Source organism: Notamacropus eugenii, chromosome 1 (genome assembly GCF_028372415.1).
Source record: "Notamacropus eugenii isolate mMacEug1 chromosome 1, mMacEug1.pri_v2, whole genome shotgun sequence".
Classification (NCBI taxonomy): domain Eukaryota; kingdom Metazoa; phylum Chordata; class Mammalia; order Diprotodontia; family Macropodidae; genus Notamacropus; species Notamacropus eugenii.
The window spans coordinates 606,762,106-606,906,284 of record NC_092872.1 but is presented as its reverse complement, the minus strand read 5'-3'; the positions used below and the strand labels follow the sequence as shown (position 1 = coordinate 606,906,284).

The 144,179-nt window shown below is 41.9% G+C and overlaps 4 protein-coding genes and 1 pseudogene across 4 annotated transcripts; 4 read left to right on the top strand and 1 right to left on the bottom strand.

The window, feature by feature from the left end:
• Positions 1-9,998: 9,998 nt before the first annotated feature.
• On the top strand, positions 9,999-31,877 carry STARD7 (StAR related lipid transfer domain containing 7). The gene is made up of 8 exons (XM_072634777.1): positions 9,999-11,435; positions 19,582-19,790; positions 20,044-20,093; positions 21,472-21,582; positions 21,665-21,747; positions 22,449-22,548; positions 28,268-28,352; positions 29,467-31,877. The coding sequence occupies exons 1-8, from the start codon at positions 11,008-11,010 to the stop codon at positions 29,649-29,651; spliced, it is 1,251 nt and encodes a 416-aa protein (XP_072490878.1). The 5' UTR covers positions 9,999-11,007; the 3' UTR covers positions 29,652-31,877.
• On the bottom strand, positions 24,257-27,049 carry LOC140520666 (6-phosphogluconate dehydrogenase, decarboxylating pseudogene; annotated as a pseudogene).
• A 53,007-nt stretch (positions 31,878-84,884) lies between the features above and the next one.
• Positions 84,885-88,931, top strand: DUSP2 (dual specificity phosphatase 2). The gene is made up of 4 exons (XM_072634775.1): positions 84,885-85,547; positions 85,951-86,078; positions 87,116-87,335; positions 87,710-88,931. Exons 1-4 carry the CDS (start codon positions 85,160-85,162, stop codon positions 87,922-87,924), a joined length of 951 nt encoding a protein of 316 aa, XP_072490876.1. The 5' UTR covers positions 84,885-85,159; the 3' UTR covers positions 87,925-88,931.
• A 12,144-nt stretch (positions 88,932-101,075) lies between these two features.
• On the top strand, positions 101,076-136,032 carry ASTL (astacin like metalloendopeptidase). The gene is made up of 12 exons (XM_072634771.1): positions 101,076-101,201; positions 103,426-103,536; positions 108,122-108,183; positions 117,117-117,207; positions 119,189-119,306; positions 122,153-122,334; positions 124,716-124,797; positions 125,009-125,154; positions 128,643-133,031; positions 134,041-134,166; positions 135,281-135,408; positions 135,883-136,032. The coding sequence occupies exons 1-12, from the start codon at positions 101,144-101,146 to the stop codon at positions 136,021-136,023; spliced, it is 5,634 nt and encodes a 1,877-aa protein (XP_072490872.1). The 5' UTR covers positions 101,076-101,143; the 3' UTR covers positions 136,024-136,032.
• Positions 136,033-140,409: 4,377 nt separating this feature from the next.
• On the top strand, positions 140,410-143,978 carry ADRA2B (adrenoceptor alpha 2B). The gene has a single exon (XM_072634774.1). The coding sequence runs from the start codon at positions 140,554-140,556 to the stop codon at positions 141,856-141,858; it is 1,305 nt and encodes a 434-aa protein (XP_072490875.1). The 5' UTR covers positions 140,410-140,553; the 3' UTR covers positions 141,859-143,978.
• Positions 143,979-144,179: the final 201 nt, after the last annotated feature.

Sequence of the window (144,179 nt, the reverse complement as noted above, 5' to 3'; positions counted from 1 at the left end):
AACAGTGACACTTCTCCATGAATTGAGGAAGGTGAGTAATCCTAGTAATATCTTCCCTCCTAAGCACTATATTAGAAAGATTCTGACCACACTCTCTTTGATGAAGCAAAAAAGGATGGAAATAAAAGAAAGAATTGTCCATGAAACATTTATTTAAAAAACACAGAACAAAGTGGGAAGAAATTCAGAAGGGTACATAAATTGAGCAGTTTTGTTACTATCATGTTAAATTTAAAATATGTTTTTAAATATATAATTAATAGAGATTCACAATTTCATTTGCCATCTTTTTTGTTCTTTGTAAGTTGAAACGTTCATGTTCATTAATGTTTATCAATAGAGTCCTTAGGACTACAAGCTATATGACCCAAAGAAGTTTAAAAAAACAATAAAAACAATGTGAAAGTTCCAATATATGAGAAAAAATATTTGTAGTACTTACCTTGTGGTAGCAAAGAACTGGACACAAAGTAGGTGACCATAGTTAGCGAATAGCAGAACAAATTGTAGCATATGAATGTGATGGAATAGGATTAATCCAAGGAATTCAGAGAAACAGAAGATTTATAGCCAATGAAACCAGGTAAAGTAAAATAGGCTGAACCAGAGCAACACACATAATGACTATGGCAATATTAATGAAAAAAATCACTAAAATAAAGCCAATTCTGAGGCATAAATAGAAGCCCTGATGAATGAAGGATGACATATTTCCCTCCTCAAAACTGAGAGGCAGGAGATTAAGAGGCAGAATATTGAATACTTAGTTTAATCCTTAATCCTTGATTGTTTTTCTTTGCTTCAAAGTAGGGACTAGGGAGGAAAGGCATGATATATCTTAAAGTGGCTATATTGTAAAAACCAAAAGATGTCAGAAAAATTCACTTTAAAAGACAATGATGAAAGCCTTTGGGATCCAAAAGCCAAGGTTTAGATTAGATGCCCTCCAAAGTCCCTTGCGGTTTGTAGATTCATCCTAAATCACTAGAGTAACTGATTCTCCATTCCATTCAGCTGATTTTGCCTTAATTGTATTATTTTCATAAAATAAATAACAAAGTTGATTTGAGAGTTCCCTTAATTCCACTTCTTCTAGTTTATGCTGTTGACCCTGTGTGCTGAAAATGTTAGTTATGGCTCTGCTGTTCAGGAATCTTTTGTGGCCCCTGTTACCTCATATTAAAAGCCCCTTCTTGATCTGGCTCTAGCTTACTTTTGCAGATTTATCTTACATTGTCACCATTTACATACTCAACATTCCAGGCAAATTGACTAATTTAAAAATCTCTGAATTTGGTATTATATCTCCTGCTGCCACGTCTTGTATAAGCTGTCTGCCTCCCCTGCCCAAGAATGCACCCCTTCCTCATCTCTACATATTAATGCACTTAGCTTCCTTTAAGATTTAACTCAGGAGCAACTCAGAGCAAGCCTGCCTTGATTCTCCCTAATGGTAAGTGTCCTCTTCTTCTTCAAATTATCTTGTATTTGCTTATGTTTACATTTGTATTCTCTACTAGAGTATAAGCTCCTTCAGCATATATAGTATTTGCCATTATTGTCTTTGTGTCTCTAGCACCAAGCAGAGTACCTTACAAATAGTAGGCACTTAATAAATGCTTATTGGATCACAGGTTCCAAAGTGGGTGATATCACCCCCAGGGGATGATGGGGGGGCAGTAGTAGCCTTGGGGACATTGAATAAACATAAGGGGGTGGTGGAAGCATAAGGAAAGAAGAGAAGAAAATTTTGAAAAAACTGTTCGTACATGTTTCATTTGTTGCGTAAACAGAGTTAAAATTGTAGTGATTACATTATTTTCCAAATAAACACACAAAATGTGAGTTAAAACAGATCAGTAGTCAGGTCCACCAACAGGTGTTAACAAGCAAGTGTTGGCAGGTGAGCATGTCAAATGTTGTTGGGAAGTCCAGCATGTATCAATGGGAATATGTGCATGTGATGACTGTTTACAATATGATACAATATGGTTATATGATGAAATATTGTGTCATCAGAATTTCAATGCAGGAAAAAAATACAAATTTTCAATAAATTATTAAATTTAAGATGCATCATTTCAAAAATATATATGCAAATTTCAAAAAAAATTAAAGGTTTAAAGAAAGTGGACTTCAAGGGGGACACTGAGTAATTTTTTAAAGGGGGTCATAGGCCAAATAAGTTTGGGAACCTCTGAATTATATTAAAATGGATTAGAGGAGGTGTGACCAGCATTACACCATACCTGGAGCGACCTTACACTTCATCTAAAGTAAATTCCTCAATGGTAAGATGGAGAACCAGAGCCTCAGAGAGGTGAGGTGATCTATCCAAGGTTGCAAAGATAGAAAGTGACAGAGGCAGAATTTGAACCCAGTTCCTCCACTTCCAAATCCAATATTCTTTTCTCTCTCTTGGAATGGCAGCTAGGTGGTAAAATGGATCAAGTACTTGGCCTGGAGCCAGGAATACTGGAGTTCAATTCCTCAGACACTTGTTAGCTATAAGCTCCTTCTATTCTGCTGGAGGAGTGTGTAATCCTGGGCAAATCACTTAACCTCACTCCACCTGAGTTTCTTCATCTGTGAAATGGGGTATAGCACCTATCTCACAAGGTTGTTATGAGGGATAAATGAAATCATGTTTGTAAAGCACTTAGCATAGTGTTTGGCACATAGTAGGTACTTTGTAAATGCTTATTTCATTCCCTTCCCCTTCGTAGGTGATCTCTGAGCTCTAAATCTATAAAAGTATGAAGTTATAGCCCTTGTCTTTAAGAGCTTATAATATAGTTGGGATAAGGAAGAAAGGCCAATATACCAATGGAAAACAAAGATAACTTTATAAAAACAGTAAGTTGTGATGTATATTATAAATACTATAGGTATTCACAGGTGAGGGTGCTTAATGAAATCAGGCTTCATGTAGAAGGTGACTTGAACTGGGTCTTGAAACATGGCTATATGACTTTAAATAGAATCTTATCTCTTGGGACCATCAGTTAAACATATGGAGTGACTTGAGCATTGGGGTAGATGTCAGGGATTCTGAATTGTTACTATGTTTTAGTCTTATGACTGAACAAATCCTTCAATGGGCTATCCTTTCTCAGTCAGGAACAGGGCTAACAATATTTACTTTCTCCCTTGTCTCATATTCAGTTCACAAAGATTTATTAAAATTGTAAGCCCCTTGAGGTCAGGGACTCTCTTTTGCCTCTTTTTGTATCCTCAGCACTTAGCACCTCACCTGGCACATGGTAGGTGCTTAATAAATGTTTATTTAATTGAATTGAACTTGCTATGTGCTAGGCACTCCACTAAGTGGTGAAAATACAAAGAGAAGCAAAAACATGGTCAATACCTTGAAGGAGCTCACATTGTAATGAGAGAGACAATATGTAGACAACTAAGTAAGTCCAAGACATATGTGTGGTAAATGGTAGTTTATACTCAAAGAGAAACACTCAGGGGATAAACCCTGAGGAAGAGAACAACCTCACAAGCCCAATTAAAACTTCAAAGAAAAAAAATGTCCTGGCTACAAAGATTACAAGACTATGTGGAAGAAGAGATCCAAAATGGAATAGAGCTAGGGAGGAAACAAATGACAAGGAAAACTGATACCCTAGAAAAGATGGTGGAAAACCTCACCCAAGAATTGAATACCCTGAAAATTAGAACTAGCCAACAGAAAATAAAGATTCAGTAACATAGCAAGAAATGTTTTTAAAAGCTAAAAATTTTTAATAAGCAGACAAAAATGTTAAAAAATATTTTTATAAAAGACCAGCCAACCTTGAAAACAGGTCAATGAGACAGAATCTTAAGAATTATCAGACTATATGAAATCAGAACCAAAAAAAGCCTAGATATTTTATTTCAAGAAATTATAAATGAAAACTTCTCAGAACTCTTAGAAAAAGAGAGCACAGTGAAAATAGAAATAATTCACTGTTCACCTCTTAAAAGAAACTCACAGATGAAAATCCCAGGAGCAGCGTGGCAAAAATCTAGAACTTCTAGGTCAAAGGAAAAAAATTATAAGCAACCAAAATGAAAAAAATCAAATACCAAAGATCTACACAGTAAAAGAAGATAGTGGCACAGTGGATAAAGTGCTGGGTCTGGAATCAGGAAGACCTGAGTTCAAATCCAGCCTCAGACTCTTAACCTCTGCTTGCCTCAGTTTCCTCAATTATAAAATGGGGATAATAACAGCACCTATCTCATAGGGTTGTTGTGAGGATCAAATGAGATAATATTTGTAAAGTCATTGGCACAGTATCTGGAGCACAGTAGGTGCTATATAAATACTTATTCTCTTCTGAGAGAAATGATTATTAATAACCAATATATGATTTAGGGAGATCCAGAATTTTCCCTTTTTCTATAGTCTTTATTTCAAAATTGTGCTTCTTAAAAGACATTACCGATGAGATTGAATTAACTTTCTTCAATTTTGGTCAGATCCCCACCCAACCTTACAACAGTATCCCATCACAATTATAAACCATTAACTTGTTCAGCCATTCCCCAGTGAAAGGGCACCACCTCATTCCCAAGTTTTTTGTTGTTCTTGTTGGGTAGCAAGGTGGTACCCTGGATAGAGTGCTAGATTTAAAGTCAGGGAGACCTGATTTTAAATCTAGCCTTAGACATTCACTAGCTGTGTGACTCTGGGCAATTGACTTAACCCTCTCTCTCAGTAAAATGAACTACAGAAGGAAATGGCAAACTACTCCAGTATCTTTGCCAAGAAAACCTCAAATACATTCATGAAGAATTGGACATGAGTGAAATGACCAAACAACAACATTCTTAATTGGAGTTTGTTTTGCTTAAACTATTTTCTTTCTTAATCTGCCTTCCATGCAAATCCCTTCTTCTTTCTATACTTTCCCTCTTATTTCCCTGTTTGTAAGATATTTATCTGTACTCAATTCACTGTATGTGTCTTCTTCCCTCAGTTCAGATGAGAGGGAGGTCTAAGTGTCTCTTGCTTTCCAATCTCTTCCTTCTTGTTTTATAGACTTTTGCATTTTGATTCTGAGATAATTTTCCCCAATCTTCCTTTCCTTTCCTCTTCCTCATGTATTCCTCTTCTGTTTTTCCATTCTTCTTTTAAGATAATCAAGATATAACAGAACCATTCCCAAGTGTTCTGTCTAATTAGATTCCCTCCATGGCCCCTGATGATAGCAGGATTCAGAGGGGATACATGTCATCTCCCCATATTAGAATTTAAGCAGTTTTTCCTTGTTTATTCCTTTATGATTATTCACTCATGTTTACTTTTTTATTTCTCTTGACTCCAATGTTAACATTTCAAAATTTCTATATAATTCTGGCCTTTTTACCAGGAAACCCTGAAACACTATTTCATGAAGGATCTATTTTTTTCCCTGTAGGATTATACTTAGCTTTGTTGGATAAGTTTTTCTTAGTTATAAGACTATATTCTTTGCCTTCTGGAATACTATATCTGGGCTTTGTGTTTCTTCTAAGTGGTTCCTGACTGTGGTTCCTCTGTACTTGAATTCTTTCTTTCTGGCTTCTTGCCTTGTTTTTTTCTTCAACTTGTAAGCTCTAGATTTTGAATGTAATTTTTCTGGGAGTTTTCATTTTGAGAAAGTTTCTATTCCCACTTCTATTTCCACTTTGTCTTTTGGCTGTAAGAAGTTGGGATGGTCTTCTTTTAAGATTTCTTGAAATATCATATGATTGTAGCAGAGGAAAAAAAGCAAAAGAAGATTTTGACAAAATTCAACACCCATTCCTGTTAAATACACTAGAAAGCAAAGGAATAAATAGCACTTTTCTTAAAATAAGTAGCATTTATCTAAAACCAAGGGCAAATATTATCTGTAATGGAGATAAACTAGATGCCTGCTCAGTAAGATCAGGGATGAAACAAGAATGTCCATTATCACCACTGTTATTCAGTATTGTACTAGAAATGTCAGTTTTAGCAATAAGACAAGAAAAAGCAATTGAGGAATAAGAGTAATAAGAAAACAAAATTATCATTCTTTGCAGAGGATATGATGGAATACATAGAGAACCTCAGAAAATCAAGTAAAAAATTAGTTGAAACAATTAACAACTTTCACAAAGTAGCAGGATATAAAATAAAGCCATATAAATCACCAGCAAAACATTAGCAAAACAACCCAGCAGAAAGAGATAGAAAGGGAAATTCCATTTAAGATAACTACAGAAATTCCATTTAAGATGGCGGAGTAGAAAGATGGACCTGTAAAAGTTCTCCCCTATACCCCATAAAATACCTGTAAAAAATTACTCTAAACAAATTCTAGAGCAGCAGAACCATAAAACAAAAGAGTGAAAGAAATTTCCAGTCCAAGACAACCTGGAAGGCGGACAGGAAAGGTTTATTACATGGGGCGTGGAGCGGAGTGCAGCCCTGTGTGGGTCACACTGCGGAACAGGCTTCAGGTTGCCACCAGCAGCAGCAGTTCCCAGACTGCTCAAATGACAAATGCCAAAGACAGCTTCAAAGGACAGTGAGAAAGCTCTTTCACCCAGGAGGAAGGAACATGGTCTAGAAGGTGGGCAGCAGCCACTGTAGCAGCAGTGTCCATTTTTGGAGCCCTATGCTGAAAGCCCCTGGGGGAATTGGGTGACTGATCTAAATTTCAGCCCTGAGTGGCAGCCCTGGGGTAAGGAGGAGCACTGGTCTGGTGGAGTTGGTGGAGGCTTTAGAGAGGATCCTGGACAGAAAAGCTTGCGGTAGCTCCCAAACCAGAGTGCAGGCCAGGAAAGGAGAGGAGTAAACTCCTCTCCCTTGATTGTGCCACCTTGGAGGAACTGAGAACTTACAGGTCCCCAGAGTATACTCTTCTCTTGACACAGGACTCAGAAGTTAAGTAACTGCCTGGAAAAAGGTCCAAAAAAGGGGAAAAAAATAAGATTATAGAAGGCTACTTTCTTGGTGAACAGGTATTTTCTTCTATCCTTTCAGATAAGGAAGAACAATGCATACCATCAGAGGAAGACCTAAAAGTCAAGGCTTCTGCATCCAAAACCTCCAAAATAAATATGCAATGGTCTCAGGCAATGGAAGAGCTCAAAAAGGAATTTGAAAATCAAGTAAGAGAGGTGGAGGAAAAATTGGGAAGAGAAATGAGAGCAATGCAAGAAAATCATGAAAAGCAAGTCAACAGCTTGCTAAAGGAGACCCAAAAAAAATGCTGAAAAAAATAACACCTTTAAAAATAGGCCAACTCAATTGGCAAAAGAGGTCCAAAAAGCCAATGAGGAGAAGAATGCTCTAAAAAGCAGAATTAGCCAAATGGAAAAGGAGGTTCAAAAGCTCACTGAAGAAAACAATTCTTTAAAAATTAGAATGGAGCAGATGGATGCTAAAGACTTTATGAGAAACCAAGAAATGACAAAACTGAACCAAAAGAATTAAAAAATAGAAGATAATATGAAATATCTTATTGGAAAAACAACTGACCTAGAAAACAGATCTAGGAGAGATAATTCAAAAATTATGGGACTACCTAAGATAACTACAGACAATATAAAATACTTGAGAGGCTGCCTGTCAAGACAAACTCAGGAACTATGTTATTACAAAACACTTTTCAGACAAAAATAGGTCTAAACAATTGAAGAAGTATTCATTGCTCATGAGTAGGCATATATAGGTGTGTATATATATATATATATATATAAAACCTATATAATAAAAATGATAATTCTACTTAAATTAACTTACTTAATTCAGTGTCATACCAATCAAACTTGCAAAGAATTATTTTATAGAGCAAAAAAAAAAAAAAAATAACAAAATTGGTGTCCAAGCTGTGAGGCTTTGCTTGTAAAGTTTTTGCTATCATTCTCTTCTTCTGGGTTTGTGCTTTGAGCATTTTAGCAAACTTAACAGCTTATTTTTTTTAATGTTGCTCATCCTTCCAGCCTACTTCCTGATTTTGGACCTTTTGATAAAGACAGGCTCTGTGTACTTCTGGAATGAATTTCTAGTCTGGTTTTGCTGTTGCTTTTTCTGTTGTACTGAATGCTTTGTTTTTGCAGGACTGCAGGGACAGCTGAGGCTGGGTCCCTGCCAACTTTCAGTGCTCCCAAAGTGGTCTGATCCAGGGCAAAATTTGAGCACTGTTGTGCACTGCCTTTCACCCCACTCCCAGCTCTGCCTGTTCCTGATATGAGTCTGAGCCACAAGCCTGTGGACTTATCTCCTTTGGAGTTTTAGTAGACTGCTGTTGGGCTCAGCCCCTATCAACAGACTGAAAAGCTGTACTAGTTCAGAGTAACACAACTGCAGGCTCCCCATTGGTCTGAGATTCCTGCCCTGGTTATTCCTCTGAAGGCTTCAGACTAGGCTGGAGCTGAGCCCCCACTCTGTAGTGAGGACAGCTGCTACTTGCTGCTGAACTTGCTCTTAGCTACGTCCACAGTCTATAGCCAGCAAATGCTCCTGACCCTGCAATGCCACTCTTCGGTAGTTTCCATCTTTAGTCCACCCTGGATCTGTGACCTGGGACTGGGTAGTGATTCACAAAGCTGCCTGTTAGCACTTGTTCCTGAGCCCTATAAGTTTAGGCTTCTCCGTGCTGGACTTTAGACCTCACATTTTCCTACTACACAGCCTTCCTTTGTGCAGGAATGTTCCACATAGAGCACCCCATCCCCACTTGTCCACAGAGCTTTCTCTCTTTATGCTCACCTGGGCCAGAAAAATGGGACCCCCATTTTGGGGTTTTCTTGGCAAAGATACTGGAATGCTTTGTCATTTCCTTCTCCAGCTCATCTGAGGGATGAAGAAGCTGAGGAAAGCAGGGGTAAGTGTCTTGCCCAGGATCACACAGCTAGTAAATATCTGAGGCCAGATCTGAACTCCATTAGTCTTCCTGAGTCCAGGCCCTGTACTCTACTGCACCACCTAGCGGCCGATCTGGCATATAGTAGGCACTTATATTGTTTGCTTTTCCTTCTTGGAAGAGCACCAGGACATCAGGGAGGTGATACCATGACATGCAAATGGACTGGATTTAAGTGAGGAGGGCTGTGCAAGTCACCAGCCTCGCTTTCTCCTCCTGTGGCCAGATATGGATCAGGACTCCTGGAGATGACCCTGGATGCAGTGGGAGACCTTGCATGGCCTTTTTAAACTAAGGTCTTTAACTGGTCTCTCTGGGACTGAGGCAGCACCTATTCAGGGAGCCCTTCGGGGCTAGGTAAGAAATGAGGCCGAGAATGACTTCTCTTACCTAGTTAAAAAAAAGATCTGGGAGGGAAGACCCCCAGGGTTTCCGGCCAGTGAATGTAGAACTTAATAAATGCTTGTTAAATGAATGGAGGAGGAATGAGTTCGGGTAAAGATAATGAGTTCACATTTTTGCACATTAAGAGACGTCTATGGGATATCTAGCTGGAGGTTGGCAGCCGCGCTCAGCAGTGAGGTGTGGCTGAATAGGTGAGTTTGGGAATCATCTGCATACAGGATCCAAAAGGTTCATGAGATCATCCGCAGTCACGACTGGCACCCAGCGACGGGGTCTTGGGATCCTTCTGGTGTTCCTGCGGCCCTTGAGTCTTCAAGTGATGATGTCACCCAGTTCTGGAGTAGTCGCACCAGTGCCGTTGTAGAAAACAGGTGGAACGGGGATTTGTCTAGAGGTTGCGATCTCTTTCCTAACTTGCCAGGGCTCGGGAATAGCCTTCCCTTCCACGAACACGTGAACACAAAACAGTCACTCACGCAGGCACCTCCATGGACAGCTGCGTGAGGAGGGCGGGGCGGGAAGGGTCCTTGGTGGTCTCTAAGACGCCCTTGACTGGTTCGGGCAGCACGCGGGCTCCACCTATCCTGCTAGCGGATGCGGAGGCTAGGCGAATTGGCGTCGGACTGCGTGACGAGCACTCCTCGGCGCCAGTGAGTGGCGGGAGGGCAAAGGTTACGGCCAATCAGAAGAGAGTTAGCCGCAGTCGGGGGGAGGGGGGGTGGGGTGGTAGGTTGCAGGGAGAGGAGCGTGTGGTGGCTGCTGAAGAGCGGTCGGGAATCTCCGCAGCGGCCTGGCCAGACTACCCCGAGGAGAACCTGCCAGCGCCCGACCTCCATTTAGGCCCCTTCTGGCCCGCTGCGCACGGCGGCCCGCAGCTGTTGGTCCTGGATCCTGCGGCTGCTGCGGAGGAGGCCGGAGGCCTGTGCGCGCGGGGGCGGGGCCCAGTCGGGCCTGTGGCGCCGGGGACGAGACACCGAGGCCGCGGGGGCCCAGCGAGGGGAGCCCAGGCCTACAAGCCTTAACGGACTGGTTACTCAGGGCCCAGTCTAACCCGCCCCGTAGGTCCAGCCTCCACCCGAGCAGCCCTCTCCCACCTGCCCGACCAGTGCAGGTCTCCAGTCCGAGGTCGCCCTGCCCCTCGGCTGGGGCGGCCAGTCTCGCTTGTCCCACGGGCCTGGGCCGCATGAAGCTTCCCAGTCACCCACCTGTGCACGCTCGCCTGCTCACTGCCTCCCTCAGGCTCCGCCTTCCTCCTCTCTTTCTTCCATCTCTTCCCGCCCCGCATCCTCACGGGGTTTCCCAGTAGCGACCCCAGAATCGTCTCGGCTGCCATCAGATTGACTCCCTTGTTTCCCAGGACGCTGAGAAGTCCAGCCTCAGTTCTAACGTAGCAGGAATCGGGCCAAGCACTTTGCCACCCTAACCCCAGAAACATCTGGCACGTTACCTGTTTGCTCCTGGGGTCTTTGTGTTCCTCTCCGTTAGGGATTTGGGTGGGTTGTTTGGGGCCCAGTTGCGTAGAGAAAGAATAGGTTTTTCTCCCCCAGAAGCTAAGATTCCAATCACTCTATTTGTGAATCAAATGCTGAAACTGAGGGTCCCCCCTGGACTTGATGGTTTGAGAAAGAGGCTCCTGGTGAGTCCCAGTTTTGTAAGCGACTCGCTTTGACTAATCCTTTCCGTGGGAGGGTGTCGAGGGGGACCGACCGGTCGGACCGACTTAGCAGGAATGTTCCACTCGCTGCAGAGGAGGTCGCCCTCCAGTGTCTATTCCTACTGTGTGAGCTCAGCCCGGTTTGCCAGTCTTGCGGATGGGAGTCTGGGCTGGGGGCACCAGGGGAGCTCCCTGAAGGGCAGGGTGCAGCAGGTCCTGAGCTGGTTCCACAAGGAGATTGGAAGAGGCCCTCGGCAGAGCAAGAGCCTGCTCTCGCTGCTGGCCAACCAGTGCAGCTATGTCACCAGCCTGAGGGTCCGCCGTGCCCAGCAGATCGGCCAGCTCTACAGCAACATCTACTCGGAGAGGACGCGCTGGAGCCTCTGGAGCCGCCTCTGGCGCAAGTTGCACAGCCGCCACGGGAATGCCTGCAAGCTGATGGCTGCTCTGAGCGGCATCTTCGTGTGGGAAGAGGAGAGGATCAAGGAAGAGGAGTTACAGAGGTGAGGGCCTGCTTTCCGAGGGAGCTTGGAGGGTTCGGTGCCTGGGGAAGGCCCTCACCGGGGTGCTGAGCTGCGGCAGTGACTGCGCTGGGCACAGGGAATAGGAGGTGTAGTGATCCGTCTTGTGGGGAACTGGGATGCGCAGACTGGTGAAGTAAGGTTTCTTTTTTGTGCTGGAAATATTCTTGCTATTGTTAAGTCTCCCATCTAAACTTCAAAGCCGGTTTAGTGAACGCCTCCAGTCTGAGGGCAGGTCTGCCATGAGAAAAACAACAAAACACAACTTGAGACCAAAAAGCTGGAGTTTGTCAGAAAGCAGTACCGAAGCTTTCTAGTGCCACGGAAGACATTGAAGAGTCAGAATAGAAACTTCCTTCCAGTATGAGTTAGCAGAAAAGGTGACGAGATTTCAGGCCCTGAAAATCAGGTCACACCTAGTTTATTTAATAGGGCTTGGTCACTGCTGGACATCATCAGTGCTAGCTCCAGGATTATTGCATCTCCCTTATGGTTAGTTTGCCTAGGAGTTCTGCAGGAACCTCTGTGCCTCACTGCTCCAAGATTGGTTTATGATTCTAGGGATACAGAAAAGTGCACCAGCCTCCCCGTGGTTGCCTTCATTTGTTTGATAATTCTTGAAATTTCTGTGATAGGGATAAATTTTTATTTCTAAGTTAAGGATAAGGCTTAAAATGCAAATCCTTCTTCCAGAAGTAACTGGGTATATGCCTGTGAAGTGGCAACCATAGCGTCTTGGCAGAGATCTGGCAATTTGGTGACCAGGATAAATATTTTATCAGCCCCTCCCTTTTGGACTGAGTGAAATCCATGTTTTGGATACACTCTGGGCCCTAATCCATTTTTACTGGCTTTGGGGTTTGTTTCTCATAACAAAGGCTACGACTTTTTTAAAATGCCTAAACTAAAATCTGGAAGAATTGCTTTATTGAGTTTTTTATGAATACTGTTCTTATAAAATCATGTTAAATTTCACGCCCATAATTTGGTCTTCGTGCTACAGCCCTCTAGATTTAAAAACAATAAGACAAGAAAAATTATTGTCAGCTTGATAAGATAATAAATGTGAGTGAAATTTTTTTCATGGAGAATTTGGTTGTATAGTGGTATTTTAGGTCTCTGTAATTGTTAACTTATGATTTTGATGTTTTGTAAAACACTCTCGAGACAGATTGACTTTCTTTGCTTGGTGTTGAATATTATTCATATTTAATAAATACATGTTGATTGATTCCATCTGCTTTGAAATATGCACTTTGAAAGATTATCATAACCAGCTTACTCGGGATTGTTATTTCCCAGAGTTTTTGGGTTAGCTTTAATATTGAAGTGTTGATTTTTTTTTTTAAGTAATGAAGCACTGCATGTACAACTGTATATGTTTCCTACAGAATTTTTATTCTTAGAGGGCAGTATACTTGCTGCTAATGTAATAAAACCATTATTTTTACATGGTTACTAAATCCCAGTGATTACACAGCAGGCATTTTAAATTGAATATACATGTTAAACTGTCTTGTGTTACATCACTGTTCTTTGTTTTCTATTCAGAGTGAAGGCCCCTTATCCCTGTAATAGAAGAACATTGACACTTTCTATTCTAAGTACTTACCTCCAGAGAGCTTAAAGGACTTTACTAACATTCGTTAATTTTAGCAGCGTCAAGAGAACCTGAGAGAGAAAGGAACTTGTACAAGGTCACTTTCTGAGTCATTGTTGGGGCCAAAAGTTTATAACTCATATCTCTTTAATTCTTAGCCTGGAACTAAGCCCCTTTGTATTTTTTTAAATAAATCTTGATTATTTTTGTTGTTGTCTAGACTTTCAAAATAGTGACCTGTGAGTCTAGTACCCTTTGTTAAGGAAAAATAAAACATTTTTACTTATTTCCTTGTAACTTTTCAAAAATAAAAAACAAAAACCCAACAGTAGGAGAGGAAGGAAATTAAGAAATAAACAGTGTGCTGAACAGACATGGGAAGAAACTATGAATGCTTCCTTAGACTCTTGCTCTAATTCATACCAGAAACATGTGTTTACAGATTGGCAGTAAAGTAGAGAATATTGTCTTTCTTACCCATTTCTAAACTCAACCTGGGAAATTGCATACTTGAATATTTCAGTATGATATTTATTAGAGTGCATTTAATGAAATCCTTTTGGCTTACTGGTGAGGAAGATGACTTTCTTCTGTCATTGAGATTAAAGCTTCTTTTGTTTAAGAGCTCCTGCATTAAGGCCACCAGGTCAGGTTATATTTCTGGTGTCTTTGTTCCATATTATCAAAACTAGGTAAAAGTTGACCTGAGATTTTTGAGTTTCTCCATTCTTCTGTAGAGCAGCTAAGTGAAGTGGCCCATAAATAATAGTGTAAATCTTTAGGGTTTCAGGTTACTAACTGAAAATTACCAACTGTGATGTTAGTTTGGAAACTGAGGTGGAAATTATGTGAAACCAAGTTTTGTTAAGACAAAGTCACAGTCTCTGAGTTGAAAGGGATCTTAAAAGACCATTTGGTGCAAACTGTACTTGAAAAAGGACCTCTAACAAAATCCTTCAGAAATAGACCTCCAGTCTTCAGCTGAAGGCTTTGATGAAGAGGATTCCACTATCAAAGAATGAAAAATATTTAGTGTTTTCTACAGACAAAATACTGGGAATACAATTAGAAAATGCTGTTTTCTGCTCTCAAGGAGCTCACATTCCATTCTTGGGTAGTTCTAATTGTTGGGAAGTTTTTAATTACGTCAGCTTAAATTTGTCTCTGTAACCTCTGTCTGTCTCTCATAGTAGTACTATGGCACTCTGAGGCCAAGCTGAACAAATTTCACATATTCCTGTGCTCTTCAGATATTTAAAACAGTCATCATACCTCTTGCCTGGTCACTGTCCCCTGGCTACAATACAGTGATTCTCAAACGTTTTGGCCTTAGGACCCTTTTGCACTCTTGAAAATTATTGAGGCCCCCCCCAAAGAGCATTTGTTTATATTATGGGTTATATTAATATTTACTGTCTAGAAATTAAAACCAGCTGTTTATTAATTAAAAATAACAAAAACCATTTCATGATGATATAAATAACATGTTTTTATGAACAGCAACTTGCAGAAACAAATTTTACAAAATTTTAATTGTTTTACATCTTTTCGCAAATCTCTTTAATGTCTGGCTTAACGGAATAATAATAATATAGCAGTTATGTTCATCTCATTTGATCCTCACAGCAGTACTGAAAAGTAGGTCTGTTATTGTCACCATTTGACAGGTGAGGAAATTGAGACAAATTTAAATGACTTGCCCAGAATCGCACAATTCACTAGGTGTCTGAAGCAGAGTTTGACCTCAGGGCTTCCTCGATCCGTCTCTAGCACTCTGCACTGTGCTACGGAGCTTACTCAGAGAAGACTTTCGGATTCTCCTATCTTTTGCATTTAATCTGTTGTGTTATGTTGTTTTGTTGTAAATATGAGAAGAAAATCCAGTTTCAGATGTGTTATTCAAAAAAAGGAGGGACATTTTAATAGGTAAATAATGTCTTAGTATTGTTATGAACATAGTTTTGATCCCACAGATCCTCTGAAAAGGTTTTAGGGATCCTGTACTTTGAGAACCAGATTATACTTGGAGAACTGCTGTCCTACATTACATCTTATCAGTGTGTTTGTTTTTAATATGGTGCCCAAAATTAAACACAGTACTTAAGATTGTGGTCTGCTCAGTGCAAAATACATCAACGTTGTCATCTCCCTGGATGCTCTGACATTTGATTGAAGCCCAAAATCAGATTAGTTTTCTTAGCAATTCAATCTATGAAAAACCCTAGATTATTAAAAAAAATTATTGATATCTTTTGTTTCCATATCGCTTTCATTTTCAAATATATCCTTTATCTCCTACTTAGTGAACCATCCTTTGAAATAAAAAAGGGAAAAAAACATATTTAAGTAAAACTAATAAACATATCAACTGACTATAGCAGTATTCTGCATTTTAGTTTTCTACTCCAATGAAGGCAAGGAGATGCAACCCAGATGATTTTCAAAAAGCATTGTTGTCCACTTGTGTTTCCCAAGCTGATGTTATGCTTATAAAATTACTGTTTTGAATCCAAGTGATAATTGTACCATCTGCGTCACTAATAAAAAATGTCAACTCAGCATAAATATAAGGCCAAGCACAGATTTCTGGAGCACTATATTACAGACCTTTCTTTCAAGCTGACTTTGAAACATTACTGCTACTCTTAGAGATTTGCCAAGCAATCAGTTTCTGTTCCACTGAGCGGTATTATTGTCTTAACTGTATATCCATCTTTTCCATAAGAGGAGCATGAAAATTTGGTCAGATGCTTAACTAGCATCTAGGTGAACTATTTTCATAATATTCCCCTGATTTACTAGTCCAGTAAACCCAGTCTGGGGTCAGCCCCAGATGTTAAGGCTCAGTATTGAGATGAAATGAAACAATTGGTAGACCCATCTGGTACTTTAAAAAGACATTTACTTAACAGTAGCATGGAAACTATACTCAGTAAGGGTATAGCACTACTTCAACCAAATGCAGCTTTCTCTTCACTACAGAGAAACACACCTGATCAGAGGGTCCGGTTTTAACTTGCTTGGCAGTGGGATATCTGTCAAATCTGAGGGACCACAGAGCCTTGTAGGCTGACTTTTTAATGTTCACTGTAAGAGGGGCTGACCAGCTGGCACAAGCAACCTGGCAAAACTCTTAGAGTATAGTCCATGTTAAGATATAATCAGGAAATGTTTAACAAAATAAAATATAAAAAAATAAAAATACAGTGCAAATAGTGTTAAATTTGTGGCTTTCTAAGTCACTGTGAGGCCCATAGGGATACACAGATTCCTTCTTTTGACTTCAATGCCTTAGGTAACTAGAAAGTCTCCTTAATGCCTATGTATTGTTCCCTGGACCAATTAAGTCCTAGGGACAGCTTTCCTGCCATTTGGGGAAAACAGCCCATCCTGCATGGCAAAGACCCTAGTAGATGTTTCTTGTCTCACACTGTTGTCTCTCTCATCATATTGTGAGCTCCTCCATGGTCTGGGTTATCTTGTCTCATTTTGGGTCTAACTCCAGGCTTAGCACAGTGTCTGGCTTTTAGTAGGAACTTAATATGTGCTTATTAACTGACTGATTGGCACTGTCAACAAAGGAAATGAAGTTAATCTGGTAGTATCTGTTCTTCATGACGCCATCCTGGCTCTTTATAGTGTTTAGCATTTTAAAGTTTTCAGATTGTATGTAACAACCTCATTTGAATCTTAAAAGCAACCTTGTGAGTTAGGGACAATATAGATATTATCCCTATTTTCCAAATAAGGAAACTGAGATCCAAAGATGCTAAATGAGTTGTCCATGGTCTTATAGCTAGTAAACCCAAGAGGTAGGATGCATCCCCAGGTCTTTCTCCACTCTAAGTCTAGCACTTTTCCCCTTACACCACCTTGTGTTTCTTTGTTCATGTTCTTTTTAAAGATGTTTATTAACCACCTTTAACAATCTGCTTTGGAATTTTGAAAGGAATTAAAGTCAAGCTCACTTGTCACAGTTGTTACTGGTACCTTATATCAATCTCAGAATGACCCAGAGATTAGTGTACAAGATTGGAAGCACGGTAGATAGGTAGGCAGGCAATCTGTACTACTCTTTATTTTGTTTTGATAGGATTTTTTAAATTTTCCAGCACTTTTAGGTCTTCCCTTTCAGATTTTAAAATTCCTTGTTACAAATTGGCCTTATGCTGAGATTTTTATGATTACTTTATTTAACCTTTAGCACTGCAGGTTATACAGAGTTTACTGAATTTGCTGAAGGTCACATGGGTAGTGGAATATCTGCCCCTGTTGTGAAATAGGTATCATAACTTAACAATTCTTTGTTCTTAAAATAACTCGTGCTGTTTTCCTATTAGAAAAGTTTTGTGAGTGGTGTCTGGCTTCTTGTGACTGACCTTCAGCACTTGTCAATATTTGGTGCTACTCTTTAATACACATTATTAGATAAAATATTCCTAACTAGTGATTTAAATGGGATTTTTCTAATGGTTGCTTTGAATCAAATGTAGAAATATTTTAAACATATGCTGTGAAAGGGCACTCTTAAGCCTTTTAAACTTTTCCCAGAAAATGTTTTCAGTTGAATTGAATTTTGTATCATGGTTGAAACCACAGGCCAGAGAGAATACTTTTGCTTTAAAAGTTAATTTCAAAAGATGAGCTATCTGATTATATCTGTTAGCAAGTTTCTGAGGAGGGGGAAGTATCTCCAGTATCCTGGTTTCAAACTACATTTAACTATTACCATCCTCTCCACTTGAAGGATAGAACGTGATGGATATGAATCATAATTCTTTGTTCTGATATAGATATTCAGATTCAGTGCCACTATTGTAATTCTCAAGCTGTGCTTGATTCCATCTTGGACTAGGCAAGGAGAAGCTTTGAATTGTGTAAATAAACTAAATTGCTCTTTATCACTGGCTTGGAAACCTGTTGTATTAGAATTGGCTAACCTGAAGCCCTGGCCAGGAATTGAATGGGCATAATAGAGTAAAAGAAAAGTGTCTCTTGCTTTTTATTTTTTGGAGGAGACAGTAGCACTGAATCTTTGATAGATCAAGTTGGATGGCTTCAAGTTCAATTAAATAACTTGTACCGTGGTCACATAGGCCACTTTGTAGAGCACTGGCTGCTTTACTGTAGAAGAGGGAAGACTGATTCAAAAGCTTTTAATCAAAATTCTTTTGTAGAAGTTGAAGGAAAAGATTTACTTATAACATTTGGAGGTTTTGGTAGGCAAGGAAGGATGCTATTCATTACCACTCCATCCAGCCAAATTGGAAGTGTCTATATCCTTATGTCAGCAGCCTACTTAAGAATACTTGGCATCACAAATGAGGCTTTGTCATGTCCAAGAATAAGAATTTGATGCTTATGATCTGAAATCTTATTGTTTCTAGCTCTAGAAATAATCATTTGTGTGAAATTAGCTTTGGAGTTAATACTGTGTTTCTGAGTTTTATGTTATAGATAACTTCTAGAATTTCCAGTTTCTTCTATCTTAGTAATGTGTTAACCTTTATTGAGCACCAGTGTGAACTGAACACTGGATTGGCTAATACAGAGAGTTAAATGGCAGATGTATAGTGGATAGAGTGCTGGGACTTGGAGTCACGAAGACCTGAGTTCAAATGCTGCCTCAGATGCTTAATAGATGTGTGACCCTGGCCAAATCACTTCACTTCTTTTAACTTTAGTTTTCTCATCTGTAAGATGAGGATAATAATAGTTGGTATCTCAAAGGGTTGATGAGAGGATCTAATGAGATAATATGTGTAAAGTGCTTTGCAAATCTTAAAGCACTATAAATGTTAGCTATTATTATTGCTGTTATTAAATAAATAGATGCTGTAGTCCTTGGTGTTTACAAACACATTTTTGGTAATTACATGATTTTTCAGAATGAGTATTTTAAAATGCTTTAGTTTCCTTCAATTTTTAAGATACTAAATATATGCTTTGGCTTTTCATTTAGTGCAAGGATTCAAATTCCAACTAATTGCATTTCAAAGAGCATTTTGATATTTTGATTTTATTTCATTTCAGTGGCTCTAAAAACACAGTTTTCGTTTCTTGAGTCGTATTTGCTAGGTTTTTTGGTGGCTTTTTGTTCGTTTGTTTTAAATTTTTGGTTTTATTTGTTTGCCAGAAAAAAGGAGGAAAAAATAGATTGAGCTTGGGTTTTAGTAACTTATCTGTTTTGATTCATAGTTTGATTAAATTATTTGCTTCATTTAGCATCTTTTTTTTTTGTCTTACTGCCTGCTTTGTTGGTTTCTTTCTAGTTATTCAGTTCTTAATGACAACTCATTGAAAATATCATTGAAAGTGCTATTTCTCTTCTTCACAGGTCTAAAAAGCTATCAAGCCCAGTTTAAGCTCTAACCCCTTTTGGGATTGAAATTATGTTTCTCAGAATGAAGAGAATCTTTTCTCCCATTACTGTCCTGATGGTTTTTGTTGTTGTTTTTACTGAAATTTCTTTTGAATAGTGACAATGATCATAAGGTTCTACAGTCTCTCACCTTTCCTTTTTATCAGATCTATTGATGAGATGAAAAGAATGGAGGAAATGTCCAGTGTGTTCCGAAGCAGTGGAGTAGAGTGCCACCTCCCTGAACCGAAACCCCAAACAGAAGAAGCAAGTGATAAAGCCACCAAAGAGCAGCCCTGGGAAATGGTCATGGACAAGAAACACTTCAAACTCTGGAGGCGCCTGATCAGTGGGACTCATCTCTACCAATACAGAGGTGAGTCCCAAGTTTCCTTTTTGGCTGGTTGGCTAGGAGTACAGAACGCTAGCAGTGTTGTTGGCTTCTCTTTCTCATACTATCTTATTCTTATTGACTTCCATGTAGATCTGCTTGTCCCTTTTTCTTCCACTGTGATTACTAGTTTCTGCATCTCTCTTTAAATAAATGCTCAGTGATACATTTGTACCCTAATCCCAATTCAAATACAAGTTAAGTAACGCTTGTGACATGCCTTCTTTTTTCCTTTTAGTTTTTGGGACATACACTGATGTGACACCTAGACAATTCTTCAATGTTCAGGTGGGTCAACTTTTTTTCCTCAAAGCTTAAAGTTTATTAGTACTGCTTAGAGGGGGAAAAATTGTTCGGAAAAATCTTCCTTTCTGAAGAAACTATACTAGTATCAGGATGTTGAGTTTTTTGCTACATTTGCTACAACAAAGTAACTGTGAATTTAGGCCATTCATAACATAGTGTTTATTTTCTCATTTATCACATGGGTATAATATGATTTCCTCTGTCTGTCTCAGATCACATGGCTCTTGGAAATATTAAGGGAGAGAATGTAATGAGGTTTATTTTTTAAAGTATGAAGTATTATAGATGTGCTACATTGTGATAATTATTATTACAATATAATATTGTTGAGCTCTAGCTTATGGTCTTCTAAATAGATAAAATACAACATATGTTCATTATAGCCAAAGAATTTAGCTAGTTCTTTGGCATTCATTTTTATTTGGATCTGAACTATGGCAAGATTTTTGTTTTTATTTTTTTTTGCTGCGTGGGAAGTTGGATGGACCGAGATGCTTGACTTTTCCTTGTAGGTAGGGCAAGTCATCAGCTTAAGTCATTCTCTAACCTTTGTTTTCTTCCTAATTGGCTTTATTCCCTTGTTATTAGTTTAGTTTCATAACTTATTTTCACAAGATATTGATAGATGATCTAGGAGCCATGTGAAATATCAGAATTTACATGCTGTTTATAAGTTCCTGCTTAATGTACTATGCTATTCAGAGCTTGTGATGATGGTGGTCTCCCTTTTCCCCTCTATGTCCCACTTTACCTACTCTAGCTATGAGAGGCAGTATGATGTAGTGGAGAACCTGTCTGGTGTTAAGATTGGCCTCTAACATTGGGCTGTATGATCTGACCAGTCACTTGATCTTTCAGTGCTCCCTAGGCAGCTGGAGAAGTTGTATTCCAGTTGCCAGTATGCATCAGCAGAGGAAATTTCTAAATGGGGAGTTCCCATACTAACGGAACTCACAGATATGGACCAGAAAAATGACATATGAAGACAACTTTAAACTTTAAGCAGCAGTTTGTAGGGTAGTATTCTCTGAAAGTTTTAAGTCCTAGCATTTGGATTAAATGGTTGAACAGATGTGACAATTAAATATTTCATACATATGACAAAAATGAGTTATTCTATGCTCCCCATTTTTCTCCCTTTTTTATTAATGTATGCTTTTTGTTGTGGAGTACATTGTCACTTCCCCTTTGTAACATTCTCTTAATTTTTTTTTAACTTACCACTCTTTTAGGTAATAAAAACAGAAGCAATACTTAATGTCCCACTTTCTAGTGGCTAAGGTTTGGGAAATTTTTTAATAGAGCTTTCCAAAACTTTGTTTGACATTTCTTAGCCCCTATGTGTTCTTTCTCTTCACAGCTGGATACAGAATATAGGAAGAAGTGGGATGCTCTGGTCATCAAGCTGGAAGTGATTGAAAGGGATGTGATAAGTGGTTCTGAAGTTCTTCACTGGGTAACTCATTTTCCTGTGAGTACTTTTCTTTCCTTGATGTTTTTACTTTAATCATATGTGTCTGATGCAGACACTAATTTTTTCTATATTTCTTTAGTATCCAATGTACTCACGGGATTATGTGTACGTACGGAGGTACAGTGTGGATCAGGAAAACAATGTGATGGTGTTGGTGTCTCGGTACGTATAGTTGACTGTGGGGCAAATAATGATTTTGAGCAAAACCTTCACTTTTGTTGATAGATGCATTTAAATATCTTTGGAGTGTTTAACACTCTCCTCAGTGGATTCTGTGTAGCAAATGTTCTGTCTTTGTCAGGGATGATTTAAAGGGAAGGAATATTCCTAGTGATAATTATTCCAGAAAAACAAGTAAATTTCTTTAGAATGACAACTTTTAATTGACTGCCAAAAGAGAAGTGGCACAGCACATTTTGGTGTCATTAATTAGCTTATGTTTTACAAAGAGGCAGCATGGTATATTGTACAGAAGGCTAATTTTGGAGTTGGGAAGATTTCCTCCTCTCACTTGTCAACTTGGTGACCCTGGGCAGGTCACTTAATCTCACAATGCTTCAGGAAACTCATTGAAGACTAAATCTGTGGAGTAGATCTTCATGTGAAGATCTTCATTGGTAAGGGGATTTTCTTTCTGGGAGCTCCCTAGACCAATGAAATCACAGGACCATTAAAAAATTTGTCTTTTAATTTTTTTCTTTAATATGGTCTTTGTTTTTAACTAAAAAAAGCTTTTCTTCCACTGAATTATTAGCCTCATGACACTTAATATTGTTTTAATGTAAATGTTGCCAAGACAAGTGATATTTAGCCGGATCTTTTCATCCTCAGAGATATCATTCACCTTATCTTCTTTGTCATAGTGCGGTGGAACATCCTAATGTACCAGAATCTCCTGAATTTGTTCGTGTCCGATCTTATGAGTCCCAGATGGTTATCCGCCCCCACAAATCATTCGATGAGGTGAGCCTTCTTTCAGCCAAAAATGTCTGGATGGTTTTGACCTCAGGGTAGAGATGAGGTACTGTTGCACAGCAGGATGGCATTGATGGAAGAGGCCCCAGAATAAGGTAGTGTTTAGCAGCTGCATTTTTCTGGAGCCAGCTCATGGTGAGGCATTGTCATATTAATGTTCAAGTAGATAGTTCATTGACTAGGTAGCATCCTTTCCCTAGTCACACCCTAGACAAGTGTAATATAATCATTTCTACTTGCTTTTGGACATATTTATATACTTAGCTGAGTATCTTAAATTTTATTTCTCCTTTCTGTGATTCTAATTATTCCTAATTACTAGTTGGTTTTAAAGGTGTATGAATAACTTGAGATTATTATTTCAGCGTATTGTGTTTATCTTCAAGGGGAACCTGTTTGGGTAGTTGAAAGTTCATGTTAAGATGTCATCATTCTACAGCTTGAATGGAAACTATTAAAATGAACATTCAGTTCTCTATTTGAAATATGCTTCTTAACAGTTCTTACCTTGGAATAAAGTTTTCAATTTCTTGGGAAGTTTAAAATTCATTTTAAGAATCTAAGACTCAACTCTTTCCTGCAGAGTATAGGAAATGGGGATGTTGTAATATGTGACTTGCAGTATTGGTGAGTTACATATTTTGTGTTAAACCCAGTATTGAGTATCTATTATGTATATAAATACTGTTTGGATATAAAAGAGATATAAATCATAGTCCTTGCTTACAAAGATTTTAAATTCTCCTTGGGGAGATAAGACCAGTACATGTAAAAAAATTAAGGTCCTTGGACACTGTAGACTCAAGGATATTTTTTATTTGAGGGGCAAATATACTTATGTGTGCTCTGTTGAAGCAGGGAAAAGCTTCCTGGAGGAAATAGAAGCTAGGTCTGAAAGAATGGGTAGTGTTTTGGGTAAACAGAAAAAAAGAGTATTCCAGGTAGAGGGAACCATGTGCGCAAAGGCGGAAGTGAGAATGATTTCATGGAAGGGGAGTTTGAGAAAGATGACCTGTTTGGAGCAGAGAGTAGTAATGGGAAATAAAGTTGAATAAGTGGAGTGAACCCAAATTATGATTGCTTGAAAACCAAGAAGAGAAATTTGGATTTGATACAGTAGGAAGCCACTGTAAGCTCTTCATCAAGGGACTGACATAGTAAGAATGGCCTAAACTTGTAACAGGATGAATTAGTGGGGAAGAGAGACAAAGTAGGTAACTGTTGTAGCAGTACTGTGATCAGGGCTTGAACTGTGGTGGTAGGAACTAGGTACTAGAAACATTTCATAGGAATAAATGGTAAGCTGTAGTGATGGGTTGCATATCAGAGATGAAAGAAAGATACAGAGATGACTAAGGTTTTTAGTCTGCAGAATTAGAATAGTGGTGTAATTGACTCCTTACATATTTTTTTTTTTTTTATAAATATAATGGAGTTTTTATTAAAAGGTAAAATATGGGCTGTTCCCCTGCGTAAGACAAACAAGGATTCTACTTTGGTCAAATTCCACTGGAGCCTTTCCCAACCATGACATGTGCGCTGCTGCCCTCCAGGAGCCTGTTCCCTGCCTTGATGGATCCTGCTCCCAGGGCAGGGCTGCTGGTTGGAGCCTCTGTGTCCATGACTGGTTTCTAGGCAGTTCTAAGAAGCAAGGGCAGAGGGCAAGAGAGGGTCTCCACAGAGTCGCTGTACAGACTCTATTGTCCTCCCCAGAGGGGAAGGCTCTTAGAACAATTTATTTTCAGAGCCCTGGGCAGAAACAAATGCAGTGCAAGCTGAGGGTGGCAGGAATGTCCCAGGTCTATGGAATTCCGACAGCAGACAGACAAAGTCCGCTTAGGCATTGTAGGAGGAGGAGGACACGTTGCCACCATGGCCCGTCCAGTTGGTGTGGATGAAGTGTCCTGGTTTGGTTAAGAGTTCATAGGTGTGAGCACCGAAGTAATCCCTCTGAGCCTGGATCAGGTTGGCAGGCAGCATCTCGTGTCTGTACCCATCATAGAAGGAAAGCGCGGTGGTGAAGCAGGGCATGGGGATGCCAGCCTGCACGCCGCTGCTGATCACCTGTCGCCATGAGTCCTGGCAGTTCTGCATGGCAGTCTTAAAGAAATCGTCCAGGAGAAGGTTCTGGAGTTGGTTGTTCCGGTCAAAGGCATCTTTTATCTTCCCCAGGAAGACGCTGCGGATGATGCAGCCTCCCCTCCACATGAGGGCAATCCCACCATAATTGAGTGTCCAGCCGAACTCTTTGGCTGCCTGACGCAAGAGCATAAATCCTTGGGCGTAAGAGATAATCTTGGAGGCATAGAGGGCCTTTCGAATGTCCTCCAGGAATGACTTCTTGTCACCCCCAAACTTAGTCTCTGGGGGGCCTACCAACTTCTTGCTGGCTTGGATCCGCTCGTCCTTCAGAGATGACAGACATCGTGCAAAGACAGCCTCTCCGATGAGGGTCACAGGGACCCCGTACTCCAGGGCGGAGATGGCCGTCCACTTCCCAGTGCCTTTCTGGCCGGCACTGTCCCTGATCTTTGGCAGGAGGTGTTGGCCATCACTATCTTGAAACTTAAGGATATTGGCTGTGATTTCAATCAGGAAGGAGTCCAGCTCTGTCTTATTCCATTCTTCAAATACCTTGGCCATCTCATTGTGTTCCATGCTCAGGATGTCTTTCATCAGGTGATAGGCTTCACAAATCAGCTGCATGTCTCCATATTCTATCCCATTGTGCACCATCTTGACAAAGTGACCAGCACCTTCATCTCCCACCCAATCACAGCAGGGTTCCCCAGTGCCCACTTTGGCAGCGATGCTTTGGAAGATTGTCTTGATGTGAGGCCAGGCTTCTTTGTTGCCTCCAGGCATGAGAGATGGCCCATAGCGGGCCCCTTCCTCTCCACCACTCACACCACTTCCCACAAACAAGATGCCTTTGGCTTTGAGGTCTTGGCATCGCCTTGTGGTATCTCTGTATTCTGAATTCCCCCCGTCGATGATAATGTCGCCAGCTTCCAACAAGGGCACCAGCTTCACAATGAAATCATCGACAGCCTGGCCAGCCTTGACAAGCAGGATGATCCGACGGGGCTTCTTCAGCTTGGAAACCATTTCCTCCAGGGAGTGAGCTCCAATCACCTTAGTCCCCTTCGCCTCATTGGCCAAGAAGTCATCAACTTTGGAGACCGTTCTATTAAAAGCACACACCACAAAGCCATGGTCATTCATGTTTAAAATTAGGTTCTGGCCCATGACAGCCAGTCCAATCAGGGCAATATCAGCTTGGGGCATGGCGGCGGACAGCGCGGGCCGGAGAGGGCAGGTCCGGAGCGGCGAATGGACAAAGGCTCCCGCTCGAGGTTCGGCTTCGGAATCCGACTCCTTACATATTAAAGGAGGGTCACTAATTTTGGGAGAAAGACTTAGAAGTTTGGTTGTGGACATACTGAACTTGAGGTAATGGGACATTTCAAGTAGACTTAACCTTGTAGAGCATGGATGGTGTAACCCTATATTACAGGGTAGGCATTCAGAAATCCAGTGTTATTTGGGAGTGAACTATATAAAAAGAATATTTGAAATCTTGAGAGTAGATGACTTAAGTGAGTTAATAGGTATTGAGAATAAGCAGATGGCCAAGACATGAGCTTAGAGACTATCCACAGATGATTGTGGAAAGAAGGAAGAGGGCCAGCAAAATATACAAAAAGAGAACCTGGAAGCATAATTATACAGAAACTAGTGGAAGGAGAGAGATCCAAGAATGAATAGATAGTCATTAGTTAAGTGACCTAAAAGTTGAGGTGAAAGAGAATTCAGAAACCCATTGCATTTGGTGAAAAGGAAGTCACTGGTAACCGTCTTAGAGTTTTTTCAGTAGAATGGTGGGTACAGAGGCAAGATTGCAGGGAATTAAGATGCTAATGCTTGGTAAAGCCTTCATGAATTTCAACTGGGAAAGGAAGTGAGAATGAATGGTTATTAGTAATAGGGGCAGAATTTCTTGCATTTTTATTTTAAGAAGCCTGAGCATGTGTGGAAACATCTCTGGAAGGGGAGGGAATAAATGCTAGAAATGGGAGATGATTTAAACAGTCATTAATATATTTTGTTTTTACATCTCCTTAACTTCCAAATAGTGAGGAAATTTCCCCCTACTAGTGCATGCTGGTACCTCCTCTGCGAGCAGTGAGAGATTAAGTGTCTTGCTCAGAGGCACACTTGTATCAGAAGAAACACTTGAACTCTTCCTCCTCTTCATGACTTTGAAGCCAGATCTCTACCCTGTCACAAAAATAGTAACAAAGATTTTAATTTATTTCATTAAACATGGGACCATAATTTTCCCTTTTAAAAAATAATTTTTATTCATGTTTCCTATTTTTACATCACTTATATTTCTCACTGTATTTCCTTCCCCACCCCCTCTAAAAGAGCTATTCCTTGTAATAAAAGTATGAAGAAAGAAAGAAAGGAAAAAAAAAGAAAGAAAGAAAAATTCTGCAAGACTAAACAATATATCAAAAAAATCTGAAGTGTTCTTCAGGGTCCCGCTCTCATGATCCCTCACTTCAAAGCATCATCACTTGAATAATTATCCTGCTCTAAAACTTTTTCTAAAACAATTAAACATTGTTTTCTTGGTTCTGTTTACTTCATATTGCAGGTAATAAAAGCTTCCCCATTTTTCTCTGAGTTCTTCATATTGTTTCTTACAGTAATAATCTGTTACATTCCAGTACCACTGTTATTTTAGCCATTCCCTAATTGAGGGGGACGTACTTTGTTTCTAGTTCTTTGCACCATAAAAAAAAAGTGCTTGTAATTCATATTTTACTTTACATATGACCTTTCTTTGCCTTTGACTTCCTTGAGATATATGCCTAGCAGTGTATCAAGCTGTTTTTTTTATTTTATTTGTTTTCAGTGTTCTACAATCACTTCCATATAACTTAGATTTTCTCCCCTTCTTCCCTCCTTGAGATGGCATACAATTTTATATAGGTTCTACACGTACATTCCTATTGAATACATTTTCACCTTAGTCATGTTGCATAGAAGAATTAAAATGAATGGGAGAAACCATAAAACAAAATATAACACAGGAGAAAATGATCTGCTTCATTCTGCAATCCACTTCCATAGTTCTTTCTCTGGATGTGGAAGGTGTTTTGCCTTGAGTCCATTGGAAATTTTTTAGGTCCTTGCATTGCTGGGAAGGGCTAAGTCTACCAGAAAAATTCCTCACACACTGTGGTTGCTGTTATGTACAAAGTTCTCCTGGTTCTGCTCCTTTCACTCAGCATTAGTTCATATAAGTCCTTCCAGGCCTCTCTGAAGTCTTCCTGTTCATCATTTCTTATAGTACAATAATATTCCATTACATTCATATACCACAACTTGTTCAGCCATTCCCCAGTTGATGAAAGAAGCTTTTTCTTAAAGCACAGGATGCCTGGGTACTCTGGGAATCACTATTCTAAATGATAAGCCTTCATTTTTTTCCCTTTATGCATTGGTGCCACTTAAAATTACCCACTGCATATTCACATATTGGTTATCATCACAAGACCATTGACCACTGGAGATAAGTTATATCTATGGCTGATGTGCTCTCCAGAAATAGAACCTAGTTACTTTTTGGAGTTGATTGGGGAAGTTATGATGAGTGACACAAAGTCCCTTATCCTACCCTATTGTTCTTTTCCAGAATGGCTTTGACTATTTGCTAACATATAGTGACAACCCCCAAACTGTGTTTCCTCGTTACTGCGTCAGCTGGATGGTCTCCAGTGGTGAGTATTTATCGCTTGTATGTCTGGGAATGTAACCTGGGTTGGGCATATTGTAGGTTCTGTACCTGAACATTAGGGATATTCTCATTGTATTTCTTACTACATCAAGGGCAGTGTGGTGAGGTTTAAATCTTTATTGACTTAGAAATGAACTTGAATACTATAATAATGTGGAGAATCTTGAAAGACCAGTGATGTTTCCATCAAATAATGAAGAAATTATGATATTTAAAAAAAAACCCTGAAGTCTTAGCTTGTTGTTCAGAGGGAAGTATTTAAGGAGAATCATTGCCATTTACTTGAGAATCCTTGCACATGGACCCTGTAATACTCATAGATGGATGGATGGATGGATGGATGGATGGATGGATGGATGGATGGATGGATGGATGGATGGAGGCAGGGGAGGGCAATCAGGGTTAAGGTACAGAGCTAGCGAGTGTTCAAGGCCAGATTTGAGCTCTGATCCTCTTGACTCTAGGGCTTGTGCTCTATCCATTGTGCCACCTAGCTGCCCCCATTTGTATTTCTTAGACAGTATTAAAAGAAGTGAGATATGGTGAGGATGATGAGCTTGTCAGGGAGACAAAGTTGCCCTGGAAAGGTGCTACCAAAGCTTTGTGTCATAGCATTTATCTTGTTTCTCCTTCTTTGTAATTTCTTCTATTTAGGAGTGTTCTCATGTCACTTTCTTCTTTTCTACTATCAATAAGTAGATTTTCTAACCTCTTTTGGATGAGGGAGATAAGTGGAAAGGAATATAGGCAGAGATGAAACTTCACCAATTGGTGCATTTCCAAATACAGACACGTGACCTGGGCTGAACATCCCTACCTTGAAAAGGGTTTTCAAGACCAGAAGAACTTGCTTTGAGTCTGCTCAGGGAAGATAGTTATTGATGTATGCAGGAATCTTATCCCCTTTTCATCTTCCTTGCCCACCAACTTGCCCCCTCCTCTGGGCAAAATCATAAGATACTTTGATCCCTACAGTATTCCATAAGTTAATTGTCACAGTTGTGATCTCAGAGAGGACTGAATTCTTGCTGTTAATGATATAAGTGCCCCCTAACTTTTGTATGTCACTAATATATACATCTTCCCTTCTCCAATAGGCATGCCAGATTTCCTGGAGAAGCTGCATATGGCCACCCTGAAAGCCAAGAACATGGAAATCAAAGTGAAGGACTACATCTCAGCCAAACCCTTAGATGTTGGCAGTGAGGCCAAGGCAGCCACTCAGACCCCAGATCGAAAGAGTGAGGGCAGCTGTGGCCCTCCTCGCATTGAATATGCTTAAAGGGAATTAGAGTGGGGGGGAGAAGTTGTTTCATACCTGCCTTGGACCTTTAGCCCCCTGCTGCAGAACAGGGAAAAGCCAGGTATATTGGAGGAGGTCTGATTTACTCACAAAGAGAAGATAGTTTGATAACTGGAGTCTAATTCACCTGGCCCTGACTTCTTTCAGTGTGTTTGCCATTCTTTTATCAAAGTATTTGAGAAGCTGGCATCTCTTCTGGGAAGCTGTTGTGTTCCTGGCTCAAGAATTTTAAATTCATTGTTTCACTGAGGTTATCTGGGACACAGTTCTTATACCTTTGTAAGGATGAGAACATTTCCATTTGTCCCATTGGAACATTTTCCTCAAGCCTGGATTTTACTTTGTGCCATCAATTCTACAGTGACTTGGCTTTCATTCACTTCCTGAAGACTCCACCTAACAAGACTGTTTGGGATTTTTCATCAGTTTATGGGGGGAAAAGGGGTGTTGAGAAATCTGGCAGTGGGTCTTTGTACATGCCAACTATAAATGAAACAGTCCTACGTGGCCCAAGTGCCTTCTCTTGATCTTTGTCTGTTTAGGAACAACATGAAAGCTGTGTCAAGAAATGCCCTTCCCATACCCAGAAAGTGTCATTCTTCCCTGTGAAATTCCATTTTAAATCTACTTAATACCTTTGTTGCCCTTTCTGTTTTGTACTGTCTTCTTATCCATCATCTCCTTCCTATCCTTTCCTACATAGGCCCATCAGTAAAGGAAGCCCTTTTAAACAATAATACATTAATAGTATTTAGCTACGATCAGGCAAGATGATAGTAAGGCAACTTACTAAAAATATTGAATTAAACTTTAATTTTTATTTTGTGTTAATTTTTGATCAAGGAAGTGGAATAGGCAATCACACGGTTGTTACTAGCTTTGAGGATTCCTCCTTAGCTTAGCTACAAAAGATTCCTCCTTAACCTCACTGCAAAGAAAATGCCAAACTTGTCAGCCCTTTTTGTTTGATTTAAGTCAGTCTTATTTCTGGATGTTCATAAAGTTTATATAGACCTTTTTCCTGTGATGAAGCTTAGGCATGAAATCACTATGGAGATATTCTCCAGGGACTTATCCTCAGTTTCTAGTTGGGAAGAGAACACAGAGGGAAGGGAAAATAATTTTCTTCCCATAGGGGTTTCAGAATCATAAACTAAGGTAAGATATTTAGAATGAAAAATCTAGCCGTAACCATAATTGCCATCATTAAGAAATGCTGGCTGAGCTACTTATATACCTGTTCATCTGAACATTTTGCCTAGCCTTGAAGCCAGGGGAGAAGTAAAACTAAAGAGAAGCCTCATTCCTTTACTGTTCCTCAGTCACTGCAGTTTGACAAAACCTCTCCCATTACCTCTCTTTCTACTTGTTGCATTGAAATGCTATTAGCTCTTAATTGTATGATTGACTTGAATTTTTTTGGAATATCTTAGCTCTGGCCAGGTATATTAACCAGAATGGCCAGAGAAAGATCCAGCTTGAAGACTGACAGTATCTGCAGAGTGGGATGAATGATCTTAACCGAGTTTATTAGGTTTTGATTGTGACTAGAGTGCCTTGCTCTGGATGGGTACCATTGGCTATGATGACTGTGCAAGGATCCTGCCTGAAGGTAAGTGCAGTCTCCAGATTTAGATAGGTTTTGAATTATAGGGTATAAAGTAGTAAGAGTGGTCTCATCTGGGCTCAATTACTGTGACAAAACTGCAGTCTGTAAAGTGGTAGGTGATTTTGAAGTCTCCCTTGTCATCAGAACTTTGGTGAGAAACTTTGATTTGCCATCACCCATGCCTTGTTTCTATCATGGGAGAAGGGATCTAGCCCTAAAAATAACTTCACCTTATCCTACCCTTGCTGTCTATTCGGTTTTGTGCCAAGGTAGTGATTCTCCCAGTACCTTTCTTGGCATCTGTTCAGATGATGTGACACAGAAGTACACTGAAGAGCCTAACCTTTTCATTGATTTTCATTCATTTTCCTCATTTCAGGATGTGTTAGTATTCATTACCTACAGGAGTTACCATATGTATAAAGAGAGCAATTATAAAGGTGCTTAGGGTACTTGTGATGCTTTGTGTGATTCCATGTTCTGATTTGTGGCACTGGGTTATGTCAGTGTAGTAGTTACTTTTGGGATTGTAATAATTTCACTAATAAGTGGTATTTTTATCAAAAGTGTGAATAAATACACCGATTGGTATGAAAGTGTTTGTCTTTGGAAGAGTGGTGGTGGGGAAACTGTCTTCAGTGTTGGAACTATCTTTTCCTTCCTGGTTATAATTGAAAAGAGGAGTGTTTCTATTTGATGCAGGGACGTAGCCCCTTTATTTTTAAGTTTGGGTGCAGGAACAAAGTGGCTTGTTCTTTTTCAGTATTTATTGGCTTGTACTCATAGCTGAGCTTTTCATGCCTGAATTCTAATCCCTCCCCTTTGGTCACTCAGCATGGCAACCAAAACTAAATCACCCATTTCTACTTCCTTGTCTTGATAATTGACATGAACCTTTTTCACTAAAGATGTCATTTTGGAAGAAATGATGCTGGATTTATGCAAATGACAAAGGTACTGTTTTCAGAGTAAAAGTAGTGGGAGGTTTAAGGTTGTTGAGAAATAGATTCCTAAGAAATTCTATAAGTAGGTTGGGGCAAGCTTTTCTGGAAAATGTTTTCCCGTGGTGGAGGGAAATGTGAATAGATTTTGCCATAGAATACAAGAATTGAAAGAATGTACCAAATTATTTTGCAGATATTTCACCTTTTTAAGAAAAAAAGACATTGTAGGTTGGGGAAGTTATAACAGGAATTGATAAAATTTAGAACTGCTGTTTCAGTTGGGATTCTGGATCTTTTCTTCATCCCATTAATCTTGATGCTTATTTTTAAAAAAAATCAACCACCTTTAAGCACCTACTGTATGTCTCTATGCTTTTGTTACAATGAATTTAGCATTAAGAGAATTATATCTTTGATTTTCAATAAATTGGGTATGCTTCATATATGTGAGGCCCTCTGTCAGTCTCCACAATGCCTTTGAAGATCAGAGATGTGAGGAGCTAAGGGAAGAACTGAAGCAGGCACAGGATTGATGCTTGTGTTCATAGATTATCGTATAGTCTAGTCTCTTTTTTCCCAGTGAGGGAACTAGAGGCTTAAGTGACAAGCCTGAGGTCAGAGGTAATAAATAGCAGAACTAGTCTTTGAACCTAGGTCTGACTTGGAAGTCAGGGGTCCTCTCTGGCTCTTCAGTCCTTTTCTTCTACTCCTGTGCCCTTCAGTTCTTTACTTGCAACCCTTATTACAATCTGGTCCTCTTAAGACCTTGAGAAGAACTGGTTGTAATTAGATAAAAATATGTCTTCGATTTCATTTGGTTGTTTTTAATAGCCTACCATGCTTCACTTAGATCTATTAGGTCAGCTAAAACCTTCAGGTTTTCTTCACATGAATTTAAGAGAATTGTTCGGTATCCTATATTTCATATAATTTGTTGGTTTTTTGTTTGTTTTTCTTAACTCTGAATTCAGCACCTTATATTTACATCAAATTGAATTTTTAAAATCTGATTACATTTTTAGGGTCAGAGGATCATAGAGCTTCAAAGGGACCTCAGAGGCCATCTTGTCTAACCTCCTTGTTTAATAATATCCTTTGGATAAAGATTCCTACAGCCCTTGGGATTAGATCATTTGTAGATGATCACAAAAATAGTAATCATCAGTGGTGGATTTGAATCCAGGTTCTCTGAATGTTAAAGCCTTTGCTTTTTCTACTGTACCACACTACTTCATTCTAGCCTGTCAGGATTTTTAAAAATACAGTTGGCATCTACCATTATTCACTTTGTGTCATCAATATAGTTGATTGAGCAGGACTTCATCTTTCAAATCATTGATTAAACATGTCAAACAGAACAAGGCCAAATTCTGGGGCATTTGGCTTGTAGCCTCCCATGAAGTTACTGTTAATCCATCAACCAACACTTTTTGAATGCTAAATTGTTCAGTCTCATGAAAGATGAAAGCAATGCCTATTCTGCCTTCTTACTTGTTCTTAATGTGAACATAACTTTAAAAACTATTTTTATTGATGTCTTTTGTTTTTATATTACATCACATTTACTAATTCACCTAATTACTACCATACTGTTGTCTAGATCACATTTTTCTGTTTTCCTTGCTGAAATCAAAATACGCTTTCTACACTGGTTTAATAATTTTATTTTTTAAAATGAAGTTTGACATAACTTTTTAGTGAATCCATGCTGGGGTCTTGATATCACTTTTTCTTATGCTTATAAATATGCTGTTGAATAATCTTTTCAACGATTTTTGCCACAGATTGGCATCATTCACCAAACTGTATAGTTCCTGGAATGCATAATTTTCTTTCATTTTAAAATTAGGATGTTTCTCTCTCTCTAGTTTTCTGACATATCACATGTTTACCATGATTTCTCAAAGACTGTTTGAAAAACTTGCAGATGATTTTGAAATATTTTTAGTTCCCTGAGATGTAATTTTTCTAGTCCTGGGGACTTGAAATAACTTTAAATTTTAGGTGCTCTTCATTTCTTGGGCTTCAGTACTTTTTTGTATATTACGTTTTTATTGATTTACTTTACATTTTAATATCACCTTTATTTCCCAATTTATCTTGCCAGAGAGCAATTTCTTATAACAGAATTTTTAAAAAGGAAAAACAGTTCAGCAGACCAAAATATTGAAAAAGTGACATCGTATGCAGCGTTCCATCCCTGTGGTTCCTTACCTCAGAGCAAAGAATGGGGGAAGGGAGTGGTACCTTTTCATCTCTGCTACCAAGATTGGTCATTGTTATATTTTGGCCCCATTTTTAAGTTCTGCTTACTTTACTTTGCATCAGTTCTTGCATATGTCTTCCCACATTTCTCTTCATGAATTTTTAGCATTTGTGACAGCACAATAATACTCTGTTAACATTCTTGTATCACAAACTTGTAGAGCCATTCCCCACTGGTCATCTGCTTTGTTTCCAGTTCTTTGTTGCTACAAAAAGTACTGCTAACAATGTTTTTATTTATACAGAATCTTCTTTTTGTCATTGACCTTCCTTGGGGTTTATGCCTAACGGTGCATTCTCTGGGTCAAAGGGAATAGTTACTTAATTTGCATAATTCTAAATTGCTTTCCAGAATGATCATATCAATTCACAGTTCTACCAACAGTATGTTTGTTAATGTCAGTGATTCCATAACCCCTTCTAACATCTTCTATTATCAATTTTTGTTGCGTTTGCCAATTTGCTACGCAGAAAGCGGAACCCCAGGATTGTTCGATTTGTAACATTCATCTGGTGTATTCCTAGGACGCAGTCCTTTTAAAGAACTATTTGTTCATCATATCCTAATCAATCGGAGAATGATTTTTGGTCTCATGTGTACAGTTCCCTCTTCACAGTGTTTGATCTTTTTAAAATCTGCTTTTTACAGTTCTGAGTGTTTTCTTTGATAAAGATGAAAGCAGTGGTTGTTCTGCTTTTTTGCTTGTTCTTATTGTGAACATAACTTTAAAAACTATTTTTATTGATGCCTTTTGTTTTTACATTACATCACATTTACTTATATCCCTTCTTCTATCCCACCTAGGAGACAAATGATAATAAGTAGGAGAAGGACCTGGAGAAGAAAGTTTAAAATAGCCATGTTGGGTTTGCCTAAGAGAAGAAAAAGAAACTAGTTCAGCAAAACCAACTAAAACAATCCAAAAGCTTCAGCCATGTCTGGCAGTATTTCACACCCATAAACTATCACCTTTGCAAAGAAAAGAGAGAGGTGCATTTGCTCCACTCTGCTTGGGGCTAAGTATAGTTACTATAGTTGCACAGCTTTTTTCAGAAATTCTTTTAGTTGTCTTGAGTATATGTGGATTTTTTGCAAACCTCAGCTCACTTTGGGCTTTTTGGAGCTTCTTGAAACAACTCTTACAAGTTCCTTCCATTCTTTAAGATTTGTTGTTTTATATCCATCAGTCTTTTGTATGCGTTGTTCTGAGCCTTTATTTCCATCATAGACCTTTTTTCTCACATAAAAGTATATTGAATTTCCTTGAATCTTACTGATTTCATTTGTAATAAAACCACTTATAATTATGGACGCAATGACACAGAACCTTCCCATCCTGAGCTAACTCCTAACATGGAACACTGACATTTTAACAATGTCCTCTTCTAGGAAATATACTAATTTTCCATACATTCTCTGTTAGAAGAAGGTATCTTCCGATCTGACTAAAAGTGGATGCTGCTTTCAAAATTCCCTACTTGTACCTCTTAGACATTTTATTTTTTCTTGTCAATAATTTATTTATTTTTCCCCATCCCACCTCTTCCTTCCCCACTGGAAAAGAAAAGAAAAACTCAGATAAATTCCTTGTATTGGCCAAAACTGTGTGACTCATTCTTTTCTGCTTTAGATTATCACCTGTCTCCCAGGAGATGAGTATTGTTCACATTCCTCTGGAATCATGGTTGATCGTTGAATTGATCGGAATTCTTAAAGTTTTTCAAAATTGTTTGTGTTTGTTCGTTCTTTTAAACTCTAAGCTCAGAGAACTTTCTGTATAGCCCAACTCTCTTGTACCCTCATGGTATTTGTGATTTTAGAGATAGTACTGTAATGAATTAGCAGAGGATTTAACTTGAGTAGTTTAGAAGCTGCTAAGAGTTTACGCTGAGCTTGTCTTCTAAGGGCTACAGGGTTGGTGGTGTGTGTATGTGCTCTGGGCTTTGGTTTTCTCCTCTGTAAAATAAGGGTTGCAGTTTAGACCAGGTGACCTCTTCTTGTTCAGTTCTAAATCTATCCATTAGGCCACCAAGACTCCACCCTAAATTTGTCATGTAATTGCAGCTTGGGTACGGCAGGTGGCAGAGTTGTATCACCCATCTAATAGCCCTATGTTTCTCTACCTTCCTCAATACTTCCCCTTTGGAGGAAGAATTTCGCACAAAACAAATTATCCTGACTTTTATGTAACTTGGAGTAGATTTGAGCCCTATCGCCTCTCAAAAAGTCAAACTTGCCAAATGCGTAAGGTGACAAGCAAAGGAAGTAGGTTAGCTGACCACGTGAGTGGATGCTAGATTAGGAGGCTTTGGTGGGGAAAAGCAGTACTTGTTGATTAGTGAGGCTAGGAGAATATCAAAAAGTGTACGTCAAGGCTTATTTTCAGGTATTTAGAGCCAAAGGGAAAGAATTTTTTTGAAGGAAAAGGAAAAAGTATCAAGTAAAGATTCACATATGTAAGCCAGGAATGACTAATTTGTTTTTGCCTTTCATTCCCAACTCTGCAGACCTACCTTTTCCTTACTGGCTTCTTTGAAAAGCCTGGGAACTTAAGGTATTGTTGTTCCAAGTGCTTCCATTGATCTTGCATCCTTTTCTCTCTTCCTTTACTCTTTCAGATTTATCTGTGAATAAATGACTGGATCCAGGCAATAAAATAATAGAATTAAGATTGATTAATTCCTCTCCCAGCCTATCCCTCTTTGCTTTGTACGCTAGTTGAACAAGTGAATACAAGATAGAGAAACTCCAAATGGAGAGTCCCCTATTTGAACTCCCCTGGGTAACTGCTGTGAAGAACTATATAGTAAGTACAGGTGTGGTTTATTAACTCATTCTCCTTATTTTAGTCATACCTTATATCATATGCTCATAGCAAGCCATAAATTCGAGTTAGAGGAGCTGGGTTTGAAATCTAACTCTTACTGACTCACCACTGAGTGATCTTGGGCAAATCACTAAGCCCTCTGGGTTTTTATTTTTAGCTCAGTGGGGAACCATAAATTGGAAGAGATTTGGTCAATGTGAGGTGTCTGTGGTCCCAGTTCAAATTCTTATGATCCTGTTGTGCAAGGACTCATAGAGAAAATATTAATGTGAATAGACACTGATAGAGTTGATACCTGAGCTGGGCCTTGAAGGTTACATAAAATGTGAATAAACTAGGTGAGAGAGGGGAGGACATTTAGCTTGGGAAATCAGATTGAGTGATGTAGAGGCCAGCAGAGGGGTGGTAGGTGGATAATACAACATTGGTCTATATGAATCAGAGGTTTCTGTTATTGTGGAATTTAGTGGTAGAAAAGATATATTGCCTTGGGGGGGGCAAGTAAGCAGAGGAGGTATTGTAGGTTTTGATAACGATGAAACCACTTTTTCAGTAGTATTAACTGTGTGTGTAGGTTGCTTTGAAGGAAAGGAGTGAGATGAGGCTGAAAGGTGAATCAGAAATTTCTAGGTAGAAGTTGAGGTCTTAAGGAGGTCTGAAATAGCTAAGTGAAGGTAAACCAGGAGTAGAGAAGAAATAAATAAAAGGAATGTTGATCAGTATTGAGGCAAGGTGAAGTTGGACAACATGAATTTGCATTAAGTCATCCCAGCTCTAGGCTTTGTAGCAGTACATATGATCGAAGACAATGGAGGTAAGCTAGGGCTGGGGGCTTCCATGGCAGGCTCAGTAATGGGGTTGGATGATGGTTTGTATTTATTTAACTAATACCGCTATCACTGGTGAGCTGATGTCTCAAAATATTATCAGCAAAAAAGAAATTGTACACCTCAGAAAGAGAAGCCCATGTGTTAGCACATAAATGCTGTAAGTGGTAGTGTAACTGAGGAAGGATAGGAGAGAGGTGCACCATGGGAATGGGAGTATACAAGGTGACTTCTGAAAGTCACAGTTCAGTACTTGTTTTCTGATTCCCCTTTGTACCCTAGTTCTGTGAGTCCTGATTTTAATCCTATCTAGAGTGACCATGTCCTGCTCCATGTGCCTCAACTACCAGAAAGGAACCTTTAATCTGTCAGAAAAACCTCAAAGCCTATGTAGCCACATTTTGAAAGACTAAAGACTCACCTCGACGGAAGTGTAATTTCTACAGTCTCCCCCCCCCCCCCATTAAGCTAAAAATAAAAGCATAATATCCCCAAACTAACCAGAATGAGGTGATTTTAAACCATTATGGTTCTGACTAGGAGTGAGGTTTCAGAGTGGTGGAAACAGGATGTGAGCAGAGGAGGTGAATGGGGAAGGTGAAGGTGACTTTTGTAATACTTCATGTTCTGAGCCACAGCAAAGGCTCAGGGCTGGTGTGGGAGTCCCTACATCCTGCCTCCCTACAAGGCCCCTTACTCTTCAGTGACTAAACCAAGCCCTGCTGTTAACCCCTCCTTGGCTTGTGGCCGTTCGTTTGATGAACCCACTGTTCACATACCAGGCTCTGTGACCTGCCTTCTCAGTCATTTGGGTGGCTGGGTGGTGGGGACAGAGCAAGTCTGCCAATGTCTCTGGAATTGTTTCCTCATCCCTAAAACTTGGGGAGGTGGAGTGTGTGAATGACATGATCTTTTAAGATCTCTTTAGCTAAGATTCCATGATTCTACCTTAATGATGGATCTCTCTCTGAGGAGGACTTTCTGCAGGAGATCCTAAGTTTCATAGAATGCTAGTTTTCAAGTTAGGAAGACTGGATTTAAATCTTGCCTCTTCTGTTTACTAGCAGATTGCCTAACCTCTGTTGAGTTTCAGACAGTCTCCAAAGTTCCTTCTAGCTCTAAATCTGTGATCCCGTGATCATTCAGAGAGACGTTTTATGTAAGGACCAGTTAAAGAGGCCCTTCCTTCCTTCCTTCCTTCCTTCCTTCCCTCCCTCCCTCCCTCCCTCCATCCATCCCTCCTTCCCTCCATCCCTCCATTCCTCCCTGTGGTTAATCTTTTTTTACATTTCTGTATGTCTGGTTTTGGCATCATGAATAGCCTTTCTTAAAAAGGCATGCCTGTGTACACATCATACTTGGAAGACAAATTTACAGTATGTGTGTTGTGAGGGAATTCATCTTCATCTTTCCTGGTTTAGGTAGGTATGTTTGATTGTCTTAAAGTGATAGGTAAAATTAGCTCTTACCAAAAAGTGCTAAACTATTCCTCCCTTGGGCCTGGAATTGTTGTAGAGGCCCCTACTGATTTTACTATGACAGGGGAGAGGGACTTAATGCTTCCTAAAGTGATGGTACGAGTCTTCCCATCCCTCATTTCCCCAGCGTTGCCCAAAACTTATCACCATTACCAGGCCGAACTCCCCTTGAAACAGTCAATGAAAGACCCCATCTGTTACTTCCATCGCTGCCATCTCCTAGTCAGTTTCTGATTTCTAGAAAGACCAGGAGCTAGGTGAGTTGGCCTAGGGTTTTGGCTAAATGCCTTATCCTTCTTAGCAGGACTGGCAGGGGCAGACAGCTGATTAACCCCATAATTGGCCAATGGAGTGGAACATAAGGAAAACCAGCCAGGTTCAGCCTATCCTTTCTTTCTGACAGGAGCACCCAGATTATTTTGTGGGGCTGTGCGGTTGGTAGTTTTCAAAGGGTATCCTTAGAGTTTATAAATATCTCTTCCTCAAATCCCTAACTTCCCCCTTAATCTCCTGCTATGGAGATTTTCCATTGTCTGTGATTTGTATCTAAATCCTTTCTCACAATCTCTTTATGGTTGTCAGACTGTCATCCACCACCTGGTATTACTAATTCACTTTGCCTACCTGCTGGTATTCAGGAACCACAGTATAATGCCATTCATTGTAGTCGTCCAGGTACAGACACTCCCAGGAGAGCTTTTCCCTATCCTTTACTCCCAGTATCCAGCCAGTCATTGAGCCCTACTATTTTAATCTCCATGGTCTACATTCTTTCCTTCCTTACCATTTCCACTGTTATTTTTTTTATCACCTCACATTTGTATGTCACTACAGTAGTCTTCTGACTGAGCTCTCTGCTTTCAGTCTCCTCCCTTTCCAACCCATTGTATATCCTGATACTGGATTAATCTTCTTAAAACACAATTTTAATCATATCTCTCCTTTGTCCAAATACCATTATCTAAAGGATGAAATGAAAAAACCCCGATATTCTAGCTCTTCCACAGTCAATCCCCAACCTACCCTTTCACCTTTATTTTATGCTTTTCTGACAGGAAATCTGATGTAGCCACTGCTTCCATTATCCCAATATGCAGCCTCTGCCTCTGAAGCTTTTCTTACAACATTCTCCTATCCAGGAATGCTTCATCGTCTTTGTCTTCCCCTATGTCTTATTCCTCCTTCAAGTTCCATCTCCTGTAAGATGATTTTTTTGACCATCCAATTCAAGCCAGTAGGCAGTCATTCCACATGAATACTTATAAGATACAAAAAAGGAGGAGAGAATGGGAGCAAGCCACTTCTCCCTCTTTCCACCAGTGGCTCTGGCTGAGCTATGAGCATCAGAACTTCTAACAACAGCTAGAACAGTTTTAATTGGTTATTATAGTTAGTGGCTGATAAAGCCAACTGACAGCTCAGCTGCCCAGTTCATTTTTCATTTTTTTTTTGAGGACCAGTGTCATTCCAGGGTGACATCATGACTTCCTCATGAGTTAAAGTCAGCCTCACTCTCTTCCCGAGTTAGCAGGACAAAAGTCAAGATGATTGGCAATGGCCCAGGATGCAGTGGATGACCTTGGTGTCTTTGATGCCTGACCAAACTCTAAGTGCGCCACAGCTTCAGCTGCCTTCATGGCTTTTGTAACAAATTGTTCTCATCTGCCCATTCTGTTAGGGAAAGTCTTCACATGCTTGGGGTGGACATCCCCCTAACTCACAGCCAGGTTTAGTGCCTGTCAGTTACCCTCAACCTGGTTTATCCAGTCTGTTGAGGCAGTTTTACTGGGGTGTGGCTGCTGCACATGCTACTGCTTCTTGGAGTCACAGGTTAGAGTTGGGTGAAGGTGGACACCAAGGGTGGATGAGTAGCTTTGAAAAGAGCTTAACAAGCCTTCACACTAGAGGTACTAGTTCTCCCTTAACATTCCATTCACCCATGTGGGGCAGCTAGATGGTACAGTGGATAGGGCACTGGGCTTATAGTCAGAAAGATTCATGTTCATGAATTCAAATCCAGCCTCAGACACTCACTAGCCACATAACCCTCAGTTTCCTCCTCTCCTCTGTAAAGAAGGAAATAGCAAACCACTCCAGTATCTTCTCCAAGAAAATCCCAATTGGGGTCACAAAGAGTTGGAAACAAACACAGCTGTCCAGTAACGGGGTGATTGGAAAACTGAACACAAGAAAATAGCCCAGGACGGTTGTGAATTGTCATATGGCTCCACAAACGCCAGGGAAGCAACATCAAATATTAAAGAATCCTCAGGCTGCTGACTAGAGTCTCGCCACTTCATGAAGATCTAGACTAATGTCTTGAATGCCATAGGGTGGTATTAACCCTACATTGATCTTTTCTCTCCTCTGAACTCATAGACTTTATTATCGTTATCATTTACTTTGCACTTATACTGCCTTGTGACATCTCTTTGTATTTAACTTTAATGCAGATGTCATGTTATGTCTCCCTAATTATAGTGTAAACTCTGTGAGAGCAGGCACCGTTTTATTGTTCCTTTGTGTTCCCCAAAGCAGTAGTCGCTCCGCTGGGCATTTAGGAGACATTCAATAAACACTTGGTGAATAATTGATCGGTCACAGCAACTCTCTTCATCTTGGTTGAAAGAATGGAAATCAGTCTATTTGGACTTGTTGGACCCTTCCAAAATGGGGTTAGTAATAGAAGTATCCAAAAAAGAACCTAGGTTAAAAAAAAAAAAAAAAGGTGATTTCACTTGAAGATCAGGGGAGTGAACTGAAAAAGTAACAATTTTTTTTAAAAGTGCCAATTACTGATACCAAATAATGTAAAACTGATTAAAAGCAAATATTTTCCCATTGATTTTCTCTTGAACCCAACACTGTCATTAAGGCATTCATTTGCTATTTTATAACTGGAGACACTTTAGGATTTGCCCATTCACTTCATAAGATACCTCATAGATTTTTGTGGGAGGTAGGGAGATTAAGTATATCACTTTTTTTCCCACCAAAATCATGAGTTTTTCTTTTTAAATTTGGTATATTTTTGTTCCTAAATGTCTTTGTAATTTTTCTAGAGCCGTAGGATTTTTAAAAATAATTTTGGTAACATACATATTTGCACATCAAAGTCATCAGAAACAAACCCAAGTTGGAGATAACTTTGAGTTGTTTCTTCTTTATTTGGGATTTGCTAACTGGATTAATGGATATTTATTTCACCCTCAGTCTTGATTATTAGCACTTTATTTTTTGTCTCAACTCAATTACCCATAATGGGCATCAGCACCAAAATATTAATGGTTAAAAAAATAACCAATAATGGGCACATTTAATGGCAGTTCTAGACCAGCTTGTTAGTCGTGATCATCTTCAGTCATCATCAGTTTCAGTTTATGTCCGGTGGCTTTTCACATCAGTTGAGTGCTATAGGCATTGTGTGAGATCAACACAGACAGTAAGCTGGTCCTCAGAACTGCCACCATTTCCCCAGACACAGCTGGAAATATCTATTAGTCAAGATTCTTCTTTTTAGTCACAGGAGATTACTTTCCCACATTCACTGAGGCTGTCCAATTACCTTCACCCAGAGAAGGAGGAGGTATATGCATATAGAGATAACTAGAGCTGACTGATGGAATTGGGAAGTCTGAAGGAAGAGGAAAGCAAAAATGATAGTAACCAAGGGATTGAATAGCTTTGTGCTTCTATAGCACTGAAACATTTTTCTTTTTGGAATATTAGAGTTCTGTGGAACACAGTTTGAGAAATATTGTTGGAGATATATTGAAAAGAATATTGGACTAAGAATGAGCAGAATCCTTGGGATTCTGGCCTTGGTTCTTTTCTGGGCTCTTCTCTGGAACTAACTTTCTTTCCCCCTTCAGACCATGTCTGTACAATGATGGAGATTGGATTATAGCACTAATGTTCTGGGAGTATTCTGGGATCTGGTGAATCAGTCATGTTCACCCTATATCTGTTCTACACATGGTTCTGGAATTGCTATCAGTCTATGCTTTTCCCTCTCCATCTTTGACACCGGTTCTCACAAATAGATTGAGTCTTGAAAATGAGGTTATTAGTTAAATTATAATGAGAGGAGGGAGAAGTGGAATTAAAAAATGAATTGAAAGTGAGTTCTTGGTTCACATCCCAATTCTACTTCTAGTCTACTCTGTGGTTCAGTTTCCCCATATGTGAAAGGGAGGGAGAGGGGACTTCATACATCATGCTTTATGCTTGGATATGAGAAGGTGGGAACCTTTCTTAATCTCGAGGAGAAAGATGCAGCCAAGCACCAAGGACCTTGCATCCCCAAAGGGGCTCAGTTGAACTCCATTCCTTCTCATGTGCACATACCTACTCTGGCACCTGATGTGTAGAGCAAAAATCATGGTTCAGAGGGAATCAGAACATAGTGCGATTCTAGCTCTATCACTTCTTGGTTGATACGGTGGTCAAATCTATTTAACTTCATTTACAATGAGGAAACTGAGACCCAGCAAAGCTAAGTAAATTGCCCAAGGATAGCCTTCTAGGCTGCTTCTAAGGATTTCTTCATTCCTCTAGTCCCATTCCAAGTCACTGTCCTCTGATTCTTACAAAGAGCTGAGGGAAAGGGAAGTTACAGCCTTTGGGGAAGCGTTTCTGTTTTTCACTCTACTTGAGGGCTTGGCCATCGCTTTCTGAGCAGTGGAGTTTGGTTTATTGCTGGGGGCGGGGGTAGTACGTCAGCTCCTTTACATGGTCTGGCAGCTGTGAGGCTCTTCTGTGGGGAAGTCTGCATAGTACAGAGAGGGTGGGCATGTGGGAGGGTGAGTCACCATCTGGGTCTTTCCCCCATAATTTTCTGGCTGCTACCTTTTCATTTCTGGGACCTCCCCTCTCTATAACCAGGACTCTCTCCTCCCCCACTCATCTGAAACTCTCAGCACCCACCCCTCTCCCACATCTGAAATGCCTTAGTGGCCTCCCCTTCTGTTTCCCCTTCTCTGTATGGGCTTTGCCTGAGCAATGGAGGCAGGGTAATAGGGCAAAGGATTCAACAAGACTCCTTTACTCCCACCCTCTGTCTGCGTTTGACTCCTATCTCTAAGATTTGGAGGATGAGCAGCTAATGGGGTAGATAGAAGTGGTACATACATGTTCATTGTCTGGCTCTGACTCACTGGCTCTCCTTCCCTTCTCTGTGGCTCGATTTCTCCATCTATGAAGTAAGATTCATTCAAGACCACAGGCCTTGGGTAAACACCCAAGGGTGAACACCAACACCCCACCTATAACCCCTGGAAATGTGCCATTCAGACCCAACTCCAAAGAATGAGTCTTCCTCCCTACTTTGACCCCTGGAAGCCTATAGCCTTGCTGAAAAGAGGAGGTGATAGCTGGGACCTCCAGGCTACAGGGCACATGTCTGTCTGTACTTTGTTGCTCCAGAAACAGCCTCATGCCAACTGGTTTAGACCCCTATGAAAGTCCCAGAATTTCAGAGTTATTCCTTTCCCTGGAAACCAACCCTTCTTTGCTACCAAAAGTGTGAGGTTTGCTTTTATATCAGTGTTCTAGAATCCTAGAATGTGAGAGATCCCTTTAGAAATCATCATCCAAATGTATTCTGCAAAGAAGGAAACAGGCCTAAAGATATCTTTTAAAAATTATCTTTTGCTTTTCTATCACCTTAATTTCTGTATATGCCCCTCCCCTCCCCCGGTGAACCTTGTAACAGAATAAAAAGAGAGAACATTTCAACAAAATCAACCAACACATTGATCTTGGCTAACAATATATATGGTACTCTAGGGCAGCTAGGTGTTACAGTGGATAGAGCACCAGTGCAGGAACCAGAAGGACCTGAGTTCAAATCTCAAATACTTGACACTCACTGGCTGTGTGAGCTTGGGCAAGTCACTTAACCCCAGTTGCCTCCTTCTGGGTCATCTCCAGTCATCCTGATGAATATCTGGTCACTGGATTCAGATGGCTCTGGAGGAGAAGTGAGGCTGGTGACCTGCACAGCCCTCCCTCACTCAAAACAAAGTCAAGTGCAAGTCATGTCATTATTTCTCTGATGGCACAGTCTTCTTCAGCAAGGAAGGACGAACACACACATACTGTATTCTATACCCATAGCCTTCTCTTCTCTTGTTCCCTACTCCCACCTCAACAAATAAGCAAGGGAGGTGCATTTTTTGCAGTCTTTTTCAAGGCCAAGCTGGGTCACTCTATGTAACATCCAGTTTCATTTGGTAGGGAGAGTGGTTGTTTTTTGTTCCATTTACTTCAGGGGTTTTTAATATAATTTTGATAATTATTTTAATATAATTAATTTCTTTTATAAACCTATGTATTTTATTTTGTGCATTTAAAAATATTTTGAGAAGTCCCCTGTTGGTTTTACCAAAGTGCTAAAGGGGTCTGGGACCCAAAAAGGTTAAGAATTCCTGATTTACGTTGCAGTCATTGTTTAACCAGAGTTTAGAGGATGGAAGATGAAAAAACAAATAAATAAACAAATCACTCATCTCCTGATGGGGCCATTTGCCCAGAATCTAAACCAAAGCTTCAGGGCAGTCAAGGCCTCCCCAGGAGAGAGGCCACCCATCTGGTCACATAGTGGGTATGTTGGACAAGATCTGTTTATATTGCTCTGAATCAGTTCATAGGAGCATCCCCAAGTTTCTCTGAATTCTCCATGTTGCTTCTTCTTGTCGTTCAGTTGTTTCAGTCAACTTTTTGTGACCCTATTTGGGGTTTTCTTGGCAAAGATATAAGGGTGGTTTGCCATTTCTTTCTCCAGCTCATTTTACAGAGGAGAAAACTGAGGCAAACAGGATTAGGCAACTTGTTCAGTGTCACACAGCTAGTATGTATCTGGGGCCATATTTGAACTCAGAAGGATGAGTTTTCCTGACTCCAGACCCAGCACTCACTGTACCACCTAGTTAACCATTTCATATTCTTATGGCTCAGTAATATTCAGTTGCATTCATATACCACAATTAATTTAACCTTTCTTCAATCAAAGCTACTTCAGTTCCACCAAAAGTTCCACTTTTCCACCCAAAAGTGCTATAACGATATGGAAGACCTTATTTAGTTTCCTGATGTGGACCAAGGGGATGATCAAATGTTTCTCTTTACTAATATGATGAATGTGAAGCTTACCATCCTCCCTACTCTGTTACCAAATCCTGATGTATTGGAAGGAGGTCTCTCCTGAAGCTTGAAAGAGAAAATTAAAGAATTATGGAACACCTCTGTGCTATCCATAAGTCCATGTTGAGAATGAGTTGGAGAAAACTTGCCCTTAATCTCAAACGAGACAGGAAAAAGCTATCCCACAACTGCTGCTGAAATGAAAGGGGGACCAAGACTGGGCAGGTCATGCCTTTGGCTCCAATTTGAAACAAGGATATTGTTCAGTTGTTTTCAGTCATGTCCTATTCTTTGTGACCCCATCTGGGATTTTCTTGGCAAAGATATTGGAATGGTTCCCCATTTCCTTTTCCAGCTCATTTTTTTTACAGAGGAGGAAACTGAGGCAAACAGGATTAAGTGACTTGCCCAAGGTCACATAGCTAGTAAGCATCTAAAGCTGCATTTGAATGCAAGAAAAGGAGTCTTCATGATGTGAGGCCCAGTATTCTGTCCACTGTGCCACCTGGCTGATACCTCAGCCTTAAATATCTCCTAAGAAACATATTATTGTGATCTCTTTCCCTTGTTTTAAGCATCTCATGACCTGTTGTCAGGGTGTCATTCTTGCTAACAAATCTTTATCAAAGACATGTCAACCTGCCTACTCTTATTTGGTTGTTAGATGAGTACAGGCTCAGATCATCAGCTTGACCTCCCTTGTCACCCTACCCCATAAACAGGCACGTACTTTAAAAATTGGTATAGGACCCTTCAGGTGAGACTGCTTTGGAGAAGGGGCAGCAGTGAGGATAGGAAATTACCTTTTTCAGACCTCACAAAGAGGCAGAGGGAAACTCGAGGGTGGATCCCTGGTATTCTAACTCCTTTTTACCTTTACAGAGGAAAAAAACGTGGAGCACATAGAGGTTAACTGACTTGTCCAGGGTCACACAGCTAGTAATTATCTAAGACAGGATTTGAACCCAGCTCTTCCTGAAAGGATAAATGATTTTCCCAAGGTCACAAGGCAGTGTCAGAGGTAAGATTTGAACCTAATCTCCTCACTCTCCCACTGAACCCCATCACCTCCTAAGCCTCCTCTCCTGATCCTTCTATCTCCTTCATTTCACTAATCTTCTGGGGAAAGTTTCTTTCTGCTAATTTTCTGGAAAAAGTTGTCTACAACTGATATTTCTATTTCCTCATCTGCCCACTCTCTTCTGAAGCTCTGCCCCCACCTCCACAGACACTTCTCTCTCTAGAGTGACCAACGACTTCTTAATTACCAAATCTTTTTTTAGTCCCTGCCTACCATTGACCTTTTTGCAGTTTCTGACCGTATTGACCACCTCCTACTACCAGACACTCTTTTTTGGCGTTAGAGACATTGTACCGCCTGTTTAGCCTCCTAGCTCTCTCTGTCTCCTTTTTCAGCTTCTTATGCTCTTCCCAGACTGTTAATGGCCCCAGTAGTTGTTTCCCAAGAGGCTGTCCTCCGTTGTCTTTACTTTCTCTACAGTCTTCCCTTGGCAGATTCATTTGCCCCATATTTTCAAATACCACCGTTCTGCAGATGACTCAAAAGTCTTTTTCTCCATTTCTTCATTTTCCTTCTGAACTCTAGACCTTCCTTTCCTAAAGAACATTTCCACTTGGATATCCCAACCCCCCAAAAAAGTCATAAACTGGAATCAATGTCTTGACCCCCAAACCTGTTTTTCCTCCTCTTCCTCCTGGCCTCATTATTTCTGCCTGTGTCAGCACTATTCTCTGATCTCTCAGCCTTATAAACTTGGGTTTACCTTTGACCCCTTCCTTTATCACCTTTCATATTCATGTTAGGTCCTATCAACTCCACTTGTGAAGCATCAGTCACATCTGTGCTATCTTTTTTTTTGTCTAAAAAAAGTTTCATTGATAACTTTGTTTTTAATAACATAATCATTTCCTGGTATACCACTTTCTCCACTGATTTCTGCCTTGAAACAAAGGAAAACATTCAAGCATAATTGATCATTTCTTCTTGTAACATATGGAACATTCCATTCGTATCACCTCTTACCTATGTACCAAGAGATGGGAAACGTATTTTGTCACTATTTTCTGTAAGATAATTACTACAATAAATGTGTTTCTAACTACTTTCTAGTGTTGTTTTCATTTACATTATTATGGTCATTGCATACATTATTCTCCTGGTTCTGCTTATTCTGCATTATTTTATCGAAGTCTTCTAATGTTTCTCTGAATTTCTTGTATTCACCATTTAATATGGAGCAATAATAGTCCATTGTGACTTAGCTCTTCTCAGCAATACAGTGATCTAAGACAATCCCAAAGAACTAATGAGGAAGCATACTATCCGCCTCCAGAGAAAGATGTGATATAGTTTGAATACAGACTGAAGTGTGCTATTTTCCACTTTCTTCTTTCATTATTTTTCATTTATTTGAGTCTCCTTATACAAAATGACTAATATGGAAATGTTTTACATGATTACACATGTATAACCCGATTGCTTACCATTTCAGGAAGGGGGGAGGAAATGGAGGGGGGAAGGATAGAATTTGGAACTCAAAACTTTAAAAAACCCCAAATTATAAAAAACTGTTTTAGAATGTAACTGGGGGGGAAAATATATTAAAAAAATAATAGCCCACAAGAATAAAGTCCAATCCAGGTACAAAGATTGGTACTATAAACAAATTAGTGGAGCAAGGAATAGGGTATTTATCAGATTTATGGAGAAGGGAAAAATTTTTGACTAAAGAAGAGTCAGAAAGCATTATGAAGTACAAAACAGATAATTTTGATTACATTAAACTGAAAAGGTTTGCACAACCAAATCCAATGCAACCAAGATTAGGAGGGAAGCAGAAAACCGAGAAAGAATTTTTACAACTAGTGTCTGATAAAGGCCTCATTTCTAAAATATATAGAGAAGTGAGTCAAATGTTCAAGAATACAAACCATTCCTAATTGATAAATGGTCAAAGGATATGAACAGCCTGTTTTCAGAGGAAGAAATTAAAGATATCTGTAGTCATATGAAAAAATGCTCTAAATCACTATTGATTAGAGATGCAAATCAAAACAACTCTGAGGTACCATATCACACCTATCAGATTGGCTAACATGATAAGAACAGGAAGATGATAAATGTTGGAGAAGATATGGGAGAGTTGGAACACTAATTCACTGTTGATGGAGCTGTGAGCTGATCCAACCATTCTGGAGAGCAATTTGGAACTATGCCCAAAGGGCTACAAAAATGTGCATACCCTTTAATCCAGCAATATCACTTATAGGGCTGTGTCCCCAAGAGAAGATAAAAATGGGAAAGGGACCCACATGTACAAAAATATTTATAGCAGCTCTCTTTGTGGTGGCCAAAAACTGGAAATCAAGGGAATGCCCATCAATTGGGTAATGGCTGAATAAATTATGGTATATGAATGTAATGGAATACTATTGTGCTATAAGAAATGATGAATAGGAAGACTTCAGAGAGGCCTAGGAAGACTTATATGAACTGATGCTGAGTGAAAGGAGCAGAACCAGGAAAACTTTGTACACAGAAACAACCACAGTGTATGAGGATTTTTTCTGGTAGACTTAGAACTTCATTGCAATGCAAGGACTTAAAAAATTCCCAATAATCTTTTAAGGCAAAATGCCTTCCACATCCAGAGAAAGAACTATGGAATTCAATCACAGAATTAGGCAGATCATTTTCTTTTGTATTACATTTTGGTTTGTTATATGATATCTCCCATTCATTTTAATTCTTCTATACAAAATGACTATAGTGAAAATGTATTTAATAGGAATATGTGTGTAGAACTTATATGAAATTGTATGCTGCCTTGGGGAGGAAGGGGGGAGGTGGAAGGGAGGGAAAGTGGAGGGGAGGAAGGGGGAGAGAGGGAAAGAAAAACTCTAGGTTGTATGGTGGTGATTGTGGAACATTGAAAAAAAAGAAAGAAAAAAATTAATAGCCCATTCTTTCCATGTATCCCAATTTGTTCAGCCATTACCCAGTAAAAGGGTAACTACTGTGTTTCTAGTCTTCTACTCCTACAAAGAGGGTTGCTGTGAACATTTTGGTATACATGGGACTTTCCTTTCCGTAATCATGGACTGGTACATGTGCAGAACCTAATGGCTTTCAACTGATGACCCATGTGTAGAGACTAGGAAACCTGTTTCTTGAAAAGTGATGATGGAATTTAAGAAAACTGCCTTGGAGAAACTGTGGAGCATCCATAGATATTCCATAAGTGGTTGGCTAACTGTGGTGAGTAGAGACTCTAACTGGTTTCAGAGGTATTCAAAAAGCCTAGTTGGCTTCCTCAATTCTCCTCTGGTGTCAATACTTTCCAGTGCTCTGTTCCTAATGGTGTGACTCCTTTACCCATGATGACTGGTGAGAAAAGTCTCCCTTCTGAGACCATGTGACCTAAGAAATGGGCCTCATTCCTTGACCTCTGAGTTTTTTCTTTTCCATTCCAAGTGAAGGGTATAGAGTTTCCATAATCTTGTAAGTTTTGAAAGGTCCAAAGCACACTTTAACATCCTTGACAAGACTCCACATATAGTGAGTACTCTATGGCTCACTCTCCTAGAACCAGGTTGCTACATTTGCCTCCTCAGGATTCTAGGGTATGCTGAGAGTTGGCTGGGTATTTTTCTTCTCTACTCCCATCAGCTTGAGTGCTAACAACTGTGTTCCCCACATTGTTAGGAGCCAGTGACTGCTTCAATTAAATTTAACCACTCAACATTGATTAACTTTTACAAAAAGATATTTATTTTGGAAGATACCGTAAGAACAAAGTATGATCTCTCTTTCTATGGGACAGTAGGTTCAAAATTTAGATCTCTTCCTTAGCATTGGTACCACCCCCAAGTTCAAATCCAAAGACAATGTCTCGGCCAGATGAGTCTTGTCTCATGTATTGCTGGGATGGAGTCCCGAAGATCCCTCCAAAGGTCACTTGTTTTGGGGGGCATCAAGATCCCCATATTGTGTATGAGATCTATGGATTAGTCCAACCATTCTGGAAAACAATTTGTAATTATGCTTTTGTAAAAAGTGACTAAGAAATATTGCTACCTTTTCCCCCAGAGGTTGCCCTGTTAGATATATACCCTAAGGAGATCAAAGACAGAAAGATCAGACCCTACACACAAAAATATTCATAAGAGTACTTATGCTGTGGCAAAGAAACAGACACAAAGTAAATGAGTCCTGACTGAGAAATGACTAAATAAACTATAGCATGTCAACATAATAGGCTGTAACTACACTATAAGAAAGGATGAATATCAAGAAGCATGGGAAGAGATATGAACGGGGATAAAACAAAGTAAATGGAATATGGAAAACAATGTACAAAATGACTGCAACGATGCAAATGACAAAAAAGGAAAATGACTGTTATGTGATTGTGGTGAACAAGAAGTTTGACCCTGGAGAAGAGTTGATGAAATGTACCTCTCTCCCTTTTTTTGCAGAAGTAGAGGACTGTGGGTGTAGAATGCTACACATACTCTTGCTTGATTGATGTGTTGGTTGGTTAACTTTGCTGAACTGATTTTTTTTTCTCTTTTTTATTTTTAGTAACTCAATATTTAGAGGGGGTGGTGAGGATGTATTTGAAAATAAAGGTGTCACAAAAGCAAAAGATAACACATTTTTCAAAAAATGAAGATGATTGTCACCCAAAGGGCAATAAAGGAGTAGGGTGTGAGCAGAATGTAGCATATTTTAAACAAGGGATTATGAAGGAAAAGCAATGTAAAGGATTTATCAAAGAAGTGTATGACAAGGAAAAGAGATAGACTAGTAATCATGTAGCAAAAGTAAGAGATAATTCATTGGATGGACACCCTTCATAGCCCACAGAAATATCCACATAAAATGAGCTGGGTTTCATAGTGAATAGAGTGCTGGACTTGGAGTTCAAATCCTACTTCAGGCACTTACTATCTGTGTGAATCTGGGAAAATCATTTAGCCTCTCAGCCTCAGTTTTCTCATCTGTAAAATGAACCTAAAAATAACACCAATTTCACAGTGTTATGAGGATCAAATGAGACAACACATGAGAAGTGCTTTACAAACTCCAAGCACACACACATATGTGTGTGTGTCTGTGTGTATATATAGGTATATATGCATGTACATATATGTGTGTGTATATATATATATATATATATATATATATATATATATATATATATATATATATATATATGCTCTTCCCCTTTGACATAGAGATTCAAGCATTGTCCTCCTTCCACATTTTGTCTTCCACTGTAAATATTTGTCTTTGTATAAAGAAGTGAGATCTTTTATATGAGATAATTTCCCCCATTCTACCTCTCCTTTCCCTCTTCTTCCAGTGCATTCCTCTTTCTCACTTCAGGTTTTTAGATTATCCCAACATAATTAACTCATACCTTTGCTCTCTGTCTATGTAGACTGCTTTTAATTACCCTAATAATCATGAAGTTCTTAGGAATGACATGCATTGTCTTCTTATGTAGGAATGTAAACAGTTTAGCTTCATTAAAGATTATGATTTCTCTTTCATATTTACCTTTTTATATTTCTCTTGAGTCTTGTGTTTGAAAGTCAAATTGTCTATTTGGCTCTTTTTTTCATCAGGAATGCTTGAAAGTCCTCTATTTCATTGAATGTTCATTCCTCCTTTCCCCACAAAGGATTGTACTCAATTTTGCTGGGTAGGTTATTCTTGGTTGTAATTCTAGTTTTTTTTTACCTTCTGGAATATCATATTCCAAGCTCTCTGCTTCTTTAACATGCAAACTGCTAAATCTTGTGTGATTCTGACTGTGTTTCCATGGTATTTGAATTGTTTCTCTCGGGCTGCTTGCAGTATTTTCTCTTTGCCCTGGGAGCTCTGGAATTTGTTTAAATTATTCCTGGGAGTTTTCATTTTCGAATCTCAGGAGGTGATCAGTGAATGCTTTCAATTTCTATTTTATCTTCAGATTCTAGGATACCAGGACAATTTCCCCTGATAATTTCTTGAAATATTATGTCTAGGCTCTGTTTTTTCTTTCAATCATGGCTTTCAGGTAGTCCAATAATTTTCTCTCTTCAATCTGTTTTCCATGTCATTTGTCTTTCCAAAGAGATATTTCATAATTTCTTCTATTTTTTTCATTCTTTTGACCTTGTTTTATTGTTCTTGATGTCTCCTGGGGTAATTAGCTTCCACTCGCACAATTCTAATTTTTAAGGAACTCTTTTCTTTAGTGAATTTTTGTACCTCCTTTTCCATTTGCCTATTCTGTTTTTTAAGAAGTTTTTTTTTTTTTTTAAGAAGCAATCAGGGTTAAGTGACTTGCCCAGGGTCATACAGCTAGTAAGGTCTGAAACCAGATTTGAACTCAGGTCCTCCTGACTTTAGGGCCAATGCTCTATCCACTGTGACCTCTAGTTACTCCTTAAGGGGTTCTTCAGTGAATTTTATGTGCTTCTTTTACCATTGGACCAATTCTGTCTTTTGAGGTTTTATTTTCTTCAGTAATTTTTGTGTGCCTCTTTTACCAAGCTGTTAATTCTCTTTTCATAATTTTCTTGTACCACTCTCATTTCTGTCCCCAATTTTTCCTCTGTCACTCTTTCTCTTCCAGAAATTCTTGTTGGGCTTGGGCTCAATTAGCATTTTTCTTTGAGGTTTTGGTTGTGGCTGTTTTCTCTTTTTGTTGTCTTCTGAGTTTGTCTTGGTTTTCCATGCCACCATAGTTGCTTTTTTATGATCAAATTCTTTGTTTTTTCTATTTGCTCATTTTCCCAGACTATTTATTGACTTTGAACTTTATGTTAAATCTGGACTTTACTCACCTGGGGCAAGGGAACCTTTGGGCTGCTGTTTTCAGAGCCAATTCAGTGAGTCTGCAAGTTTTTGGTGCTTCCGAAGTGGTGTGATCCAAGGAGAGGTATAGTCACTGCTCTCTTGGTCTACACTCTGATCTTTACCCAGGAAGGGTCCCTATTCCCCTGTAACTGCAAGTACTTGTGTTTTTCTTGGTCCTGGAACTATGACCAGGTCCCCTGCTCTCCTGTAGGAATAAGCACTAGTACTCCTCTCTGCCCTTGAACTGCGACCACGGCTCCTGCTCCCTTCTAACCAACCACAATCATTCCTTTCTGCCCTAGAACTGTGTCCCAGAACTGCATATGGGCAATAAAGTTGTCAATCAGTTCCAGCTGCGCCCAGTGCCAGCAAAGGCTCCCCTATAATCTCTTTCTGACCACTTGTCTGACCCCTTTACTCTCTGAGCTGAGAGCTCCCAAAGCTACTGCTGCCTCCTCTGATTCACTACTGGTTCTACCACTGTTGTTGCCCTAAGCTGGCTTCTGCCCCATTGTCACAGACTCTACTGCAGAACTCCTAAGTTGTGTTAGGCTGAAAAAATGTCTCACCCTGACCTTTTGTTGGTCCTGTCACTCCAAAATTTGATTTGAGTTCTAATTTTAAAATTGTTTGAAGGGAATGTTGGGTAAGTTGGGTTGTTGACACTAATCTACCATCTTGGCTCTGCCTCCCTATCCTTCCCCGTCCCCTCCCCCCCCCCATGAATTTATGAGAAGCCATGGTCAAGCATTGAACAAGATGGACATGCATAGATGGGTCTTGACTTTGTATTGTTAATGAGATCAAAGATCCATTGGAGTATTTATTATAATCTGATTCCTCATGATGTGGAGGTAGTTCTGAGTTCTGGTATTCTATTTTCTGTACTACTTAGCTGCCTCCGTATAGCAGCCCCTTGAGGTAAGTAACAAGTACTATCCTCCTTTTACAGATGAGCAAACCAGAACTCAGAGAAATTAAATGATTTGCCCCAGTCCATCCCATGGATAAATGGAGCTGGGACTAGAACCTAAGTTTTCTGATTCTACTTCTAATGCTCTTCCATAATATCATGCTGTCACAGGAGAAGTGAATAAGAGGAGATCTAGAAGTAGGGAATTACATTATATTACAAAGTTACAGTAGCTTCTGTACCTCTCTTCTCCTCCCTTCTCCATCAGATCTTCTTTAGGTCCTTAGCCCACAACCTCCTACATTGATGCCCTTTGGCTGAGGATTCCAAAGCACTTTATGAGCTTGCTGGGCTACCTGAGTCAGAGAAGGAGTTATTCCTCCAAGGTCACCTGAAGTGGCCTCTGAGTCTGTCCCTTAGATCAGATTTTATTCAGGAAAAATCACATTCATTTCTGTTGGCTCACCTGGGAGTTACTTCATTGGGTTGAAAAGCATAGTGAGCCTGGGGAGAGGGGGGATGATTTTGTGAGAATTAAAGATACAAGGTGAGAGGGAGAGGAAGTTGTATCACAGTGCTCTGGGTGTCAGGATTCCTTAGTTCCCTTATCAGACCAACCACTGACTCATCATGTGACCAAGGATGAAGTCATCTTTCCTGTCTATCACGTCATTTATGTAAAAGAACTGCGACTTTGAAAGCCTTTGTGAGCAAGGAGTCAGGCTGGCAAGCAGAGGCCCCAGGTATAGACTCAGACCTTTCAAGTACATGAAACTGAGAACCATGGGTTTCATTTTGTCCATCCTCCACTCATCCTGTGGGTCTGTGGGTTGTCTGTACCACTCATTATTTTAGAGACTTCATGGTGTCAGGCTGTCTTGCCCTGCATGGGGAACAGGGCAGCTTCTTAGGTGATGGATTCTAAAACACATTGGCGATATTTCACATTATCAGTCAATCAATAAACACGTATTAAGTGCTTACTGTGTGTCAGACACTGTGCTAAGCTCTGGAGCCACAAAAAAGGGAAAAGGACAATCCTGCTCTCAAGGAACTCACAATTTAATTGGGGGGAGGGGGAGGAGGAAGGAGAGATAACATGCAAGCAATTATGTATGAAGATATATAAAAGATAAATTAGAAATAACCAGCAGAGAGAAAGCACTAGAATTAAGAGGAATTGAAAGAGAACACTGGAATTAGAATCAGGAAGCCTAGGTCCTTTCTAGTCCCAGCTTTTTTTGCCCATGGGTCTGGGGCATGTAGGATTTTAATTGTGACTTGAAGGAAGCAGAGAGGAAGAAGGAGAGAGATTTTCCCACAAGGGAGACAGCCAGTGAAAATGCCTAGAGTCAGGAGATGGAGTATATTGTGTAAGAAATGAATAGCAAGGCTGCAAGGTGTAAGAAGATCAAAAAGGTTGGGGACAGGAAGGTTATCAAAGGGCTCTAAAAACCAAACAGAGGATTTTACATTTGATCTAGGAGGTAATAGGGAGACCTTGAAGCTGGGGAGGGGAAACATGGTCAAATGATCACTTTAGGAAAATCATTTTGACAGTTGAGTGGAAGGTGAATTGGAATGGGGTGAGCCTTGCAGCAGGCAGACCCACCAGCAGGCTACTGCAGTAGTTCAGATGGGAGGTGAAGAGAGACTATACCAGGGTGTTGGCAGTGTCAGAGGAGAGCTGACCTAACTGGGGAGGACTGATAATATACGAATCAATTTAGTGTAAATATTCATTTAAGAAGGGTATAAGATTGTCCATCAATAGGTAACCAACCAAATAAACGTCAGCATGATGAATTCTTATTATTATGCCATAGGAAACAAAGAACATGGAGAATGCGGAGAAGCATGGAAAGATATATGTGTTGATGCAAAGTTATAGAAAGAGAACCTGGAAGAAAATGAATACAATGATTACATCAATAAAAATGGAAATGAAAACAAAAAATCTTGAAAATGTTTTATTATAATAATAATAATGTTTGTCCCTGAAGAAAAGAGGAGAAACATTCTTTCCTCCCTTCTTTGAAGAGGTGGGAGATGATGGGTATGTAACAATTTGGATATTGCTAGGCTTGGCTGATGTGTTGTTTCGTTTTGCTGAATTGCTTTATCTCTTTTGTATTCTTTGTCACAAGGAATGGCTCTTTGGGGATGTCATGGGGTAGAGGTGAAGGTGATGTAAAAACAAGAATATCAATAATTTTTTCTTAAATCGTATATTCAGTTAATAAGTGTTTGTTAAGTGTCTAATATGTGTTGAGCTTGAAGGACAGAAAAAGAGACAAAAGACAAGAAGCTTGTGGATACAAGATGTATGCTGCAATTTGGGGTTATTCCTAGTTCCTGATTGGCCTGATTTGAAAAATGGAAGCTGCAAGGCACACAGTTTTGTCTAGAGCACCCTCTGGTTCTGGATGACCAGAAGATGCACAGAACCACACCCATTTTATTCAGGGTTGACCCGGAGCCCTGCTTAGAGAGCCAATTGATAAATTTTCAGGGTGAGCATTTGCATCTCTGTTATCAGTAAATACTATACAACAGTGCTTGGTTTATTGTTTCATTGATTATCTAGATTTAAGAAAGTAAGGGAGAAAATATTAATGATGAAGATTGAAGTGTGTTGGACATTCCCCCTGATTAGAGATCCAGTTGTTAAACACTTACCTGGTTTTATCGGAGAAAAAAGGAAATGGATGTTCTCATTGGTAGCTCTGGGTTAAGCAAATCAGATCTGTCTTTGAATATATCATTCATGGTTAAGCTGGAAAAAGTTATTCATTGAGGTTAGAAGAATTCCCAGTGCTGCCCTCATGGATCAATCACTTTAGCTTTGTCTATCTGTATGTTCCTCGTGAAATCCCAGGTCCAGAACTGGAAGGAATCTCAGGAACATCTAGTCCAACCCTTTCCTTTATAGATCAGGAACTGAGGCCCATGGAGGTTGAAACTCTTTGTAAGTGAAGAGGCTTGAACTGTTGGCCTCCCTTCATGAGTATGAGACAGTCGGAAGGTCAACACTGAGCCTGGTAGGACATGAATCCCTCGAGGACAGTGGACTGTTTTTATTTTTGTCTTAGTTTGTCCATGGCCTATCACATGGCTAGACTAAACGCTTCTTGAATCGAATTCAGTCAGTCAATCAACATTTATTAAGGACCTCTGTGTGCCAGGTACTGTGCTAGGCAGAACCTATTTTCACTACAAAAGGAGTTTTGATAAAAAGAGGGCAGCTATCACTGGTTCCAGAGGGCATGGGGAGCCCACAATAGGAAGAGAATGAGCATGCAGGAAGTTCAATCAACAGGTCTTTATTAAGTACTGTGCTGAGTGCTGCTGATAAAAGACAAAACAAAAAATAGCCCTGATCTCAAGGAATTTATCATCCACTGGGGAATCTCTCCATGGATTTTCCTGATGTTAAGTCCTAGCTCAATTTCTCTCCTAGACCTTCCATTCTCAATCCTGCTCCCCAGTACTGGGCCATATAGAAACACTTTTCCATGGATGCTGGTTGACCTTACATATATGCACATAGCAACCCATGCCCAGTGTAGGGCATCAACTTGGAACATTTTAAGTCATAAAATCAAAGAGACATGAGCTCAAAGGAAGATTCAAGACATTTAGTCCAAACCCTCCTTCAAGTGGAACAGCTGAGTCACAGAACTATGAGATGATGTGCCAAGGATCACACAGCAGGTAGATGAGAGAGTTGGGACCTGAATCTGGGTCCTCTGGTAGTACAAAAGCAATGGATTTATTGGAGTCAGCTTTACCCAGGGAGAGTGCTGATGATTAAATGTTCATTGTGAGCCTTTACACCTTGGAAAAGAACAGCTAGGTGGCACAGTAGATAGAGCACTGGGCTTGAAATCACGAAGACTCATCTTCCTGAGTTCAAATCTGGCCTTGCTCGCTGTGTGACTCTGGGCGAATCACTTCACTCCATTGGCCTTAGTTTCTCATTAATAAAATGAACTAGAAAAGGAAATGGCAAACCACTTCCAGTATCTTTGCCAAGAAAGCCCCAAATGGGGTCATGAAGAATCAGTAATAACACCTTGGAAACTGGAAATGATACATATCACGACTTGATTTATCGTTTTATTGATTGAATAGACTTTAAAAAGAGATGAAGAAAATGTTAACAGTGCACATAAAACCTAAAACTGTGTTATCTGTTATCGGTGTATTTCCCTCCTGGAGAGTCAGTTATTAAACATTTATGAGCACTGCCTTAAAGGAAATCCTGGTTAGATGAGCAATGAGGTACACACTGAATTAGGACTATGGAATATGGGACAGGCAGGCCTGGACTGGGGGTAGATAGAGTAGGAACCCTGGAGTATATTTTCCTTTTTAAAAATACACCCCCCAACCCCTAGATGACCTCATTGTTTGGTCACCTGTCTTTCCAAGCTGATAAGGCTCCTGAGAGGTTCAAATGAGGCAATGAACAGAAGAGTATTTTGAAATTTTACAGTTCTATCTATACAAATGTGGCAAGATTATAGGAGGACTTGAGCAAAAGGACATAATATGGGCAGGTGCTTGTCATCACTAGAGGGAATCATTTGTCCTTTGTCCTCAAAGAGGACCACGGCATCAGGAAGGAGATGTCATGACTTGCAAGGACATTTGATTTAAGTAAGAGAGGGCTTTGCAGAGTCACCAGACTTGCTTTCTCCTCTGGAGTCATTTGTGTCCAGTGGCCAGATATGGATTAGCACAACTGGAGATGGCCCCCACTGGAGAGAATAACCAGTCAGTGAAAGCCCAGTCCCAGCTGAATATTGGAATAGCCACATGCATCTGCAGTTTCAGAACTGCTGGCAGTATTTTGTTAAAATAAACATGTCCCCTAATAAGTTTGGAAGTAATTATGACAGAACACCTCCTCTGTAGCTGGGCTTGAAATTGTCAAGTTGAGGCTTGGGGGAATAAGCTTTTAGGGATAACAAGTGTAGCAGCAAGCACCCTGACACATTCAGGATGACCTGCTGGTACAGGTTCTTAAAGCTGCTTTTCTAAAAGGAAAGCAACTTTTGAGGGGTCAACAATCTTCTTTAATCACATATACCAACAGAGAAAATACAAGCAGAAAAATAAAGACCAACAGACAGGACTTCTAACTGTCTGACCACAAGTAATGCATAGAACACAGATCAATAGTCAGATCTAACACATATATATAGTTACCAGAGAAAGAAGCACCAACATCGGGGTTTTCAAAGCCAGGGGGCTTCTTAACGGTCACATGCACCTTTTTCCTAAGAGTAAGCTCCCAAAGCAAAACCTCATCTCAGAGTATATACATACTTTTCAGAGCTGGAGGGCATCATGATCCTCCCGACTCAGTGCCTCATTAGAAATTAACAAAAGGTGTGGACCTTCCTACAAAACAAGCCTCCCCTAATCAAGCTTCACTTAATGGACTCCACCTGTGGCTTATTAATGGGAAGGGAAGATCTTTAACACTCATTAACATTACAGCAAGATACATTTTTATGGTGCCACAAGTATGGATTCTCCCCTATGTGAAAGGCAATTTAATGTATGGAAAAGTGCTTTGGAATTTGTGATCAGAAAATATGGTTTGAATACCATCTTTGCTACATATTACTTATTTGACTTTGACAGCTAGGTGGTGGGCCTGGAGTGAGGAAGACCTGAGTTCAAATGTGACCTCAGACACTTACTTGCTATGTGACCCGGGCAAGTTGTTTTACTCTGTTTGCCTCAGTTTCCTCACCTGTAACATGAACCAGAGAAGGCATTGGCAAACCACTTCCAGTATCTTTGCCAAGAAAATCCCAGATTGGGTTATGAAGGTCTGGACGAAAACAAACAACTACTTCCCTCTCTGGGCCTTTTCCTCATTTGCAAAATGAGGGGGAAATTAGATCATGTAATTCTAGTCAGTGAGTCCTCACTATGTCTAGGTGGCCCCTTCCCAACTTTGGTTTTTCACTTGGGTCAGTTTTTCACCAGATAAATAGCATATATTCTGCCTCTCTGTTCTCTTTCCTGCCCCCTCCCTGCCTATTCTCGTCCTCACCCCCAGATTCTATCTCTTGCTTTAGTTGGTCCATTTATTAAGCACCTACTATGAGCTGGGCACTGTGCAATGCCCTGGGGAATATAAAGAAAGGCAAAAAACAGCTCCTTCCCTCAAGAAGCAATAAAAACTGAAACAGAACGAACTCTGCCATCGCTTCTGGGAAGCTCATGCATGACTGATCGACTCCTCTATTGTACCATTCCCCAGGCCTGTGATTTCAGAGACCAGGACAACCTTCCCTGGCCACCATTTCCCTATGCAGCTAGGTCCTGGCCAGCTTGAATAATGAATTCCCTAAAGTGGTCTTGTGTATTTGTATCTGTACTACTGGAAGTTATAATTATGTAAAATATGGAAATTGTAAAAATTATTAAAAAATGATAAAAATCCAATGGAAATATATGATGGAGTTTGAATGAAGTGACCATTTTAAGGAGAATTATTATTCACACTTACTGGGTCCTAGGCGTATGTACGAATTCTCTCTCTTTTTTGGGGGTGAAAGGAAATTCCTTGATAATAGCTAAAATTTGTATGTAATGTTGCCCATTATCACATTTGCCTTGGGGCAGGCATCTCTTCCTTTTGTATTTGTTTTCCCAGTGCTAAGTCTAGTACTTGGTACATAGTAAATCTTTTATTGAATCATTTTATTTCAGTTGTATCTGTCTCTCCATGACCCCATTTGGGGTTTTTCTGGCAAAGATACTAGAGTGGTTTGCCATGTCCTTCTTCAGCTCATTTGACAGATGAAGAAACTGAGGCCAATAGGGTTAAGTGACTTGCCCAGGTCACACAGCTAGGAAGTGTCTGAGACCAGGTTTGAACTCAAGTCTTCCTGACTCTAGGTTCAGTGCTCTATCCACTGTACCACCTAACTACCTAAACCCTTAATAAATGTTCACTCTCTCTTTTATTCATTCATCTCTAATCCTCTGTGGCTCTAAATCTATGATTCTGCTGTCTCTAAGGTCCCACTGCCTCTAGCAAAATTGTTACTTGAGTGACCTGCTGTGCTAACAGTTTGAACACAGGCTGAGAGATACTGGCTTTGTTGCCTTGAGGAAGAATGGGAGCCTGACATTAAGAAGCTGACATTTTGACATCCCTACAGAAAAAGAGACAGCATAATATATTGGATAGAGCACACTCCAATGGAAGTCAGGAGACGTGGGTTCAAGATCTATTTCTCTTATTTAGCTAATGACACATTTATTATATTTATTTATATATTTATAATGCCTTATTTAGCTAAATGACGTAGCTTGTCATTTAACTTATTAGCAGCCTCAGTTTCCTTATATAGGGATAGTACTATATTCACCGTCTACCTTTTGGGCTCACTGTGCAGAAAATGCTTTGTAAATTTTAAAGGGCATTGAAATATGAAATTTTGGGGTAGGAGCACTGTTAGAGAGCTTAGTATCTGCTAGGGAAGTCAGGCCACTTGGCAGGGTTTGTGGGGTCTTCAGATGCTGCTGTCCTTGCCCTTCACCCACCTGTGAAAAGAGAAAGAGGTGTTAGTCACTCTGCAGAGTCAATCCATCCACAGCAAGTTCCCATGTGGCTTTTAGGTTTACATAGTGTTTCCCCTTAACTCCAGGAAGTAAGTTGTGCAAATATGATTGTTCTTCATGTGACAGTTTGAGGAAGTTCTGTTTTTATTGTTTTAAAAATAATTTATTTTTAAGTTTTCAACATTTACTTTTATATTATTTTGAGTTTTTTCCCCCTTCCCTTCCCTGCCACATTCCCAGGATGGCATGCAGTCTGATATAGGCTATACATGTACAATCATATTAAACATATTTCCACAATAGTCACGTTGTGAAAGAAGAATCAGAGCAAAAGGAAAAAAAACCCACAAGAAAAAAAAAAGACAAAAGAGAAAATAGCATGCTTCTCTCTGCTTTCAGACTTCTTAATTCTTTCTCTGGGTGTGGACAGAATTTTCCATCATGAGTTGGAATTGTCTTAGATCCTTGCATGGCTCAGAAGAGCTAAGTCTAACAAAGTCGGTCATCACACCATGTTGCTGTTACTGTGTACAGTGTTCTCCTGGTTCTTCTCACTTCACTCAGCATCAGTTCATGCAAGTCTCTCCAGGTTTTTCTGAAATCCACTTGCTCACTATTTCTTATGGAACAATAGTATTCCATTCCATTCGTATACCACAACTTGTTCAGCCATTCCTCAGTGGATGGGCATCCCCTCACTTTAGTTGAGGAAGTTCTTGAAGTTCAGGGAAGTTCCTAAGGTCACACAATGAGTAAGAACAAGAATTCAGTTAGTCAGTAAACATTTATTAAGTGCCTACTGCTATGCGCCAAGCTAAGCTCTTGAAATACAAAGAAAGGTCAAGCAAACACAAAACCACACAACCAGTGTCTGCTCTCAAGGAGCTCACAGTCTAACTGAGGAGACAGTCTGTGCACAACTATGTACAAACAGACTACAGGCATGATAAAGCAGAGATAATCAGCCCAGGGAAGGGGATCAAGAGGGGCTTCCTGTAGAAGTAGAGAATCTAGCTGAGATTTGAAGGAAACTAGGAGACAGAGATGAGGAGGGAGAGAGTGCCAGACATGGAGGACAACCGGTGAAAACACTTGAAGGGTCTTGTTGCAGTGTCACTGGACTGAAGAGTACACGGAGGTATAAGAAGTATGGAAGGGTAGAGAGGCACCAAGTTATGAATGAAGGGAAGTCATATCCAAATCTTCTGATTCCCATTCCAGCGTGATTCACACTAGCCCAGGCTTCATCTCAGTCCCCAAGTGTTTATCAAGTTCCTACTATGCTCTCAACATGGGGCCAGGTCCCAAAAGTTTTTGATCTGGTTGTTTTCTTTAAGAAGCTTACAGTCAAGTTGAAGAAAGAGCAATGGGATAGTAGCTCAAGGGGATACAGAACCAACTGGTAATAGTTGGAGTAGAAATTGTAAAGCCATGTGTGTGCTCAAGGCCTAATGCTTCTTCAGTTCAGCATTTCTGTTTCTCCTGAGCCATATTTCCATGGCCCATGTAACTGTTTTCTCCACACCCCAACACACGTAACACAACAGGGAGCAGGGAAGCCGGAGTTTTGTTATACTCTGTCCATCATGGACATTAGGTGCTAAGATATCTTCCCAAGTCAGACTTATAGACCCATAGAATGTTAGAGCTGGAAGTACTTTAGACATAGTTAAATCCAACCCTTTCATTTTATTTAAAAAAAAAAAAAACTAAATAGGAAAAGTTCTTCCTTGTACCTGACCTAAGTCTCTTGAAATCCAAACAACACTTATTAAGCATCTATGACGATCAAGATACTATATGCTAGGCACAGATGACAGACAAAAATGAGACCATTTCCATCCTCAAAGACCTTATTGTAAATAGGAACATGGACCCATTCTCTATCTTTTAAGGAGATGAGCAGAAAACCTCTTCTAAAAAATCTGGATTTTTTTCTTCTGTAGGATTCTGTTGAGTTCTTAAGGGTGAGCAGGAGCTAGTCTGTTAGAGAGCCATTGTTTATTTTCAGTATGAACATTTGCACCAACATTTATAAATGTCACAAGTTAGGACTTGATTTATTGTTTTGCTGATCATATAGACATAAGAAGTGATGGAGAAAATGTTAATAATGCAAATTAACCTTAAAAAGTATGTCAAGCATACTTTTTTTTTTTGCAGAACCAGCACATTCCAAGTTCCAACATTAATTCCTGTTGTCATTATGCTATATTTTGGACCTTATCCAATCAAATCAACACATATTTATTTTTCATTTAAAAATTAAAATAATTTTATTATGAACTTCAAAAAAATCAACACACGTGAACACTTAATATAGAAAGAAATAAGATTGAACATGAAACTGGGAGCTTCTGATATTTATATCTATACATATACATAAAGTTTGTCTACTCCCCATTGGGTTTAACTTGTTTTATATTGTATGATTCAAATTTAATATGATAGGTCCAACACTGTCTTGTTTTTTCTGTTCTCTTCTATTTACTAATGAGCCATTGACATTAATTTCTTTCTTTCTTCCTTTTTTTGTATAAATATCACTCTCCTACATCCCTAAATTTTAGGGCCTTGACATCCCACTTACCAGTAAAAGCCCTCTCCTGTAAGAAATAGGTATAGTCATCAAGAACAAATTCACATGTTGGATGTATCTCTAAATGTATGTTTCATTTCGGCAGCTAGATGGCTGGATCTAGAGTCAGGGAAACTTGGATTTAAATTCAGCCTCAGGTACTTATCAGCTGTGTGACCTTGGGCAAGTCACTTAATATCTATTTGCCTAGGAGGCTCACTCAATAGATAGAGCCCTGGGCCTGGAAACAAGAAGTTCTGAGTTCAAAATCTGGCCTTAGACATTTACTAGCTGTGTGACTCTGGGCAAGTCATTTAACCACTGGAGAAGGACATAGCAAACCATTCCAGGTATCTTTGTCAAGAAAACCCCATGGACAATATGGTCCCCAGGGTCATGAAGAGTCAGACAGGACCAAACAACAACAACAAATGTCTCATCCCACATCTCTAGACCATCACCTCCCTTGCAGAGGTCGGAAGAAAACTTCATCAGCAATCTTTTGGAGTCATGATTGGTCATAGCTTTGATCATAGTTTTTACAGTTGTTTTTCTTTACAATATTGTAGTCATTGCATAAAATGTTCTCCCGGTTCTACTTCTTTCATGCTGCATCACCTTATATAAGTTCTGAATTTATTCCTTTTGTAATATCCTATGGTAATATAATATTGCTGTAAGATAATTACATTCTTATACTGTTCATCATTCCTCAATTGATAGGAATCTGCTTTATTTCCAGTTCTTTGCTACAGTGGGAAAAAAGTGAGATATAAATATTTTTGTACATGTGAGTCTTTCCCCTCTTTTTTGGTCTCTTTAGAGGATAAGCCTAGCAGTGGTATGTCTAGATCAAAGGTTATATACAATTTAGTACCTTCTGGGGCATAGTTCCAAACTACTTTCCAAAACGGCTGGACCAATTCAGTTCTACTAAATGAGCAACTGTGTGTCCATTTTCCCAAAATTCTTCTAATGATTGTCATTTTCCTTTTTTTCTGGTCATCTTTGCCAATTTGTTGGGCGTAAGATAAAACCTCAGTCAACAAATACTTATTAAATATCTACTGCTTGTGGAGCTCTGTAGTGGATACAAGAACACATAAAAGAAGTAAAACAAAGCCATTTGGTGACAATGGCTGAGCTCAGCCATTGTCTAGTACCTTAATGAGGGGGCCATTCCTTGAAGTTCTCCCAGACACTGCATGAACATGGGAAAAATGAAGACCTCTAAAATAGAAAGTAAATCCAGGGACCCCAAAAAGGGAGAACTTAGAAGTGATAACCTCTTTCAAATCTGATTCTAGGGAATCAATGAATCAACCAATCGATGCATGCTGTGTAGTATTTCTTTGTGTACATGTGGCATCCTTTTAGTAGAGTTTCTTGAAGACAGAAACTACTTTTCATTTTAATCTTTGTATCTTCAGCTTCATGAATGATATGAAAAGTAAGTTCAGGAAAGGGAAAAATGACTATGGGATGTTGACATTTAAAGAAGGCTTCCTGAGGAAGAATTTAAGTTGGTTCATCTTTGTCTTAAATTGTACCTCTAAGCTAGACATCTGAGATCTGAGCCAATGTAGTTGAGATGGGGGTGAGGAAAGCTGGGGGGGGAGGGGAAGATCAATGTAGTGAGTGGACTATAAAGTGTTGGTGCTCAAGCCTCCTTCTCCCTTGCTCATTCGGACTCCCAAACATGTCTCTGCAGGTCTTCAGCTCCTCAGCCCCCCTACCCTTGAGAATCACTATAGAATTTAGAAAGGTGGAGAGGTGAGAAGGTTCTTGGTGGGGCAGACTACATGGCCAAAACCAGGCAGAGGAATGGAATATGACATGGTATGTTTGGGGGGCAGTAAATAGGCTGACCTGCTCTCACTGACACAGGGCAGTTCATTTAAGAAATGAGTAGGAAGATCAGATTGGAAAGGTAGATTGGGACCAGAAAGACTTTCAGGCTAAGTAGTGTCATCTTTAACCATAGAAAATGTTGTCAATGCGGTACATGGTATCTTTGGAATTAGTGGTCCTGGCTTCAAATCCTCTCATTGATATTTATTACCTGTATGAACTTGAGTAAATCTTTTAATGTCTCTGGGCCTCAATTTCCTCATCTGTAAAATGAGGGGGTTGACCTAGATGTGTTCTGAGGTCCTTTTCATGTCTAAATATGATTCTATGAGTCATGGAAGGATTTTGAGCAGGCAGCAAGTTGATGTGAGAGAAGTAGTGTTTGGGGAAAATTAGATAAGAATATGAGAAGAGAGTGAGGGAAGAAACCAGGAAAGGGAGTTAGGAAAGCAGAGTAAAGGGGAGAAGATATAGAAAAGGGAAATGAAGATGACCCAAGGATCATCTATATGTCTAATGGAAGAAATCGAATAATAGATCCAGAGAGAGAAGGAACCTCAGAGACCAACTGGTCTAAACCTCCTCAACATTTCCACCCCTTTGATAGCTGAGGAAAAATGAAGTCCAGGGAGATAAAGTTATTCACACAATATTGGGTTTGAACCCAGTTTCTTCAGCTCCAGAGTCGTGCTGATCTAGAGCCACTATACCAAGATGTCTTTTGAAGTAAAGGAATGAATCAGGAAAGGAAAGAAGAATTCATCTTTGTCTGAAGTTGTACTTCTAAGCTAGACATCTGAGATCTGAGGCAATGTAGTTGAGTTGGGGGTGAGGAAAGGGGAGGGGAGATCAATGTAGTGGGTGGACTATAAAGTGCTGATGCTCAAGGCTCCTTCTCCCCCTGCTCATTCAGGCTCCCAAACATGTCTCTGCAGGTCTTCAGCTCCTCAGCCCTGCCCCCCCCCCCCCACCCCCTTGAGAATCACTATAGGAACTTCCCTTGCTGAGTCATGAAATTGTAGGTTTGGAAGGGACTTCAGACGCCATCTTAGTCCACTTGGTCCCCAAATCATGTGTCTCCTGTAGTCCAACCTCTGGACATCTCCAGTGACCCGCAATCCAGCACCTCCAGAGGCAGTCTATTTTGATGTTTAACCTCTCTAATTGTTAGGAAGTCTTTTTCTTATCTTAAGTTTAGACTTGCCTCTCTGTATTTTTTTTTTTAAATCCATTATTCCCACCTCTGGCCTCTGGGATAATCAGGGGAAATCTAATCCTTTCTCCTCAGGACATCCAGTCAAGTATTTAGAGATAACTTTCTTGTTCCGCTTAAATCTCCTCTTGCAGCTAAAATCTCTAGGACTAGGTTTAACATTTCCTCAGCATGGCAGGGTCCGAGCCCCAGGCTCAGAGTGGAGTCCCAGCAGCTCCACTGATCTCTAGGCTCCTCCTCTGGCTGTGCTCTGGGGCGGTGGGGAGAGGGGGTGGATTAGCCAGGATGAAAGGATCAGACTAAATGTGGGTTACAGCCCTAATTACTGTTGTCATTGCTCTGTACTTTGGGACTTACTCCTCAGGGCCCAAGGCAGCTCAGGAGGCTGCTGCCTGTGTCTCCTTCTCTACCGCCTCCTTCACGTGAGGCACATTCCTGGGCAATCTTCCATCTCCACTCTCCACCCTCGTGACAGACAGCAGGCTGGCAGCACTGCCTTCGCCCCTTCTTCCCAATGGGCCAGGGTATGATTTATAGGTCCCCTCAGTCTGGGTAAATAGCAGAGGGGTCCTCCTGGGCTGGATCTTTTAGTCAGCAGCCTGAGCTACAGTCTGGAATGGGGCTACTCTTTGAGCCAGTTTAGCTCAGAGCTGGGAGGAGGAGCCTTGGGGCTTAGAAGCCTAAATGACCTTTTCTGACTCAGGTGGAGCTCTGACCCTTGGGGCTTTTTCTCTGGGGATTTCAAAGCACCGGTTCCAGCATCCTGGGGTGGAGAGGGGAGAGGGAAGTTTGTGGGGAAACTGAGGCATGGGTGCTCCTCAAAATTGCTGTGAGTCAGGGCCTAGGATAATAGAATGCAGGCCTCCTGACTCCTAGGCAATAACTACCAGGCTGGCGCTGATATTAGTTTCTTCCTGTCCTAAAAGCTCATTAAATGCCTTCATCATCCAGCTTTTGCTCCATTTCTTCCAAAACAGGAAGTTCATCACCTCTTAAGACAGTCTATTTCTCTAATGACTCTTCTTTATGTGAGAAAACTCATTTTGTGATATTTGAAAAACACTGTAATTTTTGTTGACTCCAATCTGGCCTTCCAAGTGTCCAGATGCTCACCCTCATCTCTCGATAGACTCAAGCTTCTTGCAGGGAGGGTTTCCCTCTGTGTGTCCATTTGCCTAAAAAGCCTTGTATATGGTCCACGAGGGGGCCTACTATACTTTGGTTTTTTTGGGGATCATAGATAGAATTATAGTCCTGAGCCTAAAGAGGCCTTAGAGGTCATTTAGTCTACCTTCATTTTACACAGAAAAGAGCAAAGTTCAAACAAGTTTTAAGAGATGGAGATTGTTAGTAAAAGACTTGGGACTTGAACCCAGGTTCACTCATTCCAAAATCCAGATTCAGATGTTCTCAGTCACGTCCAACACTTTGTGACCTCATTTGGGGCTTTCTTGGCAAAGATACCGGAGTGGTTTGCTGTTTCCTATTTTCTTTCCAGATGAGGAAAGTGAGGCAAACCAGATTAAGTGATTTGCTCAGGGTTATACAGGTAGTAAGTATCTGAGGTCAAATTGGAACTCAGGTCTTCCTGACCAGGTCTGGTGCTCTATCCATAAAACCACTTGGCTTTGTCTAATTAACAGGGGGTTTTAACTTGGGATCATTGAATTTATTATTATTTATTTTTTATTGTTTGGCTGTTTTTTTAAAAATATAATTGGTTTCCTTAGTAATTATATGTATTTTCTTTTACTTTTTACATTTAAAAACATGAATTTGAGAAGGGATCCATAAGCTTCACCAGTTTGCCAAAGAGTTCATAGTGCAAAAGAAGGTTAGGGACCCCAGGTTTAAAGAGAGTTAAAACACCATCTAATCTAGTTCATACACAAGTGAAAAATCTCTCTACCTCAGACTCAATGAATGGTCACCTCCCCTTTGCTTGAAAACATGTAATGAAGAAAAACTCGATAAAAAAAAAGGTTAAGAATCCAGAACAATAGTTTCTCTTTTGGGTGCATCCCTGAAGAATCATTCCATGCAAACGACTCAATTCCTCTTAGATCCTTCCCTCTCAAAAGCTGGCCGGAAGGACACAGGTAATCCAAAGATAGTAATCAAGGAGAGATCCTCCCTCTAATCAATACCTTCCTAATCCTTTCCGGAAATGGGGAGAGGATTGCCTTTAAGTGGGTCATTATTCTAATCTCTTCTGAGGGTGGTGAAAGGCTATGATTTTAACTAGTTCTGAGATATTTCTTATTTTATGTTTGGTTACCACCATTATTCCATTTTTTGGAGCCGTAGTTTGGCCTCTGAACCTATTATACACTTTCTTAAGGTAAAGGGATTTAGTCTAAGAGAAAAGGAGAAAGAGGATTTTAGTGCAGGGCATTATTTTCTGAGAAGTTTGTTCAGGAATTGCTATGGTTTCCTATGGCTCTGGTAAATCTGGTAGAGACTATACTAGAGAAATATTTATTTTTGATATTTTCAGTTAAACTAAAAAAAGAAGTTTTAATGTGCTCCTGCATCGGGGAAATGATCCCTCAAATGAATCTCCAATGCAGATTTCTTAACTGTCCCCCCACCCCACCCTACCCCATCTCCTTTCTGTCATCCTGATTTTTTTCTCTAATATAACGTGCGGTGCTGTTTTGTGCCATGTATGTGTTTTGGGGGAAACTATAAAATCCTTTGCTTTACTTTTAAAGTCCTTCATAACTGGGCCTCTTCCGACCTGTTCCCGTCTTATACATGACTCCTTTCCAAGAACTCTGTTGTTACTGTTCAGTCGTTTCATTTGTGTCTGACTCTTTGTGACCCCTTTTGGGGTTTTCTCGGCAAAGATACTAGCGTGGTTTGACATTTCCTTCTCCAGCTCACTTTTACAGATGAGGAAACTGAGGCAAACAAGGTTAAGTGACTTGCCCAGGGTCACGCAATTAGTAAGTAAATGTCTGAGGCCAGGTTTATGCTTCTTTTCCTGACTCTGGGCTCGATCTATTGTGCCACCGAGCTGCCCCATGGATGCCCAGGCCTTACACTGGATAGTCTAAATTGCTCTGGTTTTGGTGCTGATAGCTCTCTTGCTTTTGTTGTAAGAGCAGTGGCTACTAATGATGGTGGTCCATGCTCTATGTTTTCAGTCAGTAACTGCACTTAGTATCACACTGAAAACTTCCTACTCACTGTCTAACAATGCCAGGCCCAGGTTTGATTCCCTAGGGGTTAGGTCTGTTTCAAGAAGAATTTGGGGGCTCCATGGAAATGGAAAAGTCCCAGTGGCTAGGATGAAAGTGAGGTAGACTTTCAACATGACCAGCAGTATGGTTCAGCTTGATGGTCATTCTGGAGTTTCAGATCCCTGGGTTAGTCTCAGAACTAACTTAGTAAGGAATGCAGGTCCTGATCCCGTGACCCCCCCCCCCCCCCTCCCCAGCTGATTTGGTATTTGAATGAGTAGAATGGTGCTGATTGGGTGAGAAAGTATTGGATATATTTCATGGGGGGGGGGGGCAGAATAGGAAAAGTTCCCAAGTGATTTGTGTGCATTAGAACATATAAAGATGATGATGATAAGATGTGTGTGAGATGATGTTTGGGTACAGATGTAAGAGCATGAGGCTGTTCTGTTTGCAATACATTTGGCCATTGGGGCAGCTAGGTGGTACAGTGGGTAGAGCACCAGTGCAGGAGTCAGGAGAACCTGAATTCAAATCTCACCTCAGACACTTGACACTTACTAGCTGTGTGACCTTGGGCAAGTCACTTAACCCCAATTGCCTCATCCTGGGTCATCTCCAGTCATCCTGATGAACATCTAGTCACTGGATTCATATGGCTCTGAAGGAGAAGTAAGGCTGGTGACCTGCACAGCCCTCCCTCACTCAAAACACAGTCAAGTGCAAGTCATGTCATCATTTCTCTGATGGCATGGTCTTTGTTGGCAATGAAGGACGAACACACACACACACACACACACACACATTTGGCCATTCTTGCAACACATGTTGTGATTTGGGGAGTCTGTGTGGTATGGTGGACATGGAGTCAGGGGAGATCTGGGTTCAAAACCTGCATTTAACAATTATTAGCTACTATGACCATGAGTAAGTCGATCAACTTCTGTGAACCTCAGTTTCCTTATCTATAAAATGGGGCTAATAACACCTGTAGTAATGACCTCATAGAGTTATTGTGAGGGTCAAGTGAGATAATATAAGTAAAGTGCTTTGCAAACCTTAAAACCCTATAGAAATGTCCGCTATTAGAGTTAATTTAACTCAACACACATTTAAGTGCCAACTCTGTATAAGGTGAGCGGTTGTATAGCCCGGGGGGTGTGGGCTAGCCTTAGGATCAAGGAGACCCCAATTCAAGCTCTGCCATAGACATGTACTCACTCTGACAATTTAACCTGTGCCCCAGCTGACTCTTTAAGACAATAAGTTACTATTGAGTGGCCAGGAAATCTTCTACACTGATGAAATCACAGGTACAGATTTGGTATCTCCCCTTTCCAAACCCCCATCCCCAATATGCAGGACACTGTACTTACAGCTAGAGTGAGAAAAGACAAAACCAGAGCCTGTCCTCAGAGAGCTCATATTCTATCCTATAGCTCATCATTTCAGTGGGTTGCTAGGCTGGTTGTGGTAGGGGTAGCCTCCTATCTTTAAGGGATCCCATTGTAGTGATTATGTGAGTGTGCCCTATTTTAGGTGTGTAGAGTCCCACATAGATGACACCTAAAGATGGGCTGTACACTAGTGGGCAAGCTACAGAATGATGGCATTAAGGATTGCCGTGTGTATGTGACTGTATGTGCCAACAATATAGGCATGTGTGCATGAGTGTGGGTCATATATGTCTACTCATCTGTGCCAGGGGGTTACTTTGTGGTGGTTATGGGCACAGCAGGAAAGGAACGTTAATCTAAGAGGAAATGTCTAATCCGATTTGAGGGCTGTGCTGGGTACATTTATCTCTAATCCTCTCTCTGTCACTTCCTCTCCAGCATCCTCCCCTGAGCCATCTGTGCTGCTAAACTAAACTTTAGCATCTGAGTGATTCCCACCAACCTCCTTCCCTAGCCCTTCCCCCAACCTTCAACTCTTTCTTCTCACCATGGTGGGCCTCCTCAGAGAGGTGAGGGCATCACTCCCTCAACTGTCTGAGGTGGGGAGGTGTGTTCTCCATGCCCCTGAAAGTGATCGTCCTCTCCCAAACAACAAGGAACTCAGCCCGAATGCCCCATTCTCCTGAATCGTGGACATGTGGAATAATTCAGGGGGCAGGGGTGGGCACACAGAGAGAGGGCAACCTGAGCTTTGCCCATTTGAACTGTCTGAGGCCCGGGAGAAAGGCTTACCATAGTGAACCAATGAGATAGCAAAATGCCGTCTTTGCTCTGCCAAGTGCTCTCCTGGCCATTCTCTTCCCTACGGTTGCACATAATAAGCAAAACCATACCATGCAGACTCCTGCTGTAATTGATGCTGGATGGATTTAGAGGGAAATTCGGAGAAGGGGGACCATGGAAATACAAGACAATACAAACTGAGACATTTGTTCTCTAGGTATTGATTCCTTTTCTGATTCTGGAAATTCTGGCAATACCTTTAGGGTAGGGGTGATTAGAACCTAGAGGTAAGGGGTGCATTGTGGACTGTGAAAGTGTTCAACACAAGTGGTTCTGATTTAGAGATGGAAGTGACCTTAGATCAATCAACTATTTTTTTTTTATTAATCTCCTACTACATGCCAGGCACAGTGCTAAGCACTAGGGATAAAAGAGGAGGAAACTGAGGCCAAGAGGTCATTTCAAGTGACCTATAGTGAAGGCACAAGTTCACACAAGTAACCAGAGCCAGAGTTCCAATTCAGATGACTTTGCTCAACTCAACCTCACTTAAATCCAATTCACTTGTAAGTCAAGACATTACCCTCATTGTCACTGGTCCTCTTGGAGAATGAAGAGTAAAGCGACCAACAATCATTCTGCACATCCAGCTCTCTTCCTATTGTGACTATCTCAGTCCCTTCTTTCTTGTTAGGATCAATTGTTTCCTGGGTAATTGTTTTCAGTTCAGTCTCACCTTTAAAAGTTTATTTCATTGCCTTAAAAAAAACATACTGTATGTATTTCTAGATCTACCCCCAAATGGAATCTCTTTTGCAACTGAGAAAAAGTGAAGCAAAATCTTCCAACAAACTTACTGCACATGACATTGTATTCAATTGTCCCCACCTTTGTACTGAGAGGAAGGAAACATATTTCATCACCCAACGTGTTATTTTTTTTTAATGTCTAGTACACTGAGGGGGGGGGCACAAAAAATTATGAAAGGGAGAAGATCCCTGCAGAGAAGACTCCTCCACGTGAGTCACGCAGGGTCATGTCTGACCCTACAGCTGACAACAGCAACCAGCAGTGGACCGTGAACTTTGGCCCCCTAAACTACCATGCCCCTACCCCAACACCCATGTACTCATGGCACAAACCTGGAGGAACAGAGGTTGCTAAGGAAATGATCTGTCACCTGACGTGATCCCTTACTTCCCAGGTTTTCCACAACATTTCTGCTTACTGACCTTTTATCATATAATCAATTGTCTATTGTTCTCTGATTATGTGACTGGGGAGCACTGGGTGATCACAGGATCATAAAGTCTCCACAGGGCTAGAAAGAACCTTAGGGATCTGGTAGTCCAATCCTTTCATGAAAGAAATGGGCTGTGGTGAGGTGGACCTTAAAGGATGATCCAGATGTAAATGGATGTAGAGCAGGGCAAGGCATGACCCTTCTGAGAGTAGGTGGAAGGTCCACACAGTGAAGCCCCTGGCCTGGCTTTTTGTACTGAAGCCTAGGGAAGAGAACAACGAAAGGAGTAACTTAGTTGGCAGAGGGCAAGGGTGGCATTTTGTTTTCTCCTCCAGCAGGAAGCAGGTTCTTCACTCCCTTTTTTCTCTCCCTGCGTTATGCTTCTAGGCTGAACCAGAGTAGCTATATCCTGGTGCAGGGCACCATGATAAGTTCATTTCCTGGGTCTCAGACAATTCAAATGAGCCAGGCTGTAGTGAGGGGAGCTCCCCAGTGAACTCTTATGCAAAGCCTTCCCCGGGGCAGGACTTGGCTTAGTCTCTAGATAATGGGAAGGAGGACAGGGAATGTGGAATTAATTCATTTAAACAAAAACGGATGCCTGGAGTCTGTTGGATTGTGGGGAGGTTGTTAACAGGGAAGGAAGGAGGGATCTTAATGACCTGTCTTGGATACCAGGTGTCTCATCACTCATGAACTCCCTCCTTCATTCTCCATCTCTCTAAGACAGATTCTCGATCTCTGTTGCCTGTGTCCCAACTCCAGGCCCTGGAAAAGCCACAGGGCCCTGGCGTATTGGTCCCATGTGGCATCCTGTTGACTGTTCCTGTCTCCATGTCATAGTGTGTGGAAAGTGTGAACATCACCTGTGGTAGTATACCCCTGGTAACCACAGCCTCCGTGCTATTCTGAGAATCACACGCTTGTTGCTCAACTGTTACCACGTCGGGTGACAGATCATTTCCTTAGCAACCTCTGTTCCTCCAGGCTTGTGCCATGGGTACATGGGTGTTGGGGTAGGGGCGTGGTAGTTTAGAGGGTCAAAGTCCATGGTCCACTGCTAGTTGCTGTTGTCAGCTGTAGGGTCAGGCATGTGCTGGGAGGGTGAACTTGGAAAGGAAAGTCAGAAACAGCTCATGATGACACATGAGAAGAATCCCCTGATAGCTAGCTTCTGGGAATGAGAATGTTTTGTTTTCTCACTGATTCCTCAGTTCTTTGGGTTCTAAGAGTCATAGGGAAAGACCTTAAAAGTCATCTAGTCGAACCCCTTTGTTTTTACAAATAAGTAAACCGAGGCCCAGGGAGATTATAAGATCAGAGCTGGGATTGCCTCCTGACTCCAAGTACAGTATTATTCTTCTTTAAAAAAACTTATTGATATATTTTTTTCTATCCTCAACATTTCCTAATATGTCCCTCTCCTTTACCCCTCCTAGAAAAAAGGGGTGGGGAGAGAAGGGAAGGGAATAAGTATTTATTAAATGCCTACTGTATACCAGACGCTGTGCTAAGCACTTTACAAATATTGTCACAATTGGTCCTCACAACTTCATACTCTGAGAAGTAGGTGCTTTTATTATCCCCATTTTATAGTTGAGGAAATTGAGGCAGATAGTGGTTAAGTAATTTGCCCAGGATCGCTCTGCTAGGAAGTGTCTGAGGCTGGGTTTGATCTGGAATCTTCCTAACTGTAAGACCAGCATTCTTCGTACTACGCCACCAGAGAAGCATTACTTGTAACCAAGATTTTTGAAAAAGAAAATTCGGTAAAAACAAATCAACACATCAACCAAGCAGAATTCCCCTCCCCGGGCTTCCCCATTTCTGCAAAGAAGGAAAGGAAATGCATTCACATTTCACTCCTTCAAGACCTGGCTTGGTCACTATAGCTTTGCAACATTCAGTTTCCGTTTTTAGGGGGTGGAAAAGGGGCGTTGCTGTTATTGTTTCTATTTGCATTGTTATAGTCACTATGCACATTTTCTTCCTGGTCTTGTTTACTTCTGGTCTCATTTCATATAAGTCTCCCTGTTTTTTGCATTCGTCATTTCTTACAGGCTTGTAAATATTCTATCACATTCATGTGTCACAATTTGTTTATCCATTTCCCCAGAGATGTTTGCTTAGTTTCCAGTTCTGCTACTACAAAAAGTGAGCAGTATTTATTTGAAAAATTTTATTGATTTTAAAGATTTTTGTTAAAAATCAAAGTTTTCTTGTTGTCTTTTGTTTTTTTCATTTTTTTAGTCAGTTTCCAATAAACTGCCCCTTCCACCTTTGTCTCCTCAACATGCATGTTGAATCCTCTTTTGCGAGAGTGAAACAATTCAACTAAATTGTCTGTGCCAGCTAACGTATCCAGCAATTCACTGGTTCTTTAATACAAAGGGAAAAAGAAAACAGTCCATATCCTTAAGAAGGTTTCATTGTAGAAACAACATATAGACGTAGAAACTAATGTAACAAGTGTCTGATGTAGGGTATTTAGCAGTGTGGGGGTGGGGGAGAAGACACTCACAACTGGGGTTATCAGAAAGGACCTGGTTATGGAGTTAAGTGAGGAAGGAATTGAAGGATTCTAAGAAGTGAAAGTGATGAGGGAAGGGATGACTCCAGGTCAGGAAAGTAGGGTCTTATGGAGATGACCTCAGGATGAAGAGCCAGAGGGAGGGGTTCCAGGCAGTGGTATTACTATCCTGCCTGCCTAGGAGTTCCTATGGTCTATATAGAGTGTTCTTCAGACTTTAATTCCTAGAACTTATTACTGAAAGGGACCTTGAAGATCCTTTAGATTATCTTTGTCGTTTTACAGATGTGGAAATCGAGGCCCTGCAGTTATGATGGATGTGCTATTTCTTAAGGTCACACAGGTGGCTTGGCTAAATAGAGCCAAGATTTGAGCCCAGATACTTGGACTCAAAGTCTGGTGCTCTTCTATTGGAAATGGGAGTGGGGATCCTAGTAACATCATATCTTTGAGGCTGGAAGAAGGAAGAAGTGAAGCTACGGAGCTGGCTTTGTGCTTTAGAGTCTAGGACAGGGGTGGGCCACATGGGGCCCTCTAGGTCCTCACGTGCAGCTATAAAGGGATTCCTCCTGTGTATCATCATGAGCTGTTTCTGACTTTTCCTTCCCAAGTTCACCCTCCCAGCATATGCCTGACCCTACATCTGGCAATGGCAACTAGCAGTGGACCGTGGACTTTGGCCCCCTAAACCACCACACCCCTCCCCCTACACAGGTGACAGATCATTTCCTTAAGCAACCTCTGTTCCACCTGGTCTGTGCCATGAGTGCATGGGTATTGGGTTAAAGTGAGGGATAAAGAATAGGGATTTCCTTTCTCTCCCCCAGCCCTCATAGAAGGAGTCTCTAAATGGAGATGCTTGGTTCCTTGACTCCATATCTTTTTCTTTTTATATAATATTTTATCCCCCCCAATTACATGCAGAAACAATTTGTAACATTCTTTTTTTAGTTTTGAGTTCCAAATTCTATCCCTCCCTCCCTCCCCTCTCCTCTACCTGAGACGATAAGCAATCTGATACAGGTTATCTATTTATGATCATGTAAAATATTTTCATTTTGTGGAAGAAAGAAAAAGAAAGAAGGAAGGAAGACAGGAAGGAAGGAGGAGGAGAGAAAGGGGAAGAGAGGAAGAAAAAGAAGGAAAAGAAAAGAAAGAGAAAAACAGTATGCTTTGGTTTGTATTCAGACACCATCAGTTCTTTCTCTAGAGGCAGACAACATTTTTCGTTAGTCCTTTGAGATTTGGACTCCATATCTTGACCTATAATCATCTCTTTGGGTAGTCCTCTTGTCTCTTTGGCCTCTTTAGCCACCTGTCTTGGAAAACAGCACAATTAGGGCTTTTCCTTTCTACCTTCTTTTCCTTCCCCAATCCTAACGATTTTCTGGATCATGTCCTGGGCGGAGGGAAAGTCTGGAGGTCAAAAGAATTCTGACATTGAGAAAGTGTTTTGAGATATGGGGGAAGGAAACTTTTTTGAATGAGGGTGGGTGGGGGTATATGTGTCTAGGGGAGGGAGGGGATGACTGGGAATCCCCAAAGGCAGTTGGCTGAGTTTTGTTTGAATAGCTTTAACCCTCTGGTTAAAGAACAAAAGCATATTGAATCATTTTTTCCAGTTGGTCTTTTCTTTGACTTTTCTAAAAAAACCAAATAAAAAAAAAACAAAACCAAAAAAACCAAAAACCCCAACACAACCTGAAAGCTCACTGAACAGTATTTCCTATTTGGGGAGGAAGCCCTCTGCCTCCTTCCCTTCCCCCAACCCTTTTTAGCTCCTGACTAGAGTCTCAATTGGGGACAATCTTTCCCTGGCCTTATTCCGGCCTGGGCTCTATTAACTGATTTGAGGACTTTGCTTTCAAAACCTTTTTCTATCTCTCTGCTGCTATGTCCACCATGATTTAATTCTCAGCATCCTGCTAGTCAACTTGTTTTAAGGGCTTGCTGGGTTTAGGCACTTGTACATACTTGGACATTTTCACTTAGTGGCAGAGTTCCTTGACATGGATAGAGAAGGAAGACAGAAAACTCCATAAGTGAGCATCATCCCCACTGGACTTGAGGATTCTCTATTGGAGCAGGATTGGATTATGTGTGTTTCTTTCTTTTGCCCCAACCATATAGCATGAAAGCCTAGACTCTCACCTAGTTTCCTGCCAAACACCGGGGATTGGGGGGTGGGGATTTTCCCAGATTTGGGGGATAAAAGAAAGTAAATGGGGGCTTCCCCTCCCCAACAGATGTCAGACCTTGATAAGCCCAATGTCCCAAACCTGGGAGGGGAAGGCCCCAAGGTCTGAGCGTAGGTGAGGGGTGACACATGATGGCTTCAGGGGTGATTGTACAAGACTTAAGGGTCCTATATTCATCATAGAAAGGAGGGAAATCAAACTACAGAATTGCAAATAGTTAAGACAGAAAGAGTCTTTAGTCCTTAGATCCCTCATTTACCAGGTGAGGAAACAAGGATACAGAAGTGAAGATGGTCACATGGCTATTGAGAATGGAAGTCTTAGAACTGCAAGTCCAGCGCTTATTCTACTATACAACAAGTCCCAGGCTTCTGTTCAGCGCAGAACAGAAAAAGGGCCAACATGCCTGCTGTAGCGATTAGGACAACCTAGATGATGAGCTAACATAGACTGACCCTCAGCCTAGTCTATTCATAACAACATTTCCCATCCATCTCCCATCATGTTTTCTTTGTGATGGAAGGAAAGAGGCTAGGAAAGGCATGGAAATGGCAGAGATAAGGGGATCCCTGTGATAACTCTTGATTTCTTCTGAAAGTAAATCCCTAGACCTAGGAGCAGGAATGTTTTAAAATTAGCTCAAAGATCCTGATTGTTAAATTTTCAATATGAGCATTTATATCTTGGATATTGGCAAATCCTACAGATCAGGGCTTGATTTATCATTTTGTCCAGACTTATGAAAGTGGTGGAGAAAATGTTAATAAAAATGCAAATTAAACTCAAAAAGTATCGTGTGGGTGTGTGTGTGTCTACATGTCCCTACACAGAGCTGATTGTTAAACATTTTCTAGCATACTCCTGATTGGGAGTCATCAAAGGCCTGAACTGAAGCCTGAGATTAATCAAAGGATAATATAGATTTAGAGTTAGAAGAGACCTAAGAGACCATTTAGTCCTACCTCTTCATTTCATAGATGAAGAAACCAAAGCCCAGACAGGTTAAATGATTTATCTAAAGTCTCACAGGTAAAGAAGTGTCAGTTAGGATTCAAACCCAAATCCTCTAATTGAAAATTCAAAGCTTCCCCCCCCCCCCCCCCCCATGTACCACATTTTCCACAAAGTGGTGTGAAGAACCAGCCTTGGAATCAGAGGCCCTGGGCTCAAATCCTGTCTCCAGCACTTACTCCCTGTGATATTTTGTAGAAGCCACTTAGCCTCTATGGGCCAAAGTTTCCTCATCTGTAAAATGAGGAGTTTGAACTCGAAGGTCTGTGAGGTCCTTTTCAGCCTTGGGTTTTGGTCCTATGTTTCTCCTGGGTTTTTTGATGGGCAGCTGAGAGCCCTGAACTTCTAGGAGCCCCTGAATGCTGTGCCCACAGCCTGGCAGGTGACAGGCTCACTGCTCTCATTGCCTCACCTCTCATGAAGACAGGAGCCTAACCACCCCCTTGGATGCACTGTAATTTGCTGGTGGACTTAGCCATTAAGTGGTTTGCAAAGGTGATCCCTGAGATAAGGAACCCAGTATCGACTGGTGGGATCTGAAATCCAGACTCCCCGGCTCTGTTGTTCCACTGGCTCAGCTGATGCATCTGGAGCAGCTTCTCGTCATGTCATATTGAGGGCAGCCTCCTGGCCCCCTTGTTGCGCCTGGCCCTCCTGTTGCCCTTGGCCCTATTGGGAAGATCTGGCTTCTTTGGTTTCTTCCTGTTTGACCCGTGCCCTGGTATCAGTGCTGTTATAGTCTTATTGAACTTTTACATTCTCTCCAGAGTCTGCCAAGGGCTACCTCTTTGGCTGCCCAAAGTCAATCAATTTTAGGGAGGATGATTTGAATTGATGTGCTTCTTTAGATGGGGTCAAAGCAGATGCAGAAGACAGAAGACAGAAGAAAGTGTGTGTGTGTGTGTGTGTGTGTGTGTGTGTGTGTGTGTGTGTAGAAGTCTGGGAATTATTAGGTACTGATCCTTATAGAAAAGTCCCAGCTTAATCACAAATCACAGTCAGGAGTTTCAACTCTCTGGAGAAGAGGCAGGAAAATTTGGCAAGGCATCAGGCTCTGAAAAACCCATAGCTTGTCCCTAGGGTTGGGTTACAGTCCCAGAGGCCCTTTGTGTATTGGACTTCACACTTTGGACCTAGCTTAGAAGCAGTAGGGAAGAGAATTGCTTAGCTCTCCTACCTCCTCATGCTCCATTGCTTGAGATGGTACCAACTGATCCTCTCTACCTTGACTGGTTTCCCTCTCCCCCTGTCCTCATGACCTCAGAAGCATTCAGTGCCTATAGTTCCATGCCCGTAGCTGAAACCCTTCCTTTATCTTTAAGAAGTGGGGACAATGAATGGTGATATCACCTCTTTGTAGCTGGCTCTTAGCTTTGTGGCAAGACAATTGACATGGGGGCAAGATCTTATCACTCTCCAACCCCCCTGTACCATTACCAGCCTATATCCTCAGCCCAAGGGGTTCTGTGGATTGGAGGGCATTGCCTAGAACAAAGGACCAAGGGGAAATGGGGCTAAGTTGAAAGGGAAGGATCATCTTCTTCCCTTTACCAGGCCAAACTGTGTCCTTGCTGCCCAGTAGAGTGAGGTATTTGAACTCTGGGATTTGTCTATTGCCTCGGTTTTGGGGGGGATGTGGGAAAGCTTCTGTTTGCTTCTCCTTTTGTCTACCTCTGCCTTAGCATAGGTTTTGAAATACTCATGTCTTCTATGAAAGGACCAGAAAGCCTGGGCAGAGCGAACAGGGTTCCCCATTCTGGGCCTGCTTGTGGGGAAGTGCAAATTATCCAGAGCTGGGATTCCCCCCAGTCTGTTCCTAGGGAGGATAAACTGCTTATATTACAACTGAAAGAACGTCATGGGGTCCCCCTGTCCTAAGTGCTGTGGGAGGAGGCAAAGAAAACCCCCTTGACCATGTTTTCCTCAATGCTGGAGGAGTCATTTTACTATATTACAGAACCACAGAATGTCAGAGCTAGAAGAGACTTTGGAAATCATCCAGTCCATGGTGTCCTTAACCTGGGGTCCATGAACTTTAAAAAAAAATTGAACACTCTACTTCAATATAATTGCTTTCCTTCAGTTTCCCTGGTTTACTTTAAGCCTTGGTTAAAGTCTCATCCTCTACAAGAAACCTCTTCCAGTCATCCTTAATCTTAGTGTTATCCCTCTGAGACTAGCCCCAATTTATGCTGTATATATCTAGTTTGTGCATAGTTCTCAGCATGCTGTGTCTCCCATTAGACTGTGAGCTACATGCTTGCACCTCTCTTCCTATCTTCATCACTTAGCACAGTGTCTGATACATAGTAGGACTTTAATGAATTCTGGGTGACTGACTGGAATCTTACATATTTTGTTCTATGCACTTAAAAAGATGATCCTGAGAGAGAGGTCCATAGGTTTTACCAGACTGCTAAGGGATTCCATGATACAAAAAGGCTTAAGAATGCCCAAATCCAACTTTCTCATTGTACTCATGAGAAAACTGAGGCCCAAAGAGACAAAAAGACTTACAATAAGTGAAAGACCTGGGATCTGGATTCAGATCTTTGGATTCTATATTCAGTGTCCTTTTCACTGCCCCATGCAAGAGCCTTGGAATAAAAGGTCCAAGTTTTAGTTCCAGTTCTCCCATTAACGTGTTGTGTGATCTTGACCAAAATACAACCTCAATTTCCTTAGTTGTGAAATGGAGAAGTATTGAAGGTTCAACATAAGGATTAAATGAGATTAAGGATAAGAGTTTCCAAAAAAAATCTGAAGTACTCATTTGAAAGTATGAAGTGCTAAAAATATAAGGTATAAATGTAAGACTTTCCTTTTTTTTAAGAAAACAGTTCCATTTTCTCAGAAAAAAAGGAAATCTCAAGGTAGACTGAAGGAGGAAAGGAAGAAGGCACAAGACACAAGAAGTTGGAGGGGAAAAGCCTTGCAGAAATTGGGGAATGAGATTTTTAGCAGGTGGCAACCTCTGGGGGGAGAGGGTAGGAAAGCCGAGGTATTCCTGAGAATGACAAATGCCTATGTAGATCACATCTAGTTTTGGGAAGCCAGACTTTCAGGAGCCCTTCAGAACTTGGGACAGTTAAATTAACTGGTGTTGTGACTTTTAAAATAATTTCACTTGTCTGGTCTTCAGTCTGCTCCTTTTAAAGACAAGATAATTGAATTAAACAATTTCTAAGATTCCTTTTAATATTGTAAGCTCTTTGAGGGCAGGAGCTATTTTTATTTTTTATATTTTTGGTTTTTGTATTTCCAGTACCCGGAACAGTAGCTTGCACCTAGTAGGTACTTAATACATGCTTGTGGATTCGATTTTTATTTAAGAGAAGGCCTGGAAACATATCATCTGTTAGGGGTCTTTTTAGGACTCTAGAACATATAATTTGTGGTTCAGTAAAGATCTTGGACTTGTCAAAAGATGTGGACTGGGATCCTGACTGCCATTTCTTTGCCGTAAGTGTTCTTGGGCAAGCCTTTTCCCCTTCTCCAAGCCCTGTAAAAACAAGGGGGCCAGACTAACTGATCTTTTTAAGGTCCCTTCCAGTTCTTTCTTTTGTGATTTCCTGAATTCACTTGGGGATTGGGCCGGGGGATCTTCTAGACTACTGGTACTCATTCCCTTCCCAGAAGATGAGTTTTTCTCCTTATTCACACCCCTCCTCCCCTAGTTAACATCACTAGCTGCACTTCCCTGGCCTTTCCCCTAGTCCTCTGTGGGCGGGGCCGGCTTCGTCTAAAGCCACACGTGAGAGAGCCGTCCTAAAAGGGAGTTCCTCATCTCCAGAGACTGCCCTTGTAAGGCAACTCGGAGGCGGGCCTGACTGATATTTAAGTGCTCAGAGGAGCTCAGAGATCAGACGCTTGGTAGCAGTCTTAGTGGAAGGAGTGAAAAGGAGTGGGGTCTGAGAATTCTGAGCGGACCAGAGAGGCTTTTCTCCTTACCCACTCCCGGCGTGTTTTCTGTGAGACCCCCAACCAGCCAGGATCTTCGTCCTCTGCCCTTGTCAGGAACTAACATGGTGATGGGAGAGGTGCTGCTCATGGAAAGCCGCGAGCTTAGGGGGTTGCTGGGGGACCCTCGCGAGGCGGACAGGACTCTGCTGCTGGACTGCCGGCCCTTCCTGGCCTTCTGTCAGAGTCACGTCCTGGAAGCCCGGCCTGTGCACTGGAACGCCTTGTTGCGCAGGAGGTCCCGGGGGGCTGCCGGCGTTCACTTGGACTGGCTGATTCCCGACCGGACCTTGCTGGGTCGGTTGAGCCAGGGGGAGCTGTCCCGAGTGGTGGTGCTGGATGAAGCCAGCGGCTCTGTGGCAGATCTCCGGGCAGACAGTCTACCTCGGATGCTGCTCACTGCCTTGCTACAAGAGACTCGAGCTGGACCCACTGCCGTCTGCTTCCTCCAGGGTAAGCGCACTCGCTTTCCTGTTCCCCGAAGTCCCTGCTTTTATGGGACTACTTAACCACTGTCCTAGGAGAGGAGCGTAGAGGAAAATCCAGTGGGTTTGGAATCGGGGGACCCGGTTCTAGAATACCTGCTCAGATACTTTCTTCTTATGTAAACTTGGGCAAGTAATTTCGCTTGGCAAGGCTTCAGTTTCCTCATCTGAAAAGTGCGAGGATTAGACTAGATGATTTCTAAGGTTTCTTCCAGCTCTAAGTTCTGTGATTCAATGACACACAGTCTCGTGCTTGGGGCTCTACAGCTTCTCATCGCAAGCATCATCATGTGTTCCTACCTTTGGCCCCGACATATCCCACGGTTTCTGTATCCCCTCTTCATGGCTCTTCTCCGCTGTTTTCTTTACAGGAGGCTTCGAAGGCTTTCAGGCCAGTTTCCCAGATCTGTGCTCAGAACCTCCCGCACCAGCTTTACCCCAACCTGTGACTGAATCAGAGGGCAGCCGGCCACGCACTGGGGCCCCTTTGTACGACCAGGTGAGTGACATCCGATGGAGACTTTGGGTTGGTCTGGTATCTGCACAGTGCCAGATATATTAGAGACACTTGCATCTCAGAGGTTGGGAGAATTTTCGGGAGGGCTGTAAACTGAGACAAAGAGGCTGAGATTGTGTATTTATGTGTGTATGTGTGTGAGGGTGCTTATGTAGATGTGTGTTTATATATGTGCCTATATGAATGGATTTAAAACATAGCTCAGGTGCCACTTCTTACCTGAAGTCTTTTCTCATCTCCATTCTTAACTTCCCAATTAGAAGCATGCTATGTTTTGAAAAAACAAACAACTTTGCTTTATTTTGTATTTTCTTACCTGTCTACAAGTTTATCTCCATCACTAAAATGTAAGCTACTGGAGAGCAGGCTTCATTATTCTTCATTATTCGTTATTCAAGTCTTTATCAAGTTCTTACGCATTTCACAAATTTTTTTTGAATTGTACTGGATGTGTGACATATGTGATTCATGTGTCTACACAACACAACACAACACAGTGTAGTTAGTGGAAGGAACACTGAATTTGGAGTGAGAGGACACAGGTTCCAATCTCATTTCTGCTACTTGCCACCTCTGTGCCTACCTCTGGTGAGTCTCCTAACCTCTGGACCTCCATGGCTTCATCAGTTAAATGGGGAGGTTGGGCTAAACAATCCCTAGGATACTTTCCAGTTTTGAATCCTATGATCCTGTGTGTATGTGTGTCTATGTATGTGCGTATGTGTATGTGCTTATTATAGGTCTAGATGAGATCATTCAGACTTTATCATATGCATCACTCATATTATTACGTGAGGGCTGACATTATTATGTAAGCCCTGACGCATACTCCTCTTCAGGCTGAGTTTGCCCCTCTGGGGATGTGTTTCTGTCTGTTCTAAAGTCTCTGACACCTTCAGGGCAACAGATTAGGGCCAGGAATTGTTTCCTAGTGGTGCATCCAGATAGGCTCCTCAGAAGGGTCTGTGTGACAATGGGGTTGAGCAAAGGATCTCACCGGCTTTTTCTTTTTTCCCCAGGGTGGCCCGGTGGAGATCTTGCCCTTTCTCTACTTGGGCAGTTGTAACCATTCTTCAGACCTGGAGGGGCTTCAGGCTCTGGGAATCACAGCTGTGCTCAATGTTTCTGCCAGTTGTCCAAACCACTTTGAAGGCCTTTTCCGCTACAAAAGTATCCCTGTAGAAGACAACCAGATGGTTGAAATCAGTGTTTGGTTCCAGGAGGCCATTGGCTTCATCGGTAAGAAGCTTTCCATCTTTGGAGATCCTTTGTTGAGAATTCTAGTGAGAGAATCAAGTCAAGGGTTTAGAGATTCAACAAATAGGCTAAGGTGTGTGTGTGTGTGTGTGTGTGTGTGTGTAGAGGTAGGCAGATTACTGCCCTCCTACTCAGCCCTCCATCTAGAGGGGGCTATCCAGAAGGGGCCTTCTCCAGGGCTGTGCTCAGAGTGGTCTTGGGACACATAGGTTTTGAGAAAGATGGTGAAAGAAGCAAGCCTGGTGCGATTGAGAGGTGGGGAATAGACCCCTGGTACAAGGAAAGTGCCTAGGAGCAGAAGTTTAACTTCCCCTCTTTCCCAGCCTCTCTGACCATCCCTTTCTCCTCCTCTGCAGACTCAGTGAAGAATTCTGGGGGAAGAGTCCTGGTACACTGCCAGGCAGGCATCTCACGCTCAGCCACCATCTGCCTAGCATACCTGATGCAGAGCCGCAGGGTGAAATTGGAGGAGGCCTTCGACTTTGTCAAACAGCGTCGTGGGGTAATCTCCCCCAATTTTGGTTTCATGGGACAGCTTCTGCAGTTTGAAACCCAAGTACTCTGCCACTAAGAGGGAAGGCACCATTTCTGCCTCCACTAACCCTCCACTAACCCTGGAACCCTCTAGACTGCCAGCTCAAATGTGGAATCAGCACCGTTGCTCTCTGTGAAAGGACTCTGCTCTAGTCCCTGCCAGTAAAGACTTTCCAGTTCATTGGAAAAAGCCTCGCTTGAGTGGTAGAGAGCAGGATAAGCTGTGAGAACTGATTCTATCAGTTCCCCCTCCCCTCTTCTGGGTACTCTTTCTCTGGAAAGTTGCCTCCCCAAGCTGTGAATGGTACTAGTGGGAGGGGAAAGAAGATGAAGAAAGACAACATGCTGGGTGTCCTGATTTGGTGCTCTTCTGTTCTGGGTGTGAGGTCAAACTCTCCCCATTAATGAGGGAATGGAGATGAACACTAGGTTGTCTCCATTTCTCCTTTCCCCCTCCTCAGCAGGCAGAAATTAATTGCCCCCCCCCCAATCCATTTCTTCCTGCCTTCCTGATCCCTGACCCTGGTTTTGGGGTCACAATTGCCAAAATTCCCAGTCTCTCTCCCTTCTCTCCTCAATCAGTCCCCCCACTATAAGACTCACTACTGTTCTCCAACTTGGGTCTCCCCCAAGCCCAAGCCACTGGGGCAACTCACTCTGAAACTTGTGCTGTGAAAACTGGCTGCCCTGGAGGTAGGGGCTGGGTTAGGGGGAAGGGCCTATTCAGGATCAGAGCCCAGCTTATGATGATTACAGAGGATCCTGGGAGTGCTGGATGACTCAGTGGACTAATATGCTCTATCACCAGCATCTTCCTTACGCAGGAAAGCAATACAGCATATGTATGTGTGTGTGTTGTACTGGAAAACTATTTATGTTCAACTGACATTTACCACTCCCCCCTCTTCCACCTCCCCCACTTCCCGCCAAGCCCACAAACCCTGTGGGTGGGCTTGGAAAATTAGCACTTTATATTTATACAGAACATTGTGGATGTTTTAATAAAACATTGTTTTGGTTTTTTTAAAGAAAAAAACAAACACAAAGCAAGCCTAAGCTTCCTGTCTCCATGTAAGGGCATGAAGGGGGCTCATAAACTGTTTCTAAATCAGACCTCACTCTTCCTCTTCTTCTCAGCCAGCCCTGGAGGGAAAGAGGGAGGTCTGGGTATGAGGTGCAAAGAAATATCTCTGGGAAAGTCAGGAGATGTGACTCCCAGATCCTGGCCCTTTCCTCAATGGCTGGAATTTTTTTTTTTAATGAAGAGGATGGATCATTTTATGAGATATAGAAACACACTGGCTACTCTTTTCTCTCCAATAACAATTATCAACTGAGTTAATGCCTGGCACACAGTAGGCACTTAAATAATTGTTCCTTACCCCACTTTCTTTCTCCAAGGGGGGTTTATGAGAGCCCTAGAAGCCTCCAATCTCCATTATAAATCCGGGGCTAGAAAAAAGAGGGGGCAGGATGGGCGTCCCTGAGCTATTAGGGGCCGTGGAGTTCTTGGTTTCCACTAGGATTCACTTTTCACTTTTCTATCTGGAGTTACTTCACCTCTGGTGGGGGTGCTGTGGGTGTTGGAAGAGGGAGGTGTGGGCCCAGATGGATACAGAAACAACTCAGAACATGAGACTAGCTGCTGCCCTGGGCCAGAGGGGATCAGCCTTGCTCCAGGTAGTAGTCCTGGGCACAGACATACTTCACTCTTGGAAAAATTCCTAGCCTCACTTTCCCACCCCCCTTTTAAGCAGTAGTGGCCACATTGCTCTGAACTCTTCCTCTCCAGTCAAATGTTGACTACTTTCAGCCCTGGGCTAGGAGTCTATCTTAGAAACTTCTATGGGAAGGATGAAGAGAATTAGAACTGAGTGATTGCTGAGCATCCTGGGGAAGCAGTGATTACAAGGTAACAAGGATATGTATAGAGCAAAGCTCATTCCCTCAGCAGCCCTGTGAGGCAGTGATCTTTATCCCTCTTTTACAAACAAGGGACCCAAAACTCAGATTAAGTGACATGCCAAATCACAGAGTTGGTCAATGGGAGAGCTAGGACTAGAACCCAGATATCTGAATTCTGAGGCTAGGACTTTGATTTTTCCATCAAACTAACTACCCTTCCCCACCTCCCCCTGCCACTAATCTCTCCTTTGAGAAATGGTAGGGATGGGGATGAAGGCATATGTTTTCATTCTGGTACTTTGTTTTCTCCCTTTTTTCATTCATAGAAGAAGTCAGGTGATGTAGATGATGGAATGCTGGGCCTAGATTCAAGAAGACCTGAGTTCAAATCCAACCTCAGATACTTACTAAGCTATATGACCTTGGGCAAATCACTTAACTTGTTTGCCTCAGTTTCCCCATCTGTAAAAAATATTTGTAAAATGCTTAGTACAGTGCCTGGCATCTAGTAAACACTGAATGTTTGCCTGCTCCCTTCCTCACTTCCTTTCTCCAGAGGATAGGTTATAAGAGCCCTAGAAGCCTGTACTCTCCATCATAAACCTGGGTCTAGGATACAGAGAGAGCTGGATGAAGGTCCTTGAGCCATCGGGGGCAGTGCAATTGTTGTTCCCCAAGACAGGAACACCCACTTTCCAGGGTTGTCGTGAGGATCAAGTGAAATAATATTTATCAAGCTTTTGGCACAGTTCTTGGCATGTTTGCAGTTGTGTCTGACTCTTCATGACCCCATTTGGCATTTTCTAGGCAAAGATACTAGAGTGGTTTGCCATTTCCTTCTCCAGCTCATTTTTAAAGATGAGGAAACTAAGGCAAACAGGGTTAAATGACTTACCCAGGGTAACATAGCTAGTAAATGTCTGAGACTGGATTTGAATTCAGGTCTTCATGATTCTTAGCTGCTCCCTCTTGGTATATAGTACTATATACATGCTGAGCAGCTAGATGGTGAAGTGGGTAGAGTGCCAGGCCTGGAATCATGAGGACTTGTCTTTCTGAGTTCAATTCTGGCCCCAGACACTAGCTGTGTTACCCTGGGCAAGTCATTTAACCCTATTTGTCTCAGTTTCCTCATCTGTAAAATGAACTGGAGAAGGAAATGCAAACCATTCCAGTATCTTTGCTAAGAAAATCCCAAATGGAATCATGAAGAATCAGAAACAAACTAAAACAACTGAACAATAACCTAGGAAGAAGGTTCTGTGTTTGGTGTTGGGTGAGATATTTAGGTGAATAAGACCAGGTCTCTACCTACTGGTCTGGTAGAGTATAGATGAGTAGGGTACAATGGAGTGAACTAGACTGGAATCATAAAGCTAGAAGGACGCTTAGAATTATGTGGCCATGGGCAAATGATTGAACCTTCCTGAGACTCATTTTCCTTATCTGTAAAATGAGGATAATAATCCTTACCTCACAGGCAGGATCATTGACTTTGGGACTGGAGGTAGGGGAAGCACTCTGCTCTATAAATATGAAATGTTCTTCAGGAGTTCCCTCTCCCCTCCCCCCCAGAAGCTCGGCTATAGCTGAACAATATTACTAGGATTTTACTAGTATCACAGCTTCCGGTATTATTATCCATAAAACAACATAGGACACTAATCATATTAATTAAGAACTAAATTGTGTGGCAAAGAATATAGGGATTCAGAAAAGATGGGAGACTCAAGAGTCGTGGGGTGGACAAGGGAAGATTCATGCTGTTAATTTTCTTTTATTTCTTCCTGTTTCTCAACCTCTTCCTGTTCCTTGTCATCAACTTTTTTTCCCTCTCCCGCTGGTAGATGATTGGAGGAGTGGTTCTTAGGTGGAGGTCTTCCTCCAACTTCCCCACCTCAATCCACCATCACATACCTACACATTTCCTTCCATTTTCTTCCTGGGCCAGAGGAAACAGCTGCATTCCATAGGACTCAGACATTAATTTAACAATCAACAAGTATTTTTAAGGCAACTCGTTGCCTTGGGGAAGAGGTGGTATGGCATGACAAAGAGAAAGAACCACTGGCTTCTAGAGTCTGAAGAACTGGGTTTTAATTTGTTGTTATCCCGTTGTTTTCAGGTGTTTCCAACTCTTTGTGACCTGATTTGGGGTTTTCTTGGCAAAGATACTGGTTTGCCATTTCTTTCTCCAACTCATTTTACAGATGAGGAAACTGAAGCCAACAGGGTTAAGTGACTTGCCCAGGTCCACACAGCTAATCAGAGGCAGGATTTGAACTCAGGAAGATGAGTCTTTCTGACTTTAGGCCTGGAACTCTATCCACTCTGCCACCTAGCTGCCCTCCAGTCGGTTTTAATACCACTCTGCTCCTTACTACCTTACCTGTGTGACTTTAGTCAAGCCATGTAATCTTTTAGGAATCACGTTTTCCTTAGGTACAAAGTGAGGGAGCTGAAATTGATGATTTCTAGCTCTAAACCTATGATCTCTTTTACTTTGTATATCCTTCCTCTTCCTTTAAGACATAGCTTAAACATGCTTCTCCATGAACCCTTTCCTGAAACCCTGCTGCATCTCCAAACCCCAACTGCTGAAACTCTCCCTCCCAATGTACATTTTATTTAACTACTTGGCATATATTGGTATTTATTTATTTTTATTCTACATTTATTTTAATATGTCCTTGTTTTCTCCTTTATTAAGATGTAAACTCCTTTTGGGTAGAGATAATTTCATTCTTTATACTTGTATCCTCAGTGCCCAGCCCAGTTCCCGGCACATAGTAGGTACTTAATAAATACTTGTCGAGTGATTGATTAATGGTGAATAACCTAATAAATGTGTGAACTGTGTTAGTCAGAGAAAGATGAACCTTTTGCATGTGCTCACAGTTCTGGCTTAATAGCCAATTAACCCAAGGTCCCTCTCTCTTCAACCAGAAGCTTGCACTATTTCTTTACTTGTTTGCAACCAGGGAAGAGAAAGCTGAAGTTTCTCTGTGGAAGACATCTGTATTCACTTTCTGTTATGGAGCAGAACACAATGAAAAGACTTCTTATCAGAAGGTAAGCAGGTAGGAAATAGTCATAGAATATAATTACATGTGCTCTGAATGGGAATGGGGCACCCCTATATTACTTATATCACATATTTCTAGCAGGAGGCTCACCAAACCTCCCATGCCAGTGGGTGGTAGGTAGAATTCCACCCTTCCTCCCATGCTCTGAGGACTGGGCTCCCATTGGCCAATCCACCATTACTACAAAAAAGGGGGGCAGTGTAATCAGAGGTTCCAAAGATATTTTTCTATTTTAAAAACATTGTCCTTGATGGGACAAAAGAAATGTCTCATTTTAATTTAAAATTTATTATGTCCTAAACAAAATATGGTTTTTCCTAATATTATTTTATACTCTAATCTCATTTGTCTTGTCTTTAGCATTCCAAACTAAAATTCCCCAGCCTATTCTGAGCATTAACCTTCTTGATGTTATTCTTATAGGATTTGGCTACAATATTCTATTTGTCCTCTGTTCCCTGACCTTGTTTCCTTCTTCTGTGTGTGAACCTTTAAAAAAAAAATCTTAGTTGGTAGGTAATGTCTGATTTATCCATATCAATCTCTTTAGACAACCCTCTCTTTCATTTTCTTGTTTAAGGTCACACAATTCGTGAGTGAAAGAGCAAAGGCTGGAAGCCAGGTCACCCGAAGAAGACAGGAAGGAAGGATTATACCATATCTAGAGCATCAGGAGGAGGAGTAAAGGTCAGACAAGAGGGGGTGTCCAGAGAGCCTGAGGGTATCAGTTGAGGCGTCTTGGGCTGAGTCTGGTGAATCCCCTGAGGCAAGCAGTCTGGGAGGGAGTGTGGGGGTGGAGATATTTAGGGCTAAAGAGTAAGGAAGTGGATTTGAGGCTTCCTGGATTGGTGGGGGGGTGGCATCTGTGCCAAGTGTGAAAGGTCATGGTTGAGTGGGAAGTGAGTGATGACTAAGGGGTGCTGCAGACATCTGCCCAATTTATCTGAAGGAGTGAATGTCCTTGTTCAGCTCATGAGACAGTACATGGTTTTCAAGATTCCACTTATCAGGCCATTGGACCAGATGGCTCAGGAGGAAAAAGTGAGGTTGGTGACCAGGCACAGCCCTCCCTCACTCAAATCAAAGTCAACTGCAAGTCATGTCATCATCTTGATGTCATGGTCCTCTATGAGAACGAAGGACAAACAAAACACCTACAATGTCAGGGATGTAAGGAATGCATCAGACTTCAAGGAATCCAGAACAAGGAGGGGATTGAGAAAAGATCATATGGGTGGGAGAGGGACAGGCAGGAGAGAGAATTTAGAGCTCACATTTATTTTAAAATGAATTTTTTATCCAATTTATATGTATTATAATATTTCCATCTAAAAATTTACATATAATTGGGAAATATTTAATGAAATATTTTTTTCAAAAAAGAAAAGATCACAGAATCATAAGATCAGCAGTTTAGAACTGGAAGGTATCGTAGAGATCAGTTAGTCCAAATCCCTCACACGGGTAGCCAGGCTTAGAACTGAGTTACTCCAAATCAGTCTTCTTTCCACCACAGCATATCTCAGACAACCTAATCGAAAGGATCCAAGATATTAAAATATACAAAGGATTCTGGGATTTAAGATCCCTGAAAGACCGCCTAATACTTAAGCCTGATTTCTTTGTGTTTTCTGGTTTCATTTACAGCAAGAATGTAAATCATGACATAGTTCAGTTGCTCAAGTTGACATTGGACAAGGATCTCACACTTGGAGCACCACCATGGTCATGACTGGTCTTGCCCTTTATGATTTTTAACACCTGCTGAACTCTCCATCACCCTGTCATAGTTATTGTAGAGGGACTCATAGGAATTTGAGCCATTTTGCAATTTTCTTTATTTCAAAGATTATTAAAGAATTTATTGCCTTGTGGTCAAGTCTCTGGCATTAAGTCTCTCTGGTCCTCAGGCAGCAGACACAGTCTTTTGCTGGTACCATATCTGAAGTCTTCCTGCAAGAGCTAATAGTGCCCTGGCACAATCTTCAAGAAAAAATCCAGTTATCTCCCAGCCATGAGGCCTCAGGGTCATGTTTTTGTAGATAGAGAAGTGAGATTGAAGTATAAAATAATATTAGGAAAAAACATGTTTTGTTTAGGACACACAATAAATTTTAAATTAAAATGAGACATTTCTTTTGTCTCATGTTTAAAAACATCAAGGACAGTGTTTTTAAAATAGAAAAATATCTTTGGAACCTCTGATTATACTGCCCCCTTTTTTGTTGTAATGGTAGATTGGCCAATGGGAGTCCAGTCCTCAGAGCATGGGAGGAAGGGTGGAATTCTACCTACCACCCACTGGCATGGGAGGTTTGGTGAGCCTCTTCCTAGAAATATACCATTTAAAGACCCCCCAAAGCAATACTGGCAAAGAGAGGCAGATCATGGCAAAGATTGGAGGCATTCTTAGAGAGCAGAACCCTAAATGGGAATTCTAGTACCAGGGAAGGGGAGAAGGAAAAGAAGATGAGACTGAGACCTCAGGATACTCTGAGGACTACACATGCTGCCAGAAATGCTAATGCCAGTTGTCCTATGGGATACAATTTCTTCAAATAATTTTTAAAATTAGATTTTAAAAAAATGAACAAAATCTATTTTCTCTCCCTCCTGCCTTTTCCCCTCACATTGAGAAAACCAAACCAAAACCCTTGTAACAAATATTCAAAGTCAAGCAAAACAAATTCCTGATAACATTTGTACAGTGCCTGATAGTAGATGCTTAAATGTTCATTCCCCTTTCTCTTCCTGTACTGGCCATGTCTAATAAAGTATAGGTCTTCTACGCTGAGTCCATCACCTTTCTGTCAGGAGATAGGTAGCACTTTTTCATGATCAGTTCTTTGGAATTATGTTTAGTTATTGAATTGAGCAGAGTTCTTAAGTCTTTGACCATAATCCAAGATGTCCTTCATGACCTAAGTTTCAGGCCAGATGATCCTTGGGAAATCTGCCCTGGTTGGATGAACTTGCTCCAGTATTACTGGGGGGTGGGAGGGAGTCAGACCCTGGATGCTCATGTGTAATGAAGTAGGGGTAGCATCCTTTCTCCCTATGGTGGTCCTCTACCACTTATGGTTCCTAGAACTTGGTTTAACTGCTTTAGGGAGGAAGCACACTTTCCTCCTATCTCCCCATGAAGGTTTTCTGTTATCAATGCCTCACTGGTCTTCTGCTAACTATAGCTAAGGGCAAATGGAAAGATGAGGAAAACTTATGATGGGGAGAAGACAGAATTATTCTGGACTGAAAAGGATAGAATAAAATCAACCAATAGAAATTTAAGATAAGTAGGGGAAAATAAGAAAGAATCTATCTTTCACAAGTCCAAGTCATCTGGCCCAGATGATTAATATCCCAAAGTACTGAAGAAAACTGGGAGTTATGATGGTCACTGAAGGGCTACTAAGAACAGAAGTTCTAGCTGCCATCTTTGAAGGCTGGATGCCTATAATAATAGCTCATATTTGCATTTATTTCTTTGATAGGGTTACTAGATTGGTAAGTCAGAGACAGGTAGGTGATTCAAGGGATAGAGTCCAGGTGCTGGAGTCAGGAAGACTTCAGTTCACATCTGGCCTCAGACACTTACTAGCTGGGTGACCCTGGGCAAATCACTTAACCTTGTTCATCTCAGTTTCCTCAACTTTAAAATGAGCTGGAGAGGGAAATAGAAAACCACTCCAGTATCTTGGCCAAGAAAACCTCAAATGGGGTCACAAAGAGTCAGACATGATTGAAACAACTGCACAACAACAACAAAAAGTCAGGAGAATTATACAGTCCTTGACAAATTCTCTCATGCCACTTTTGTGCACAAGATGGAGAGATGTGCATAGATCATGGTACAATTGGGCAGATTCATAACTGGTCAAATAACCAAGCTGAAAAAGTAGTCATTAATAGTTCGAGGTCAACTTAGAAGGAGGGCTCTATAGTTGAGTGCCCTAAAGATTTGTGCTTAGCTCAGAACTGTTCAATATTTTTATCAGTGACTTGAATGAAAGCATGGATGGCCTGCTTTTCCAATCTGCATGTGACACAGAGCTAAGAGGCACAACCGATTTGGATGATAACTCTTGACAAGTGAAAGTACTAGTTTGAATCGAAAAAGATGAAATGTAATAGGTATAAATGCTGAGTTTCACACTTGGTTTCAAAACATCACTTCCTAAATACAAAATAGGGGAAACAGATTCAGATTGTCTTTTTTGTCTTTTTCTGATTGGAGATTTTACTGAATTAACTCAATAACTCTATACTATGCTATTGCACCCAAAAAAAACCCAAGCAATTTTTTGCTGCATTGAAAGGAATAGCTTCCTGGATGTGGATGATTTACCCAGTGCTCTCTGGAATGTTGGGTTCAGTTCACTATATTTAAGAAGGTCATTGATGGAGGTAGTTAGGTGGCATCGCCCTGGAGACAGAAGAACCTGAGTTCAAATCCCTCCTCAAACATTTACTAGCTGTGTGACCCTGGGCAAGTCACTTAACCTCAATTGCCTCAAAAAAAAACCCACAACAAAACCAAATAAAAAACCCTAACAACAAGAAGGATATTGATAAGCTAGAGAGCATCCATAGGAGAGAGAACAACATTGGTAGAAGGCCTCAAGATCATGCCATGTGAGGATTATATGAGGGAAATGGAAAACATAGGCTTTAAGTTAGGACACGAAAGCTATTTTAAAGTATTTGAAGAGCTATCTCATGAATGAGGTATCACACTTGTCCTCCTGGCCAAGGAGAGCAAAAAACAAAATATAGAAGCTATAGGGAGGCCGATTTAGCCTTTATTTAAGGAAAAACACTTTGGAACTACTACCACTTTCTCTAGTGGAATGGCCTGCCTCAGCAGGCAATTGTTCTTCCCTCTCTAACGGTCTTCAGGTAAAGATTGGATGATCCCTTCTTTGCTGAATTGTTGAGAGTACTCTTGTTCAGATATGGGTTGGACTAAGTGGCCTCCAAGGCATCAGCAGCTCTGAGATGCTATGATACTCTGTGATATCTCCCCAGGCCCTAGTTTCCTCACTCTAAAAATGAAGGCTTGATGAGATGACCTCCAAGGTTTCATCTAGCTCTAAATGTATATTCCCTATGATTTTATGATTATAGCTCCCTCCAAAGATTCTTGGTTAGGGTAGAAGCTTTGGCAGCCAGCCTGTCTCTGTAGGGTTCCCTTGAAATTCAGAAATGACTCACTTATTCATACTGTCCCCCCTCAGCCCAGCCACTTACCAGGCCTTAGGGGTTAGTGGCTACTATGCTTTCTTTCTGAGGTTAGGCCTTTCTTTTAATCTTGGTCTGAATCCATCCCTTAATCAAAAGAGCTATGTGAGTCTAGTTACTTTACTTCCTGATACTCTGTTTTCTCATCTGTAAAATGAAGTAGATGGATGAGATGATCCCTTAGGGCTCTTTCAGCCTTAATGGTCCACTGTATTTATTGAAGGTCATGGTTCTCATGAAAGAAAAACCAATATGATATAATAGAGTCAAGAGTGCCCTGGATTTGAGTCTCAGCTTAGCTATTCATATTATCTTAGGCAAATTCAATCGATTTCTTTGAGCCAGAGTATCCTTATTTGAAAAACAGGCTCATGGTGGCGTTATGAGGAAAGTGTTTTTTAAACTTTAAGGTTCTAGAAAATTTGGATAACCATCCTGTGGGTGATACAGAAGTAGTCTGCAGAAAGAAGAATGTCTTGGGGACATAAGCATAACACACAAAACAAACCAAACAAAAACAGTGGAAGCCAAAAGGCAGAATGTAATTAAGGGCTCTATAGAAGGGAAAATGTGGCCCAACAATCTGGGAAGATAAGATAGGGACAGACTATGGAGAAATCTCAGAAGCCAAGCAGAGGAGTTTGGGTGCATGGGGGGGTAATGAGGAAAGTTATGTTTTCATTATAATAATAGTTGACCCTTCTGTAGCCCATTATGGAAACATTTTCATCACCTCTACCCTGTAAAGTATTTACTGCAGATATCATTATTCTCATTTTATAGATGAGGGGACTGAGAAGTGTTGAATCTCAGTCATAGAATGTTAGAAATGAAAAAGGACCTTGTTCACTCTCCCCACTTTAAAGATAAGAAACAGACTCAGAAAGGAGGTGAACTTTCTGGTTAGAGAGGAACTTGGGTGATCTGACCAACACTCTTTCCACTACAGGGTACTGCCCCTCTTTTACAGGTGGGATGTTGGATAGATTGAGTAAGAGCTGGTGAGGAGGTTAAGTAGAGTTAGAGGGAGAAGGACAAGACGGGCTACTGATTTTATTATTGTTGCAGTAATCTCCATCAAAAGCCTTGTTTATTTGGCCGCTGGTTTGGGAGGTAGGCTGGGAAGACTTCCCTTCTTATCGGGAGGGAAAGAAGAAATAAGTATTTATTGAGTACCTACTAAGTACCAGGCACTGTGCTAGGCAATTTACAAAATATTATCTCATTTGATCTTACAACAAGGCAGTGAGTGTCATTTTACAATGGAGGAAATTGAGGCAGACAGTGGTTAAGTGATTTGCACTCAAGTTTTCCGGACTCCAGATTCAGTGCTTTTACTACTTTGCCACCTATCTGCCTCTAGAGGCAAGGAGGGTGGGAGGTTTGGAGATAGCATGTCATGGTGGAAAAAAATGTTGGATTTGGAGTCAGAAGATTTGGATTCACTCTGTTTCTGCCATCTTTGTCAGTTCCTTTAGGGAAGGGGTTGGACTAAAGGACCCAAGACACTCCTTCTGGCTCCAGAGCTGCCATGCAATAGAGTGGAAGAGGCTCCTTTCCCATAGCTTTTGGGCATCTTTCCATCCAGACATACTCAATAGTCTTGTGATCTCGGCTACTTTCTTGTGATGTTTCTCTGCCCCCTGGTGGCCTGATTGGATCTCTTCCCAGCCTTTGGAGTGCCGAAGAAGGGAGAGAATATTTTTAGAGAACTTTGTTGTACCTTTATGGCCCTTCTCTCGCTCTCATGCCCACGGAAAGAAACTGAGGCACGGGTAAGGTATGTGATGACGTCTTCTGGGTTGCCTAGCAAAATGCAGGAAATAGAGTCTGGGATCCCTATGCAGAGCCTGCTGTAGAAAGGGCACAGTGGAGTGGAGGGAAATGACCCACTGGGCCTGGATTTTAGGATTTATAGGGGGAAGGTTTGTTAAGGTTTCTTCAGTCCAGGGGTTCTTAACCCTTTTTGTGTCATGTACCCCTTGGATAGTAAGTATGGTGAAGCCTATATCCTTTAACAATGTTTTTAAATGCATAAAATTGAAAAAAAAATACAATTAAAAAGAGAACCAATTACATTTAAATATGGTTATCAAAATATGTTTGTGATAAAGTAATATACCCAGCAATAGACATAATAACTAGAGAAATTTCAAAGCAGAAGTGAACATAAATGATATTTCTAAATCTGTAACAACTGTAATGTGATATGAAAATATCTGTGCTCCCTTTTAGTGATAAAGTCACATGTGCTATTAATATAGCTGGGCTTTATTGCCTATCTTTATATTGAATAAAATGCTAAATTTCAGCTGGAGGTTAATGAAATTAAGGATGTGATTCCCCCCTCCCCCACTTGCTCTAATCCAACCAATGGCCTTGTTTGAATAGATGAGGAAATTGGGCCCCAGAGAGGGGAAGCTTTGTTATTGTTTAGTCATCTCAGTCATGTTGGACTCTTTTCGATCCCATTTAGGGTTTTCTTGGCAAAGATACTGGAGTGGTTTGCTATTTTTTCCAGCCTATTTTACAGATGAGGAAACTGAGGCAAAGAGGGTTAAGTGACTGGCCCAGGGTCACACAGCTAGAAAGTGTCTGAGGCTGGATTTGAATTTAGGTCTTGCTGACTCCAGGCCTGGCATTCTGTTTGCCTTTGAGGGGAAGCTTATAAGAGTGATTAAAAAGAACAAAGCAGAGTCTAGATTCAAACCCAGGTTTTCTGACTAGAGGGTTCTGTGAACTGTACCCTCAACATGCCCCTTTAGTCACAGAGAGAATGGGTCCTAGAACCCAAAATCAAAACTAGGGCCAATCTTAGTGGCCAGAGAGGCTTCCAAAGGGTTAACCAGGTAAACTGGAGAGGGGATTCAGGTGAGGAGCCCTAAGCATTCTGGGATTTTAGAGGGAGTAGGTGGTTTGTTTGTTTTTAAACTGAGTGGATCTTTCTGGTCCTGGGCCAGTGGGCTGCTGGAGGAGGGAGCTGAGTCAGTAGCCCCTGACAGTGCTAGTGGCCCCAGGAACCTGGCCATGAGGTGGGCCTCGGACCCCTGGCTCTTGCTGCTTTGTCTGCTCCTGCTTGTAGGAGGTAAAAGGGCTGGGCAACCGGGAACCTGACCGATTTCTTCCAGGCTTCGCTTCTTAGTTTCTGGTTCCTGGAACTGGGACTGTGGGTGTTGGAAAGGGGGACTGGGAAGAATCATAATTGATGTTAATGGTATCTGTAGTAAGCTCTTCCCCAGCTGGGGGCTGTTCCAGGAAATCTGGGCTTAGCTCCTTAAGCTGCAAGAGGAAGGAGGGAGAGAAAGACAGAGGGGGGAAATTCATGGGGTCATAAGATAGAGATAGAAAGATAGGGACCTTAGAGACTTCTGCTCCCACCCCCACCTTATCCCCATTTTACAGAGAGGAAACTGAGCCTCAGAGAGGTCATGATACTTGTCTAAGGTCACACAGGTAATCAGTGGAAGAGCCTGAATCTGAACTTAGCATGGCACAGTGGAAAGCATTTTGGATTTAGAATCAGAGAGCCCGAGTTCAAATCCCCCCTCTGACACTGATATCCTGTGTGACTTTGGGCGAGTCACAGTCTCCCTGGATATCAGTTTACACGTCTGTCACATGGTAAAGGGTTTGATTAGATGACCTGTTCAGTAGTCTTTGTTCCTGATGTTTAGTTGCTTTTCAGTCACATCTTGCTCTTTGTGACCCCATTTGGGGTTTTCTTGGCAAAAATTCTGGAATGGTTTCACATTGCCTTCTCTGGCTTGCTCTGTCGAGGAAGAAACTATGGCACATAGGGTTAAGTGACTTGCCCAGGGTCGCAAAGCTAGTAATATCTGAGGTCAGATTTGAATTTAATTCTTCTTGACTCTCGAACCAGGGCTCTCTCTATCCACTTATTGTCTATTGAGTAACTATATAAATGTTATATATAGCATATATATCAAAACACACACACACACACACACATATATGTGCGCTCTTTGAGTATTGGCTTAGTTTTGTTAAGCAACATCTTTGAGCTTTTCCAGTTCTTGTCTATAAACAGCATGGAGTTATTCTTTATTAGAGGCAATATGGTCAAATGGAAAGAACTGACTTTTGAGTCAGAAGACTTGGGTTCGAATTTTGCTTCTTAGTGCCAGTGTCACCTTGGACAAGTAACCTCTCTGAGCAACAAGGTAGCAGTCAACAAACATTTACTAAGTGCTTGCTAACTGTAAGGCACTATGCTAGATGCTGAAGGTACAAAGCAAGGTAAATACCCTTCCATCCCTCAGAAGTCCTTCTCCATCCCTCCCAACTCTAAATAAACCATCCTGTGATTATCTATTGTGCCTTAGGATTTAGAGCAAAAAGGCACCTTGGGGCTCATTTTGACCCTCCCAACCCTCTCATTTTGCAGATGAGAAAACAGGCTCAGAGAGTGAAAGGAACTTGTCCTAGGAGCTAAGTGAGCTGACCAACATCGCATGGTAGTAAGAAGCAGTCAGAAGTCAAATCTATATCCTCTGAGTGCACAGGCCCTTTCCATTACAGCATTACAGCACATCGAGTTGATGTCTTGGTTTAGCGCTCATTTGGCAGCACACACTGGGCTGTGTGGGTAAAGGTGCTGGGTTTGGTAGGATTACCGTACTTCCCCCTGCTTCCTGTGAGAGGAGAGGGTCCTGCCCACAGGACCACGTCCCAACGTGAAAAGGACTAAGGTATTGCCCTAGTGCTGGGGTATCCTGGCTCCTGTGAGTGCTTCTGACTGGGCTCGTGTCCTTTCTTCGTTGTCTGGGTTTAGAGGAAGCCTCTGTTGAATTGGAGTTGCAGCTGAGGGTGATGGTCAGCTTTAGTCACGTGGGGCGGTTTGGCCTGAAAGGCTGAGTAGCCTTCCTGAGAGCTCTGTAGTTGAGGTGGGAGACAGCATCTGAAAAAGAGTTTCTCCTAGGAAAAGTGACTTTGCAAAGTGTGATTGTGGAAAAAGGAAGAGAAGGTCAGACATGCTAGAATTTGATGTCCCTCTTGGTCTGCCACACTGAGGGAGGTACCCGGATGAAGCAGAATGAATATGCTCATGTGGAACTAGAAAAACAATACTGTTGTGGCTGCCTGAAGGCCTGACATTCAGCTCCTACATTTACTAGTTGTGTGAACTAGGGCAAGTCATGTAACTGCCTGGTGTCTCAGTGTACTCATCTGTAAATTAGGGATAATACTTAGATTAATTTACTTCATAGGGTGATGGTGAGGAAAGCACTTTATAAACCTTAAATTGCTACTGAAATATTAATTATCTTTGTCACATCTCTCTCACCTAGGTTTGGATCCTACAAGACCCCCAGAAGAAAATGCCACCAGTTTCATGAACCATGTTACTCCTGAAGGGACCCAGCCCACCTGGGATGGGGATATCCCTGCTATTAACCAAGGTGAGGACACTTTGCTTTCCTATGCTTGACCTGGAGAAAGTGTTCAGGATCTTTGGAAATGTCTCCCATGGACTAATTAGCAACTAATAGAATACCTACCATGGTCTATGTGGGAATGGGGGAAACGGAGAGAGAAGGGAGGTAGCCTAAACATATACCCATACATATAAACTGTCATTATATATTACATATAGCTTTGTTAAAGAAATATACAAAAATTATCTCACCTGATTGATCTTCAATAGTGGGTAGTGTGAGAGTATCATTCTCCCCATTTTACAAATGAGGAAACTGAGGCCCAGAGAGGTGGAATAGCTTTCCCAGGATCACACAGCTCCTATTAGAGTTTGGACTTGAGCCCCTTGAATTCAAGGCACCACACTGTGTTTAGATTTATAAGATGGGGCCCTGAATCTCAAGGAAGAGAATCCTATTTAGTTGGGGAAATAAGACGCAGATATGAGGTAAGATAATGAATAACATAGACAGCATGTGATTAGAAGAGTTTCTCTTTATACTAACAAGCTTAGCCTGGGGGCCCTCAGGTCTCCACTTTTGAATTGAATTGTATTGAAGGCAGGGATTGATGGCCACCAGGGGGCACTCCGGACAGTTATGCTCAGGTGCCTCTCTGAGCCCAGTTTAGACCTGTGGTTAGAAGCCTGAACTCTAAGGCAAAATGTGGTCTCATTTCTCCATCCCTCCTGCGCACTTCCCCCCAACTCCCTTAGGAATCCTTTTGTTTTGTTTTCAGATGATGGAAGTCATCTGCCTCCTACATTTCTGGGTTGGCTTTTTAGATCCGAGGCAAACCACTGAGTCCTGAATTAGGAGACTATCATGGTGACCGAAGGACATTGGCACATGTACAACGAAGAGTTGACTCCCCCTGTTCCCTCCAAGAGGAAAAGAACTTAGCGTTAAGGCCCAGAGTCCCCTCTCCGAGAGCCTCCTTAGTCTCTAACAGGCTCCACTGAGCAGGTAGCTCTCTGTCCTCCCTAGCTCTGGCATGCCCAAGTTCCCCTGGGCCTAGGCCTGGGTAAGAAGAGAAAGCCTATCCTTCCTTAAATCACACTAATTGTTGACATTTATATAGCACTTCTATGGCTATCAAGAGTTTTATAGATTTTTATCTCATTAAGAACTTGTAGTGACATGACATAGATAAAACTCTTCTAAAACTTTATTATCTGAACGCTCTGACCTCACATGGGCAGCTTGGTGGTGCAGGGGATAGAGCTCTGGGCCTGAAGCCCAGAAGACTCATTTTTCTGAGATTAAATCTGGCCTCAGGCAATTATTAGCTGAGTGACCTTAAACAAGTCACTTAGCTCTATTTGCCTCAGTTTCCTCATCTGTAAAATGAGCTGGAGAAGGAAATGGCAAATCACTTCAGTGTCTTTGCCAAGAAAATTCCAAATGGGGCCACTAAGTCAGACATGACTGAAACGACTGAACAACAGTAACAGCCTTAGATATGATTACAGTCTCATTATGGAGAACAGAGTAATTTAATTTTTTTTTAGATTGAACATCCTGTAGGCATCTAAAATTCAGCATTTCTAAAACTGAACTCCTTATCATTCCTCAAACTTACCACCTTCCCAAATTGCCCCATTTCTGCCAAGGCCACCAGTATCCTTCCAGACCCCCCATGTTTGGGACTTGAGTGTTATCGTTGATTCCTCACTCTCATTCACTTTATAGCTTCTAGGACAGAAATGGGGAATCTTGTCATCTCCATAACCTCTTTTCTATCTATCCCTTTTTCTTCCCTCAGAGCCACCACCTTAGTTTGAGGGGAATAAGCATTTATTTAGTCCCTATTATGTGCCAAGCACTGTGCTATGTGCTTTTTACAGTTATTTTCTCATTTGATCCTCAACCCCTGGGAGGTAGATATTATCGTTGCCATCCCCATTTTACAGCTGAGGAAACTGAGGCAAAATGGATGTTAAGTGATAAACCCAAGGTCATATACCTGTTAAGTATCTGAGGCCAAATTTGAACTTGGGTCTTCCTGACTCAGGACCAGTACTCCGTTCAATGTGCCACCATTTGCCTCTTCGGCCCTCATCAAGGGGGGCAGGGGAGAAACATGATTACGTGATCAAGTCCTCATCACCTCTGGACTAAATTATTGCAATAGGCTCCAAACTGGTATGCTTGCCTCTAGTACCGTTTCCCCTCTCCAATCCATCCTTCACAGGGCTTCCAAGGTGGTTTTCCTACAGTAAAGATATGATTGTGTCTCGTCTGTCTCTCCTTATGAAGTTTAGAAACAAATATGAATTCCTTTGTTTGGCATAGAAAGTCCTGAATCTGGCCCCAGTCAATCTTTCCAGTCTTCTGACACCTTTCCCCTCTTCATACACATTCTGATCCAGTCCAAACATTCTTCTTCTTGGTCCTCTGATGTGACTCTCGTCTCTGGAGTTCTGCGCTGGCTCCATGCCCACAATGCATTCCCTCCACATCCCAGACTCAGAGAATCCCCAATTGTCCTCAAAGTACAGTTTAAGTAACACTTCTCAGAGAAGCCTTTTCTACCTCTGCCTTTCCCCAAAGTATAGTTCTTTTATACATACCCACACAAGCTCATGTTATTTCCCCTGGCTAAACTGTAAGCCCTTTGAGGGCAAAGACCCTTTTACTTTCGTGTTTGTATTCTCACTTCCTGACATGATGCCTGGCATGTTATAGGTGCTTGTTGATAGATGTATCAATTAATATTCTCTGACCCTGTTGAGGGGGAATAGTAAGAAGGGACAAAGACTTCAGTTTAGAGCGTTTCTCAGACACTTTTTAGGTATGTGACCCTGAGTTAATCACTTAATTTTTCTGAGCCTCAGTTTCCCCATATGTAAATGAGGATAATAATAGTAGTGATATCAGAGTTTTTGTGATGATCAAATGAGACATTGCACATAAAAGTGCTTTTTAAACCTTAAAACCTTATAGAAAGACCAGATATTACTGTTATTATTAATTATGTATTAGTAAATGTAATGTAATTTTTATTTAAATATTTAATTTTTAATTTAATCAATTTATTTAAATATTTATTTAATAATAATGAATGTAATTAAGTAATATAAATTAATAATTATAAATAATATTAATGTGATAATCAATAATAATTATCAATATCCTCATCATCATTAAGATTATATGAATCTTCAGCTTTCATCTCCAAATGGGAAGGAGAAGTTGGAAAAGAAGGGTGGAGCTAGGCACCTTCCATTGCTTGTACCCTGTCTAGGAACAATGGGTCCTTAATAATGCTACTTCTTAGAGGTGGTTGTTCACTCATGTCTTACTCTACGTAACTCCACTAGGGGTTTTCTTCCCAGAGATACTGGAGTGGTTTGCCATTTCCTTATCCAGCTCATTTCACAGATGAGGCAAACAGGCTTAAGTGACTTTCTCAGGATCATACAACTAGTAAGTGTCTGAGGCCAGATTATGTTTACATAGCACTTTACCAAAATTGTCTCATTTGATCCTCAAACAAGTCTGGGAGGAGGGTAATATAAACGTTATTACATCCATTTTATGGATGAGGAAACCAGGCTTGGAGAGGCTAGGTAATTTGCCTATGGTCACACAGTTAGTAAGTATCAGAAAGATACAAACCGCGTCTCCCTAACTCCATCTAGTTGTCTACTATGATCCACTGTCCTGTCTAGTTTCCAGTCATTTGTACCAGACCAGGGAATCACTTTCTTACCTCTCCAAGGCTCTATCAAACATGAAACAAAGCAGCCAGGTGCTTTGATCTCTTTGGAGGTGGGTGGGGTGAGAGAAGATCCAAGAAAGACTGGGGGAGGAAACAACTGGGGTGGGGTAGGGGGAGCAGGGGAGGAATCCCCCAACATCTCAGGCAGGCAGTGCTCCTGGAATGGCTCTCTGGGTCTGGTAGCTGCTCATCACATCTGTTGTAGGAGGGTCATAGGAGATAGTCTGTCCCAGGGCTGTCCTGTCCCTTGGCACTTCTTTGTGTGACAGAAAGGATATGAGTTAGGAGGAAAGTGATTATGGATTGAATTGTGGCCCTGGGCTCAAGGTCAGTACTGTAATGGGTCCAGAGAAAATGAGTAGTCAAGGAGAGCCCTTGCCCTGAGGCTCTGGAGAGAATCTGTCCAGTGATACACAGGGCATGGATGGAACCTAGTTCAGGAAAAGAGAAAAGAGTGGGTACTAGGGCAGGTGCCTGAGCCCAGGCGGATGACACAGAACCTGTACCAGTCACCTGTGTTGGGTCTCCAGCTGGACTTCGAGGAGCATTGAAGATCAGGTTAAGAAAAGGAGGCCAAGTTGGATTTCCTCTAAGATTTCTGTAGATGAACCCTACAAGCCTGCATCAAACGTCTTCCTTTCTTCCTCAATTTGGTTGTGGAAATAGTAGGAAGAGTTCCACCATCCCCACTGGCTCTTAGTGTATGGGGAGAGGGTAGGTGTTTACCTTAAATTGTTCTGGCACCTGGAACAAAGGCCAGAAACTCTTCTTGATTCTGTCCTTATTCAGGGGAGAAGCAGGACTTCTCTGATAGGTCCTCTTTATCCCAAATCTCTTCCTTTATAGGTCTTATCCCTGAAGAATCCCCAGAGAACAGTTTCCTTGTGGAAGGCGACATCATCAAGGCAGTAAGTAAGGGGGAGATAACTATGATATCCATTTCTATGGTACTTGGAAGTTTACCAAGTATTTTCCCCATTAAAGTCTTGGGGAGGTAGTTCAAGCAGAAGTAGTATTGCCATTTTACAGATGAGGGGACTGAGACTCAGAGGTTGTGACCTGTTTTTAAAAATATATACATATTTATGTGTATGTGCATGTGTATATATGTATGCACACATGTACATATGTGATATATATATGTGTGTGTGTGTATGTCACAGGTTGTGACTCAGCTATACTGACGACCAGGACAGAAGGGGGATGCTGGATGAGAGCCAAAGGAAGGACATTGTTTACTAATGTGCTATAGAACCAGGGTCTCTGAATGGAAGATCTTTCTTTCTAGCTTTCTTTCCTTGGATAGAAGAATGCTGAAAATGAACACATTTTCTGATCTCTCCTATATCCTTTAACACTCCTTTTCTACTTAAAAGTAGGACTGTAAGAAATACAACATGGGTCTTTTTTCTGTGTTTGTGTGTGTATACATACATATATATGTATGTGTGGTATATACCTACATTTATGTATATGTATATGTGTGTATATATATATATGGAATATTCCTAAATACCTTTGTTCTGTACTAGCCCAAGATTCTATTCTTATGGGGGAACTAAGGGATGTGTTGTATAGATGCAAGACTGGCTCCCTTAAGGCTTTCATCCAAGATTAGATGTTTTCAAATATCCCAAACTCCATTTTAAATAATATTTTCAGTTTCTTCTATTACCATACTTATCTCAAATACCCTTCTATCTTCGCCTCCCAGAGAGCCACTCTATATAATAAATAGTATTTTTTTAAGAGAGGAATAAAAAGGTCAGCACAACTGATCAGTACATTAAAACAGATTGAAAACTTGTGCAATGTGTAACACCTGTGGACCTCTCATTTCCTCAGAAAGTGTCATTACATATCTCTTTAATCAAGTCCCTCATGATCTCTATGATTTTGTTATATTTAATTTGATTTTTTTGGTTGTGTAGTTGTTTTCATTTAAGTGGTCATAGTCATGTTTCTTGTTTTCTTGGTTCTGCTTACTTCAGCTCTGCATTGGTTCATGGAGATCTTTCCATGCTTTTCTGTATTCGTCACATGCATCATTTCTTACAAAATAGTAACATTCTACTACATTCATGTGAAACAATTTGTTTAGCTATTCCCCAATTGAGGGGGTTATTTTGCTTCCAATTCTTGGTGATCACAAAAAGTGCTGCTATAAATATTTTGGTGTTTATAGAAATTTTCTTCTTATTAATGGCTTCCTTGGGATATAAGCCCAGTAATGGTGTCTCTAGTTCAAAAGGTATGGGCATCTTAGTCACTTTATCTGCAAATTCCTATTTGCTTTTCCAAAATTCTACAGCTCCACCATCAATATATCAATGTGCTTATTTTTCTACGACTCCTCCAACATTGACTGTTGCCATTTTTTTGTCATTTTTTGGTCATTTTTGCCAATTTGCAGAGTGTGAAATGAAACTTCAGGATTGTTTTGCTGTACGTTTTTCTTATTAGTGTTTTGGAGCATTCATTAATGTGACTCTGAATACTTCTCAATTCTTTTGAGAACTGTTTGTTCATATCCTTTGACCACTTACGTATTGGTAATAGCTTGTTATTTAGTTGTTTTTTCAGTCATATCTGACTCTGTGACTCCATAAGGGATTTTCTTTGGCAAAGATCCTAGAGTGGTTTGCCATTTCCTTCTCTAGCTCATTTCACACATGAAAAGACTGAGGCAAACAGAGTTAATTGACTTGCCCAGGGTCACACATCTAATAAATAGCTGAGGCTAGATTTGAACTCAGGAAGATAAGTCTTCTTGATTCCAGAGCTGGCACTCTATTCACTCTGCCACTTAACTGCTGCAATGGGTAATGGATATTTGTTTTATATAAATTCATTCTTTATATGTCTTAGATACTAAACCCTCATTAGAGAAATTTGATTCAAAGATTATTTTTTCCCTATTTAATCAAATCACTTCCCTTCTGAATCTGGGTGTATTAATTTTGTCTATACGGAAACTTTTTTAATTTCAAGTAATCAGGTATCCATTTTTTCTTTTATAATTGCCTTTATCTTTTGTTTGGTTAAAAATATCTCTCCTACCCATAGCTATGAGAGGCATATAAATCTATTTCTCTTCTAATTTTTAAAAATATGATCTTTATTATTAAGTCACATATCCATTTAGAATTTATTGTAGAATGTGGTATAAGCTTAATTTTTGTCAGACTGATTTATAGTTTTCCCAGCAGTTTTTATCAGATAAGGGGTTTTTGCCTAGGTAATTTGTTTTCCACATAATCAAACAGTGGGTTCCTAAGTTGTATTGTTTTTGAGTCTCCCTTATCAAGTCTGTTCCATTCATCTATTTTTTAAACCAATGACATGAGTTTTAATTTTTAAATCATACATTCATTTTGAGATTATTATGGTATATGGTGTAAGATGTTGGTCTAAACTCAGTATCTGCCAAACTGCCTTTCATTTTTGCCAGCAGTACTTGTCCAAAAAAGAGGAAATTATGTTCTTGGGTTTGTTTAACATTGAAGTATTTAGCTCAATTGTTTCTTATTTTTCTTTGTCTGATCCATTAACCTACTTTTCTATCTTTTTTTAAGCCTAGAACCAAAGAGTTTTTATAATATAATGCTTTATAATATAATCTGAGATCTGGAAGTACTATTCCCCCTTTATTCCTTCCACTTAAATTTTTTTCTTGACATTCTAGATCTTTTCTTCCTCCAAATGAATTTTTGTTTTTATTTTGTCTACCTCCATAAAATTATCCTCATGGCAGTTTAATTGGTATTTAACTTGAGTTTTTAACTTCCTGCTAATTGTTGTCTTTTATCCATCCCATGCAAAGATTGTTCTCCTTGTCAGAGAAGCCAGAAGCAAAATTAGTCTGGTAGTTCTGTATTCTGTCATTTTCTGTTCTTCTATCTATTATGAGGAAGGATCCTGTCTCTTTTTTGTTTTTCCTCTTGACTTCAATGTTGTTTTAAGGAAAAGGAGGCTTTTTTCCTTCTCCCACATCTTTAGCATTCTTTGCCAGCGTTAGCTCATTCTGAACTATAGAATTCCTGACAAGAATCCTCTAAGGCCATTTTTTTCTTTCATATTCATCCTCTAATACCTGCCCTTGCTTCCATCTTCTATGTATGCCTTAAAAGATAAAGATCTAGGTGAATGAGGTTTGTTTCTAGCCAAATTGATTCACTTTTCATTTTCATTGGAATTGTTTGGCACTTCAGAATTTCATTTTTGAGACTGACTTCTCATCCCTCTTGGGTGTGCTTTTGTTTATATTCTTGCCCACTTTTACGCTCTCTCTCTCAAAGCTTTTTTGTTTTAGTTTTGTTTTCTTATCAGTTATTTTATCTGAACCTCTTGTGTAACCTCCCTCCTCTACCACCACCATTACTTTTTTGGTGACAAGGCAAAATTAATTGACACAGTGATCCTGCCTGACAGCCTATACTGTATTCTGCATTTGGAGTTTGGGCTGACTTTCCTTGAAGAATCTAAGGCCCATATACAGATTCTTTCCCTGACCCTCTGGATACCAAAATCTAGGATGTGTGTTGGGTTACTCACAGCTCTCCTCTCTTTTTCTGTCACATATTTTAAAGTAGGTGGTTGCTTCTCTTTAAATTTCCTCTCCCTTCTGGTTTAGCAAACTCCTTGTGGGAGAAGCAGATTTAGGCCTGAAAGAAAGAAAACGTTTTACCCATTATAGTTCCCCGCCAGTGGAATGGGCTACCTCAGGAGGTGGTGCATTTTTCCTCACTAGAGGACCATAGGTCTTCAAGAGGTCTTGCTAGCTGTGGTGGAGAAAGTTCTTTCAGGTTAATGTTGGATTAGTTATCCTCTGGGCTACCTTCTAATTCTGTGATTCTGAGAAGTTATGATGACCAGTTCTGGATCCCACTCAACTAAGGACAATGTATCCATTCGCTTGTGTCTCCTTAATGGATCCTTGTCGCACATTGCCTCTGGTAGCTGGACTGGGGACGCTCACTCAGAGCTCTAAGTAGTGACTTAGGGGATGGGAATCTGTTCTTCAATAATAAGTTTCTTCTGGAATGTAAGGATTAGTGTGGTAATGGAGAAAGTTGACCATCTCAGGGGGAAGTCTGGTGGGCTTTGTGGAAAGCCCCATTTAATGCAAATAATGCCTATTATGTACAAGATACTGAGCTTGATTCTAAGAAAAGAAATGAAGATATAGTAGGGTCCCTTGCCTACCAATGACTCCTAATTGAAGGTCCTTGGCATAGTCAATTCTAAGCAAAATTGAGAAGTTTGAGGAGGTTTTTCTTTGGCGACCTTCATTTCTCCTTTCTGTATCACTTTCTCTATCTCTTCCCCCCACATCCCTCCTTCTCCAAAGGATCTCATATTTTTTGTTTAAAATACTTAGAAATTTAAATCAAGAGCTCACCGTTCAAGATCCTTTGCATTTTAAACCATTTCTAAGTGTAGAATGTTTTACACACACACACATATACATGGGCATATGGGTATACACACATACATAGTACGTGCATGCATATACAAACACATATAGTACCTGGATCACTCCCTTACATGTAAAGGCTCTGTTAGGTCCCAATTATTTTGTAGATTCCCCATTCATTCAAAAGGTAATGAGCCCCTTCCAATGTGTTTACTTTTACTAGTAAGTCAGAGACACAAATAAATTCAAAGCAAAGACATTTAATAAAATAGCTTTGTAAGAAAAGTAGTGATAGAACATTTCCCTTGTATGTCTAGGACCCACTTTCCCACAAACATATGTATTATTAGTGGAAGAATGGGAATACATTAGACATGCTCATAGGGAACATGAGACCAGCTAATGTCTCTGACAGCAAAGGATCATGCTATCTTCTGGTGATATCATCAAGTTTCTCTCTCTGAACTTGCTTCCTGCTGATCTCCCTTTCCCAGTTTGGTGCTGAATCTGTGAACCTTTTGACATCAGTTCAGGAATACGTATATGGGCCCAACTTTCTTCAGGGAAAGTCTGCTTCTTGATCTCTCCTGGGCTTTTCTGCTTCTGCTACATGTGTCACTTTGCTATTCTCATAGTCCTTTCTAGGTAATTTTCCCTTCTACCAGCTTCAAGGTTTCATCTCTTCAGGATTCTGTACCTGCCAAATAGTTACCATACACTAGCAGACTAGAACTGAGAAACCTCTCCCTAACAAGGGCAGGCTGATAGCTCTTTTAGTCGCGGTCCAAGCATCCCCAGCTAACAAAAGATACACACAGAATGTCCCCTGAAATGATATTTAGCAGTTTCGTCTTCACCTTATATTTGTAGCAGTCCTTTGTCATCAACAACTCTCTGACTTAGAAATTCTTAAGAGCCTCTTGACTTAACATGCAAATGAATTTGAGTGGTCAGCACAAGAGGTAAACAAAGGTGAAAAAAATCAATGTTAACTACCCACTTCACCTGAATTCTAACCTTTATTATGTATGTAATTATGTATGTCAGCTGCTAAACCTTCTAGCTTTGCTATTATATTTTGGTCAGTGGAGGTGGGTGAGTGGGAAAACTTATTATCTCCCTCTACATATTAAACAAATTTTAAGCCTCAATCAGCAGGTGAGGGAGGCCGTGGCAAAGGAAAGGTTCTGCTTATTAGGAGTTACATAATTTTCCCTGAAACTTATCAATTGAATAAAGTAAGATATGATTGGATTTAGTTTGTATTATGTTTATCATGAACTAGCTTTTATCCTCTAATCCAAAGTTTGCCAACATGTGGGCAGTGAACATCCAGGTACAGAGGGGCCAGGGAGCTATTACAATGGTTCCACCAATCCTTATGTATACCAATGTCCCAATTGTCTGGGACATTGAGAGATGAAATGACTGGCCCAGGATCATATGGTCAAATGTGTCTGTAATAGGATTTGAACTTGTCTTCTTGACTCTTAGGCCAGCTGCGTATCAACTATGCTACCCTGCCTTTCTGTCAAGCATTTTTTCTCCATTAGCAGATATTAAAAATAAAATTGTTTTTATGTAGGAGTTGGTAATATATATACACACACACGCACACGTATATATTTACTTTGAAAAGGGTCTTCATAATCAAAAAAGTTGGAAACCACTGATTTAGTTCTTTTATTTCTTATTTTCCCAACCAGTTCATTAATTCCCTGAGGGCAGGGGCTGAATCTTCTAATTGTCCTACAGTACCTTGCACAAGACTAGTTCCCCAGGTTTTCAAGAACTAGGTGTTCCATACCATACCCGAATCAAACCTCTGATGTTGATAATTCTCTCCTTGGTCTCCTGGTAAGGCTAGCTCTGCTCTTTGTCCAGGAACAGTGAGAGGAGGTTTAAATGTGGGATTATGGTGGGAGGTGGGGAAGATAAAAGCTGTAGGAGTAGCTGTTTACCACTCAGTTCAAAACTAGGCTACAAGTTCATGGGATGGATAATATTTGTTAGTATCTACTATGTATCCGACCCTGTAGTAAGTGCTGTGGGAGCCACAAATAAATCCCTTCCATAAAGGAGTTTATAATGTGATTGATGAAGGAAAAGTAATACATCCAGGCTATGAACACAGACCCAAAAAGGAACCATCTCATTGATACAATGAATATTTTTTTAATTGCACAGAAATCCTAATAATTTAAGGTGTTGAATGCTCAAGACAATTTTATTGGTACCTTTGTTTTATATGTCAGTCATTTCCTGATATTCCTCCTCCCTTTCCCCTTATTGAATTGCCCCTAATAATAAAAAAACAATTAAGCCCAACCAACCAAGTCACTGTGTCAGGCAGCAAATGCAACATTTTGCATTATGGTCTTCCATCTCCCTAACAAGTCCTGAAAAGTGTGCTTCATCATCTGTTCCCTGGGACCAAGCTTGACCATGACAATGAATTGGGGTCTAGCTGGTCATTTGTTGTTTATATTCTTGTAGTGGTAGAGTATACCATTTCTGGTTCTGCTTTCTTTGGTCTGTATCAATTCACAGAAGTCTTCCTATGTTTCTCCAAGTTCCTTGTATTCATTGCTTGGGGTGCTTAATAATCAAAGTAGACCTTTTAAAAATGTAAATGACTATATCCTAATCTGTTTTCTAAGACTGAACTTTCATAAAATGGAATATGAATGTGCAAAAGGAAGGCGAAGTTAGGTAATGTCATGATCCCATTTAGATCATGTCTCACTGTTTAACAAAGAGCTTTTCTTCACAGTTGCCTTGTGATGTAAGGGCTCATACCACTTCTCTCCTGGACTATTGCAATAGTCTCCTAAATAGATTCCCTCCCTCAAACCTCTATTTTCTTCATTTCATTGTTCTTGCAACTACCAAAGGGATTTTCCCCAAGACTGGGTGGTCTCTTGTACTTTCTAAACTCCCATGGTTCTGTATTGCTTCTTTGAGAAAATACAAACTTATCTGTTTGATAAAGTTTTTCATGACTGGACCTCAGCCTATATTTCCAGACTCATTATATGTTGTACTCTTTTCTTTCTTTCTGTTCTTCATATGACACCACATCTCCCATCTCCCTCATCTCTCCTGTATCTATTAGTCATCCCCTATATACCTGCAATGCATTCCCTATTTATTTCTACCTCAAAAAATCTCTTGCTTCCTTTAAGACTTAGTATAAGCACTGTCTTCTAAATATAATTTTCCTTTATTTCTTCTCCCATGAGTCCCCAATTGTTAATGCCCTCCCTCTCTAAGCTTTCGTTCAGTCATTTCAGTCATGTCCTCTATGTGACCCCATTTGGGTAGATCCTAGAGTCGTTTGCCATTTCCTTCTCCAGTTCATTTTACAGATAAGGACACTGAGGCAAACAGGATTAAGTGACTTGCCAGGGTCACACAGCTGGTAAGTATCTGAGGTCAGATTTGAACTCAGGACGATGAGTTCAGTTTTGGCACTCTATCTACTGTATCATCTCACTGCCCTCTACATACATACATATATGTGTATACACACATATGTTTTGTCTCCTTAGAATGCAAGTTCCTCAAAAAAAGGGATGTTTTCTTTTTATCTTTGAATCTCAAGTGCCTGGCCCATAATAGGTGCTTAATAAATGCATATTGATTGACAGGGTAGAAATTTAGAGGAAGAAAGTGAGGATGGTGATGTTGGAGACAATTTGTTCAATTATTTTGTGGTGTCTGACTCTTTGTGACCCCATTTAGGGTTTTCTTGACAAAGATACTAGAGTGGTTTGCCATTTCTTTCTCCAGTCCATTTTATGAAAGAGAAAACTGAGGTAAATGGGTAACTTGGTGGTGAAGTGGAGAGAGTGCCCAGACTGGAGTCAGGAAGACTCATCTTTCAGAGTTCAAATCTGGCTTCAGACACTTACCAGCTGTTTGATCCTGGGCAAGTCACTTAAACTTGTTTGCCTCGGTTTCTTCATTTGTAAAATAAGCTGGGGAAGGAAATGGTAGACCATTCCAATATCTTTGCCAAGAAAACCCCAAATGGTGTCATGAAGAATTGAGCATGACTGAAAAATGACCAAATGAAAAAAAAATTACGTAGAAGAAGGAAAGACTCTAATAGAAGTGATAATGGCCAACTCTTCCTTCTCTTCATCATAGAAACTCAAAAGTAGCTCAGTGAGAGTGTATTCTCCTTGGATACCTGGATTTTCTTCCATGACTTTGTTCTTGTCTGTGACTATCTACTTTCCTAGACTTTCTGCAGGGTGAAGGGTAAAGAGCATTTGGCTTGCTGTTATGGGTGGACTAGGGTAGCAGATGAATGACTTGGGTGTTCTCTGATGTAGGAGGGTGCGGGTGGTAGCTGAGGAGGGGAGGTGAACATTTTGAGACTCAGTGGGCCCTCATTATCTTCTCTTATTCTATCCTCAGCATCCCTTCCAGATGTTTTCTGCTGCCAGTTTCAAATGGCCCAAGAAGGACGGAATTGTAGAGATCCCATATCTTTTCTCCAGTAAATATGGTAAGTAGAGGCCCTGGGCTGCTTCCTAGATGTTGGGAACCTGGCAGAGTGATGTGGGCAGCAAGCCGGGAAATAATAAAAAAAATTTGTGGCTATTTTACTTATCCTGTTTGGGTCATTCTCGGGTCTCTCTTATTTCATGGCTCTATGCCTGGTGTTTCTTTGTCTTCTTTTTCCAACTCTCTGTTCACCTGGACCTCTTCCTACACAGTCTTACTAAGGACTTTCCTAGTGATAGTCCTTCTACAGGCCTCTCTGGGCCTCGAGAAGTTTTAAAAAAAAATTATCGTTGTCGTCGATCAGTTGTTTCAGTCATGTCGGACTCTTTGTGATCCCATTTGGGGTTTTCTTGGCAAGGACACTGGAGCTGTTTGCCATTTCCTTCTCCAGTTCATCTTACAGATGAGAAAACTGAGATAAAGAGGGTTAAGTGACTTGCCCAGAGTCATACAGCTACTAAGTGTCTGAAGCCAGATTTGAACTCATAAAGATGAGTCTTCTTGGAAAATTAGAACTGGAAGGGGCTTGAGAAAATATCTAATCTGGTTCTCTCATTTTATAGCTAATATGTTGAATGACAGGATCAGTTTCCAAAAATATCTTAATAGGTTAGAATTCAACAAGATGAAAATGAACAGGGAAAAATGTAAAGTCCTGCATTTAAGTTAGAAAAAAAATCAATATGAAAAGTACAGTATGTCCAAGAATGTGCTAGAGTTGTCTTGAACTGACTCTATAGAACCTGGCATTAGAGAATTTCAATATGAGCATTTACACCTTGGAAATTGGTAAGTGTTCCAAATCAGGAGTTGATTTATTGCTTTGTTGATTGTCTCAGCTTAAGAAAGTGAGGGGAAAATGTTAATAATGCAGATTAAACTAAAAGATTTTGTTTACATTTTTTGATAGTCGAGTTAAACATTTAGTATGGCTTAATGGCAGTTCATATGAAAGACTCATGGGTATTAGCTGATATCAGGTTCAATATAAGCCAACAGTGGGACTTATAATTATAGTGTATACCATTCTCCTTGTTCTACTTTCCTTGTTTTATATCAATTCATGTTTTCCCATGTTTTTCTAAGTTTCTTATATTTATTGGTCAAAGGACTAGATGTTTTCAGTGAAGCCCCCAAAGTCTGGGACTGTATTACTAGAATGATAGTGTTAGAAAAAGGAAAGTAATCATCTCACTCTAGTGGTCTGATCCCATTTGGGCACCAGAACTGGGTTCATTCTGGGTGGTACTTCTGAAAAAGGACAAAGCTAAAATGTTCAGAGGTCATTTGCTAGGATGGTGAAAAGTCTGGATGCCATATTGCAAGGAGGAGTTGGAGGAGTTAGAGATGGATGGTATGGAGAAGAGAAGAAGTAGGGGGCCATGATGTCCATCTTCAGCATATGAAGGGATTTCAATGAAAAGAGGATTCTGGTTCGTTCCAAAGGGCAAGACTGGTACCAATGAGTAGAAGTCATAGCAAGGTAGAATTCAACTCAGTTATTAGGAAGACCTTAGTAACAAGAGCCGTCCAAAATTAGAATGGGTTGCTCAGGAAGCACTAAGTCCTCCATCACTCCATCTGGAAGTGTTCTAGCAGAATTTGGATGACTATCTGTTGTGGCCTTGAAGAAGGAATTAAATAACAAGGGATTGAACTACATATCCTCTCGGGTCATCTTTAACTCTGGGACTTTATGAAACTAAGGCAAAGAGGATTCCAGCTTGCTCAAGATCATAGAGCTAATTAACTCCATGTATCCTGATTCCTAGGACAGTGTTCTTTCTCTCTTTTCCACACTACCCTTCTCTGAGATTCCATTTTGGGAGGTTTTTTCCCCTCCCTGCAAATTACCCTGAAAATGTGGAAGGTGGGGCAAGGGCTTTGGCATTTGAGGTGAAGGTAAGACACAGATGCTGAGTCCTCCATCTGTTTGGTGGGGATGCTAAAGGCAATTCACATCTGTGTTGTCTTCCCTCTAGATCAGCCCAGCCGGGAAGTCATTCTGGAGGCTTTTGCTGACTTTGAGCACTTCACTTGTGTTAGGTTTGTTCCTCGGACAAACCAGAACGACTTTGTTTCCATTATTCCTATGTCTGGGTAAGTGCCTCTGATTGGTGGGTAGGGGTGGGATTCAGATGACCCTTTATAGCATCTGTTCTTTTTTCCTCCTGGTCCCATTCCCCCATATCTTTCCATGGAGCTCCACAGGTGTAGGATATGTGAGCAATAATCTAATGGCTAAGCCTATCGTCTTCCCTACTGTCCCCTAAGGGTTGTTTCCTAGATCTGCCTAACAGCATGAGAGTCCAGACATGTACTTGTTGGGGGAGGGGCTAGTTTCAGAAGGGCAACTAGGTGGCAGAGTGGATAAAGTGCCAGGTCTGGGATCAGGAAGAGCTGAGTTCAAATGTGATTCCACACACTCGCTATGTGACCCTGGACAAGTCACTTAACCCTGTTTGCCTCAGGTTCCTCATCTATCAATGAATTGGAGAAGGAAATGACAAGCCGCCACCTCAATAGGGGTCACAAAGAATCGAACATGACTGAAATGTCTAAACAACAGCAAAGTTTCAGGAGGAGGCCTTGAGAATTATAGTAATAGGATGTGGAATCCCCAACCTCAGGTTCCTTGGAACCACAGGAACCAGCTGGAAGGGACCGGGTCCAACTTCCTGCTTGGAAGATAAATTACCTATATAATATTTCTGGAAAATGGTCAATCCAGGTTGCAGAAGGTTCACTCCCTACCTGTGTGACCTTGGGGAAATTATTGAACTTTTCTGAAACTTGGTGTTGGGGCCAGAAACTGGGAAAGTATGAATTGCATTCTCTCTCTCTTTCTTTCTTCCTCCTCTCTCTCCCCCCTCTCTTTCATTCTCCTTCCCTCTCTCTCACTCTCCCTCCCTCTCTCTGTCTGTCTGTTTCTCTCTCTCTCTCTCTCTCTCTCTCTCTCTCTCTCTCTCTCTCTCTCTCTCTCTCTCTCTCTCTCTCACACACACACACACACACACACACACACACACACACACACACACACACACACACACACACACACACACACACACACACACACTGCCACCAGCAGTAGCTAGGACTGCTGTGCAGACCTGAGGAAGCAGAGTCTCTGAGTGGTCCATTGTAGCACATGATGCCAAATAGCAACCCTGACCTTGGTCATTGGCAATAAGTGTGGGACCCTATGCAGTGGCCTGTAGTTGAAAGAACTGTAGAGGACAAGAGGGTAGTGGTCCCCTGGCCTTCAGCAGCCCAGGCTTTGAAGAGGATAATGACTTTGAACTTCATAGACAGTAGCAGGATGATGGACAAGGCAGTGGTGCCCTGGCCTGTGGCACAACAGATCTGATATTGGTGACAATGTCCAGTGGGAAAATTGTTGTGCTTTACAGGAGCTCTGAGATGATGACCTTGTGAGTGTTGCAAACAGCAGCTTTGATGGCGCCTGTAGTGTAGAGAAGAGGACATCAGGAGCCCAATTTGCAGGCATTAGAAGCTTGGGACAGTAGTGTGGGCCCCAGCCAGCCATGGGAAGGCCTCAGGAGCAACCTCTGGCACAGAGTGTGGGCCAGCCTGGAGCAGCCTAAAGCCTAGCCTAGTGGCTGGCAAATGTATCAAGTCCATATGAACCTTTTTTGCCCTTTTGACGGTAACCCCTCAGCATTACTGCAAGGATGGAGCATGGACTATTGTGCTATGAAACTGACTTTTATGACTCTAGTTCCCTATGATATTGGTGGCTGGGGGGAGTAGTGCTACATGCCAGGAAGTGATGAGGTATGAGTTAACCCCTTAAACTCCCGTAATACCAATTAGCATTGTAAGTGAGGGATCTGTGGCACAGAGCTGGGGCAGTTGGGGTTAATTTTGCCCCCAAGTAGATTAATCAGGGACCCAGCTGTGGGCTCTTTGGACAAGAGTAGTTGAAAAGTTGCTTTCAGACTGGTCAGGGAGTTTCTGAGACCTTCATTCCTCCAGGGATTTCCTTGCTGACATCTTTTTAACCTTGGCATTGGCTTTTATTTGTTTTTATCTTTTGGTCTGTTTTTAGACTGCCTTGAAAATTGTTTCTACCCGAGGGTATCAGCACGATTTTAGCAAAAAGATTGTTTATTCAGACCCTCTGGCTCTGAGTGGTGTGTTGTACCAGATACAAGATAGTGACCTTGACAACTGGTTTCCCTTCTTTAGAGTGAGGGCCATGGATCATATTATAGCCAAAGCGAGTTTAGAGATCAGTTAGTCCAATCTCCTCATTTGACAGATGAGGAAACTGCGGCCTAAAGAAGTTAAATTAATCTGTTCAAGTCCACAAAGGTCAGTAGGCATCAGAAGTAGGATATGAACCTGGGTCCTGTGGCTTCAGAATCAGTGCTTGTTCTTTTGTACCAGACTACCTCCTTTTATACCATAAACTTTCTTTAAAAATATTTTCATCACTATTTCCATGTAATTGGTTTTCTTTGTCATCCTACATATTTTATTTTATGCATTTAAAAACATCCTTGGGGCAGCGAGGTAGCACAGTGGACACAGCAACTGCCCTGGAATCAGGAAGACCTGAGTTCAAATTTGACCTTAGATACTAGCTGTGTGACCCTGGGCAGGTCATTTAACCCTGACTGGCTCAAAAAAAATAATAAAAATATTCTTTTGAGAAGAGGTCTATTGACCTCACCAGACTCATGAGGTCCGTGACAGAAAATGGCTTAAGTGATTGATGAAGTCCCTTCTTTAGTGATCCTACCCTATACCCGGCTCAACCCCGGTCCCTCTTTTGGACAACTTTAATGAAGACATTCGTCTTCATATTTTGCCTCTCTCACTGTGGGCAAGTTTCCTCTCCTCTACCTGGGATGAAGTGATTCTTTGGTACTCAGGCTACGAGAGGAGGGCCCACTCTGCTTTTTCCCATGGTACTTTAGGTGCTTCTCCAGCGTGGGACATAGTGGTGGGATGCAGGTGGCCTCTCTGGCCCCCTTCTGCCTCCGGAAGGGCAAAGGCATCGTGCTCCATGAGCTCATGCATGTGCTGGGATTCTGGCACGAGCATTCCCGAGCTGATCGGGACCGTTACATCCACATCTCCTGGAAAGAGATCCGACCAGGTGAGTCCTGCTGCCAGGGGCCAGGGCCAGGGCTGTTGCACATGCACACTTAGCCCGGTGGGCATAGAAAGCTTAAACTTCAGCTTGGGGAGAACAGTTAATAGAAACGGAGGCAATACTTGTGTGAACCCTGGAAACTCCACTTGGGGACCTGGAATCAGAGAGTTTGACTGGTCTTTTGTACTTCAGACAGTGAGACTGTCTGCCCCATTTCTAGCACACAGCTAAGGAGGTCTAATTGCTGCCCCTGACTATCCCCCTGTGGGTTACTTTGGTCAAGATGAACCTTCCTCTTCTCTCTGGCTAACATCTATGCCAGGATCATATTTAATTGGTGTGTGTGTGTGTGTGTGTGTGTGTGTGTGTGTGTGTGTGTGTGTGTGTATTTGTGTGTGTATTTGTGTATCCATGTCCATCTTCCTACTGAGTTTTTAAAGCAGGGGAAGTATCTTATCAACACCAAATATTTCAATGTTTTTTATGTGCAGGGCACTATCCTAAGCATTCTGGGGGATATAAAACACTAACAATTCAACAAAAATTTCTTAAGTGCCTACTATAAGTAAGGTGCTGTGCTGGGCATCAGGGTGCAAAGACAAAAGTGAAATCATCCCTGCCCTCCAGAAGCTTTTGATTTACTCAGGGTAACACAACAGTATTCAGATAAGGAACAGGTTCAGAGACTTAGCCAAGATTACCTGTACTGTAAATAAGAATACAGAATGAGATAAGTAATTACAAAGTAATTTCAAAAGCAAAAGAACATTCACAAGGTAGAGAAGATCGGGAGAGCCCTTCAGATGGGTAGCAGTGAGCTTTGAAGGAGACTGAGGGTTCTAAGACACAGGAGGGGAGGAGGAGGAGTATGCCAGACATGGAGGACAAACTGTGCAAGGCTGAACAGGGACAATCCCGTGTGAGGGTCAAACAGCTAGAGGGCAGTTTGAGAAGAATTAAGGTTGTATGAAGGGAAATAATATGAAATAAGACTGGAAAAGCAGGTGGGGGCCACAGAGTAGAGAGCTTCCAGTGCTAGACTAGGGATTTTGTATTTATCCTGGAAACAATAGGCAACTGCAGGGGACACAAAAACAAAAATTCAAACCTGCAAACAGTCTGTGCCTTTAAGGACAACTCTTTAAGGCACAATCCCTGCCCTCCCGTTGAAGGTCTCGGTTTAGTTAGCATGGCTTACACAGACACACACAGACAGACAGACAGACACACACACACACACACACACGCACAGGCAGACAGACACGCACAGGCAGACAGACATGCACAGGCAGACAGACACACACACCAAAGAGTGACAAAGAAATGATAACTAATAAGTGGTGTAGCATTTTAAAGTGGAAGAAACGATCACTGTAGGGTGGGGTAGTCAGGGAAGGTTTTCTAGGAGAAGCAGGATTTGAGCTGGGGCCAGAAGAATTCAAAGAGTGTAGGGAGAAGAAAAGGAAGACATTTCCTTTGTGGGGAACTACAGAGAATGGAAAATGTGGCCCATCTGGGGGACAGTGAGCACTCTAAATTGACTAAAAAGAGAGTTCTCATAGGGGAGTCGTAGGAGATAGAGAGCACACTGACTCAAGGAGGCTGGATTTTATCTTATAGACAGTGGGGAACTATTGAAGGTTTGTGAGCAAGTGAGTGACAGGATGAAAGTCAGTGTTCCATGTCTTAGAATACTGAATTCAGAGTTAGAGGAACTGGGTATGAATCCCAGTTGCTCTGAGATTCAGTCACTTTCTCTCTTTGAGTTTCTCCTGGTCATCTATAAAATGACATGTTTAGACTAGAACTAGTGACTAGGTGATCCCAAATGCTCCTTCTATCCGTGATGCTATGAAAAGAGTGAATTAACTTGGTGCAGTATATAACGTAGGAGCCTGGCTTATACTGTGGAGAGACTGGAGGAAGGGATTTCAACTAGGCAACTACTAGAATAGTAAACTACTACTCCTACTACTCCTCTTACTAATACTACTACTATTACTAGCGCTAACACTGCTAGTATTACTATTACTACTACTATTGCTGTTACTACAAATACTATATTGTAGTATAGTAGTACCGCTACTAGTTATAACTAGTACTACTAAGTTATAATAGTAATAGACCACTAATATGAGTGGATGAGATTGTCGAACATTGAGATTCAACCCAGTGGGGAAGTAGCTAGGGTAATTTATAATCTACCTTTTTTTTTTTTTTTTCTATTTCCTCACTCATGGTCATTCCCCCACTGTCTAACATACTGATACTGGGGTACTGTCTCCAGAAAGAAGTGTTCCTTAAGACCTAGGCCCATTAGGCAGTGCTAAGGGCATGGGAAGGGGGAGGATCTGATCTACATCTGTCTCTTTTTTGGCTTTCAGGCTTTGAAATCAACTTCATCAAATCCCAGAACAGTAACATGCTGGTGCCCTATGACTACACATCAGTGATGCATTATGGGAGGTGAAGATTCCTTGGTTTTAATAACTTGGTCCTTGGTTTTGATAATCTCAGGTAGTTTTTTTCCCTATCCAGACCTCTTCCCTAGGAAGTATGGGGCTGTGAATTAGGAAACTCCATAGAACTAACCTGATTGTTTTCTTCCTTCCTGGCCACTGGTCTTGACAAACCTGTCTTGTCTTTCTGTTCTCATTTACCCACATGGGACTCTCAGATATGCTTTTAGCAAGAATGGTAACACTACCATTGTGCCACTGGCTGGACCAGACATCCCCATTGGTCAGCGGTGGAACCTAAGCACTTCAGATATCGTTCGGGTCAATAGGCTTTATGAATGCAGCCAGACCGTGAAGGATTCAGGTAAGAAAGAGGAATGAAAGGGAGAGAAGCCTACTAGGTGGCTGGCACCTAAGCTTACATGGAAGGGATGGGGAGCAATAGGGTCACTCATCACTCTGTGGGGAAAAAGGAAAAGTCAGGAGAAATGCTTTGGATAATGGAGCCAGAATGAGAAGAGGTGTCCTGTAGAAGCTATCTAGACCAATCATCTTCCTAATATAGGGACCCTTCTCCAGCACCTTGGAAAGTAGTTCTGTTTGAATATTCTGCTTGAATACTTACGGTGATAAAGTGCTTCCTTCCTGAGAAGACAGCTTATTCTATCTTAAAGAGAGTTAATATTTTAAAAGTTCTTTCAAATTCTACCTTCCTTCAACATCTACCCTCATGTCCAATGGATTTTCCTTTTTTTTTTCTTCTTAAGAGGCAGTTGGGGTTAAGTGACTTGCCCAGAGTCACACAGCTAGTAAACGTCTGAGTCTGGATGTCCAATGGATTTTCATAGTTATATGTAAAACTGTACACCCTAACATATTCATTGTCACTTTTCTCCAATATTAAAACTATTGCCTTTGTGTAAAACATGATTGTCTTTCTGCAGTATTCATAGGATCATACCTATTAGGTCATATTTCCATCACTGTGTTAAAAGCTCAAGTAAAATTTTGATTAAAAAATGCATCTATCACTGAGTTGTAGATATCTGAGGCTATGCATTATCTTTCTTGATTTACTTCCTTGTTTTCCCCTGAGATTTAGGAGATACCCCACCCACTATAGTTCTTTCAGTCATGTGTTCTTCAGAGGTTCCAATTTTACAGTTTTATTTGGACATTTTTCTTCTGTCCCCCTTGAATTTCAGTTTAATGTGCTTTTGATAAGGTTGGTGAGTCTCCTGCCAAATACATTTTCTGCCATCTTGGTGAGAGGCCCTTCATCCTTTGCCAAGGGCTTATCATTCTGGTATCATAAGCCATAATCCAGCAAATAAAATCCTACTTAATACCACTTCCTTCACTTATCAGTTCATAACCATTTGGGAACAAATAGAGAACTTAATTGCAAAAAGTTGGAGGGAACCCCAAAACTATCCTTGTTCTCCTCATTCTGTCAAAAGCTGGGATTTTGAGGAAGGGGACAAATAAAAGCTTTGTGCCCTTACTTTCTTTGTCTAGGGCTGGGTCAATCCATGTTTGGATGCCAGCTTTTGTGCTGAGGAGCACTGATATAATGGGAGGATGGGGCATATGGCTAGGCAGATTTGGCCCCATACTTGGTCTGAGTATGGATTTCTGTCTGGCATAGACCTCACTGTTCACTCTGTTTGTTCCAGTCTAGACTTGCAGGGGGAGCTCCCTGTCTGAGAGCTGAGAATTGGTAACCAGAGATCAATACCCACTGCTGTACAGTGAACGTCCTATCATGGCATGAGACTTGGATAATAGCTTTCCTCTATTCAAAAATCTTCAGTGGTTCACTTTGATATTATAAGAAATCCTTTGATTTGGTAAAGGAAAATGCTTTCCTCCCATACACATGTAAAAATCATGCAAGATTCCTTGAAACGGGACAAGCACAGAGGATACTTTGTCCAATGACTCTCCAATAATTAATACCAAAATGAAGCCTAAAGCAGGAGGCATATACTTGCCAAAGGTGTTTATCACTCTAATGGATGTTATACTTCACAGAGTCCAAATGGAAGAAGGGATACTCTATGGTAGCATTGCTCAGACATTTCTGTTTGCAGATGACATTCTGTTGATTGTATCAAACCATGGAGAATTTCAGAATTTCCTAAATAAGCGCCAGTCACCCAAGAATTTGGAAGGAAAAATTATGTGGAACATTTCTCATAGTATGATATACAGTTGAATGGATAACTTAGAGAACTTCTCTCCCCCTCTCCCCCTCTCCCCCTCTCCCCCTCTCTTCCCTTCTCTCTCTCCCTCTCTCCCCCCTGTTAAAGACCTTACCTTTAAAAGGCCAACATCTCCCACTGCATCCAGAGCTAAGTCCACTTGTTCTGAACCTTATTTGCCCACTGCATTCAGATGACTCTGGAGGAGAAAGTGAGGCTGGTGACTTTGTACAGCCCTACCTCACTTAAATCCAATTCATTTGCATGTCATGGCATCATCTCGCTGATGAATGAATGACAAACAAGACCAACCAACCACCATCACTACCACCACCACCACCACAACTCTATCTAGCCTATAAACTTAGATTGATGATGAACTCTTGCTAGAATTGAATAAGTGATTAGGTTGTATTGCATTGGGGAAATTATATTGTGCTTTTAACAATTCCAAGTTTCCCCTTGGAACAATGATATATTTTTTTTTAACACTGCTGGTTTTTTCCCCTTAGTGATACTATAGATATACTACACTATAGAGATACTATACTATACCATAGAATGTCATGATTTCTGTGAGTCACAGGGCAATGGAAAGTATGGTGCGCATGAACAGAATGTTGAATGTTCCCAGTGAAGAGTCATGTAGCAGAGGAGTGGGGAACCTGTGGCCTCAAGGCCCTCCAGCGTACCCTTTGACTGAATCCAAACTTCATAGGACAAATTCCTTAATAAAAGGATTTGTTCTGTAAAACTTGGACTCAGTCAAAAGACTGCACCCAAAGACTTAGGAGGCCACATGTGGCCTTGAGCCTGCAGGATCCTCACCTCTGATAGGAAAAGCGGTGTAATGTAGAAGTATCAAACTCATGTCCTGCGGCCAGCACATGGCTGGCAAAACTCTCAGCAAAACCAACCTGAAATGTAATTAGGAAATTTTTAACAAAAATAAATAAAAATGTAATACACCATAGATCATGTTAATTTCTGATTTTCTAAGTCCATATGAGCACAGGGATCTGTTTCTATTTAAGTCTGACATCCTTGATGTAAAGAATACCAACAGAGCTACATGAGGCCAGCTCTGCTCTGGAGGTTTAACAGCCTTAAAAAGAAAGGCCAGTCTAGAACAAAAGATACCCTGGGGATGACAGAGTACCTCAATACTCTAGGTCATGTCAGAATTGCACCTAGCAATTGTGGTCCCTGGAGCAAACAACAGAAAATATGGTGGCAAATCAACGTTGTAATCTATGGGGGAAGCCAGGAGAGGGGGTGAACTAAGAGATCTAAATAACTTGTCCAGGATCACATCTAGACTATGTATAAGGGGCAGGATTGAATCCAGGTCTTCACGACTTTGAGACTAGTTCTCAATCCTCTGCTTATGCTGCCTCTATAAAAAAGAACTGAGAAATAATTTAACATCCAGTTGAGCTAGAGGGGTGAAATAGTTGCCATAGTTCCTTGCTGCTGAAAAAGGAGTGAATATGTAAAATCCTGGGGCCCTTTAAATTTTGACTCCCTGGGGGAAAGCCCAATCCCTCACTCTAGTCAGAGATGTTGCTTGGTCTGGTTGACTCCACACTTACACTGTTGTCCTCCTGCAAAGTCTTTTATGTGTGCCTTTCTCCTTGTTCTTTTTCAGGCCCTCACAGTGAAAATAAGGAGAATCACCAAAAGTTGGGGGTGCTGGACTTAATCAGCCGAGATAAAAAGAAGCTCCATCCTACAGAGGCCTCTTTGGAGGCTCTCCCCTCCCTGAAAGCTGTGAGTCGGCCTGAGGGAGGAGATGGGGTATCTCCTGGCTGGCCTGTTGCTCCTCACAGCGATCATCCTTGGGACAAAGAGGTGGCAAAAAATACCTGGCCCACCTGGCTTATCTTGGCTTCTTCTCCTGGAGCAGCCCAGTTACCGGAGTTATTCTCCCCCTCTGAAGCAGTCCCTCAGGAGTCCATGGAGAATACACCCATTAGCTTAAACCACACGGAAACTACTCGGCTTGTGAGTGAACCAGTACCAAGAAGTACTGTCCCTCTCCTCACAGTGCTTCCCCAAGGGACTATGACCAGTTTTCCAGAATCCAAGCTGCTGCCTGATACCCATAATGGTATTCTAGTAGAAATGGGAGAGAGAGGTGGATTGCCTAGCACACTGATTCCTAGTACGGGGGTCTGGCCTGAGGGCACAGTTCCCTGGCCTTCTGGGAAAGCCTCTTTCTCCCTTGAGTTACAGAGCTTCAGCCCAGATTGGAGAGCTAGACCTGACAGTACTAGGGCAGATATTCAGACCTCCCACCCCAAACTTGGCAGCATCCCAGGACAGCTTCATGGATGCCAGCTGTGCTACCAGAAGGAAATGCACTCAGCTCCTACTGCTGGAGGTGAGGTCCTGCCAAGTGGAGGGAAAGGGTTGCTCTGGCGCCTTCTGAAGGCCTTGACCATGGCATCAGCCTCCAGGAACTTGCCAGCCATCAGAGGGGTCAGAGCAGGGGGTAGAGATCAACTCCTTTCTGCAGAATTGAGAGGAGATACTACTTTGCCTGAGACTCTAGGCATGGTGTTCCCTGCCCGTGGGACACACAACCCAGAGGCCCCTGAAGAACCAGCCCGGATGCTCATGGAGGAAGAAAAACTAAAACGGTTAGCCTTCAGAGATGTGACCAGTATCCCAGACATACCAGTCAGTCATGAGCCCTCACCAAGCTCTAGCCAGGGCAGTACCTGGCCCAGTTGGGAATCCAGGCACAGGAACCAGCTGATCCCAGAGAAGAGTATTCTAATACAACAGCCCAGGAAGGACAATTCCTCCAGGGGTCATGTGGGAGTACATTTCTCTGGGGTGAAGTCTTCATCCAGCAGTCACAACCTAGGTTGGCCATCAAGCGTGTCTCCATCACCAAGAGGAGGAATTCCTGCTCTAAGGAAGGTAAACAGAGGTTTCATGGTTCCAGTTACTCTAAGCCCGGGCATTGCCAGCAGCGGCATCAGGGAGGAATTTAGACGTGTCCCTTATACTAGTCCTCCAGTAGAGAAGGCATCATTCATCTCTCCAGAGGGGAAGCTTCATTCTCTAGGGATCCAGGACACCCAAGGCGAGGGGGTACTTCTAAGTACCCTGCCAACAACCAACCATCAGACTCCTTCCTCCGGTCACATGGCACTTGGCCTTTTCTCAAAGTCTCAGACTAACAAGATTCTAGCTCAGATGAAGTCACCTCTGCTGGCTGCCTTCATTCAGACCTTTCACCTGAGCCATCTGATGGAAGATGTCACTAGTAACCACTTTATTTTCCCTGTTCCTCCAAGAAAAACCCACTACCTGGGAACGGAGACTCCAGATGAGGTTTTTACAAGGTCTGGAAGAGCTCCCCCTGAGGTCAGGACCACCACAGTTGATGGAAAGGAAGTGAGACAAACTGTCTCCCCGTTTACTGTGGGGTCAGCATTTCCTGAAAGGGAAGTGGTCAGCCCTGCTCTCTCTGTAAATCCAATCCTGTCCCTGGAGGATTCTGGGAACCAAAAGCCACATTCTTCTGGAAGAATGAAACAGGGGGGCCTGGGAGTAGCTGGAAAGAATTGGATTCCTTCCTTTGCCCCTCTCAGATGTCTCTCTGGAGGGATCCAGCTTTTCCTAGAGGGATCAATAATCCCTCTGTTTCCTGTGGAGCCTGAGAGAATCCCAACTGCATGTAAATCCAAGGGAACTTGGACTTTTCTGGCTCTAGGGGTGGAGAAAAAGGTAGCATTCTTTCTTTCCTGCATCTCCAACTCCAGCAATGTCACACCGAGGCACCCCATGCCTTCACCCCAATCTTTAGAGGATCCTCAGAGCCAAACTTTTTTTCTTGTTGAGGCCAAACCAGAAATACTAAGGCAACAGAAGGTTCCTGATCCCAAGTCTGCTGCATCAGGAATTTGGCTTTTAAAAAGTCCATCAGATCTTTTGAGCCTGGTGCCCCTTGGGGAGTGCCAGGGCCTAATTAGAGTCAGAAAATCGGCCTATTTTCCAGAACCTGAGTCTGTAGAGAAGGAATATCTCTCTGCTTTTGATGAGAATCCCTCTTCACCCATGGTCCTGCTCCCACAGGCCCTCAAGACTCAAACCCTTTTCTTGGATGGATCAAAAGAGGACAAAGGAAGGGACCAACTTGGAATTACATCTATTCCTTTGATTCAGACAAAGGAGACAATGGCCCATTCGATGAGGGATGGAGTAGCACAGACCCTGGAGAAGGAATATGGAAACTCAAAAAAACTGGGAGGCAGAGACCCCAAATTCCCTCCCTTCAGGTTTGGTTTTGACAATGATGCTCTGCCCTTGAGAAATTCTTCCTTAGGGCCTGATTCTGTCCAGGGGATATCTGATGCCAAGACCCTGCCAGCTCTGGGGATTGAAGGGGTCAGAGGGACACATTCACCTTTAGCTGCTTCGGGAGCTGGGCCTGAGACAGTGGAGTGGCTGCATGAACGGGGAGTGGCTTGGACAACAGTCTTCCATGGGGAGCCCAGGGCAAATGAGGGGCTCCCAGAGGGCAGACTCAACATTCAAGGCTACCCCAAATGGCTGTTTCTAGGACCCTCACTTTTCCTGACTGGGTCTGGGATGGAGCCTGAGGTTACTCACAATGAGGAGGGTAGAGAAGAAGGTAAGACACCTTCCCCGAGCTCCTCAAGGGCTGGACATGGCAATGTGCCCTTGACAGATTACTTCAACTCCAGGAAGCCATTTAGTGAGAATCTGCTTCACCATATGGCTTGGGTGGGGAAGCAGGGGGTCCAGAGTAGGCCTACTGATGATAAAGAACATATCAGCCAGTTCCTCTCACATGGGAGTCTCCCATCTGTAGGAAGGGAAGCTGTCTTTGGGTTCTTCACCACTCTTAGAGCAGAGAGAGGAGCTGAGGAAGTTAGAAACATGGTAGGGAAAAGTAGGAGTCTAGCTGTGTCCTCTGCTGTCAATTCTGAAAGAACTAAGTCAGCCTCAAACCAATTACATTTTGTCAACCTATCTTCTCCGCTGGAAAGGCTGGACCAGACTCTAAACCCCACAAAGACTAGGCCAAAAGTTCATGGTTTCCAAGGAGGGAAAGGGGAACTGGCTTCTTTTTCTCTAGTGGGTAGCACTTCACCTTTGGTCAAAACTTCTGATCTCAGCACGAGGCCCTCCCCTTCCCTCTTCTCACCTCTTTTCCAGCACCTACAGTTCGCTAGGATTGATAAACTGTACACAGCTGCTCCAGTCACAAGGAAAACAACCACTGGAGGGAATATACAGAAACAGATCTTTCCCCTCCAGAAAAGTGGCTTTTTTTGGGGTCCAGGAAAGGCTAACATTGGTCATCCTGATTCAAGGACTCCTCAGACCCTCCAGGGGCTCCAGTCCTGTGACCAGGCAAAGCAGGGAAGAGACTGTGACCAGAACCAAGAAGGTCCTGCTTCTGGGGATTCATCAGGGAACATCAACTCTCAAGGTCCAAGGCTGGGCTCTGTGCCCCATGCAGGCTGGTTAAAGCCTGTATCTTTAGTGAGACTGAGAGCACAAAAGCACAGCTCTGAGCCGGAGGCTACTTCTGGGCATTCTTGGCTCTGTCTTGATGGAGGCTGCTGGGAAGTCATTTTTCGAGCCCTTGACTCTTTCCAAGACCTTGAGAGTCTACTGGCCAGAGTCTTTTCCTCTAGGTCAAAGTCTCTCTGGATGGAGGCAGCAGGTACTGCCTCCATCAAAGATGTACAGATACCACAGGTAGGACTTGGGTCTCTGCAGCTGCCACCTCATGCAGAATCCTTTCATCCAGACTGGTTCACACAGTCTCCAATCACAGGGCCCCATTCTATGGACAAGTTCTCCTTGAGGCCTGTCCTTCCTGGGAAAGGGACAGACCCTTGGTCCTTTGACTGGTTCTGTGACTTTGAGACAGACTTCTGTGGGTGGCAGTGGAATGGTACCGGTGCTGCCTGGGTGTTTGTTCAAGGCCAGAACAGCTATCCCTGGAGTGGCAGCCCCACCTTGGAGAGCTCCTGTCATTTCCCTGGAGGTAAGTGGTCTCTGAGGCTGTTATCTACTTATATGAGTGATCATGTATCCTGAGCATGAGAGAACATGGTCTGAAGAAAACCAGGGATGACTGCTAAAGATGCTTAACTTGTCCAGCTCAGTTCTTCCTCTTAGCGTACATCTTGTAAGTGGAAACCTGTGTTTAGTGGGAGGGTGAAATTCTGAGGGGAGGCAGATGGATGTCTATTAGTAGAAAGAGCACTGGGTTCAGAAGACCTGGTCTAAACCCTAACTCTGAAACTAAGTGTGATAAGTCACAGCTCACCCTCAGTTTACTCGTTTATAAAGTGGGGGTAATATTGGCTCAACCTTTCTCACAGGGTTGTTAAGATCAAATGAGTTGACATAGCTACAAAAAGTGCTTTGTAAACCTTAAAGCACTATATACATGTTAAATTTCCTTTCTCTGCTGAGGGGAGGAGGTGGATATGGCAAGGTCAATAAAGACCGCTGTGAACCTCTATAATATTTCAGAACATTCCCTTCAAACGAGACCTCCAACTTTCCTGCCATTCAATACCATTTGTTAAACCCACAAAGTACAAAGGCCTGTGTTTGATGCCAGTGATGATACCAAGAAAGTCACATTTTAATCTAACCAAAACCCTTGATTCCTTTTCTTTTTCTTCTTATACACAGAAGGTTAAATAGGCTCTGGGGAAAATAACCCATTTTACAGATGATGAAAATGGACGTTCAGAAACAGTAATGTGCCTTGTTCAAGTTGACAAAGCTAGTCATTTGAAACCAGGTGCCTGGGCTCCCAATTCAGTGATTTAAAAAACATTTTCCCTTGTCTGTGTCTGTTTCTTTACTTGTAAAATGAGATCAAGAACAAAGGATTTCCAAAATGATCTTTAATGTTGATGTTTTGGGATTTTGTGGTGCCTGCCTGATGGCCAGTAAAAATCCTAAAATTTTTTTATACTGGAAATTCTAGGTCTTTAACAGTTTTCTGTTTTTTTTCCTTGTCTTCTTCTATGCCCCAGGAAACCATCTGTCTCTGGAGAAGCAGACATCTCCACAAACAGTCCCCAAAGCTGTTCTGATCAGCCCAATCTTGCATGGAGCCAGATGGGTTCGATTTTGGTATGGTCCCCTACAGCCGGGCATGGGTAGGTGTCAAATATAGCTGGGGGACCATGGTTGTAAAGCATCCTTCTAAGGGTACTTCTGGATGGCATTCCCCCATCTTTCTGGACTGGGGTACAGTAGGATGGGAGCATTTAGTCCAGATCTCGTTGGGTGTGCTGGCTGCTACCTGAGTCTATGTGAAGATCACCATCTCTCTGGTTCTTTGAGATGGACTAACTATCACCTAGATTCTGTTTGGAAAGTAGCAGCCAGTTGAAAGCTGAGACTCTTTTCACCCTCTCTGGGGGCATAGAGTATCACAGCCCTTATTTCATCTGGCTCTATGCCTCCATTTCAGAGGGATTCAAGACCTTGGGCACCTCTTCTCAGTGTGCTCTGCTTGGGACCATTGTGTCTGGGGATGATGCCTAGAAATAAGATACAGCATATATAAAAGTACTGTGCAAACCTTAAATGATAACTATTATTAGTAATAAAAGATTTTGCATACCTTAAAGTGTGATATAAAGCCCATCTATTAATAATAGAGCATATGTACACATATATACTATATATCTTATGTGTTTATGCCTACTACATATACTACATATATGTGTCACCTATATTCATATGTATGTGTATGTCTCTGTCCATTCTACTCCATGAAACAAGGGGGCAGAAGTGGTGTGCTTTTGTTACCTAAGACGGCAAGAGGCAAAGAGTATACACACATGCATGCACATATATACGTTAATATTTTATACATACATTTCATGTAACGTAACATATGTATATATTTATATATATGCAAATATATGCACAGAATATACGCTTAATATATAGTATGCATAATATATATACTCTATAAATATATATACTCTACATATATAGATAATATATACTCTATAAACATACGTATTTATTTATATATATGTATATATAGCTTCTTCCTATCTTATGTAAGGTAGGCATATATATCACCTCATTCTCTCTTATTCCATGAAGTAGAATGGACAGAGACAGACACAGGGAGTTATTAGTGTCCAACTTTATACAATGATTGAAACCATTCCAAACTTGGCTTCTGCTAAGGTGTGTGATCTCTAAGAGTCCCTGATTTTGATCTCCTTCCAAGGAGGTGGGTTTCTTTGACAGGAACCATTAGTGTCTATGTCTACTCTCGGGCTCAATTTGGGTGGCATCTAATCTGGTCCAGTGCGGGGTACCGGAGCTCATCCTGGAGCTGGGTGGAAATGAAACTGTGGGCATCACGGAAGTTACAGGTGAGTATTTCACTCGTTATTATGACTGAGAAGCTGTAGACATGGGTTCTGGGACTTCAGTCTCCAAAGCTTTGGGAACTTTGGGAAACTAAAATATAATTCACCATTTTCTTGGGGGTTGGACATATGTGTATTGGGTCTTTTAGGAAGAACTGAATCAGAAAGAAATAGGTAATTAAGTTATTGTCTAAAGGAATATCCCCTGGGAGGAAAAAACCAAGGAAGTGTGTATCTTGAACTCTGAGTTTAGTGGTTAAGTACAGAGAGAATGTAGGTCTCTTTAACCACAAGATAACTGGTGATTTCAAGAGTACTTATGATTCTCTAAGGATGTTTGGAACCATGTAAGAGAAGAGGACTAAAGAGACAGTGAAGGAAAAAGAGCTTTAAAATGTAGACCAACATAATTGATTATGAGACTTCTTGTACATTTTTTTTAGGACCTTGAGTATCTTTCTCTGTATTTCTCTACAGGTGATGGTGGAGGGGGTTCAAGGCCCAGAAGATGGTGCTCATGTGAGCATTGATAACCTTTCTGTCTCTAGCCACCAGTGGTCAAAAGGAGAAACCAAGCTTCCTTGCCATTCCTTTAAGAAAACCCTAAATAAAGCTTGAATTAAATAAGTTCTGAGGGATCATGTTTGAGTTTCACCATTAAGGAGAACTTCCACGTTAATTTGATACACCTAATAATACCTACTATATGCACAAAGAACATGCTAGGTGTTGGGAATATGAAAACAAGATAGCCGCTGACACTCAAAGAACTTACATTTTATGGGGGTTTCTAAATAAAATCAAGATATTTTGAGAAGTTAGGATAGATTGACATAGGGGAGATAGTAAATTAGAGGTGATGAGAGGCTGAATGAGGGTGGTGAATATAGAGGGTAGATCAGAAGAAATTGTTGAGGTAGAATTTACAAGTTTTGACACTTAATTTGACAGATGAGGAAGAAGAAATTCATGGATGGTCCTGAGGTGATTGGGAGGATAGCAGTGTCCTCCACAGGAGTAGATGTCTGGTGTGTCCCCAGACTGCTGTATCTCTAGTAGAGATCGTGAAAGCAAAGCATCCCATTACCTGGTCCTTCTACTATTACCTTTAGCAACTCAAGTGGATGTACTTGTTAGTGTCTTATACTAACTGAACAGATTGTGCTACCTTTAGCTTAAACTGTAGGGAATGTCTTGAGCTTTGCCCTCCAGGGCAAAGTACTCACTGGTATATTTTCTTTTTCTTAAATATATAATTTATCTTTCAGTTCTCAACATTCACTTCCACAAGAATTTCAATTCAAAATTTTCTCCCCCTCTCCCACCCCAGGATAGCATGCTCCCTATCCACCCCTCTCTCCAGTCTGTTCTCCCTTCTTTTACCTTTCCCCCTTCTTGCAATACCCTCCCCTGTATTTTCCTGTAGGGCAAAATAGATTTATATACCCCATTGTCTGTATATCTTATTTCCCTCACTGGTATATTTTTGAGAAGAGTCCTGAGTAGAGTGCTGCAGAACCCTTACCCGTCTCAGAAGCTTCCTCAAGGTACAGGTAAGAATATGCATATATGAGACAGTGATATGATTTGATAGATGATCAAGGGTCAGCAACCTCTCTTCATCTGTTAAAGAGGAACAATTCATTCCTCTACTACCTACCTCATGGAGGTGGTTATAAGCAAAATGCTTTGTAAACGAGACCAGAACCTGTGATTTCACTGGTACAGGAAAATCCAGGTGAGGAAAGTCTAGCAACGCAGGTCACCAACCTCTCTGCAATTTACACTTGTCCACAGCAGTTAGAGGGCAGCTCGCTGGCTCACAGTGGATAGAATGCTCAGCCTGGAATAAGTAAGACTCCTCTTCATGAGCTCAAATACAGCCCCAGATGTTAGCTTTGTGATCCTGGGCAAGTCACTTAATCCTGTTTGCCTCAGTTTCCTTATCTACAAAATGAACTGGAGAAGGAAATGACAAACCATTCCAGTATCTTTGCCAAGAAAACCTCAAATGGGGTCATGAGGGGTCAGATATGACTGAACAACAACTGGAAGAAGTGTCTTGTTCTGGGGCAAATAGCCAGTATGTGGCAGAAGTGGGATTTGAACTCAGGTCTTTATCTCCTCTATCAGCTTGCTTCTCATTTTGTAAACTTGAAAACCTTATAAAAATGTAAGCTAGGAACTGTTCTTTCATAGGAATTTCTAGTGTGGACATGAGTGCAACATCCTAGAAGGGGATCTAGAGGAAATCTGGTTCTTGGCCACTTGCTGTTGTGAACTGTTCTTTCTTCTTGGTGGATTAATACCTGTTTCTATAAGGAGCGTCATGTTTTTGTTTCAGGCAGACATTACTGAGCTTCAGGACGTACAGTAAAACACTGACTAATCTGGTCCAGGCTCAGGATTAAGAGGGTGGTGTCTCAACAGCTTCAATATCAGCTCCATCTCAATTATGCTGGCAAGACCGGGGCCTGAGGCAAGCAACACAGAAAGGGCCCTCAAATCAATTTAAGACTAATGGAGTCATTGTTGGGGGTGGGAGAGATCCCAGGTGCTCACGTCTACGTTTGAACAAGGAAATGGACTGGGAAACCTTGAGGCTTTTGATGGTGGTGGGTGAGGGTGGAAAAGAAGAAAGCCATCTGTTGGCTTCCTATTTTAACAAATTATTTTGCTAACTAGTTGCTAAACTGAATTGTTTCTAGTTGTTAGAGCATGGCTCCAGGGCAAAGTACAGTCTGCCACCTTCCTCCAACCCCCAAAGGCAAAGTTACAACTTTTAGTCCCAAAATTAGTACTTAATCATCAATGACCCTCCAAGGCTCAGACTGAGCTGTGGGAAGGACACGCAGTGTCTGGCTGAATATAGTGGGGAGCTGGGTGTGGGCTGAGGGATAGATGCAATGGGAAGGCTGTTAGGGGTGTGCACCCGCGTGTGTGTTGGGGCTGGGGGTATCAAGTTAAAGACATTCTTTTAACTCTTCCCCTCCACCCCATTAGTATCTACCACTGAGACTAACACTCTTCCAGATGTGTTTAAAGTGTTTTGCAGAGACTGCAGGGGACTACAGCTGCAGAGTGTTTCTCTCCCTCACCTATAGGTGGTATGGGGGTTGGGGAGGAGTTACTGAGTGAGAGTGATGTGGACTCTGCTTCTAGGGCTAGGACAAAGAACGAAACCATCCTATTAATTTTTCTCCACATTACCTTCCATTTGCAATCACTACACAGGAAGACAGGTCATCCTCTTCACCTATCCTTACTATGAATTATTAGGGCTGTTTCTATGGGACCAGATCAGCACATGCCTTATCTCATTTGTCCTCAGGCTGGGAACAGGGAGTATATTCCTCAGATTCTCGGGGGAGAGGGCAGGAGGTCCTGAATAAGAAGGGAAACTGAGGCATGAGCTTGGGGAAGAGAGGAAGAAAGGTCACCCAGGGAAAATAAATGGGAGCTGCTTTTTCTTTGCTTCTTAAGATCCCATTTGAGGGAGAGAGAGGAAAAACTTGGTTGTGCGACCTGGGCATCTCTCTCGTTGCTTTTATGGACTGGGGGTGCATCTAAACGCCCAAGAAGGGATGAAGTCTTGCCCCTTTGGGCGTCTGGAGACAGCCCCAGTCTCGGGGGGTGGGGGGGTCCTGGGCGCTCCGAAGGCAGCAGGGGGCGCTCTCTAACCGGCGATCTAAAGGGGTCTTGGGCTCAGCCTGCGCTCCACGAGGAGGTGTCTGGCCTAGCCCTGCAGGGGTGGTGGTCTCCCTGCCAAAAGTCGGGTGGTTGTTGGGGGCTGGCGCTCACCAAATCTCCTGGATCCCCAGAGCTTAGGCAACACAATAGGGTGCAGGTTGCCTCTCCCCAGGCCCCCACGCTTGAGGAGGCTAGATGGGTTCCGCCCGCAAGCGCAAGCCACCCACTTCATGCTTCCACGCCCCGCGCTTCCAGCGGCTCCCCCCTCTCCCTACGCCCCTTGCATGGGGCCGCCCAGTCGGCAGAGATGGCCCGGCCCTGGCTCCTCGTTCCCAGCCCTTCTCCCCACACCAGCCAACCGCCTACACCCTCCCGCCCCACCTCAACTGACTGACCTCTGCAGCCATACGTCCGGAGCCCCCCACTCCCCTCGAACAGTCTTCCCCGCATTCTCCCCTTCCTCGAGCCCCACGGCTGCGGGCAAACTCGCCACACCCAATCCCCTCCCTCTAGGTCCCCTCGCTAGTGGCCCCCCAAAAATAAGGATGAGGGGAAGGGCGCAGGCGGCAGCGGAGCTCCCCAAGAAGAGACTGAGCTGCTGCTGGCTCGGCGGCTGTCCGCCCTTTGGCCAGCCGTGCTCACCTTCTCCCCACCTCTTCCCTTCCTCCATCCCTCCCTCTTCTTCATCCCTCCCTCCATCCCTCCCTCCCTTCCTTCCTCTCTTCCTGCTCCCCCCCACCCTCGCCTCCCCCAACTCCTTTCCTCCCCTCCCCTCCGCGTCTCCTCCCTACTCCGTCTCCTCCCTTTCACTCCCCCTGCCCGGGGCTGCCTGCTCGGCTGCCTGCCTGCCAAGCCTGCCTCACTCGCCTGACATCACGGCTCCAGCTCCGCTCAGGGTTGGAAAGGAGAGAGCCTGTCCCTATCACAGCGCTTTTGGGAAGGAGCAGCAGATGCTCGGAGCTTCCCCCTCACTGCCCTCCTACCCCTAGCCCACCAAATCTGGGCTTGGGACAGCCTCGCCTCCGGAGGTCGCAACTTTCCCCAGGAGTAGAGCGCACGGCTGGGGCACCCCAAAAGAGAAGGGGCAGAAGCCCCCAGGAACTTCACAAACTTCTTTTGGGGCAGACCAGAGGGAACCCAGCAACCTAAGCCCAGAGGAGGATGTAGAGCCGCAGCTACTGAACAAAAAACTGTGCCCTCGTTCCTCTCCACCCCACCTCCGACCTCTAGCCAGTCATGGGAGCGGGGTGCTGCGCTTGGTCCCAGGACGGAATGGGCTGGTCCTCCAGGTCTCTGGCTTAGCCCCTGGGGTGCCAACCCCAGGGACTGCCCCCTTCTCCAGTCCCCCGCTGCTGGATGTCCGGCTTTTAACTCCAGATCGTCCCGCAGAAAGGCGGCAGGGCTGGCGCTCACAGCCCCTCCCTGGCAATTCCCTTTGGACCACTCCAGTCCAGTGCTATGGATAGCCCAGAGCCCTACTCTGTGCAGGCCACTGCGGCCATCGCAGCCGTCATCACCTTTCTCATCCTTTTCACCATCTTTGGCAATGCACTAGTCATCTTGGCGGTGTTGACTAGCCGCTCCCTTCGAGCCCCACAGAACTTGTTTCTGGTTTCTCTGGCTGCAGCTGACATCTTGGTGGCCACCCTCATCATACCCTTCTCACTGGCCAATGAACTGCTGGGATACTGGTACTTCCGACACACCTGGTGTGAGGTCTACCTGGCCTTGGATGTCCTTTTCTGCACCTCCTCCATTGTGCACCTGTGTGCCATCAGCCTAGACCGCTACTGGTCAGTGAGCCGTGCTCTGGAATACAACTCCAAGAGGACCCCCCGAAGGATTAAGGGCATCATTCTCACTGTCTGGCTTATTGCTGCCTTCATCTCACTGCCCCCACTCATCTACAAGGGTGACAAGGGCAAGAAATCTGGAGGCCGACCCCAGTGCAAGCTTAACGAGGAGGCCTGGTACATCCTCTCCTCCAGCATTGGTTCCTTCTTTGCACCCTGCCTCATCATGATTCTGGTCTACTTGCGGATCTACCTAATTGCCAAGCGCCGTAACCGCCAGGGGCCCCATGGGAAGCCGGCCCTCAGTGATGGGGACACTGGGCCCTCTGGCCCTGGTGGAGCGTCTGCAATATCTAAACTACCATCCTCTGTTCTCTCAGCTGTGGGTGAGGCCAATGGACATTCTAAGCCTCCTGGGGAGAGAGAGGGTGGGGAACAGATTGGAGACCCACCTTCCACAACTCCCAACCAGAGCTCTGTGGGGCCAGAGGATGTCAGTCATAGGCAGGAGGAGGAAGAGGAAGAAGATGAGGAAGGAGAAGAGTGTAGACCTCCAGCCCTTCCAACTTCCTCCTCTCCCCAAGGAACCCCAAACTTTCAGCCTCCCCAGGGCTCCCAGATGTTGGCCACACTCCGGGGCCAGGTGCTCTTGGCTCGACAACCTGCCTCCTTGGGGCTGCAGCCATGGAGGCGTAGGACCCAGATGAACCGAGAAAAGCGCTTCACCTTCGTGTTGGCCGTAGTGATCGGAGTCTTTGTCCTCTGCTGGTTCCCTTTCTTCTTCAGCTATAGCCTAGGAGCCATCTGCCCTCAGCATTGCAAGGTCCCTCATGGCCTTTTCCAGTTCTTTTTCTGGATTGGTTATTGCAACAGTTCCCTTAACCCTGTCATCTATACAATTTTCAACCAGGATTTCCGCAGGGCCTTCCGCAGGATCCTTTGCCGCCAATGGACTCAGACAGCTTGGTGAATTGGGGTCCCAGTTAGGGTCCTTGAACCTGCTCTGTTTTAAATAGTGGAGCCATCAGGCTGGGTAGCTCCCAGTGGCCTTTTCTCTCTACCTGGTACCTGATTGTAGCCCTAAGCTCTTCAAATCCCCCTCTTCTTGATCAACTGGGATGCCTGTTAAGGAGAATGTTATGTGTGGATGAGTGTGTGTTTGTGACTGTGTGTGTCTTGAAGCATAATTTTATTTTTCCAGAACTTGATGGGATGGAGCATTTGCTTTCCACTCTATGCAGAGGATGAGGCAGAGTGAGATCAGGATCAGAGGTCAGATCCTGGAGAAGACCTCACAATGGAAGAGAGACAGCTTCTTTTCTCAGCCCTAGAGTCCCCAGTCAAACTGGGTACCTTTCCCTTCTTAGGGAACCTGGCTTCCTCAATCAGCCTTGTCTGAGTTCCCTGGGAGGGCGCTTACCTGGGCATGTTTCCAAAGAGCAAGGAAGGCCAGACTTGAACATTTCCAGGGAAGGCAAATATCCGAGGCTGTAGTGGAGCCATATCCTCCCTCCCCAACAGTGCCCACTGCCCTGCAGGCCTCTGAGGATTGTTGGCGGTTTTGTATCCTGGCGTTTCCCTTTTTTCCACCCTTCCTTTGGTTTGGGGCTCCTTTTCAGGAGAGCCTGTGCTTTGTTCCTTCGACTAGCTCCCCTGTGGGAGTCAGCATGCCCTGCCTCTGCTTCACCCAGTGAACCTGGATCATAGGCACTTCCCTACTCGGTGCCTCAGTCTCTCCCCTCTGCAAAAACGAGGGCAACAATAGCTTGCCGCCTACTCTCAGCAAGAAGATGAAAGGGTTTGCAAAAAGCTTTGAGCTCTGTGGGGGAACAGGCTGAAGAAATAGAGAAATAGAAAATGTGATTATCCGGTGATATAAAAATCTCCTTTTCTCTGTGTTTATCACCACCTGTCTTCCTATGGAATTTAGTTCTGTGCCTGTGTCGTATGAATCCCTACCCCAAACCCAGAAGCCAAGAGAAAGAAAGAAGAGAGTCACTCCTTCTTTTAAAGGGTTTCATTGAAAATGTGCTCCTCTTGCCTCCAAAGGTTTGAGTTATTATTTTGCATGACAACTTCTTGACATTTCACCTGAACACTAAGAGTTTCTTCTGCTGCTTTTGGTCCCCCGACACTGGATAAGTCTTTTGTCATCAGTCAGGCAAATTATTTCCCCTAAGATGGCTAAAAATACCCAGTCTGTGGGAACAAGCTGAGAGGGATGGATGATAGATGGGTGTCAGAGATTTCAAGGGAATGGGGGCTGTGTACTGGACTGGACTGCTGTTGTCAGAGCAGGTGAGGGGAACTCCACATTTCTTATGGAAGTACTAGCGAAGTTGAATTCCTGGGGCCCAGGAAGTCCTGGCCTTTGGAACCTTTCACCATTTTGACCTCAGCATGTACACTGGGATCAGCACCATTAGAGACTGAGTTTTGTGGTTCCGCACCTCTGTGACTGGGAAGTCTCAAAGCAGCTTATCGTCTGACTCCTTCCCAGTCTCTGAACGTGGTGTGTGGTACAACTGAGAGTATATGAATGATATCCCCAGTGCCCTCCCAGGGGAGTGCCTGACTATCTGCCTATGATACAGAACTCCTGTGGTAATGGACAACTGGAGCCCATTTGGCTACTCAATTCCTAGATGGGTGTGGGCAGTTCTGTAGGTCTGGCTGCCTTCTAGCACTTCTGTGGTCTTGACCTCAGACTGATGCTTCTAGGGAGCTTTGGTTTTGGTGAAGAGAAGAGAGGGATTGAAGAGGGTCTTTGGCTTAGCAAAGTGGGGATAAGAAGAGACTAGATAAATGGGCACCACCAAGCCCAGAGAACGTCTTCCTTGGGAGGAGACTGGCCTTGACTGTAGCAGTCAGCAGGAAGGTGAGGAACATTCCCTGGGTGTAGACATGACCATTATTGTGGAGCCACAGAATATGGGAAGGGACAGCCAGGCAACCTAGGCTTTCCGCTCTTGTTATTTGTGCCCCGTGGCATTCTCTTGTTTTGTCCTGACCCAGCAACGCCTCATGCAGGTGTTTCTAAGAAGTCTGAGTTTTTTTTTTAAACAATAAAGGATATTTTTTAATAAGGAAGTTGTGTGCTCAATGCCCAGGAAACTGCTAGGAGACTATTATGCCCATTCTTTCCCAGCTCCCAGCACTGAGGTCTCAGGGCTTTGAGTGAGATGAAGAGGGGGCAGCTCTGTTTTTTTTCCCTAGGCCCTAAGTAGCTCTGGGAAACCCCAACTTTATGACCAAATTGGAAAGGGAATTTAAGAACAGTGGGAAGACAAA

Coding starts and splice junctions, on each gene's coding strand:
- DUSP2 (XM_072634775.1), top strand. CDS start 85,160: ATGGTGATGGGAGAGGTGCTGCTCATGGAAAGCCGCGAGCTTAGGGGG. Junction 86,079..87,115: donor GGGCCCCTTTGTACGACCAG/GTGAGTGACATC, acceptor TTTTTTCCCCAG/GGTGGCCCGGTGGAGATCTT. Junction 87,336..87,709: donor GGAGGCCATTGGCTTCATCG/GTAAGAAGCTTT, acceptor CCTCCTCTGCAG/ACTCAGTGAAGAATTCTGGG.
- ASTL (XM_072634771.1), top strand. CDS start 101,144: ATGAGGTGGGCCTCGGACCCCTGGCTCTTGCTGCTTTGTCTGCTCCTG. Junction 124,798..125,008: donor TCAGTGATGCATTATGGGAG/GTGAAGATTCCT, acceptor TGGGACTCTCAG/ATATGCTTTTAGCAAGAATG. Junction 125,155..128,642: donor CCAGACCGTGAAGGATTCAG/GTAAGAAAGAGG, acceptor GTTCTTTTTCAG/GCCCTCACAGTGAAAATAAG.
- STARD7 (XM_072634777.1), top strand. CDS start 11,008: ATGTTCCACTCGCTGCAGAGGAGGTCGCCCTCCAGTGTCTATTCCTAC. Junction 19,791..20,043: donor TCATCTCTACCAATACAGAG/GTGAGTCCCAAG, acceptor TTTTCCTTTTAG/TTTTTGGGACATACACTGAT. Junction 28,353..29,466: donor CAGCTGGATGGTCTCCAGTG/GTGAGTATTTAT, acceptor CTTCTCCAATAG/GCATGCCAGATTTCCTGGAG.
- ADRA2B (XM_072634774.1), top strand. CDS start 140,554: ATGGATAGCCCAGAGCCCTACTCTGTGCAGGCCACTGCGGCCATCGCA.